This window comes from Dendrobates tinctorius, unplaced genomic scaffold (genome assembly GCF_039654945.1).
Source record: "Dendrobates tinctorius isolate UK_male_01 unplaced genomic scaffold, ASM3965494v1 ptg000064l, whole genome shotgun sequence".
Classification (NCBI taxonomy): Eukaryota; Metazoa; Chordata; class Amphibia; order Anura; family Dendrobatidae; genus Dendrobates; species Dendrobates tinctorius.
The window spans coordinates 13,751,796-13,895,974 of NW_027361732.1; the positions used below are offsets into that span (position 1 = coordinate 13,751,796).

Here is a 144,179-nt window from a genome sequence, read left to right on the forward strand (position 1 = left end):
GGAATGTACAGTAGTTTCTTTACCTTTACTTTGTAAGTGCAGTCCAGGGTCCAGATTACAGATGGCACAGGAGCTGATTAGCCTGGAAAAAACTCAGGAATCTCTCTATGCAGATAGGTTGTGTAGTCTCCTTCCTAGCGCTTACTTGAGGTACATCCAGTACTGTGCTACACTGAAGTTCCTCCTTCTTGTTCCCTCTCAGATCTACCTCGTATGGCAGACAGCTGTAGCCTTCCATCTCTCCTCTTAGCTCACCCGTTGCTGTTGTGCCTCCGAGTCTTAGGTGGGAATAGAGCATTTACAGCTTCCTATTCCTCTGGTTTCTGTTGCAGGACCTTCAGTATCCATACAACCGTGGAGACCAGGCTCCAGATCATGCGCTCCAGATCATGCGCTCCAGCTGGGAACGAGCTCTGAACTCCGTCTCCCAGCTTCTCTCTCCATGTCTACACACTTCGCCCTCCTCACAGAACTGACTCCTCACTTCCCTTCCTGGCCCTCAGAGAGCACTCCTCCCCCAATTCTGGTTCAGAGCTCCCTCTGCTGGCCCAGAGTGAGAACTGTGTTGCATGTTATGGTTAACTCCTAGAGAGACCCTTCATTGCTTCCAAGCCTGACATCACCCTCCCTGGAGGAAGGCAATGTCACTGTGGCGACCATACTCCTGGGGGCACCACACATATCACTAAACTTAACCGGCTAAATGCCTCTCTCATGGACAAAAAGTCATTATGGACACTCCAACAAAAATGAATCCTACAAATAAACCTTGGAGTCAAAAGTCCAAAATTATATAAAAAGACCAAAAATGTATTAATCTCCAATTTACTAACACATAATATACAGACTCAGACAAAAAGCATAAACAGAGCTCATGTATGAAGGACACAAGACATTGTTGTAGCAGTGTGGGTCAGGCTCAATAACAGATTGCACATAAAAATTGGCCAGAAAATGTACATGCAAGAAAAAGTGCCTAGTGCAAGTAAAGTGCAGAGAAAGTGAATAATGGCCCCCTAATCTGTTCAGTAAATAAAACACAATTGTATATAACATATAGAAGAGGCCACTAATACAGGAATGCAAGTCTTACTCATCAGTAACTGCCAGTGAGTGTATCCTACAGCAGCCACAACGCGCATTTCACGTGGGCTTCCTCGGGGGGGCTGTCAAAAATTGCACTAAAATTTCCTGGTAGACGACTTTGCTGACTTTGGTCTTGATAAAACATAGTGGATCTATACCAGCAGATGACATGGCTCCCCAAACCATCACTGATTGTGGAAAATTCACACTAGACCTCAAGCAGCTTGGATTGTGTGCCTCTCCACTCTTCCTCCAGACTCTGGGACCTTGATTTCCAAGATTGACTGTGAAGTATCCACAATCAATGATGGTTTGGGGAGCCATGTCATATACTGGTGTAGGTCCACTGTGTTTTGTCAAGACCAAAGTCAATGCAGACGTCTGCCAGGAAATTGGAGAGCACTTCATGCTTCCCTTTGCTGATAAGCTTTTAGGACTTAGCAATTTCATTCTCCAGCAGGACTTGGCACCTGTCCACACTGCTAAAAGTATCAATACCTGGTTTAAAAACAACATATCACTGTGCTTGATTGGCCAGCAAACTCACCTGACCTTAACCCCATAGAGAATCTATGGGGTATTGTCAAGAGGAAGATGAGAGACACCAGACCCAACCATGCAGATGAGCTGAAGGCTGCTATCAAAGCAACCAGGGCTTCCATAACACCTCAGCATTGCCGCAGGCTGATCGCCTCCATGCCACACCGCATTGATGCAGTAATTGATGCAAAAGGAGCTCTGACGAATTATTGAGTGCATTTACTGAACATACATTTCAGTAGGCCAACATTTTGGATTTTGAAATAATTTTTTCAAGCTGGTGTTATAAAGTATTCTAATTTACTGAGATAATGACTTTTGGGTTCTCATTGGCTGTAAGCCATAATCATCAACATTAACTGAAATAAACACTTGAAATAGATCACTCTGTTTGCAATGATTCTATATATGAGTTTTACTTTTTGTATTGAAGAACTGAAATAAATTAACCTTTAGATGATATTCTAATTTTGTGAGATGCTCCTGTAGATTTGATGCCAGCAGTGTGTCACTTACTGGCCTGTGTGCTGTAGCTTTGGTAAAATTAGTTTTATCAGCAGGAGATTATCACTAGGGGACTAGCAAACACGCTGCGATGTAGAACTCCACATAAAGAGCTAATGCTCAGACTACTGGTAGATCTGCATTAGACAAAGAACAGTGATTTTATAAAAACTACAGCAAGTAACTCCTTAAATGACATACCGCTGGAATCAGGGTGTTCGGCTCTAGATAATGCTGCTCTCAGATTGGGTAGCAATTGGTGATAGATTCCAATTAACAACTTTCGAACCTTAGACGTATAGTTATGTCTAAGGTTGGCTCCCCCTGTTTGCTGCGAGCTCCGGCGATGAGCTGAACCCGCAACTTTTCCAGCACATATCAGCTGATTTTATCAGCTGACATGGGCCCTTAACAGCCGCGGGTGGAATCGCGATCCACTTACGATTGTTAATATGTTAAACTTTTTAAAGAAATTTGATTTTTTTGTCACCACTTAAATAAAAAAGAACTTATACATGTTTGGTATCTATGAACTCGTAATGACCTGTAGAATCAGAATGGCAGGTCAGTTTTAGCATTTAGTGGTTAAAAATAAAAAACTATTGTGCAATTGCACTTTTTTGCAATTTCACCGCACTTTGATTTTTTTTTCCTGTTTTCCAGTACACTATATGGCAAAACCAATGGTGTTGTTCAAAAGTACAACTCGTCTTACAAAAGATAAGCCTTCACATGCCCATACTGGTGGAAAAATTAAAAACGTTATGACTCTGGGAAGTGGGGGAGCAAAAAACGGGAACTCAAAAATGGAAAAACCCAAGGTGGTGAAGGTGTTAAGGGATAACCACTGAATTTTTCCATTCACTTATGTTGTGGGGTAAAATATTTTTAGAAAATAGTATATAGTTAACCAGACATACTTGCACATTCGCATCGTTTTCTTGACAATAGCAGTGAGTAAACTTTGCAAGTTACAGAAACCAAGATAAGGCCTTTAGCGTGCACATCCAGACATGACAAAGCCATCACTATATATTAAAGCTGAATTGAGAGAGAAAACAATGAACTTCTTAAAATCCTCTAAAGTTTACAACACTATAAAGTTTTTGATTTTTTTTTATTAATATTGCCTATATTTTTTATCTATCTGGTTCACCATGTACCTATTGTTATTTACAGTTTCTGTAACCTGATCGTCTTGTGACTTTTATATGCAAAGTAGCCACATATATTGAATCGGCCAGGCATTTTAAGTCTAATAAGTTAATGACAAATATCTGATGTTTCCAGGTAGGTTTTTATTCTAAACTTTGCACAACAGTTACCATTTGCTTCTGTTCGCAATATTTTTAACAGCATTATTTTAGGACAGAAAAATATGTTCTTGTGTGTTTGTTGCTGAAGATGTCGTGCATGATGTGACCTGAAAAGCAGGAGCATAAGATCTTGTCCCAAACCACAAACAGGGCACAGAGTTCTCAGCAGCAATAAACTTCATGTTTACAGTTAATATTTTCTTGCTGTTCAAGTTGTGTCCTTTTTCCTGAAATATTGCGTTGTTCTGGCTGGATGGACCCTGTAATCCTTTTTGGGTTTCCAAATGTGTAGGGCCTTAATGACCCATAGATAGACACTGAAATTACTTTTTCTCAGCCATAACTCTCACCGTGTCTCCAACAGATATGATCACGGATAAGACTTGTGTAGGACGCAAGTCACACTGATAAGTAGTGCACAGTGTTTGGCTTACAGCCTATTGGTCACACACGTACTATTAGATCAGACAGGCTGCCCAGCAATATGTAAGTGCACCCCATAGGTACAGACCCCAATTTCCCCAGCCAACACTAAAGGGCCTGGTCACATCATGTTCAAAAATGAAAACATAGGCAACAAAAATATGAAAGAGATGTAAAAATGTATGAGGCATTGGTCAATACGTTGGCCAGAATATGCAAGCTTGCAACCCACATCAGGGGTCCTCCTTGTCTTGGAAGTCACTAAAAGCCTTATCTGAGTACATTTATAACACTAGGCAACCACCCACTCCATGATGGTAGGTTCGTGAGTGGTCGTTTAATCAGTAGTTTGCACCTCTGCTGCCCCTGCCTTTATCATGGGGGCTGCTGTATCATATAGTGCATTAATATGGTGACCTGTATTGGGTACACAAGGCTGCCTTTTCTGTTTTTTTTTTTTTTTAAGTGAATGGAGCACATGATTGTCCAGTTTGTTAGAGTGTGACCATCGTTAGTGATGTCCATAAGCGCTAATGAGACATGTAGACTGACATTGCCCATTTAACAAAGGTTATCACCATTAAACAACCCCTTTATGACTGAGAGCAGTTACCTTCACTCATACGTTGCAACAAGCAGCGGTAATGGAGCAGGAGTAGATAGGCAAGTAGAGGATTTTGGCAACTAAATGGAAACAAGAATGTTTTCACTTATTGGCGGTAACCAGAGATCTTGAAAATTGCAACAAACTGAGAAGCAAAGTGTATTATGCGTTATTTTTATACACTGTCAGAGGGCCACTGTTAATGTGTTGGAGGGAAGTTATGTTTCACTGAGGTTATTAGCTTCAGTGATATAAACCTGGAAGTTTGATCCAGCAATTTATGTGCTGAGAGGGGTTAATCAGCCATGACAGGGCCAGGTTTGTTGTGAACAGTAAAGAGTTAGTTGGGACAGCTGTTCACCATATCTCCACCCTAGGGTGTGTTCCAGGAGGTAAAAGTGAAACATTTGGACTTACTGACTGTTCTGTGTGCTCTGAAGGAGATCGGACTTCAAGAGCTGAGCTCTTGCATATAAGAGCTGAACCCCGATTTCTGAGCTGCGGACCCCAGTTATCTGGACTGTAAAGAGTGCTGTTTATGCCAAGTCTGAATACAGATAATTTTCTGTTGAACTGCATTATGAGGCCTGTTTTAATTAACCAGTTGAAGATTTAAATGAAAAGTATTCCTGTGAGTACCTCGGTAAACAGCCGAGTGAGCCGAACTACCACATATTTACATAAACTTGGTGGCTGTGCCCATTACTACAGTCCCATAGACAATCAGTAGAGCGGTGATGTGCATGTGGGGTCATCGCTTAATTCAATGGGTAACTTCAGATCTCTTAGTGATCAGACATTTATCCTGTGCATAGGTGATTAATTGTAATATTGTCATACCCTTTAAATGAATATTTGACAACATATAACGTATGTGCATTAAACTACAGATTAACATCAGGAGAGTGGGGCATTTTGGATGAATATTTTAAGGCCTGTTTCACACCATGTTTTTGTGGTGTACTTGGCGTATGCGTTTGCACTGGAAGGGGGTATTCATTTGGCATGTTAGTACACATATCCATTTCACTGGTTGTTTTCTGGGAAGTAAAAAAAAAAAAAAGTAGTCTGCTGCAATTTCTCATCCTTAAAAAAAAAATCATTTTTTGCAGGGTTTTTTAGAACATTTCTGCCTATGGAAGATGTGTACAAATATATTTCTATACGTTTGCATCCTTTTTTTTTTTTTCATGTTTCTTGTTTATCATGATCTCCTGTCACACCCCTATATGATTTAAATAGATACATGTTAAAAAAAAAAAATATATATATATTTGCTTTAAAATGCATGCATTTGCAAGGTTTTTTGGTTTTTTTAGAATATACACTATGTATTTTTCAAAAGTTACAGAAATGTGGTGTGAAACAAGCATAAGCAGCACTTATCCCTTAAGATGAGCCATTTCTGATGAGTATGTGTTATACAGGTTTTCTGTTTACAGTCTATAGAAACCAGTGAGAGTTCTCCTTATACTGTAGCTATAGCATGCAAATAACCTGAGTCTACAGGGAAACCACTTTCACAAGTCTCCCACATATATGAATCATTACTTCTGATCATGACAAATTACAGGACAGAATCGCTCATTTTGATTTTATTGTAAGCTTTATTTTTCAACTGAGGCGGCAGTCTGATTTCTTGATAACAATCGTCTGGCTGACACATGAAAATATAGAGCACGCTTTCTGGAAACACATTTATTGGAAGTGCTACCTTATTTCTTCTTTTAAATGTTTATTGAGAAGCTGATTGATACAGTAAATGTCCTGTCATTTTCTGGAGGTAAACCCAAATCACATTATTATCATCACATCTCCATACTAGGGATCTGTCATAAATTCACATTGTCACCAAAGCGTGATCCCATATGAAACAGAAAACCTTTCCCCCGAAAAAAAAAAGTTTAATTATTTCCAAGATCCAGACTTGGCACTGTTACGTGCTACAGAACCACTCAGCACCCAGAATATGTTGTGCAGTTATATGTATGTATAATAGGTTCTATGTGAGATGCATGTCCCTAATGCATCAGTTCACAGGCTGCGCCCCTGGGCAGAGGGGACACGATATTCTCCTTTTGTCCGCCCTCCCCCCACCTTTGTAATTCCCACAGTAAACATCGGCAGGCTACGGCCACCTGCGGCTTTTGTAATGCATGTCTGGCCTGCCGCTTTTCTATTGGCCTGCCCTCTGTATCTGTGTGATATATTCTGTGTCCTGTGAGTAAAGTGTTGTCAGACTGGAAATACGTGGAGAAGCAGTGATCTTTTATTTGCGCCCATGTAACCAAGGAATTCCAGCCAGCGTCATTCATTCAGACTCCAGCCAACGCAGAGCGGACCTCAGAAAACACGGGGTGGTACTGAAAGAGGTACCACAGCTTGGGTAGACCCCGTTACTGGCACGAAAAATAAAAGACACTCAGATGCAGCCATAGTGCTCAGGTGTGAATACTGCCTTTACTCTCTTTCAGACGGGCATTTTTGTAACCCATATTTCTTACTTTCTCTGTGGATTACCGTAAATTATGGCTCAAAAGTAAACAAAAGATGTATTCAGAAGGCTATTTCAATCTGCTTATAGAAATATATAACATGCTACTTCCACCCGTTTTACTAATAGAATACGCTATTGAAGTCTATGGAAAGTGCTTAAAATACGATGCATCAGTGTTCCATCGGCATTGCTGAGAGCACTTTATATATGTCGGCATTGCAAGCATATTTGTATTCTTTACCAACTAGAAAATAGTGAAAAATGCAAATGAGGATGTAAAAGCTGATCAAATACTGATGAAATACAGATGCATCTAGTTTATTTATGAAAATTTAAGTGAAATAAGTATGGAACATGTCACCAATTTTCAACGTAAATATATTTGTTGTGGGTTTACCATGACAGAGGAGCCAGAAGACCGCAGCGTCTGATTACGGTACACTACTATTCCCTTCTTCCCTTAGTGGAGGAACGGTACAGACTGAGGGCTAAGGCACAGTACGTGGCCTTAGTGTCTTCACCATCAGAAGTATTCAGGGGAACAGGGGGCACCCCTAGCATTAGGGACAGGGAAGGAGCCACTGGTCGCATGACACCCAACAGTCGTGGCAATATTTCTAAAGGTGCTATTGACATGAAATTCTTGACAAATGTTGGAAAGAATCCATCCAATACACAAACGGAAAGAAATTAAACCATAGATGTCCAGAAATTATGTTGTGTGTAATAATGAGAAATGACACAGGGAAAAAGTATTGAACACACTTTTACAGACATTTACTTAATACTACAAAAGACTTTGTTAGTGATGACAGCTTCAATATGCCTCCTGTATGGATAAGCTAGTCACATGCATTGCTCAAGTGTGATTTTGACCCAATCTTCCACACACTCTTCAAATCCTGAAGATTCTGTGGGCTCCTTCTCTGAACTCTTGAGTTTTAGTTCCTTCCATAAAATTTCTATTGGATTCAAGTCAGGTGATTGGTTTCATAGAAAGAAAATAAAGCTGCTAGAATGGCCGAGCCAATCAAGTTTCCTTGGCTGTGTGGTTGGGATGATTGTCTTGCTGAATTGTCCACACCCGTTTCATCATCATCCTGGTAGATGGCAGCAGATTTTTCTCATGAATGTCTCAATACATTTGTCCGTTCATCCTTCCTTTGACAATATGAAGTTTGCCAATGCCGTATGGTGAAAACCAACTCCACACCATGATGGTACCATCTCCAAACTGCACTGTTGTAATGGTGTTTTGGGGGCGATATGCAGTGCCTTTTGGCCGCCAAACATGGTGTCTATTATGGTATCCAAAGAGTTCAATTTTGGTCTCATCTGAACAGATTATATTCTCCCAGTATTTCACTGGATTGTCTAAATGTGCTTGAGCATGCTTTCGGTTTAGCAACAGTCTTGCTTGCTGAGTGTGCATACAGGCCATGGAGGTTGAGTGCATAGTTTTCTTTGAAACAACGGTACTTGCTGATTACAGGCGTTTCTGTAGCCCTCCACAGATGGTCCTTGACTCTTGGACAACTCTTCTGATCATTCTTTTTACTCCTTTGTCTGACATATTTCGTTGAGCACCTGGTTGTGAGCGACTAAAAATGATGTTCTTTCCACTTCCAGATCATGGCTCGTATAAATCGAAAAAGTGTGATCTGATTATTTTTTAATCGGATAGCACTCAGACCAATATTAATCAATGGGGCAGTGCTGATATTTTTTTCACTGTGTGAGGTAGCGCTGTCATTCAGGTTGGGGGACACTCGCTAGGCAGTGAACAAAACACATCCGGCACCAGGTTTTCCACAAAACCAAAACAGTCCGTGCGGTTTATTAAGCATCATAAACCATGACCAGCAATATATAAACGGCATAGCGTCCATGACAGAGCTTTACTCTGTTAGCAATGTCCAATACGCAGGCTTTTCAGCCTCACAGTTATATCTCACCCCATCAGGGATCTCTCATGGCTGCTTCTTCATACTGCAGACATTCATTCCCTCCAGGGAACTCTCAGGCACTTGCAGCCATTATTCACAGTGTCCACACGTGCGGTCAGGCAGGAAGCCCCCTCTCAGCGGGACCTTCCACACCGGACCAACCGGGTCCAAGCATTCACCACCCGTGACCTACCCTGGTCACATTATATGGTTCATTTCATAGCCACACCCTCCGGGTCACATGACTCTGACCTCATCACAGGTCCTTCAAGCATTTACACACTCTTTCCAACAGTGCTTTAAACACACCCCCTGGGTGGGTTTGTAGGTAACCAGGCCCGCCCATCTCTCTAGTTACCTGGAGACTTCTCCCTTACACATTGAAACAACACCTCAGCAATATCATTGCTGAACAACACATAAGTCTCCATCCCAAAGCCACCCACTTTGGGATACATAACGGCCATTCCGTATTCTGCCATTCATCCTTTCTCTTGGGACATCCACACAGCACCCCCTAGCGGACACAGTGGTTACTACACCACATACCTCCCCCCTCTGTTCAAACTTGTGGGGTTGAACACACAACCTTACATCAGGCTCTCGAGACCGGGCACTCATTACACCTTGCCCCACAGGTCGAGAGAATCATCTCCATCTATCATACCGCCTCATCTCTACGTTAGGCCTCCCCCGCCCCCAGCAGTCAGAATACCGGCCCTGATCTTTGGCCCTCCAGTTACAGTCTGCGTCATCAGACACTGTCTAGTCACCACATTCCTCTCCCTGTTTGTTCCGTTCCCCGACCAGCTCCCCCGGTTGGTACGGTCATCAGTCTTAGTTGGGCCTACTGTCTGGCCTGAGTCTGACTCATTCAGCTTCTCCCAGGAACTACAGTCTCTCAATGTCATCCTGCCAGTTGAACTACCACTTGCTGACACTCCTCGGCCATCTGCCTTGTCACTTCTTGGTGGAACCCTTCGGGTCCGTACATCTTGGGTTGCAGGCGGCCGCCACCTGGTATTCCGTACTACTTTATTAATTCGCTGGTGGTCCAGCCTCAACTGCTCAATTTCTTGCAGGTACCCCACTCGATACTCCAAGAGCATCCGAAAGTTTCTCAGGCTTTCCACGGAGCCAACCACCAGGATGAGAATCCTACCCTCTTCACTGGATACCTGGTCTTCATCATCAGGGGGATCCTCACCCTCACCACACCGGAGATATTCACAAGGTCTTACATTACCTTCCCGGATCTTACAATGATTCTCCCAATCAGAGCTTTGGGTACCGGAACTACCTCTTTCCGCAAACCCAGCCGATCCATAGCCTCCCTTGCTAATTCTAGGAGTCGAGCAGCCTTCACATTACTCTGCCTGATCAGCTGTTTGGCGTGGAGACATTGTAGATGCATCTCCTTCAGGACAGCTAATCGGTTTGATGTATCTTCTCTGGCTGATACTATCACCAACTGCCGAGTCTCAGGTGCCCAGCACACCTTACACGCTTTGACCGCCTCTTTGAAAGCCTCATGCACATCTTCCTCAGCACAGGCCTCTTGCATGTCTTTTGGTACATTAATCGCAAACTTGAAGGTCATAGCCTTGCTCTCTTCCTGGCCAGGAGGCTCTGGCTTTACCACGGACACTTCCCTCACTACAGTTGACCCTACCGGGTGACTGTCTTCTTCAGTTCTTAGCTCCCCAACTTCACGAGATCTCATCTCTTCATGACCATCTGCCAAGACGGGCACCAGCAGCTCCGTTCCACCACCAGTCGGACCCGGCCGCTGTTCATCACTGTCAAAGTTCTTCTCCCGCAGAAGACCACAGTTTCTTTGAGCTCCAAGACTTCTTTCTCGAGCTCCTCAACCTTGTGCTTGGCCATTTGTCTCAGGACTCTTTCTTGTTCGAGATGTTCTTCCATCTCTTCCCTAAGCGTCTTGTTCACGTTTTGCCACGTTGACAGGTGACCTGAGCTCAGAGACTTCCTTCTCTAGCCCTTCTATTCTGTGCTTTTTTTCTCTCTCAGAGCCACAGTCACCCCCAGAGTCTGAGTCACCCCGGCCTGTCGAGTAATCCTTCCAGTTACCCACTAACTGTGTTTTCCCCCCAATCGTCTCATCTCCCAGCCCACCATCCGTCATATCACGAGACGTCAGGTCCATAAGTTGGGCAGATGTACTTCTTCTTCCGGTCAATTCTACCTCTGACCTGTCCACATCAGGAGCAGTCACCGTCTCAATATGTTAGCCCAACAGTAGAAACGTCTCCAACCTCCTGCCATATGTCATCAAACACGACAAAGTCCCAGCCCCTCTCCAAGGCATAGACTAAGTCCCGTGGTATCCCGCCCCCTTGGCACTCACCACCTATGGGCCCCTCAAACATCACTCTGTCTACCGTATAGTTCACCGTGTCCCCATGTTTACAGCGAACCTGGACCATTCTCTTGGTCAGACAAAGTGAGAGAAGATCCTGTCACCTGACACTTTGAGACCATTCAGGTTGGGGGACACTCGCTAGGCAGCGAACAAAACACATCCGGCACCAGGTTTTCCACAAAACCAAAACAGTCCGTGCGGTTTATTAAGCATCATAAACCATGACCAGCAATATATAAACAGCATAGCGTCCATGACAGAGCTTCACTCTGTTAGCAATGTCCAATACGCAGGCTTTTCAGCCTCAGTTATATCTCACCCCATCAGGGTTCTCTCATGGCTGCTTCTCCATACTGCAGACATTCATTCCCTCCAGGGAACTCTCAGGCACTTGCAGCCATTACTCACAGCGTCCACACGTGCTGTCAGGCAGGAAACCCCCTCTCAGCGGGACCTTCCACACTGGACCAACCGGGTCCAAGCATTCACCACCTGTGACCTACCCTGGCCACATTATATGGTTCATAGCCACGTCCACCGGGTCACATGACTCTGACCTCTTCACAGGTCCTTCAAGCATCTACACACTCTTTCCAACATTGCTTTAAAAACACCCCCTGGGTGGATTTGTAGGTAATCAGGCCCGCCCATCTCTCTAGTTACCTGGAGACTTCTCCCTTTCACATTGAAACAACACCTCAGCAATATCATTGCTGAACAACACAAGTCTCCATCCCAAAGCCACCCACTTTGGGATACATAACGTCCATTCTGTATTCTGCCATTCATCCTTTCTCTTGGGACATCCACACAGCGCCCCCTAGCGGACACAGTGGTTACTACACCACAACTGACAGAATCTGTGAAAAAAAAATCACAGCATGCTGCGATTTCAGTCTGAAATCAGAAGACACGGGCTCATTCAAGTCTATGGATGCGTAAAAAATAGACAGCACTTGGATGACATCAGAATGAAGTCTGATTTCCACAGACTCACAGAACGGAGAAATTTTGTTCTCCATATGCTCTTCAGTGTGTTCTCATCTGATAGAATCGGATTACACTATACTGACACTGAGAAAACTCTGAATTGAGTTTGCTCAGTGTGTCAATAGCATAAATCGACCAGATTTTCTCAGATGAATCTACGGTTGTGTGACTGTGGCCAATGCCCGTGTACAGCCAGCATCAAGTTAGAGAAGATTTCAGGTTTAGACATGAAAAGCACCAATTCAGCAAAGTGTTTTTGCCAGATATCTGGAGCTAATCACTGTAAAAGGTTGTATAAAGATTTTCAGAAACGCCAAATTCATTAAGAGGCCTCATCCCCTCAATGAATCAGGAGCCTCTTATTCCAACACACCCCTTCATCAAGACCAGTACTGTTCTGGTCAGTCTTGATGGATCGGGGCTCAAGTTTATCTGAATTCTCTTTTGCAAGAAGTTCTACTTCTTTGTAAGATGGGATTTTCAGTCTCCGGATATAAACAAGGTTTCTATTCACTGACAGCCAGAATGGTCAAAGCTTTTGACAACAATGAGAAATTCAGAAATTCAAACAAAGTAGTGCAGAAATTTCTTTAACTTTTCATTATTCAATGAATGAGCTTTTTTGGCTATTTAATCCTAATATCCAATATTTGTTCTAGCTTTGTCAGTGACCAGATGCCATTTTTCTAACTGTAATATGACATATGCCGGGAAATATACTACACTGGACTATCAATGATTATAGATTACTAAAAAATAAGCTGTTAAGAAAGACATTATGTACTGTTTTGGTATGTTAAAATCAGGATTTCCGCATGAAACAGCTGCATATATTTTTCTTGGTCGGTGTAATTACATCATCACCACTTTCACAAGTATTAGGAGCAGAGATCCCTCTCCACAATAATCAAAGCAGGCTCATTTTTCCACCACTAAGCACATCAGGGATCCCATCCTTTTGCCACATTAAAAGGGATATTCCCACCTCCAAGATCCTATCACAATATGTAGTAGATGTAATAATATTAGCAAACACCTCCAATTAGAAATGTAGTATAGTTTTTCTGATTTGCTATATCTCTTTCCTCATGTGCAGGCATTGCAGGACCTTACGTATCCATGGTTAAGACCACTGGTTTAGTGACAGCTAGTTGCTAGTGGTTATGGCTATGGATACCTAAGGTCCTGCAATGTCCTGACTCATGGCCTTACTCACTCTGAGCTATGATGAAGAACCAGTTGGTTTGAAATGCGTATGGCCATGAGTTTCCTGGGTTACTTGCCTTTTCTCTAAACTAATGGATTTATACCATAATTTTAACCATGTTATACATTAAAGATTTTTATTTTTAAATAATTATTCACCGATGGAACCTTTTCTTCTTTGATACCGCTCGTTTACTGCCAACACGAACTTCTTTCCGTGCACGGCCATTGGATTCTACTGCGGTGAGCTTGATTTTTTTCTGCGGTTTTTTTTTTTTTTCTTCATTAACAATGCCCTGGCTCGGTACACTCCCTGACAGAAGTTGTGTCGCTTATCCATGTTGTGTAAATAAAAGCTTATAATCTGACGTTAAATTCATCCATTGGTTGTATAAATTATTCTTTTGAAAGCTGAAACCCTCCGAAATGTGGTTTAGGTTAAGAAAATAAATTGCCATCAATGCAGAAATATTGATCATTTAATGGACAAAGAATGGTTCAGTTTTTGGCAAGACAAAAGTTTTGTCAAATAATTAACTTAAAATACAAATATATATTGCATAAATTGGTGAATGAAGTTGTGGTGCTATTAGTCATATTTAATATTTTGTGTGACTTCCATGAGCTTGAAGGACTGCATCCATGCGGTTCAACAATGATTCATACAATATATTAATGAAGTCATCAGGAATAGCAAAGAATGCAGTCTTACATGCCTCCCAGAGATAATCTAGAATTTGGTTTTTGTCTTCCAAGCTTCCTCTTTCATCCTACCTCAAACATGCTCAATGATGTTCATGTCTGGTGACTGGGCTGGCCAGTCCTTGAGCACCTTGATCTTTTTTGCCTGGAGGAACTTTGTTGTAGAGATGAATGTATGAAATGGAGCACCATCCTGCTGCAGAATTTGACCCTTTTTATGATTTGGAATATAAGAGGTAGCTAATGCTTCTTGATATTTTAGGCTATTGATATTGCCTTCCACCTTGCAAATGTTTCACACACCCCCATACAGAATGTAACCCCAGACCATGATCTTTCCACCACCAAATTTAACTGTTTTCTGGGTGTATTTTGGATCCATACAGGCTCCAGTAGGTCTGCTGCAGTATTTGCGGCAGCTGTGGTGTAATTCTACTGAAGATTCATCAGAGAAACCCACCTTCTGCCACTTTTCCAGCATTCATCTGTTTAGCAGGCTGTGGGACTTTGCAAATGCCACACGGTTTTTTTATTTGCCTTTTGCTTAGTGCTGGCTTCTGGGCACGGATTTGACCATGGAGGCCATTTTGAGACAGAATCCTACAAACTGTTCTAGTTAACACAGGGATTTGAGGTGACCAGGCCTGTTGGAGCTCTGCTGCAGTGGAAGAGGGGCTTGCTTTGGATTTTCTAACCAACAAACATTCCTGCTGAGCAGTTTTCTTGCGGGGTCTGCCAGACCTGGGCTTGTCAAACACATCTCCAGTCTCTTCGAATCTTTTTTTAATTCTTTGTACTTGACGCTGAGACACATTAAAGATGCCAGCCACCTCTGCAATGGATCTGGTCTTCAGCCTCTTGATAATCCAGGCTTTGGTCGCAGGGTGGATTTTTGGCATGTTGTCAGAGCTCAAGTTGCAGCTCAAGTGAAGGTCTGAGGTGCTAGGTTTCTTTTTATACACACCAACTCATTAACCGATCATTTACTGAGCACAGGTGAGGATGTAAACTAGGATTGGGTGCATTATAGGATCAGGCAACAAAACTTTTGTCTTGCCAAAATCTTACCACTCTGTGTCCATTAAATAATCAATACTTCTGCATTGATGCCAATTTATTTTCTTAACCTAAACCACATTTTGGAGGGTTTCAGCTTTCAAAAGAATAATTTATACAACCAACGGATTAATTTAACGTCAGGTTATAAGCTTTTATTTACATAACATGGATATTAACATAACTTCTGTCAGGGAGTGTAGTCACAGCAGAGCTATATTCACCAATAGACACACTAGAAATTTTCAATTATCTACTAATTTTTTTTTTTCAATATAACTGACAAGAATAAAGAAAAACATCTATTTGCTGGTTAAAACCCACAGCAGCTTTACAATAATAGTTTTATTAATATTAATTCATATGTACATTTTGTGCAAAGGTACACGCAAAATATAACGACTGTTTATACACTGCACATATCAGTGTCTCAAAAGACAGCAATTGATGTAAGGCTCCTGAAAACAAGAGATTTTCACCCAAAGAAATGTATCCGGAATCATTTTCATTAACATTTTATGTAATACAATGTGCAATAGTCTAATAATCTCTCTCACTGGTGCTTTAGTAGTCTACACATTATTGTGGCCTTATATTAGCTATCAGCTCAGATTTACTAGCAAGCATGTGATGGGCTTGTACGTATACACAGCCAATGTTTATAGCAGCCAATCTGAATGGGAAGAGCGCAGGGGAAAGGGATGAGCAGCAGTCTTAGCCAATGGTGAGACAAGCAAGGAAAAGTGTTACAATTAGTGATAAGCGAACATGCTCGGATAAGGTGTTATCGGAGAACGCTCGGGTGCTGAGTGACTTCGGCATGCTCGAAAAATATGTTCCAGTCCCCGCAGCTGCATGTCTCGTGGCTGTTCGACAGCTGCAACACATGCACGGACTACCTGTTTGTTAGGCAATCCCCGAATGTGTTGCGACTGTTGAACATCCGCGAGACATGCAGCTGCTGGGATTCGAACATATTCAAAAACCACACCGAATTCATTAGGTTAGCACCCGATAATGCTCTGATAAAACCTTATCGGAGCACATTCGCTCATCACTAATTACAATCTCTGATCCCGTCACATTGTATTCTTTTTGATTTAATTACAAGCCAAGGTATAACACAGTTTTAGCAATTTCTTTACACAATATCCACGGTGGTATTTTGTTTGCATATCACAGACCTTCAATATGTGATCCTCCTCATTGATCATAACTATAAATGGTCTAACGTATACTTGAGTATGACATTCCTATTAGGTTAGTGCTTAAAGAAATGAGGACAGTAATAGATAATGAATATTAATGTGACCATGACTTTTTTTTTTAATGGAGAAACGTGTGCAAATTATTGCGATTCTGTTTATCCTCATGTTACAGTTCATAGTAAAAGTGGCTTGTGTGTACAGTAGTAATCTAGGCTGTAGACGTCAAATAATCTTTGATATGAATTTTTATAGTTTTATCATTTGAACATACAAAAAAAAAAAATAGCTGTCCATGATTTTTTTTTTCTTGATACATTTTCCAAAACATAGATATCAGATTGCCAACCTGAGTTCCTACCAATTTTACCATGGTGACAATAGGGGTTTGGTAGGACCATCATCACAAGAACGGTTCTGGTCAGCTGGAAATTTCATACCAAAACTTTCATACAAAATGTGTAGTCTGTGCATGAGATTTTTTTTTTTAGCTCTCACACAACACAATGCTGGTGCTGTAAAATGCTGATTTTTTTTGCCCAAAATATCCGCTGCATTTAGTGTTAGTGGGTACGTTCCTTATGAGGTCACAATGAGCAGATAAAACGTCAGCTATGTGGCTAAACCAGAGATAAAGTACAGCCCCAAAACGGGCAAGTTCACAAAGAGGGTGACAGAATGTCTAGCCGAGAATACCAAGTCAGTTGCAATGGCAGCAAAGTGGATGAAAAAAAAAATCATGGAACCCAAAACAAAAAAAAAAAAAAAAAAAACACATACATCAAAAGTGTGAAACGAAAATCACAAAACCATATTGTTTGTAGTTACTATGGACTTACGCCTAAATTCTGTCTGCAGCAGGTGAAAAAAAAAAAAAAAAAAACAAGAAAAACTTTGGGAAAAAAACAAATCCGCATGTTTCCTAAAAACCTTGTGCATGAAACCATCCCAAAGTGATTGTCCGGGATGAAACAAACAGAGCAGCTGTAAAATAACATTTGGGTTTTGGTGTATGGAGCGGGCTCAGGAGACGAGCCCACACCACATATAGCTGACACATACCTCTAACCAGCGGCAGTAGGAGCTAGCTCCTATTGCTGCTTTTTAGCCACTCAAGGCCTCTATTGCTTACCCTGGGGTCCAAAAGCCATTATTAACTTCACTACATGATACAGTACAGATATATTGCTGTATATAATACATAGTACAAAAGAAATAAAAAATAAAGGGAAAAAAGTTTAAAAACATTCTGAAATGGAAAAAAAAAAAAAAGTTTTGAATTACCTTCCTTTTTCCAATATAAAAATAAAGAAATGAAAAAAAAATGTGTGTGTATATATATATATATATATATATATATATATATATATATATATATATATATATATATAAACAATTTTGGTCTGCGTGAAAAAAAAAGGCCGGTGTGCACGGACACACAAATTATTACGGTCGTCTGAGCTCCGCCTTAGTCTGCAGCACTTTCTGCATGATAACAAAACAGTCTTATAGAAATTATACTAATAACACAGGAGCCAATCTTGTCTTTCACTCGTGGCTGTTTGATGTCCTGACCACTAGCCAAGGGGGTGGAACTTAGAAATCTTACATTTACTGAATTCAGGGCTTAATTAGACCATGTAGAGAACAGTAAGCCTCATTCATACGTCCATGTTTCTTCATGTCCACAATCAAATGGTACAACTGGATAAATAAAGAAATAAATTACCAAGCTTCTCCTATCATTACAATCTAATTCACAGACAGCACACTGATGCCATCCGTTTGTGATCAGTGATTTTCATAGACACAAACATGTTTTGGAACTATTCATCTGTGATATTAATAATAAAGGGCCATGTCTTTGTGATTTTTGCATGGACACACAGTCTACAAAAAACAAACATGTGAACAGCCCCATAGAGTATGATGGGTACGTGTTTTATCCGTCAAAATCGAGGATAGAACACGTACTAGAAACATGGACATCCGAATGAGGCCTAAAGAGGAGGAAAAGGGAAGCATAGCTGAACTCCTGAAACACAGATTTCTGCACGTATTTTTCTTCGTTTTATCTGTAATACGAGACAAAATATTAAAGAAATTAGCATTAATTGATGAATTGCTGGCATTTTTTTTTCATTCATGTGTACTTTGGGTTCAGTGTTTTTATGGGGTTTTCCAGTGTGTTCCTGGGCTGTAGTTTGTAAAAAGAAAAAACAAACAGGAAAACATCCATTACTGGTCCACCCCAGGCCCAGCACTAAGTTTTCTGCAACTATTCTTCGAGTGCACGGTCTACAGCCCTGTTGACAGTTCAGCAGCCAATCAGTGAGCTCAGCGGCTCCTGCTGTCAGCTCGGGCACATTCGGTGAGCTCAGTTGTTGAGTGCTGTGTTTTCGATGTAACGTTACTAAAGCAGACAGTAACAGACACCGGAAGCAGCGGCAGAGAATCATCATCGGACTCGTGAAGGATGAATATTGCACAGTTTTGCTTTATAAAAATAAACTGCAGCCAGGAAATAGGGGTTTTCCAAAACTGGAAAACCCTTTTAGGGTATATGCAGCAATCAAGTTTTCCCGGGCAAAACCAATTCAGGTAAATGCTGGCAGTTGGTTTCCTGAAGTAGATTTGCCTTTCTTGCAACAGTTCCGCTGCCGAAAACTCTCACTCTATACTGTGAAATATAGTAAGGGGGCAGCTTCTCAACAGAAGACACCCAAAGAAAGAGCATGTCACCTATTGTAACAGCTTCAGGATTTAAGAACGCTGAAGCAGTTAAAAGAAGTAACATAAGACGGAACATGTGCACAGCAATGTTATTTTAACATTGCTGTGCGTCATGTTCATTTTATGGGGCACTTGTGTGCTTTTTCAGCCAGATTACAATCGGAATCGGTCAGAAAAACACGCTGTGTGCACATACCCTTAAAGACACTTTTATTAAGAGCCATTCCCCTTCAAAAAAATAATTCAATAGGAGCAACAAAAAAAATAACAAAACAAAAGCTACATAAAAAAAAAAGCAAAAAATAAAAAGAAAACCCATTTTTCAGCTGTATCTAATCAACAATTAGGGGACGCTTCACTAATGAGGTCCATCTTCTGCCTTAACGTTTTAGAAGCATTAGTCTATGGGAACTGTGGAGGAAACAGGATTGTTTTGTTGCTTTTTAAACCCTCCAATTTCCCAAGGTGCGTAAGTGACACCAGAAGTGCCCGGCGGCTGCTCATCTCTGCCCACACCTCCATGCCGACAGCCAGTGAGATCAGAAACAAGTGATTTTACAGTTAACAGAATAGGGTTGACCTTGATTTACATGCTCCTTCTTTATACTTGTGTAACCATTTAAAACAAAGTCCTCTTCAATTTTTGGGATCAGTTGTGAATTGAATCGTGATAAAAATGACAATATAGAGAGAAGTGCTGAGAAATGTTACAATCACGTGTCTCACAATGTGTGCGCTGTGCATACAAGCTCTATAAATGATAGAAGTAGCAATCTAACTTCATTTATGTCGTGACTTTAAAATCAATTTACAAAATAAAAAAAATCTAGAAGCCATTATCAGATACAGATATGTGATTTAAAAATAGCATTCTGAAGCCGATACAACAAGTGCCATAGAAACGTCTCTTCACTTTATGCCAAGAACACTACTCCAAACGTCCGGGTACTGATCACATAGATATGCTTCATTTATGTATGGAGAGGTTTGGACACGAACATGTTCCACAATGCAAAGCTACAGTATAGTAACCAAACAGATAAAGCTGTTAGTTAAAATAACCATCTTCAAATAAATTCACATCGGTCTCTACAGTGATTAAAGTGCCTGTTAACAATTTTCCAAAAGCCAGCCATACAAAGGACTGGGTACATCCGAGGACATCTCCAAGTATTCACAGTACTGCAGAAGAGCTTGTAAGAGGTCACCAATTTTCCAACCTTTTTCTCGAACCCGTCTGAAAAGCTGAAAGGAAAAAGAAAAAAATTGTGATGATTCATTCCATAAGTGAGTCGAAGCCATGAAAATACACAAACTCAATGTCAACCTAACATATGTCTTGTCCTTGACAGAAAATGTCTTGACAAGATAAATATTTTGACATAGAAACCCTTACAACTCAGTGGTTTGTGGGTTAAAAAAAAAGGGTAAAAACAGGAAATTTTGAAAAAGACGGTAAAAAGTTTGTCACCGCACCCTAATACCACACATCGTAACACAAGCCTAATTATTCATGTGGATTTTCCTATTGTGGCAGAGAGCGGTATTTGTGGGTACTGCTCCACCTTAAACCAAAATATTCTTGTATATTTTAGAATTTGTTCTTCACACTCTGTGCGTTTCCTGCAAACAATAAGGTTTTACATTTTTGCAACCAGCCAGGTATACAGTCACTACCCATGAGCACAAAAGTTCAGTTACAGTAACTAAGTAGGTTCCTATGGAAAACCACAGAAAATACATTGTGAGATCATTAAGAGTTGAGACAAAGCTGAGCTTGCACAAAACAGATGCACAGAATAACAGAAAAGGGCAAGTAAAACTAAAAGAATGCGTGTCTATATGCCAGGCCCAGAGGTGGAAGACATTAAAGGGAATCTGTCAGTAGGAGCAACCCTCCTGAGCCGTCTATGTAAGTGCATAAGCATGTAGGTCATAGGAAGCTGAATAAAGGGATACTTGATATCTGCTATCAGAGGCTTTATTACAGAGAAAAGCCGGATTACTTACCGGTAATGCTCTTTTAATGAGTCCACGACAGCACCCACTGGAGGTATCGGATCCGCCCATTTGGAACAGGAAACCCTACAGGAAAGATAAAAGGGGCGGTCCGCCTTTCCTCCTCAGTTTTTCGTTTCAGAGTACCAGAAGGACCGCCAAGGATTAGGCAATGTTCTCTTATTTTAACATCTTTCTTATCCATTATTTGGTTAATATACTTTAACTATTGATATCCTTAGGGGGGGAAGTGAACGGGTGCTGTCGTGGACTCATTAAAAGAGTATTACCGGTAAGTAATCCGGCTTTTTACTCTTCGCCACGACAGCACCCACTGGAGAGATTCCAGAGACCATCACCTGGGTGGGACCACCGTGCCAAGGATAGTCCTGCCAAAGCTTAAGTCAGAGGTTGATGAAAGATCAAGTCTGTAGTGGTTATAGAAGGTAGAAGGGGATGACCAAACTGCCGCCTTACATATAGTTTCAATCGGAACATCTCCCTTTTCCGCCCAAGAGGTTGCCATTGCCCTGGTGGAATGCACCCTGATGTTCCCTGGAGGATCTTCGTTTTTTGCGGAGTAGGCTAAACGAATGGCCTCTCTGATCCACCGGGAAATGGTGCTCTTCGTGACTCCATACCCCTTCTTACAGCCCTGAAATGAAACAAATAGGGCCCTACTCTGCCTCCAACTGTTGGACCTCTCAATACATTTTAGGACAGTTCTTTTGACGTCCAGAGTATGGAACTTCTGCTCTTCCGGAGTAGAGGGATTTTTATAGAAGGTTGGGAGGAGTATCTCCTGAGATCTATGGTATTTTGTTGCCACTTTTGGCAGGTAGGCAGGGTCTGGTTTTAATACCAATCTGTCTTGGTATTCTTGGAAAAAAGGTGGATCTATTGACAAGGCCTGGATATCACCCACTCTTCTAGCTGAGGTCAGTGATACTAAGAGGGCCATTTTAAGTGCTAAGTATTTGAAGGGTATTGTGTCGATCGGCTCAAAGGGGTCTACCGTTAGGGCGTCTAAGACCAGATTTAGATCCCATGTAGGGACGGAGGGTATGTGGATTGGAGCTATTCGTTCACATGCTGTAATGAAACGAGTTATCCACTTGTTGCCTGCTATATTATGGCCATATAGTGCTCCTAATGCCGATATTTGTACTCTCAGTGTATTTACTGCTAAGCCTAAGTCTTTCCCCTTCTGCAGAAATTCCAAGATTGGGATTATCGGAACTTCTGCTGTATGAGGTACTGTATGGAATTGAAGAAATTTTTTCCATATTCTAGTGTAAATTTGGGTTGTGGACTGTGTTCTACTTTGTAGTAGTGTAGTAATTAAGGACTCCGAGAATCCTCTTGTCCTCAATAACTGCCTCTCAAATTCCACGCCGTCAAGTGCAAGCTGAGCACTTGAGGGTGGAAAAAGGGGCCTTGGGAGAGTAGATTGGCAGTCGGAAGGATCCAAGGATCTGTTATTGACATAATCTGCAGCCACGAAAACCACGGTCTTTTTGGCCAGAACGGTGCTATTAAGATTATTCTTGCTTTGTCGTCTCTGATCTTCCGAATTACTTGAGGTAGGAGGATCAATGGAGGGAACGCATACGCCAGGTTGAAATTCCATGGAGCTAGAAAGGCGTCCAGTATGTCTGGGTGATCTGACGGAGATAGGGAGGCAAATGTTTTTATCTGCCTGTTCTCCTTTGTGGCGAAAAGGTCCACCTCGGGTTGTCCCCATGAGGCTACTATGTCCCTGAAGACCTTCCGATTGAGGCACCACTCTCCTTGTCGTAGAGTGTGTCGGCTTAGGAAGTCTGCCTTTTGATTGCTCTCGCCTCTGATATGAAGGGCCGAGAGGGACAAAAAATAGTTTTCTGCTAAGTTTAAAATTCTTGCCGCTGAAGACATCAGAGTCTCTGATCGAGTTCCTCCTTGTCTGTTTATATATGCCACTGTGGTGGTGTTGTCCAACAGGATCCTTACATGCTTCTGTTGGAGCTGCGGAAGGAAGTTGTATAGAGCATAGAACACTGCAGACAGTTCTTTTAAATTAGATGAGTAATCGCATTCCTCTTTATTCCACCTTCCCTGACGAAACCCATTCTCCATGTGGGCTCCCCAGCCCTGGGGACTGGCATCGGTGGTTACGATACAGGATGGAACTATAACCCATGGAACTCCTGAACATAAATGGTTATCGTCTAATCACCACTCTAGGGAAGTCAAGACTTCTTGTGACAGGGTTATTTTGCTCTGCAAATGACCACTATGTCGCTTATCCTCTTGGAGGATCTGGTGTTGTAGCATACGGACATGGTACTGGGCCCACCGGACTGCCGGGGTGCAAGAATTTAGTGATCCTAATAGTGACATTGCTTCTCTCAAGGATACACGTGGTTTATCTATAGCTGCTTGTATTTTTTGTTTTGTGAGGGTGATTTTTACCTGCGGTAGTAGACATCTCTGGGTCAAGGAATCTAGTTGAAATCCTAGAAATGTCTGGAGAGATTGCGGATCGAGTCTGGACTTTTGGATATTGATGATCCAGCCAAGGCTCTGAAAAGAGGAGATTGCGTCAGTTACGCGTTCAGTACATTGTTTGACTGAATTCCCAATTATTAGGAAGTCGTCTAGATATGGCACAATTAGTGTGTCTTTTTGGCGAAGGTAGGCCATCACTTCTGCCATCACCTTGGTAAATATTCTTGGTGCCGTGGAAAGCCCGAAGGGCATTGCCGCGTATTGGAAATGACGAATCCTTCCCTCGACTTCCACTGCGACTCTTAGGTATTTCTGGAATCTGTTGTGTATAGGGAGATGATAATAAGCATCTTTTAAATCAATCCCTGCCATTACGCAATTTGGGAAAAGAAGCTTTATAGTGGATCTAACTGATTCCATTTTGAAATTATAATTTTTTATAAATGAATTTAGCTTCTTTAAATTAATAATGGTTCTAAACGTACCGTCTGGTTTAGGCACCAAAAACAGGGGAGAGTAAAAGCCTCTACCCTGTTGTTCCTCAGGGACGTCAACTAAAACTTTTTTAGCTAGTAGGACTCGAATCTCGTCTTCGAGAGCCTTTTGCTGAAGTGAGGAATTAAGGCGAGTTATAACAAAGAACTCATAGGGGATCCGAAGGAATTCAATCTTTATTCCTTCCTTGATTATGTTCAAAATCCATGGGTTTAACGTAATTTGTTCCCACTTGGTAAAAAAAAATTTTAATCTACCCCCAACTGGTGGGTCTAAACTCTTAATTTTTATCTCTCCTATATGTTGGCCCTCTGAAGATGGTACCCTTCTGCTTTTCGTCTTTCGTGGCCCATCTGTTCGTTCTGTCCGATTGCCTTCTTCTCCCGAATGGCCGTCTTTTAAAGGTTTTCCTATAAAACGGAATGGGAGAATCACTGAAGGCCTTTTTCCTTTCTTTTGCCTTGGCGAGAATTTCGTCTTAGGCTTTTCCAAAGAGGAACTCACCCTCGCATGGGGTTGCACTAATTTTGGATTTTGATTGTGCATCCCCTTTCCATCTCTTTATCCACAGCGCGCGTCTGGCGTTATTCACCAGGGCTGCCGACCTCGCTGCCAGTCTTAGGGTGTCCGCTGAAGCGTCTGCCATAAAGGCAGCTGCACCTCTTATCAACGGGATGGCTGCACGCAGTTTCTCCCTTGACACTCTTTGCTCAATCTGCTGGTCTAATTGATCTAGCCATACCAGCATTGATCTAGCAGTACATGTGCTGGCTATTGCGGGTTTGAATACCCCGGTGGTGGATTCCCAGGACCTTTTGAGCGAAGATTCAGCTTTTCGGTCTAATGGGTCTGCTAACAATCCTGCGTCCTCGACCGGGATCGAGGTCTGTTTGGAAGTGGAGGATATGACGGCATCCACCTTTGGTACTTTAGTCCACTTTAATAGATCTTCATCAGTGAACGGGTATTTCCGTTTTGAAGCTGATGGGAGAAAACCCCTATGGTCGTGTTTCTCCCACTCTCTTTTGATGAGGTCCTTAATTGCCGGTATCACCGGAAATGATCTCCTCTTTTTCTCTGCCAATCCCGCAAACATAATGTCCTGCGCGGTTTGGGCTCCCCTTTCCTCTTCACATCCCATAGTATTTCTAACCGCTTTTACAAGGTTATCTACGCTGTCCAGTGGAAAACATGCGCGTCCTTACATCTCCGAGGATGACGATGAGGACGTGGATGCGGAGCCTGAGTTTAACTCCTGTTCTTCCTCTGACTCTGAACTAACAGTGACCTGTTTCTTATGACTGGACTCTGCGGGAGTGCTGGAGCGGTTGATGGCTTGTATTTCCTCCCTAATTATGGCTCGGATATCTTTGGAAGATATCGTCGACCCCTGCCTGGTCTCTTTCATGCATTGTTTGCAGAGTTTTTTGGGGTAGGAGTCAGGGAGAGGATCTGAACATAATGAGAATTCTTTATGTTTAGTTTTTTCTTTTTTCTTTGACTGAAGTGAGAGGTCAAAGGTAAAGAGAGAGGGGGGGGAGGGAGGAGGTTAGCTTAATAGGTAGAGTATATACTTTGCACACTCACCCAGTGAAGCTTAATACCGGGTCGGATGGCTGAGACGGTCTGGATCGGGTTTCTGCTGCCTCGCTCCTGCGGGCAGTCTCTGTCCTGGCGCTGCGGTCCCTGGTGGAGTTGCCCCCAGCTGAATCCCCTGCTGGGGTTTGCGACTCTGCGGGGGACGACATGGTTCCAACGATGCAGCGCTGCAGCGCTGTTTTATCTTTCTTCTTGTCGTGCCCCCGGAAGTCGCCCTGTCACAGGGCGCATGCGCCGCGTCATCGCCATCCTACCCCGGAAGTTCAACCATTACTTCCGGGGTATAGGAGCGTCGGGTGCCGGCCGGCTTCCGCGCCACCGCTACTCACACGCGCGGCTCGCGTGCTCATGGCCTCACCTCCACGCTATATCCCCACCGATTGGGGGGGGGGGGGATCCCCCGGATGCCGGACCGGCCCGGCCCGCTCCCTGGTAAGACCGGGCGGCCCTCCCCGGACCCGGTCATTACCACTATGCCACCAGACGAGGGGGGAGCCGTCAAACGGAATCTCCCCCGACGCTGCTTCCGGACCGCAGCCCCTGCCGTTCCCGAGGAGACCGCACAGGCGGATGCATGGCCCGGGTAAGATCCTGCAGGATCCTGCTCCATTTGGAACAGGAAAACAAAACTGAGGAGGAAAGGCGGACCGCCCCTTTTATCTTTCCTGTAGGGTTTCCTGTTCCAAATGGGCGGATCCGATACCTCCAGTGGGTGCTGTCGTGGCGAAGAGTAAAACTCACATTTTTCATATATGTAAATGAGCTGTTCAGGGCTATGGGCTAGACATAGTTCTTATTATAATGAAAGGGAACATTACCAGTGTGAGACATGTAACTAAAACAGGACAGTAGAACACGTTATCAACTGCAGCTCTCACAGCTCTGCAATACTGTCTGCCTCTGAGATGGAAGCTGAATCTGAAGCTCCTGATGTGTCAGGTATAATCACACACAGGTTTGTAGGGAGATCAGGAGAGCAGCTATCACACAACACACTGGTAATAGCCCCTTCCATTTACAATAATCTCTGGAGGCAGATTCTCATGCAGATCAGTGTCCGCGCTAGTCCTGAACAACTCATTTACACATAAGAAAAATGTAGATTTCTCCGGAATAAGACATTGGATCTCCGATATCAAGGTAATATTTTATTCAGCTTCATATGACCTGCATGTCCATATAGATAGCTTAGAGGGTTGCACCTGCTGACAAATTCCTTTAACCCCTTCATGACCAAAGGTATTTTCATTTTTTGTTCCCCTTCTTCCCAGAGCCATAACTTTTTTTTATTTTTCAGTCAATATGGCCATGTGAGGGCTTGTTTTTTGCATGACGAGTTGTACCTTTGAACGAAACCATTGGTTTTCCCATATTGTGCACTGGAAAACTGGAAAAAATTCCAAGTGCGGTGAAATTGCATAAAAGTATAATTCCACAAAAGTTTTTTGTTTTGCTTTTATACGGTGCTCAATAAATGCTAAAACTGACCTGCCATTATGATTCTCCAGGTCATTACGAGTTCATAGACATCAAACATGTCTAGGTTCTTTTTTATTTAAGTGGTGAAAAAAAAATCCAAAGTTTGTTAAAAGAAAAAAAAAAAAAATTTGCACCATTTTCCAATACCTATAGCGTCTACATTTTTTATGATCTCGGGATTGGTGAGGGCTTATTTTTTGCGCGCCGAGCTGACGTTTTTAATGATACCATTTTGGTGCAGATAATATCTTTAGATTAGCCGTTATTGCATTATAATAAAAGGTCGTGGCGACCAAAAAACGTAATTCTGGCGTTTTGACTTTCTTTCTCATCACGCCGTTTAGCGTTCAGGTTAAATTTCAAATATATGAGTAGACAAGGAATGGTTGCTCACTGTTCTATGCAGTTTAAATACCTCACAATGACTTCTGTGGAAGTTACGGACACAGTGTATCCCATCCGCCCAGCTGTTTCCTTTAACCTCTTTCCGACATCGGGCGTAATAATACGCCAATATCGGATACCCTCCCTTTGATGTGGGCTCCGGCGGTAAGCCCACAACTTTTCCAGCACATATCAGCTGTTTTGAACAACTGACATGTGTCTCTAACAGCGATCCACCCGCAGCTAGTAGCCCGTTATATGTCATACTCTGACATCGGCATTTAACATGCGCTTTGGCAAGCGCAACGGAAATTCGCCCATCGGTGACCCCCGTCACGTGATCGCCGGTCACCGATCAGTTGTCATGACAACCAGCGGTCTCCTGCAGACCTCTATGGTTCTCGCTGCCTGATTGCTGTGAGCGCCGCCCGGAGGTCGGCGTTCATAGCAAGTCATAAATTCTGCTACATACAGGTGATCTGTTCATTGCCAGTATGTAGCAGAGCCGATCGGGTTATGCCATCTTCTAGTCTCCCATGGAGACTATTGAAGCATGTCAAAAGTAAAAAAAAAAAAAAAAAAAAAAGTTTATAAAAATATAAAAGTTCAAATCACTCACCTTTAGCCCCATTCAAAATAAAACAATAATTAAAAAAAAAATCATACACATATTTGGTATCGCTGTGTTTAGAATAGCAGATCTATCAATTAAAAAAATAATTAATGTTGGAACTCATAATTGGATAGAAGTTAGAGAAAAACTGGGAGAAAAAAAATGTAGGTGATCTGCTCGCGTAAAATTTAGACCTGTGAATTTCAAGTATGGTTATTATTTTTAGTAACAAACAAGGGACAATGTGTTCGATTGTCAGGGGAGTTCAACAGTTTCTGAAGGTTTATGTGCAACACGTGTAAGGAACTGTAACTTACAGTTAAAAGTTCTTGTTTGGTATAGTCGAGAAAGTGAATCTCAGAAATTCCAGACTCCGAGGCGGCGATCCATTGCAACATTGTCCTGAGCTGTGACTCCACTGTGATGTGCCCTGTGTCCACATTTCTGATGTGTAGTATTTTATTCTGCGGATTTACAACTGCAACACAATCAGAGGCTATTAGTATGTACACTGGGAATAATCCATTTACAATTCTTTAGCACAATGGCAAATAAAAAAAACCTCTTCCACCACTATTAGTATATGTGCACAAGTCTAGTATTTAAAGCAGAAAAATAACGGCAGGAAAAACACAAAGTAAGATATGCCCATTTTTGCTGCAATTTTATTCCGTTCATTTAAACAGGTGAAAAAACACTGAAAAAATGCTGAAAAAATTGACATGCTGTAGATTTAAAAAAACGTTGCATTTTTTTAAGCGTTTCCGCAGCATTTGTGCCGGCTCAGACGTTGCAGAAACGCTTAAAAGAAGCTTCACATTAAATTGCATGCGTTTTTGGCTTTTTGTGCCAATGCATGTGTTTTTAAATGCTCAGGAATCGCTTAGCGGCTAAAAACGCAGCATGCTCATTAATTTCCGCATAGGTGAGCGTTTTTAGCCTTTTCCAATGTTCCCAGAAAACGCGCAGAAAAAAAAAAACGCGTCAAAAACGCGCGTCTTTTGTGCAAAAAAAACCGCGCAAGAAACGCGCGGAAATAAAACTGGGATCAGTCTCCTGAGCGTTTAAAGACGTTAACGTGGGCACATAGCCTAAAGGATCAAATCTGCAAGGAAAAAATATGCAGCATGAGATTTCATTCATTTTGCTGGTACTGTAGACACTTCGTTTTTTTTCCATGGCAAAACATGTGAACAAACCCTTATTTATTTTTGTCTGTGTGAACAACATAAATCGCAAACAAAAGTAATTGAACTATAATAATGACAAACATGAGTATGCTCTCCAATACTGTACTAAAAAGTTTTTAACCTAACCTAGAAAGTCAGTGATGAGGTCACCGCAGTTCAAGCTCAGTGTCTTCACAGCAGATCACCGTGAGAATTTTTCACGGTGATCTTCTGTGAAGACACTGAGCTTGAACTGCAGTGACCTCATCACTGTCATTTTCCCACGGTCTTGAGGTCACGGCAGTTCAGCCCGGCTGGGAACGCATCTTCAGTGACGTCACTGAGACCGCGCTCACAGCATCTCATTCACCAGTGGTTCTCAGCCTGGACAGTCGCATCTTGGCATCATCCAGGCTGAAAACTATTTAGCCCCCAGACATGGATTACGGTGTGGGACAGAACGACAGGCAGGTATGGTATATTGATGTTTTTTTTTTTTTTTTTTATTACTACAGGAGATCGAGGGCTTCAGTGGAATTATGCGAGGGCGTAAGTATTGCTTAATTGATATTGTTAAAGGAATTTGTGTCATTTTTTCAATTAAAGGACTTTATTCTGGGTGTCTGTTTTCATACAATGAGACTATGGGGTTAGTAATGGGGGCGACTTATTGACGCCTCTCCATTACTAACCTCGGGGCTTGATGTCACCTATCAATACTAAGTTGACATCAACCCCAACTATCACCCCACTTGCCACCGCTACAGGGCAAGTGGGAAGAGCCAGGCAAAGCGTCAGAATTGGCGCATCTAATAGATGTGCCTTTTCTGGGCAGCAGCGGGCTGCTGTTTTTAGGCTGGGGGGGCCTATATCAATGGCCCCTTACCAGCCTGAGAATACCAGCCTCCAGCTGTGAGCATTAGCAAGGCTGGTTGTCATAAATGGGGGGTCTCCATGTCTTTTTTTTTTTTTTTTTTTTAAATAATTCAAAAAAACAGTGTGGGGACCCCTTTATTCTTGATAACTAACCTTGCTGAGAGCTGAGGGTTGCACCCCCCAGCTGTGAGTTTTGCCAGGCTGGTCATACAAAATAGAGGGAACCCATGCCGGGTTTTTCATTAATTTTTCTTTTTAGTTATAGCGCAGGCGGCGGGTGAGGAATACCCTCATCATCCGCTCCTGCTGTCACTGTTGTTAGCAGCAGCAGGTGTAGGTTGATGGGAGTAAGTCCCGAGAGCCCCTATCTGCTGTCATTGTTCTGACTTTAATATAACTATCATCATTCTCCCCTGCTTGCGCCGATCACTGGCAGAACAGTGGAGAACGATAAGAGCGTCTTCAGCACCTGCCGCCGAGGAACAGCGCTTACTGGAGCGCTTCTTCCCCAGTGCCGATGCGTGCCACACGGATGACATCAACGTGTGTTCTCCGTGTGCGGAACGTTTTGCAGCCCGTGCTGGCAGTAAAAAACGGACATGCCAGCGTGTTTTGCCTATGGACACACGGTACGTGGAAACACACTGACATGTGCATAGACCCATTCATTTGAATGGGTCTTCGTGTGTCAGTGTCATCGGTACATGTGAAAACTGTCACCACACGTACCGGAGACACGGATGTGTGAAAGAGGCCATTTGTTATTATTATTATTTTTATTACTTTATCATTGTATCATCATTGTATCATCATTCATGCTGCACATTCTACTCTTATCTTGTGGCACTTTTTTATCCACCCTTGAGTAAATCTTTTTATACACACCGGATGGTCTGCCATCCTTTTCTTGGGAGATTGGTTCAATCACACTTTTTTATATATTTATATCTTTATTTATATTAATGTGATTATTACAGGGGAAGAGTCTTGAGGAGATCATTTGCATATTCCCAGTGCCTTCTGGGATAAGTGAAGAGTCTCCGCGAGCTCAACGATCACTGGGTTTTGGCCGTTGCAGCTGAAAAGAGGAAATCGGAAAACCAGGGGAAGAGTCTTGAGGAGATCATTTGCATATTCCCAGTGCCTTCTGGGATAAGTGAAGAGTCTCCGCGAGCTCAACGATCACTGGGTTTTGGCCGTTGCAGCTGAAAAGAGGAAATCGGAAAACCAGGGGAAGAGTCTTGAGGAGATCATTTGCATATTCCCAGTGCCTTCTGGGATAAGTGAAGAGTCTCCGCGAGCTCAACGATCACTGGGTTTTGGCCGTTGCAGCTGAAAAGAGGAAATCGGAAAACCAGGGGAAGAGTCTTGAGGAGATCATTTGCATATTCCCAGTGCCTTCTGGGATAAGTGAAGAGTCTCCGCGAGCTCAACGATCACTGGGTTTTGGCCGTTGCAGCTGAAAAGAGGAAATCGGAAAACCAGGGGAAGAGTCTTGAGGAGATCATTTGCATATTCCCAGTGCCTTCTGGGATAAGTGAAGAGTCTCCGCGAGCTCAACGATCACTGGGTTTTGGCCGTTGCAGCTGAAAAGAGGAAATCGGAAAACCAGGGGAAGAGTCTTGAGGAGATCATTTGCATATTCCCAGTGCCTTCTGGGATAAGTGAAGAGTCTCCGCGAGCTCAACGATCACTGGGTTTTGGCCGTTGCAGCTGAAAAGAGGAAATCGGAAAAACCGAATTTGGGCTCATCTTTCATCGTTTTTAAGAAATCTCAAGATGGAAGAGGCCAGGAGCCATTTGGTGAGCTGCATTTCTTGCTACATGTTCACAGACTTTCCAGTGGAAAAGCCAAACTTCACATGCCACAAATGCAAGCTTGTGTCCCTGTTGGAGGAAAAGTTGCAAAATCTCGAAGAGAGGTTAGCTACGTTGAAGATCATTAAGGAAGGTGAAGAGTTCTTGGACAGAGCAGAATTATCTCTTCATGTTACAGAAAGAGAAGAAATTCGAAGTGCACCTGAAGAAACAGAGGAATGGAGACATGTGACCCAGAGAAGCAGGAGGATCAGGAGGCAGTCAGCACCCATACTGCTCAGAAACCAGTACCAGGCTCTCACGCAGGAGAACGATGAAGAAATACATAAGGATAAGACTTTGCCAACAAGCAGCAACCTTGTACGCCTTCAGAGTCCTCCTGGATGGAGAAAGAAAAATGTTGTGAAGAAGAAACGGAGAGTGGTGGTCATGGGGGATTCCCTGTTGAGAGGAACAGAGGCCGCTATCTGCAGACCGGATATAACTTCAAGAGAAATGTGTTGTCTTCCAGGTGCAAAAATTAAAGATGTGTCTGACAGGATATCAGGACTCTTCAGACCTACAGATGACTACCCATTCCTGCTACTACATGTGGGGACAAATGACACCGCAAGAAACGACCTGGAAACCATCTGCAGAGACTTTGAAGACTTAGGCAAGAAAGTGAAAGAACTGGGAGCGCAGGTGGTCTTCTCTTCCATCCTCCCAGTGGATGGCCATGGAACAAGGAGGTGGAATAAGATTCTGCAGGTGAACAACTGGCTACGTCGATGGTGCCGTCAGCAGCGATTTGGATTTCTGGATCACGGAGTGAACTACTTATACGATGGACTACTTGCTAGAGATGGGGTGCACCTTACGAAGACTGGTAAGCATGTATTTGGAAGTCGCCTTGCTACACTCATCAGGAGAGCTTTAAACTAGAACAATGTGGGAAGGGAAGCAAAAGACCAGAAAAAGCCATACACCTGACAAATGCTATTGAGAACTCTGCTATTAGAAGTGGAAAGGAAGAACAAAGACGAAAGAATCTAATTAATAAAAATATTGGAGAAAGAGAAACCAATCACAAACTAAAATGTTTCTATACTAATGCACAAAGCATGGGCAACAAACAACGAGAATTGGAACTACTAACACAGGAAAAGAAATATGATGTCATTGGAATCACTGAAACTTGGTGGGACAATACACATGATTGGAATACAAGACTAGAAGGATACAACTTATTTGCAAGAAACAGACTTGATAAACGAGGAGGGGGTGTCACATTGTATGTTAGAAACGCGTATATCTGCACAGAGATTGAAGCTTCAGAGACTGGGAGTTCTGTGGAAACTGTTTGGGTAAGAATACAAGGACAGAACAATGGAAAGGACACCATTGTAGGCATTTACTACAGGCCGCCTGTGCAAGCTGAAGCTATGGATGAACTCTTTATGCATCAAATGGCCAAGTTCTCCAAAAAATATGACATAGTTGTCATGGGAGATTTCAACTATCCAGACATTTGTTGGGAATCTCTCTCAGGCAAAACTAACAGGTCAAGGAAATTCTTATCCTCTCTTGCTGACAACTTTATCTTCCAAAAGGTAAGGGAGAAAACAAGGGGAACTGCTACCTTGGATCTAATCCTTATAAACAGGGAGGAAATGGTTGAGGAGGTAAAAGTGGCTGGGACCCTAGGAGGTAGCGACCATGCTATTTTAGAATTTTGGATAACTAGAGGCGGAAGACCTGTGAAGACTCAGACGTCAAGGTTAGATTTCAGAAAGGCAGATTTTAAGGGATTCAGAAAGAGAATTGGAGGGATCCAATGGCTGGATATCCTTAAAGACAAAAATGTCCAGGAAGGATGGGAAATCTTGAAAAATGAAATTCTCAAAGCACAGTTGTTAACAATTCCGAAAAGAGGGAAGAATAGGAAGCAGTTAAGGAAACCAGGATGGATGAACACAGAACTTAAGCACATGCTAAAAAGGAAGAAAAAAATGTTTATAAAATGGAAAGAGGGAGGCATATCTAAAGAAGAATATAATGCTGTCTGCAGAACCTGCAGGGCACAAATCAGATTAGCTAAAGCTGAAAATGAATTGAGGCTTGCAAGAGATGTCAAAAGCAATAATAAAGGATTTTGGGGATATGTCAAAAGTAAAAGAAAAGTCAAAGATGCTATAGGATTTTTACAGGATGAAAATGATGAAATGGTAAGACAGGATGTTGAGAAGGCTGAACTTTTAAATTCCTATTTTGCATCTGTTTTCTCTCAGAAAGGAAATGTAACATCAACTGTTATTCACTGTCCTATTAAGGGAATAGAAGAATCCAGGATATCTATAAACAGAAAGATAGTGAGGAAACACTTATCTAGCCTAAATGAATTCAAGTCTCCAGGTCCAGATGAATTACACCCCAGAGTACTGAAGGAGATAGCAGAAGAAATTTTTGAACCCCTCTCTATAATCTTTGAAAATTCTTGGAGAACAGGAGAAGTGCCAGAAGACTGGAGAAGAGCAAATGTTGTTCCTATCTTCAAAAAGGGGAAGAAGGTGGACCCAGGTAACTATAGGCCGGTGAGTCTGACTTCTATACCAGGAAAGATCTTTGAACAAATTATTAAACAACATGTATGTCAATACCTGGATAAGAATGAAGTGATTAAACAGAGTCAGCATGGGTTTGTAACTAATAAGTCATGTCAGACTAACTTAATTTCCTTCTATGACGGTATCACTGATTGGGTGGATCAAGGAAATGCTGTAGATATAGTATATCTTGACTTCAGCAAAGCATTTGACAAAGTCTCTCATACAATCCTTATTGAAAAAATGATTAAGTATGGAATGGACAAGGCAACTGTTAGGTGGATTCATAACTGGCTTAGTGATCGGACCCAAAGAGTGGTCGTAAATGGCTGCACATCCAGTTGGAAGAATGTCTCAAGTGGGGTACCACAGGGCTCTGTCCTGGGCCCTGTATTGTTCAACATCTTTATCAACGATTTAGATGAAGGAATTGAGGGTAAACTGATTAAATTTGCTGATGACACAAAGCTAGGAGGGATAGCTAATACTAGAGAAGAGAGAGAGAGGATTCAAAAAGATTTAAATAAACTGGAGAAGTGGGCAGCAACTAACAGAATGGTTTTTAACAGGGAGAAATGCAAAGTACTACATCTGGGCAATAAAAATGGAAAAAACATATATAGAATGGGAGGAATAGGGCTAAGTGACAGCACATGTGAAAAAGACTTGGGTATACTAATAGATCACAGACTGAATATGAGTCAACAGTGTGATGCAGCAGCAAAAAAGGCAAATGCAATTCTAGGATGTATTAACAGAAGCATACAGTCTAGATCACGTGAAGTCATTATTTCCCTCTACTCCTCTTTGGTCAGACCTCATCTGGAATATTGTGTCCAGTTTTGGGCACCACATTTTAAAAAAGACATCAACAAACTGGAGCAAGTTCAGAAAAGAGCGACCAGAATGGTGACCGGTCTGCAAACCCTGTCTTATGAGGAAAGGTTGCAGGATTTGGGAATGTTTAGTTTGCAAAAGAGAAGACTGAGAGGAGACTTAATAGCTGTCTACAAATATCTAAAGGGCTGTCACATTGTAGAAGGATCAACTTTATTCTCATTTGCACAAGGAAAGACTAGAAGCAATGGGATGAAACTGAATGGGAGGAGACACAGATTAGATATTAGAAAAAACTTTTTGACAGTTAGAGTGATCAATGAGTGGAACAGGCTGCCACGAGAAGTGGTGAGTTCTCCTTCAATGGAAGTCTTCAAACAGAGGCTGGACAGACATCTGACTGGGATGATTTAGCGAATCCTGCTTTGAGCAGGGGGTTGGACCAGATGGCCCAGGAGGTCCCTTCCAACTCTACGATTCTATGATTCTATGATCATCAGCAAAAAAATACAAAAGTTATAGCTCGCAGAATAAAGTGATGCAAAAATATTTTTTCTATAAAAGTTTTTATTGTGTAAAAAACACCAAAACATAAAAAAACGATATAAATGAGGTATCGCAGACATTTGAAATCAATCACCATTCCTTCTAAATTGGAATGGTTTGAGGCGGTAGATAATCTTATTCACATGGAAGAGCTCATAGTCTTCTGACTGTTGGCCAAACTTGGACTCATACAAATATACGAGAGCTTGGTTACCCTGGACATCATTCAGAAATTCACCTGAATTTAGCACTTGTCTAACATCGCCATTCTAGTGATTTTGAGCCACTGATATCACACTCAGAAGATGCAAAATTCCCCTCCTTATACTTTCCTACTGTGTTGGCCTTTGTGTTCCCCCAATTCTTCCTTATCGTGTCTCGTCATTTGAATACAACTATTTATTTACCGTATTTTTCGCTTTATAAGACGCTCCGGATTATAAGACGCACCACAAATTTTGAGGAGAAAAATAGGAAAAAACTTTTTTTTAATAAAATGGTGGTGCCTCTTATAATCCAGGTGTCTTATTGCTTACCGGGGTGGTGGCTGCGGTGAAGCGGGGTCCCAGGGTCGCTGCTGGAGGAGGCAGGAGTGGGGTGATACTGCAGGTCGCAAGAAGTGATGAGAGGGTGCTCCGATGTGCAGCACGCTGCCAGGGGGGCTCGTGCTGCGATCAGGGGTCTGTGCTGCTACCATGGGGGCTCATGCTGCTATCAGGGGGGCTCGTGCTGCAGCCCAGGTCTCTGCCGACACTTACCGGGTGTAGGCCGCAGGGGTGTCCGGGCGTCTCCAGGTGCCCAGCCGTGTCTCCACGTGCCCAGCGGTGTCTCCGGTTCCCATCCCGGGGCTCTGCCGACATTTTGCGACAGGCCACAGCCCCGGGGCTCCCTCTCGGTTCCCTCTGTATTGGCTGGCTCCGGCAATATGGCGGCAGCCGCCGGGGACGGCGCAAGCGCTGATGGTGATCTCGGGACTGAAATCTCGAGGGATGCCGGATATTGCCAGAGCCAGCCAATACAGAGGGAACCGAGAGGGAGCCCCGGGGCTCTGGCCTGTCGCAAAATGTCGGCAGAGCCCCGGGATGGGAACCGGAGACACGGCTGGGCACCTGGCGACACCCACAGCGCCGACGGACACCCGGAGACGCCCGGACACCCCTGCGGCCTACACCCGATAAGGTATATCCTCTTTGTAAGACGCACCCCCATTTTCCCCCCAAGTTTGGGGGAAAAAAAGTGCGTCTTACAAAGCGGAAAATATGGTACATAACATGATACAAAGTTTCAATACTATTTGTTGCACTAAACTCTCCCTTTCCAAATAAGTATATGCTGGTTAATATACTTACATTGTTGATTGTACCTGTTGTGCAACCTGAATTTGATTTTGATGTATGTTGAAACATCAATTGTTAATTATAACTTCAATAAAAATATATTGAACCATAAAAAAGTAACAAATAATCAGACAGCATTCTCATGTCATCCACATGCTTGAGAAACCTTCAGGCTATGTGCCCACATAGCGTTTTAAAACGCTCACTAAAAACCGGACTCCTTCCCAGAAATCGCACGTTTTTTCCGCGCGATTTCACCGCGATTATGATCGCGATTTTGCCGCGATTTTCGCGTGCAATATTCAAGCACTTTCCAAGCGATTTGAAGCATCGCTTGGAAAGTGATTGACAGGTTGGTCACACTCGTCAAACATAGTGTTTGACAGGTGTGACCAAGTTTTTACTATTGAGGCCGCCTATGCGGCATCAATAGTAAAAGATAGGATGTTAAAATGCTAAAAAAAAAATAAAAAAATCGGGGTATATTTACCTTCCGGCGTCCCGCGCTGCCATCCCGGGCCACAGCGTTCCCAGTAATGCCTTGCGAGACCTACGTCATTACAGGGCCTTGCCGCAAGGCATTACTGGGAACGCTTAGGCCGGGAATGCAGCGCGGGACACCGGAAGGTAAATATACCCCGATTTTTTTATTCTTTTTTTTACAGGGGTATGGTACCCAGGGCCTGGAGGACAGTCTCCTCTCCTCCACACCGTGGGTACCAACCGCACATGAGACGCTTAACTTCCCGCATGGTGGGCATAGCCACATGCGGGAAGTCAGTGATTCTCATGCATTCCTATGGGTGCGGAATCACGGCAATTCTTTGTGATTCCGCACAAAAGAATGAGCATGCTGCAATTTTTTCCGCGATGCGATTCCGCCGCGGAAAAAAGCGCAGCATTAGCACAGCATGTGCGGAATGCCATAGGAATGCATGGGGGGCGTTCTGTACACGATTTTTAAACGTTTTCGCAGCGTTTTCGCGCCGAAAATCGCGGCAAAAACGCTTAAAAATCGCTACGTGGGCACACAGCCTCATGGTTTGTTTTTGTTTTACATCCAATAAAAACTAACACAAATACAAAACTGATGACTCTCTGATAAAACCCACTGCTGAAACTGACCGATTATCTAGTACGAAAAAAATCATTGCCGTCTGAATTAGGCCTTAAGGTACCGTCACATTTAGCGATGCACCAGCGATCCCGACCACGATATGACCCGGTCAGGATCACTGGTGCATCGCTAAATGTTCGCTAGTGAGCTGCCAAACAGGCAGATCTCACCAGCGATGCAGCAGCGGTCATTACTTACCTGTCAGACGCGGCGATGAATATCGCTGCTGCGTCACAAAATCGGTGACGCTTAAGCGATATGGCTAGCGATCTCGCTTAGTGTGACGGGGCCTTTAAACAGATTGCTGAATACCAGTGTACTCTTAATCTCTACTTCCAAGTTTCACTTAAATATAAAGCCATAGCAGTAAAACCAAATAAAATTACCTTCTGTAGTTATTTTTGGGTCTTCATCTTTATCTTCTGTGCCGTCACTAAGGTTCAACAGGCAAAAAAATATTATTAAAACAGAACAAAAATCTCTTTCACCAAGATACCCATGCAAAACTTTTAGATTAAAAAAACAAAAAAAAAAAAACAAGTTTGTTTAAGTAGTAGAGAAAGAAGAAAGTAAATGTGTCTAGGGAGTACAAGTCTAGGGTAGCATGCACATGTTGTGGCCACAGTGAGGGGTTTTTAAAGCCACCATTGGGACAAAAAACACATTTTGTAACAAAATTTAAATACAAACCCACTGAATAAGAATGCGATCTTAACTGTACTTTTCAATATAGTTATGTTTTATGGGTATACCCTCTTGTCTGGCTAACAAAGTCAACTATTTGCCATTAGCAATCAAGTGCAATCAGCATATAAATGTTGTGCAATAGGAATAAGAACTGTAGATTTAGGTGACAGACCTACAAATTATGAAAGCAGGGTTATAAATTTCAACTAAATATACCACCATCGCGGTGGGCGATTCTGAGGTCCTAGACCAGAGGTCCCCAACCTGTAGCTCGAGATCCAAATATGGCTCGTGGGCCTGTGATGTGTAGCTCACGGCTCTCTGCCAGCTTGGAGCATTAGCACCAGGTGTAGTAGACAGCTATTAAGAATAGCTCTCTAGATGGTGAGTTTTGTGTGTAGCCTTGTACAGAAGAGCAGATCTGAATGGAAGTAAGATAGGAAACCCTGGAGCTTTGCACACTAACCTTGGTGTGATTTCAGTGGAAATATTTTGGCTGTCATTATATCGGTAATAAGGGGTTCTGGGTGTCACTACTGAGCTGGATGTGGCTCGCGCCCGTCTCAGAGCTGAACAGAAAGGTTGGGGACCTCCGGTTTACACTGCCATGTAGGGCGAGACAGATGCCCTTGGTGTCCTCTGATTCACCCAGTAATGTGCATTTGACTTTATTGACCATTCATGGTTCATGTCAGAAATATACATCCTGCCCTGGTCTCTGTCCTATACATTGTGTATATGCACTAGTGGGACTCAAACAACTACAGATTTAATAGCCCCTTCAGACCAGTATCCAAAAGCACAGCACTTTTCTCTAACCTATAATTTTGCCCACCCCTCAATAGAGAAACACACCCTTCATTGCATAGTTGCCTGTATTTATTAACATACATTTAGACAAACTATAAAATCATTGGCTCAGCCACTCACATATAGGAGGGAATCATGCACATTATTAAAGTGAAGATGACACATGCATTATATTCAGCAGAGTATTTCATGCATATTCCAGAAGTCGCCTATTGGCATGCACAGCTTCTAACTAAACTAACCTGTCTGATGGTGGGAAGGATAAACTCTCTTCACACATGTCTCCCTCCAAACCCAAACTGCTCCAGCTACTGCTGTTACCATTACTACCAGAAGAAGACAATATTCACTGCATCACGTTTTCAGGTGTAAAACATACAAAATGCATGGCATCACAAAGGAAAGGTCTTAGCGAAGAGGCAACATAATGTGGAGTTAACCATTTGGATTTTATTGTGATATTTGTTCTATAAAACAAACATAAGAATGCCATAAAGCCGCTGTAGGGGAACAACCTAAAAACACAAGTGTAGGCGAAAAAATGTTGCTTAAAATGCACACATTTTTCACTTGCATTTTTTGCAGCATAGTATATTAGATTTTTAAAATCTCATTCACATTCCTGCGTCAGAATAATCTACAGTAAAAACGCTGTGTGTGAACATAGCCTTAGGGTATTGTGCTCACGATCAAGAAAAGTAGAGTACAGCTTATTTTCGCTGCGTCCAAAACGCTGCGCTCTACATTACAAGCACCGTGGATGGGATTTATATAAATCCCATATTGGTATCTAAGAAATTAGTCAGAACATATCTAGATTTTATGTTTTAGTCATCTTTCAGAGACAAATTGAGCTTAGCACAACAGACATGAAATGAAAATCTGAGCTAGAAAACTTAAAAGGGGTTTTCCCACAAACAAAAGCTCATTGTAATCAATAGATCTTGAGATAATAATAATTCTTCTGTAGCTCATATAGTTCATCGTATTTCATTTTTTTCAAAAATTGTACGGATTTCAGACCACCGAATGGTGTTTTTCAAGTGAGACAATTGTTAAAAGGCTTGAAGAAAGAGGTCTTCCCAGTAGACAAACGGCGACCCATTTCCATAGAATTGTTACATAGGTTATTGTCAGTCTTGAATATGGTGTGCTCGTGTAATTTTGAAGTCCTCTTGTTTAAAGTGATATTTTCCCCATTTCATTTTTTGCAGTGCTAAGGATCAGTGAAGTAGTGTCTGTTAACAAGTTTTCGCCTTCAGGAATTTTTAAAGAGGATATTGTATAGAGCAAGGCAGTTTTAGGATGCGTATCCGCAAATTGAAGACTGACCAGTTGGGAAAGGGTTTCATGGTTGCGCCTATCGGCGATTAATAAGGTTTGCCCATTCCTCTGCTTGCTGGATTATCTTGCTGTTAGACCATCGTTTACAGGTCCCTTTTTCATTCATTTAGATGGTTCCTTTGTCACCCAGTTCCAATTCAAATTTACTTTTAAGAAATCCCTACAGGTTTTGAACTTGGAGCATTGTAACTATTCTTTCCATTCTTTTAGAATAGGAGCAGTACCGGAAGTTATGAGATTGAGTTTGAGTGAGGAATCGGTGAAGGAGCTTGGCAGATGGAATTCTGACAGATTTAACATTTGCGCTAGACCACGGTTGATTCTAACCTGATCTTTTTTGTAGATCCGGAAAAAAGATGCATTTGGATTGTGGGCCACATCTTTATACAATGGGGGGAAAAAAGAGCTTCGGTACGGAAGTATGGTGGTAATTTAGGTTTTGACCCCAAGGCTGTTCTGTTATGCTGTATAGAGTACTCGGAGCCACGAGGTTTCTAATATTGGGTGGTCTCCTAAAAGTAACACCTGGGGTTTTTGGTAAAATGGTTTTTAAGATGGGGTCATTTAAAAGAATGTGCCAATTATCCTCCCAATCCGAGTAGATTGAGAAGACAAAAAATCTCTAGGATAACCAAAAAGAAAACTACAGCACTACCAGGAATTTATAGATGTGGGAAAAAGAAATGTTTGTGTTGTAGGGGCATTGGTCATAAAAAAACCCCTCTTTAACTCAACATCAACGGGTGACATTTTTACAGTTAAAGCCAATCTCACTTGTGAATCAAGTTTTATTATATATTTAATACAATGTATTTGTGGAAAACAATATGTGGGACGAACTACTCTGTTTTCGAAAAAGGATGAACTCCCACAGGCACAATGTGAGGATTGGCTAGATGAAACATGGACTATCTAGACATTGTGCCCTACATCATAAAAATGACTTTTCTCTCATAACATTTTTTCCCATTGACCATATACCGGAAAATGCTCCGAATAGATTGCTACAACTTAGTAGAAAAGAAATATATTGGATTTATCGACTTGATACTATTAATCCAAAAGGTTTAAATGAAATATGCGATATTTTTATATAAGTCTTATTTTGAGGAATGCTTTTTATTTTTTTATATTAATTTTAAATATATTTTTATTTAATACTTTGGTTTTATATTCTTTATCTGCATATTTGCACACTGGGAATTGTGGCAATATGCGCTTAGTTCTTTCATAGATCTACTATGAGAATGGCAACATATACAAAAAAATCGGTCTTTTTTTCTGAAGAAGGCTCCCTGCCTTCATTCCTCTCCATTCTTATTTAGTAGCCGCTCTGCCCGTTTTTTTATAGGGACAGAGCGATATACACACATGAACCCATTAGATATGGGTTCAGTGTGGTGCATACTTCTAACTTTCCAATTAGATTGTGTTGATGTAGGAGACTAGCTTGCCTTTTTTGGCGACTATTGTTCTCCACACTTATGTAGGGAATATACAGTGGTTACTGTCACCATGATAGCCCATCTTTTTGACTGAAAGGAGGGTCTAATTATTCTCTCCCTAAATATATTATAAAGTATGGCCGCTTTTATATAAAGAGGAAAGAAATTATCACTATTATTGGTGAAAGGATACTTTTTGCACTCTTTATTTATACTAGTTATATCAAATCAGTAATTACTCTTTATTACTTTTCACCACTGGTAACTGATCATTTATGATGGCTCAGTGGTGAAATCGTCAGACATTTGTCTTAAACTCACCACGATGAAATTGGTTCTTATCTTCTTTTGTTTCCTTTTTTTGGGGTTTTAGATATTTCTTATATTTTTTTTATTTAATTATAGAAGTCTATGTTATCATATTGATTGTCTGAATGGGATACACAATACTATCACTATCTGGAATATATGTTTTTTGATATATATGTTATTTTGCCTGTTTTTGTTTTTCTTCTTAAATATCTTTATGTGCAACATGTGTGGGTTGACGCCCTTTTCTTATGACAGGGGGCCATGTCCACACAGCATATAAAGCTATCACTTGTATAGACCGATTGCAACTCTGTACCATAACCTGAAGAAGAGGTGCGGTTTGTCTCCTCGAAACGCGTAGTTTTTGTAGTACATTTAATAAAGAACTTGAAATATTTTTATGGATTTCTGAAGAATTCGTGTCACTGTAGCAGCACGGTTGCTCAGAAGTGCTTTTCTTGATCCTCAACTTGTGATCCCATCCCAATCCTGGTATGTAAGGCCCCATCCTTACCCTGGTATGATTGGCCCCCCCCAACCCCAGTCCTGGTGTCATTTGTGGGGGGTTTCCACTGTTTAGGCACATCAGGGGCTCTTCAAACGTGACATGGCGTCCGCTAATTATTCCAGCATATTTTACGTTCAAAAAGTCAAATGGAGCTCCTTCACTTCCGAGCCCTGCCGTGTGCCCAGCTCCTTCACTTCCGAGCCCTGCCGTGTGCCCAAACAGTAGATTTCCCCCACATATGGGGTAACAGCATTCTCAGGAGAAATTGCACAACAAAATGGTCAATTTTCTCCCGTTATCCCTACGAAAGTTAAAAAATTAGGTCTAAAGGAAAATTTTTGTAAAAGAAAAGTAAATGTTTATTTTTTCCTTCCACATTCCAAAAATTCCTGTGAAGCACCTGAAGGGTTAATAAACTTCTTGAATGTGGCTTTGAGTACCTTGAGGGGTGCAGTTTTCAGAATGGTGTCACTTTTGGGTTTCTATCATATAGACCCCTCAAACTGACTTCAAATGTAAAGTGGTCCCTAAAAATAAATGGTTTTGCAAATTTTGTTGTAAAACATGAGAAAATTGATTGTCAACAAAAAAATGTTTCCAAAATTGTGCTGATGTAAAGTAGACATGTGGGAAATGTTATTTATTAACTGTTTAGTGCGATATGACTCCCTGATTTAAGGGCATAAAAATTTCGCCAAAAATTCTGTTTTTTTCACAAATAAACACAAGTCATACCGAAGAAATGTTACCACTATCATGAAGTACAATAGGTCATGATAAAATCTCCAAATCACCGGAATCCGTTGAAGCACTCCAGAGTTATAACCTCATAAAGTGACAGTGGTCAGAATTGTAAAAACTGGCCTGGTCATTAACGTGCAAACCACCCTCGGGGGTAAAGGGGTTAAACACATCCAGTTGTGGGAATCATTATTATTCCAAGATCTATTGATTATAATGGACTTTTGTTTGTGGGAAAGCTCTTTTAATGGTATTCTGCCCATGACTAGGAAAACTAGAAGTTGTAGCCTTTCCCTCTATATTAATTGTAAAGTGCTGCGGACTATGTTGGTGCTATTTAAATAAATTATTATATAATGTCATTTACCTGTCACTCAGATGAAGAAAACTGCTGCATTCATCCTGGTGTTCATCTTCAAAGCTCAAATTTGACCAGCTGCCTGTGCTGTCATCACCCATGCTGACACTGGTGTGTTGACTGGTCACCGAGTCTACTGACTGGAAGCCATCTTTGCCAATAGAGCTAAAAGCAGAATATAAAAAGAGCAAAAACATCTTTAAAATGTAAATCATGCCCAAATAATCAGTTAAAAAGGCAAAAGGTAAACTATGAGCCACCCAGGGTTAAGAAAGTTATACCAGCAACAGTAACAAAATACAAAGCAGGATGGTGGGGTAGTACATTCACTATTTGGAATAGTTCTAAAAGGAGTCTGTTAGCACGAAATATCTGTTCAAACCAAGCAGAGGCGCTCGGAGCACCCTGGCCATGGCCAAACGGTCCAGTCAACCTTCCCTCATAGGGATATTTCATCTGCAACTGCTCCCCCCTCTTCCTTGGATGACAGCTCTGGCTTTATAAAAGCCACAGGACAGAGACAAAAAGAAAATGAATTGATGGGAAGGTGCATTGAACGGTTTGTCTGCACCGAGAGACTGTGCATGGTTTGATAGATCATTTTGTGCTCACTTTAATAAAAAACAACTAGAGTTGGTGTGTGTCGATGTTTGTGTCCCAATACATCAGCCACAACAATGGACAGTGGTTGATGTCGATTGAATAGGAGTGGGAAAACTGCCCCTTACCTGACGGCATCAACAGCTCTTCTTCAGCCGATCGTGGTGAGACATCACGTGTCACACCACGATGACATTGCAACAGGCTAGCTAATCAAAGGATGCAGTCAGGTAAGATGCAATTCAGCTTCCAAACCACAGTTGTGGCCAATGGACTGGGACGTACGATTCCACTGGCCCTAACTCTAGAAATGACAACCAACATTTGGAATTGTTGCTGATATTAATAGGGGTTGTGGAGGGAAGAAATATGTCCAAGGGGCTCAAAAAGGTATTAAAGTAACAAAACTCATAACTCACTGATCCACTAGTCTCTTCTTGTTGCTCCTGTCTTGGCATTTGAAATGCCCTAAAGGCCAATCACTGGCCACAGCAGAGACCTGTGCCGTGCCTTCTGGTTGACAAGTATTTTCTACATCAAGAGTCAGGACGAAGAAACTGGCTTGAGGATCTGCATAATCTCAGAGCAAGCATGACAGTGGATTGCTGAGGAGAGTGTCACTTCTTTTGGTTTTTTCCCTGCTGCAATGACTTCTTTAATGCAGCAGAGAAGTAGGGGCATCAATTTTTTCAAAGTCTATTTCTCTGAGTCAATTCTCAGTCTTATGGTGGAGCAAACAAACTGGTACACCATGCAATTTTTTGCCAAAAACCCTATTTCATCATTTTCTACTTGGAGTCCCGTAGAAATGATGAAATATTGGGGACTGGGCCTTCACATGGGGATTGTGGAGAAACCAGAAATTCACCAATACTGGAGTACTGATATTTTATATAAAACTAAAATATTTGGCATGGATATGTTTCGCAAACGTTTTGAGGCGATTCATAAGTTTCTCCATTTTAGGGACAATACTGACAGCCTTCCCCGCGATAACCCAAATTTTGATAGACTGTTCAAAATTTGGCCGGTCATCGAACACTTCACCAACAAGTCTGCTGAAGTGTACATTCTCCAAAAGTAAATTTGTGTGGATGAATCCCTCATCCACTTCAAAGGGAGGCTTAATTTCCGTCAGTACCTGCCAAACAAGAGGGCAAGGTACGGGATAAAACTCTATAAGCTGCGTGAGAGTACCTCAGGGTACACTCTTAGATTTAGAGTTTACCAAGGAAAGGGCAGCAGGATCCAGCCCCCATAATGTCCACCTGCTCTGGGGTGAGTGGGAAAATAGTGTGGGATTTGGTCCAACCACTGCTTGATAAAGGTTACCATCTGTACGTTGATGCTTGTATAAAAGTTATCCCATATTTTCAATCCCTCTCTGCCAGAGTTACCGCAGCTTGCGGCACCATGCGCAAAAACCAGAGGGGTCTCCCTTTGTCGCTAATTGAGCAGACTCCCCCAAAGAGTGAGAGCCGAGCCCAAAGTAGCAGCAATATGATTGTGCTCAAGTTTAAAGACAAAAGAGACATCTTTTTCTTGACAACAATCCATGGTCCCAGCACCACGGCCACCACCGTTCGAGGTACCCCAGCAGAGGTCAACAAGCAGGACTGTGCCTTGGGGTACAAACAAACACATGGGGGAGTTGATCTTTCTGATCAAGTCCTCCAGCCCTATAGTGCCATGCGGAAGGCGAAGGTGTGGTATAAAAAACTGGCTGTGCACATGGTACAAATGGCACTGTATAACGTATATGTGCTATCACGATGTGCAGGCGAGACCAACAACACCTTCCTTCAATTCCAGGAGGCGGTGATAAAGGCCCTGATGTTTGGAGACGAGGAAGCAGTGGGCCCCAGCACCCCTGGAACTCAAGTTTCCCGTATTGTACCAGGGCAACATATTCCCCATGAGGGGAGAGCAAAAAAAAAAGGTGCCGGGTATGCTATAAAAGGGTGACAAGAAGGGAAAACTTGTTTCCAATGTGAAACGTGTCCTGATAAACCTGGACTGTATTTGAATGAATGCTTCAGAATTCATCACAAGTCCGTGGACTAAACACATCCTGACATTCCCCTAAAGAACTCACCCACACCAGCCTGATATACACAACATCACACACACCAACCTGACGTACACTACACCACACGAACCTGACATACTATGTTACATACCAACCAGACATAATGTAACATAGTTATTAAGGTTGAAGGGAGACTTTAAGTCCATCTAGTTCAACCCATATCCTATCCTAACTTGCCCTAACATGTTGATCCAGAGGAAGGCAAAAAAATCCCATGTGGCAACAGTAAGCTTCACATTGGGGAAAAAAAAAATTCCTTCCCGACTCCACATACGGCAATCAGACTAGCTCCCTTGATCAACGCAATATTAAGGAGACTAGTGTATATACCCTGTAATATTATACTTTTCAAGAAAGGCATCCAGTCCCTTCTTAAATTTTAGTAGTGAATCACTCATTACAACATCATATGGCAGAGAGTTCCATAGTCTCACTGCTCTTACAGTAAAGAATCCGCGTCTGTGAGTATGCTTAAACCTTCTTTCCTCCAGACGTAGAGGATGCCCCCTTGTCCCCGTCACAGGTCTAAGAGTAAAAAGATCATTAGAAAGGTCTTTGTATTGTCCCCACATATATTTATACATTGTAATAAGATCACCCCTAAGCCTTCGATTCTCCAAACTAAATAACCCCAAGTGTAATAACCTGTCTTGGTATTGCAGACCCCCTAGTTCCCTAATAACCTTGGTCGCTCTTCTCTGCACCCGCTCCAGTTCAGCTATGTCTTTCTTATACAGCGGAGACCAGAACTGTACACAGTATTCTAAGTGTGGTCGCACTAGTGACTTATATAAAGGTAAAATTATGTTCTCCTCATGAGCATCTATGCCTCTTTTAATGCATCCCATTATTTTATTTGCCTTTGCAGCAGCTGCTTGACTCTGGCCACTAAATGTGAGTTTGTCGTCCATCCATACACCCAGGTCTTTTTCAGTGACTGTTTTGCCCAGTGTTTTACAATTAAGCACATAATTATACAACTTGTTCGTTCTACCCAAGTGCATGACCTTACATTTTTCCCAATTAAAGCTCATTTGCCATTTATCAGCCCAAGCTTCTAGTTTACATAAATCCTCCTGTAATATAAAATTGTCCTCCTCTGTATTAATTACCCTGCAGAGTTTAGTGTCATCTGCAAATATTGAAATTCTACCCTCTATGCCCCCTACAAGGTCATTAATAAATATGTTAAAAAGAAGCGGGCCCAAAACTGACCCCTGTGGTACCCCACTGCTAACCGTGACCCAGTCCGAGTGTGCTCCATTAATAACCACCCTTTGTTTCCTATCCCTGAGCCAGCTCTTAACCCACCTACACATATTTTCCCCTATCCCCATTGTTCTCATTTTATGTATCAACCTTTTGTGTGGCACCGTATCAAAAGCTTTTGAAAAGTCCATGTACACCACGTCCACTGCATTCCCTTGGTCCAGTCCGGAACTTACCTCTTCATAAAAGCTTATCAGATTAGCCTGACAGGAACGGTCTCTTGTAAACCCATGTTGATATTGGGTCATAAGGTTATTCTTCTCCAGATACTCCAGTATAGTATCTCTTAGAAAACCCTCCAGGATTTTACCCACAGTTGAGGTTAAACTTACTGGCCTATAATTTCCAAGTTCAGTTTTTGTCCCCTTTTTGAATATTGGCACCACATTTGCTATACGCCAGTCTTGTGGTACAGACCCTGTTATTATGGAATCTTTAAAGATTAAAAATAGTGGTCTATCTATGACTGTGCTTAATTCCTGCAGTACTCGGGGGTGTATCCCATCCGGGCCCGGGGATTTGTCAATTTTAGTGATTTGTAGACGCCGCCGTACTTCCTGCTGGGTTAAGCAGGTGACATTTAATGGAGAATTTTTATCCCTGATCATGTTATCCGTCATGGGATTTTCTTGTGTAAATACTGTTGAAAAAAAGTCATTTAGCATATTGGCTTTTTCCTCATCCTCATCCACCATTTCACCCAGACTATTTTTAAGGGGACCAACACTATCATTTTTTAGCTTCTTACTATTTATGTAGTTAAAGAATATTTTGGGATTATTTTTACTTTCTCTGGCAATGAGTCTCTCTGTCTCAATCTTTGCTGTCTTGATTTGCTTTTTACAGAATTTATTTAATCTTCTGTATTTATTTAATGCCTCATCACTACCTACTTGCTTTAATTCTCTAAATGCTTTATTTTTATCTCTTATTGCGCCCCGTACAGCTCTATTTAGCCATAGTGGTTTCCTCCTATTTCTCGCATGTTTATTCCCATACGGTATATATTGTGCACAGGTCCTATTCAGGATGCTAATAAACGTCTCCCATTTTCTTTGTGTATTTTTATGTCTCAGGATATCGTCCCAGTTAATTGCACCAAGATCATCTCTCATCCGTTGGAAATTTGCCTTCCTGAAGTTTAGTGTCCTTGTAACCCCTCTACTACACATCTTATTAAAGGATACATGAAAACTTATTAATTTGTGATCACTATTACCCAAGTGACCCTCAACCCTTACATTTGATATGCGGTCTGGCCTGTTGGTTAATATTAGGTCTAGCAGTGCCCCCCCTCTTGTTGGGTCCTGAACCAGTTGTGAAAGGTAATTGTCTCTCATCGTTGTCAGAAACCTATTACCCTTGCTGGAACTGCAGGTTTCGGTTCCCCAATGTATTTCAGGGTAGTTGAAGTCCCCCATAGTAATGACTTCTCCTTGAGTCGCTGCTTCATCTGTTTGCTTTATGAGGATATTCTCTGTAGCTTCCATTATTTTTGGAGATTTATAACAAACCCCTATCAGTAATTTATTATTTTTCCCCCCTCCCCTTATCTCTACCCACAGGGACTCTACATTTTCATTAGATTCATATATATTATCACGAAGGATGGGTTTTAAGGATGATTTTACATATAAACACACGCCTCCCCCTCGCTTATTTGTACGGTCATTTCTGAACAGACTATAGCCCTGAAATTAACAGCCCAGTCATGGCTCTCATCCAGCCATGTCTCAGATATCCCCACCATGTCATAATTATGTTCCAACAACATTAACTCCAATTCCTCCATTTTGTTGGCGAGACTTCTGGCATTAGTATACATGCACTTTATGTATCTCTCTGTACCTCTATTCTTTCTTAAATTATTAACTGTTCTAACCCCACCCCCCATGTCATTATTTGTGCCCAGGTCTCTATCTGCACTGTCTTCCCCTCCTATAAAAGGAATACCCTCCCCCCCCATCCCTAGTTTAAAAACTCCTCCAAACTTCTAGCCATTTTCTCCCCCAGCACAGCTGCACCCTCCCCATTGAGGTGCAGCCCGTCCCTAGCGTAGAACCTGTAGCCAACTGAGAAGTCGGCCCAGTTCTGCAGGAACCCAAACCCCTCCTTCCTACACCAATTCCTGAGCCACTTATTAACCTCCCTAATCTCCCGTTGCCTCTCTGGCGTGGCACGTGGTACAGGAAGTATTTCCGAAAATACCACCTTGGAGGTCCTTGCTTTAAGCTTACAGCCTAATTCCCTGAAATCATCTTTAAGGACCTTCCACCTACCTCTAACTTTGTCATTTGTGCCAATGTGCACCATGACCGCTGGATCCTCTCCAGCCCCTCCCAGTAATCTGTCAACCCGATCAGCGATGTGTCGGACTCGAGCGCCAGGTAGGCAGCACACCGTTCGACGATCCCTGTCTTTGTGACAGATTGCCCTATCTGTTCCCCTAATAATTGAGTCTCCCACTACCAGAACCTGTCTGGCCTGCCCTGCTCTCCTATTTCCCCCCTTACTGGAGCAGACACTCCTCCGGCTTTCAGAGGACATGCCTTGCTGCAGTAGTGCTACTCCTGCACTAACACTCCCCTCATCTGCCAACTTAGCAAACTTATTGGGGTGTGCCAGATCAGGACTAGCCTCCCTGGTGCTCTTCCCTCTACCCCGCCTTCTAACTGTCACCCAGCTAGCTGCTTCATTGTCCTGCAGCTCCAACCTAGCATCCCCCCCCTCATCTATCCCATTGAGCGTCTGCTCAGTGAGCAGAAGACTCCTTTCCATATTGTCTATGGATCTCAGTGTTGCCAGCTGCACATTTAGATCCAGTATCTGGGCTTCCAAATGCACAACGTGCTCACATCTTGCACAGCAGTATGCACCCTCGACCGGCTGTTCAAGGATTTCATACATGCGGCAAGACGTGCACTGGATGGCATTGGCAATAGTGGAGCACATCCTAATGGGGATTGCACCAGACAATAAGATAAGCAAAAATGAATTTAAAAAAAAAAAAAGTATTAATATAACAGCAATTCAGTAAGACCTCCCTTGGAAACTCCCTGAATCTAAAGTCACTGAATTTCAAGTCACACACTTACCACAGTTCGCACTTACGCTCAGGTCACACTCAGCTCGTTCACACTCGCTCAGGAAGAAGATTTAAAAGAGTTTTTATTTTTTTCCCCTTTTACCAGCACACTACCTTGCTGCTCAATGCACTTCCAAAAGGAGTTGAGCCCCAACCAGCTGCCCCTTATAAACCCTTAATTACTGTATGAACTCCCACCCTTAATTAACCCCTTGTGAATATAGTTACACCTCAAGATTTAAATGCAATATAGTTTACCCTTAAAAACACAGATAGTAAAATAAGAGATTAACCCTGAATGTGGTGTGGTATAGTGTAAATCAGGTTGTTGTACTACACCACACACAACAACCTGACATACAAAACACCACACACCATCCTGGACATACACTACACACACCAACCTGACGTAGTGTGTCAGGTTGGTGTGTGTGGCGTAGTGTACACACTACACCACACACACCAACCTAACGTAGTGTGTCAGGTTGGTGTGTGTGTCGCGTAGTGTACGTCAAGTTGGTGTGTGTGTGTGAATGGTGAATACTACACCACACACACACCAACCTGACATACAAAACACCACACACCAACCTGACGTACACTACGCCACACACACTAACCTGACAGTATGTCAGGTTGGTGTGTGTGGTCTAGTGTATGTCAGGTTGGTGTTTGGTGTGGTGTAGTGTACGTCTGGTTGGTGTGTGTGTGTATACTACACCACACCACACACCAACCTGACGTAGTGTATCAGGTTGGTGTGTGTGGCGCAGTGTACGTCAGGTGGTTGTGTGTGTGTGTGTGTACACTACACCACATCACACACCAACCTGACATACACCAACCTGGCGCAGTATGTCAGGTTGGGGTGTGTGGCATAGTGTACGTCGGTGTGTGGTGTGGTATAGTGTACGTCAGGTTGTTGTGTGTGTATGGTGTATACTACACCACACACACACCAACCTGACGTACACTACACTACACCACACACCAACCTGACGCAGTGTGTCAGGTTGGTGTGTGTGGCGTAGGGTACGTGATGTTGTGTACGTCAGGTTGGTGTGTAGTGTGGTATAGTGTACGTCAGGTTGGTGTGTGTGGTGTATAATACACCACACACACCAACCTGACGTACACTACACCACACCCCAACTTGACATACTATACGGTGTTCCAAATTATTATGCAAATTGGATTTATGTGTCATAAAGGTGTAATTTTTTGTTTTTCAAATAAACTCATAGATGGTATTGTGTATCAGGGCTCTTTGGATCACTGAAATCAATCTCAAATGCCTGTGATAATTAGTTTACCAGGTGAGCCCAATTAAAGGAAAACTACTTAAGAATGATGTTCCACATTATTAAGCAGGGCACAGGTTTCAAGGAATTTAGGAAAGAAAAAGGATCTCTCTGCTGCTGAAAAGCATCAAATAGTGCAATGCCTTGGTCAAGAGATGAAAACATTAGATATTTCCCAAAAATTTAAACGTGATCATCGTACTGTTAAGAGATTTGTGGTTGATTCTGAGAACAGACATGTTTGTGCTGATAAAGGCAGAATGAGGAAGGTTTCTGCCAGGCAAGTTCATCGGATTAAGAGAGCAGCTGCTAAAAGCCATTACAAACCAGCAAACAGATATTTAAAGCTGCTGGTGCCTCTGGAGTCCCTCGAACCTCAAGGTGTAGGATCCTTCAAAGGCTTGCTGTGGTGCATAAACCTACTATTCAGCCACCCCTAAACAGTGTTCACAAGCAGAACTGGTAGCAGTGGGCCCAGACATACCTGAAGACTAATTTTCATACAGTCTTGTTTACTGATGAGTGTCGAGCAACCCTGGATGGTCCAGATGGATGGAGTAGTGAATGGTTGGTGGATGGCCACTATGTCCCAACAAGGCTGCGACATCAGCAAGGAGGTGGAAGAGTCATGTTTTGGGCTGGAATCATGGGGAAATAGCTGGTAGGGCTCTTTAAGGTTCCTGAAGGTGTGAAAATGACCTCTGCAAAGTATATCGAGTTTCTGACTGACAGCTGTCTTCCATGGTATAAGAAGCAGAAATGTGCCTTCAGGAGCAAAATCATTTTCATGCATGACAATGCACCATCTCATGCTGCAAAGAATACCTCTGAGTCATTGACTGCTATAGGCATAAAAGGAGATAAACTCATGGTGTGGCCACCATCTTCCCTTGACCTCAAACCTATAGAGAACCTTTGGAGTATCATCAAGCAAAAGATCTATGAGGGTGGGAGGCAGTTCACATCAAAACAGCAGCTCTGGGAGGCTATTCTGACTTCATGCAAAGAAATACAAGCAGAAACTCTCCAAAAACTTCCAAGTTCAATGAATGCAAGAATTGTGAAGGTGATATCAAGAAGGGTTCCTATGTTAACATATAACTTGGCCTGTTAGGATGTTTTGGAGTTAAATAGCTTTTTTGTTCAGTGAATGTGACCTCCTAATGCTGCAAATTCCACAAATGAGCATTTTCAGTTCTTTAAAACATATCAAATGTTTAGAAATTCTACTGTGCCTAATAATTTGGAACAGTGCAATTTGAGTTTTTATTCATTTTGGAGATTATACTGTTATCATTGGGAGGTTTCTTCAATAAAATTTGATATATACTCTAACGGGTGATGACTTTTATTAGACTGACTGTCATTTGTACCGACTATTTAGGAAAATCATAGAAAAATATCATTTGCATAATAATTTGGAACACAGTGTACACCACACGCACCAACCTAACGTAGTGTGTCAGGTTGGTGTGTGTGTGGCGTAGTGTACGTCAAGTTGGTGTGTGTGTGTGTGAATGGTGTATACTACACCACACACCAACCTGACATACACTACGTACTTTCCATACGCGACATGGTGTCCGCTAATTGGAGCCAATTTTCCATTCAAAAAGTCAAATGGCGCTCCTTCTCTTCCGAGCCCTGCCATGCGCCCAAAGAGTGGTTCCCCCCCCACATATGGGGATTCAGCGTACTCAGGACAAATTGGACAACAACTTTTGGGGTCCACTTTCTCCTTTTACCTTTGGGAAAATAAAAAAAATTGTTGCTAAAAGATCATTTTTGTGACTAAAAAGTTAAAGTGAATCTGCCATCTGTCACCCCATTTTTGGCCTATAAGCTACGGCCACCGCCATCAGGGGCTTATCTACAGCATTCTGAATGCTGTAGATAAGCCCCTGATGGCGGTGGCCGCAGCTTATAGGCCAAAAATGGGGTGACAGATTGCCTTTAAATGTTCATTTTTTCCTTCCCCGTTGCATCTGCTGCTGTGAAACACCTGAAGGGTTAATAAATTTCTTGAATGTGGTTTTGAGTAGCTTGAGGGGTGCAGTTTTTAGAATGGTGTCAATTTTGGGCATTTTCAGCCATACAGACCCCTCAAACTGACTTATAATGTGATGTGGTCCCTAAAAAAAATGGTTTTGTAAATTTTGATGTAAAAATGAGAAATCGCTGGTCAACTTTTAACCCTTAACTTCCTGACAAAAAAAAAAAATCTGTCTCCAAAATTGTGCTGATGTAAAGTAGACATGTGGGAAATGTTATTTATTAACTGTTTTGTGTCATATAACTCTCTGGTTTAACAGAATAAAAATCCAAAATTTGAAAATTGCTAAATTTTCACTAAATTTCCATTTTTTTCACAAATAAACGCAAAAATTAATCGACCTAAATTTACCACTAACATGAATCTCCCAATATGTCATGAAAAAACAATCTCAGAATCGCTAGGATCCATTGAAGCGTTCCTGAGTTATTACCTCAAAGGGACACTGGTCAGAATTGCAAAAAATGGCCAGGTCATTAAGGTCAAAATAGGCTGGGTCGTGAAGGGGTTAAAAGGATAATATCATAAGGTGCAGTTGTGCACGAGAAACCAAAGCCCTGACAGGACAGACCTCATGAAGTTATCCTTTTAAAAAAAAAATAAAAGGACTCTAGCCTCGAGGACTGGGTGACTGCTGCAATTTCTTCTTTCCTTCCACATTGACTTCTTTAATGCATTGACTGTGGTTATTTCTCAATCTAAACTATAACTTGCCCTGCTTTATATTCCCAAAACGTTCATAGATATTAGTTTTCAAAAATACATTTAAAAAATTCAACATAGCAGAAGTTATCGTCACCTTATGCTGACATGCCCAAAATTCTTCATAGCGGACATCATGATTTCTGCGGTAAGACTTTCAGCAAAGCTTATCCCATTGTGTCCAATGCCGCTATCCGCTCCCAGACTTGAGTTGCTCAGCTCCCGTTCTGCTTTCTCAAGTGCTGCACTTACTATTTTATCGGCAAACATTGTCCTTTTGTCAAGGTCAATGTGTATTTTAGGGACGTTCAGATGAAAAAGTCTTGATTTCTGGCAGGCATTTTGCCTGGACTTGGAGCACGGTTTACCTTTTCGGGAGCTATCGTGTCCCAACAAGAAGTGACAAGATGACACAGAGCTGCCATGCTGCTCTATTGCACTACAGAGCCTGCATGCAGTGCCATAAGAATGGATTAATTTTCCAGCATAAGGAACCTTCTCATTTTTCTTCTTACTCTCCATCGCCTGCATCCTGGCCGTTTCCATGCTGACTTCCAAGGTGCGATCTACAACTTTACAAGCATACTGCTCAATAGCTTTTAGAATCCCATCATTAAGACCATGATCATTTAGGCTGCTGGTGCTATGATATAGTTTCTGCTTATGAGGTAAGGGAAGGAGTGATTTGGGAAATGAAGATTTGACAAGTTCACCAGTAACATAATCGTTCTTCGATTTAGAGTAGAGACAAGAATCAGTCAGCGATTTGGGAAGAGACGAAGTGGACATTTTGAGCTTTCTTTTTACATCACATGTTATAGTCTGCGCAAGAGATTCTGCAAAATGAAGTAGGCCAGAGAGTTCAGGTTTCTGTAGCAAGTCGTCAGTAATAAATGAATGAAGGGTAACGTTGCTTTGTCTACGCTTGTCTTTCTCAGAATGGCGAGTCCTGTTTATTAGTCTGAGAATGTCTTGGCTGGTACTAGCATCAGACTTCACTCTGGACACAACCTTCCGGTTACATTTCACTTTAATAGTTTTCGAGGCCTGCTGGAGGCCAGACTTCATAGCCCTATAAACTAACCGACTTGCATACTGATCTAAAATTAACTCACTATTGCCCCCTTCCATCTTTAGCACTCTAATAAGGTGATCGGCATATTCTTCGGTCACACTCTCACAGCTGGGGTACTTTGAGGTCAATCCACTACCACCGTTATTGAGAGGTAGAGAAAGAGTGGTAGGGTCAGATGCCCTATACCTCATACCACCATACTTGTAGGTACTTTCTTTCTGACAGTCTCTTTGTAAGCTACAATAATCTACATCACACAAGGAGTTCTTTCTGCTTCCTATGGTTTCCTTGGCTTCACTGAGGACTTCACCAGCAACGTTATTGGCATATTTACACAAAGTCTCTAATAGGTCTTCTGTAATATTTCTCATATAGGCAGGATAACCCCACTTATCACTCAGCACACTTAACTGTGACAGGTTCCTCGGTGTTGGTCCTTGTGAAAAGTCATCAGATAAGGAGTAAGCAGCCTTGTCAGTGGCAACAGATATGATGTTACTGGATAAGTAGTCAGCATATCTGCACGTTTCTTCTGAGACCTCAGGTTCTTCAAAGCTATCGTCACTGCTAGAGCTTTCCACCTCTTCAGATAGTGATCTCATGAGCCGAAGCATAAAATCATCTTTTTTACCATTATCATGTTCATTTACAGACAAGTGAGGAGTTGAAGGTGGGGTCGCTGGATAGAACTCTTTTGCCAGTTGTCCTTTTAGTCTCTTGCTAAGTTTTCTCATACTCCTTTCCGGACTTCTGTCATAACCCGTCAAAGGTGTTGGAGGTGGTGTACCTGGAAGTGCGGACATACTAGAGTCTTTTGGATTATTCTTTTCTTCAACAAAGAAATTATCACCACAACTACACATTACAGAGGAAAAACTGTTAATATGAGGGAAACAGTGAAAAAATGAAGGGTCTGCCCCATCCGTACTACACACATTTCTCCTGGAAGTGATATTCTCGATATTATATGAAGCATCTGATGGTCCTGGACAAGTGCCTAAGGGATGCTTCTCTGTAGGGTCAATCTTGTAATCCTGATCCAGCTGCCTGCTAGTATAGTATGGGCTTGGAACGCCATGTTCTTGTGGACATCTAAAAATCTTTTTCTGCTGCTCTGAAGATTTTGGAGAATAAAAAATCATTCCGGGCTCTGGTCTCAGATTTGTATTGCAGTCAATCGAATTGCTGGATTTCACGTCTTCTAATCTGGATGAAGATGTCTGCATGCTCTTACCTAGAGAGTGCTTAAAAATAACCCTGCCTGTGTCTTGAACACAGTATTGTGATGTATTTCCATCCAATAAAGAGTCCTGGAAGGGCATGCTAATTATTTTATTGGTCATTGTTTCGGCATAATCGTTTACGGTTTTGGCTGACTTTATAACATCATAGGCTTCATTTACAATCATGTCCACCATCGTTACAGAGAAGGTTTTAACTCCATCTCCATCTTCTTGGCTATGACCAAGTATGATCTTTTTATCAGATGACATATCAGCAATGCTTTTTGTAGATATATGATAATTTTTGACATTGTCTATATACAGGTCTTTGCTGGCTGAGATATCAGTTTGCTCATTTGTTATTGGTTGTTGGCTCAAGACTTTTGCAGCTATAGGCACAGGTACAGAGCTCATCAGGCCAGAGGTAAAGAACAGAGCATACTGAACAGTGTAGTCTATTTTAGATCTCTGTTCGGTGGGAGAAACTTCTTGACTTCTAGGAGCAGGGAATATGGGTGACGATAGACTGGCCTGCATCATACCTTCTGAGCTTACATATTTCAGATTATCCATTGAAACACTTATAGCAGCTTCGGGTGTAAATCCCACATTCACTTGTGAAAGCTCGATAAAAGCCTCCTGAATTACAGATTCTGACAAGTCTTTAGCATAGGAACTAACTACAACGTCTTCAAAATCAAATGACTGGCAGTACGAAACATTTGGAGTCGGTGGGTGGGAAAACTGACACACTTCCATCATTCCTTCAAAAACAAGCTCCTCTGCAAGGTCTGCAGCAAAACGGGTCACTGCATTAGTAACCATCTGCTTCTTTATATACCGCAGCTCTTGAAGAGCACTTGTAATGACATCACTCACCATCAGGTTTGCCAGGCTATTAATGGCTCGCTTCTTAATTGAGAATGCCTGTCTCCTTCCGATTTCATAAAATGCCATTTGGAAAACATATGACGTTAGCCTTGCCGCAAGCTGGCACAGTGCACTGGTGCATGAAGAAACTCCTCTCTGCAAGTCTTTAAATGCATTGCCTAAACTCTTCTCTACCAGGTCTGCAGCAAATTTCTGAATTCCTCCCTTAATGGATTTGTGTTTGGACTTTGACTTCCGCTCCAACTCTCTGCCGTGAGATTTACGTTTCTGCTTTGGAGTTTTCTCTGGTTCTTTTTTTACCATATGGGAGGTTGGCCTGGTATTTAGGACAGTGTCAAACATGTCACTGCATACCCGGTTTGCGTATTCACTTAATTTGTCATAAGAACGGGCCTTTACTGGAGGGATGTCACCAGGGCTCAATGAATGAGACGCACCCTCGGGAGCAGAGGGAACACCTGGAGGACTAAAAGCAGATGATCGAATAGGACTGAATAGAGTACCGGTATCTTCGGAACACGTTTTTGTTGGACGAGGGGAGTCAGGTACGTCGCTCATGTGACCAAAAGGAGATTCTGCTTTACGAGGGGTAGGCTTTTTGACACTGGCTGAAAGCTTAGGGCGATCAAACTTAAATTTTTGTGGATTCATGCAAACTGTACTTATGCTTCCTTTGGCACATTTCTTTTTTTTGGGTGGGCTGGCTAGAACGCCTTTCTGGTTATTTTGACAGTGGTCTTCTAATGAAGTTTCTGGCTCATCAAATCTATCAAAGCTATCAAAGAATTCACTTAATTCAGAGTCAGAGTCCTCAATGCCATCTTTGCCAACAGGAATCTTTGGCAGATTTAGCTTTGCTCTTAAGCTCTTCTGGTAACCCTCTTCATCTAAGAATATGATAGGACTTGGACTGGAGCACTCAGATTCGGAGGTTTCCACCGGCGATGGAGAAAATAGGATTTTCTCATGGGCAGAAATACTTCTCTGTGTACAGGTATTACACATTGATGTTGTGACTGTATTTTTAACAGAAGCTGACATCTCTGGAAGTCCTAGGTAACCCATAAGAACTGCAGACTTGATGGACGATCTACGGCGCACAGAGCTGAATAGGATTTTCGATCCACTGAGGTCTACGCAGTGGGTAGGCTGAGTTTGAGAAGACGCATCACGTTGATTTTTCATGGTTTCCCATCCAAGTCCTGGAACTAAGAAAAGGAAAGTTACAGCTTGAAAAAAATATATTTTAACAGTAAATTACTGAATAATTGGTAACTTAGTGAAGAAAACCATTTTGCTACCCCCTGTAAAACTGATATGTAATATTTAAACTTTTTTCCTTTTTGATGGAGGCAACAGCTGCATTTAAGGGTGGTTTCACATTAGCGTTTAAGGCCGCAGCGTCGGCCTGCGCACGACTGCGGCTAAGCCCCGCCCCCTGCCTCGCCTCCACCGGTAGCTCCGCCCACGGCCGCAAGACGCTGCATGCGTCCCCTATCTTTAGCACTGGGGACGCAGGCCGTGCGCAGGTATGCGCTTGGCGGCGCATGCGTCCTTTTGACGGGTGCGCCGACCAGCGCCAAACGCAACCTGTTGCAATTTGGTGCTCTCGGCGCACCGTCAAAAAGGACGCATGCGCCGCCAAACACATACCTGCGCACGACCTGCGTCCCCAGTGCTAAAGATAGGGGACGCAGGGCGCATGTAGCGTCATGCGCCCGTAGGTGGAGCTGCCGGCGGAGGCGCGGCAGGGGACGGGGCTTAGCCGCGGCCGTGCGCAGGCCGGCGCTGCAGCCTTAAACGCTAATGTGAAACCACCCTAAGTGGTATTCCCATCTCCATGATCCTATCCCAATATGTAGTACGAATAATAATAAGGAAGTATTTGCCAATACTTCCAATTAGAAATGTAGTATAGTTCGCTAATTCACTTACTCCATGTGCGGGGCATTGCAGTGGCTCAGGTATCTGTAGTTATGAACATTCATATCGTGACAGTTACTTAGTAGTGATGAGCGAGTATACACGTTACTCGAGATTTCCTGAGCATGCTCGGGTGATCTCAGAGTATTCGGATGTGCTTGGAAAGTATTAAGTTACGTACCGGTAACAGTATTTTTCGGAGGCCCATGACAGCACCACGAGAGAGGGGATCCGCCCTATAGGAACAGGAAACCTACAGATACAAAAGGGCGGCACCTCTCCCACGCATCAGTTGGATTACAGAGCTTGAGAGGCTACCATGGTTAGTACACAACATATGATATATACAACCTATCTACCCTATTTAACAGAATTATTCCATACCATCTCCCACATAAGGTGATTCTATGAACAATCTTCTAAGGAGTGCACCCCTATATGTGAACAAGGGAGGGAACTAAGGGTGCTGTCATGGGCCTCCGAAAAATACCGTTACCGGTACGTAACTTAATACTTTATTCGGACTCCCATGACAGCACCACGAGAGAATTACAGAGATGTAAACTAACTTAGGGAGGGACTACAGCCTGCAGCACCCTTAGCCCGAAGGTGAGGTCTGAGGAGGCACCCATGTCTAACCGATAGTGGTTAAAAAAGGTGGAAGGAGATGACCAGGTGGCCGCCTTACATATTTGATCAATTGATACTCCAGATCTCTCCGCCCAGGATGATGCCATGGCCCGAGTGGAATGTGCCCTCAGGTTCTGTGGAGCCGGACCGCCACCTGCTGTGTAGGCAAGAGAGATAGCCTCCCTAATCCACCTTGCTAATGTGCGTTTTGATACTCTGTATCCTTTCCTGGAACCTTGGAAGGATAGGAATAATGCATTCTCCTTCTTCCAAGGATCCGTGGCTGCTAAATATGTCAGTAAGCATCTTCTAATATCTAACGCCTGGAGTTTCTGCTCTTTAGGGTTGGTTGGGTTAGGGAGGAAGGAAGGCAGTACTATCTCCTGTGTCCTGTGGAATTGTGTTGCTACCTTGGGAAGGTATGCTGGATCTGGCCTTAGGATTACTCTATCCTGTAAGAACTCTGTGTAAGGAGGCAATCTGGAAAGTGCCTGTATATCGCTCACCCTACGCGCGGATGTTATTGCTACCAGGAATGCTGTCTTAAGAGATATAATCTTTAGTGAGGCGGAATCTAAAGGTTCAAACGGACTTTCTGTCATGGCTGTAAGGACTAAGTTTAAGTCCCACGGTACGCATCTGTCTTTGTGTATAGGTCTCGATCTGGCCGCTGCTCTGATGAACCTTGCTACCCAATAATCCTTTGCAATATCAGCTGCAAACAGGGCCCCTAAGGCTGAAACTTGTACTTTTAGCGTACTTGTGGAGAGACCCAATTCGAAACCTTTCTGGAGAAATTCCAGAATATGTTTCGTGGGAATTCCATCTCTGATGTCAAAGTGAAAGGTGGACAGGAAGCGTTTCCAGGTCCTAGCATAGATATTAGTGGTGGTTAATTTTCTGCTTCTTAGGAGGGTGTCAATTAAGTTCTTGGAGAACCCTCTATTTTTTAATAGTGACCTTTCAAATACCACGCCGTCAAATGAAGTCCCGCTACTTGTGGGTGGCTGACTGGCCCCTGGTAGAGGAGATCCGGAAGGTTCGGCAGTACCCAGGGATCGCCTACCGACATGGTCCTCAACCACGCGAACCAGGTCCTCCTGGGCCAAAAGGGGGCAATCAGTATGACTCTTGCCTGATCCTCTCTGATCTTCCTGACTACCAGAGGAAGAAGATTCAATGGTGGGAAGGCGTATGCCAGAGAAAAGTCCCATCTTATCAGTAGGGCATCCACCGCCAGGGGATTTTCCCTGGGGTTCAAAGAGCAGAACAATCTTTCTTTTCTGTTTTTTCTGGTGGCAAAGAGGTCTACCTCTGGCTGGCCCCATCTGCGGACAATCTGGTGGTAAATATCTTTGTTCAAAGCCCATTCTCCTTGTCTTAGAGCCTTGCGGCTTAAAAAGTCTGCTCTTACATTGTCCTTTCCGCTGATGTGGAGCGCGGTCAAAGATAGACAATTTCTCTCTGCTATCTGGAGTAGCCGTTCTGTTATCTGCATCAGAGCGCTGGAGCGGGTTCCACCTTGGTGGTTGACATATGCTACCGCTACCTGGTTGTCCGAGTGTGTCCTCACATGATGGCCCTGCAGGTAGATAATGAGTTTCTTGACTGCCCGCTCTATCACCAATAGTTCTCTCTGGTTGGATGAGATTTCAGAATTAGAATCCCACTGGCCCTGTACCACTATGTCCCCCATATGGGCTCCCCAACCGAAGGAACTTGCGTCTGTGGTTATAATACGGGTTATCTGTGTTATCCAGGGCACCCCTGACGCTAGGTTCTCGCTCTCAAGCCACCATCTCAGTGATGTAACAGTTGAGGGGCTTAGACACATCCGACCCTGTAAGGAGCCTCCAAGGGCCCTGCTATTAATCAAGACGTCGTTTTGAAGGGTTCTGGTATGGAACTGTGCCCACCTTACTGCTGGGATGCATGAAGTTAGAGAACCTAACAGGGACATGGCCTGTCTGAGGGTCATAGATGGATTATCCATTGCCCGAAGAACCTGCTCCTGTATCTTTTGTAATTTATCTAGTGGTAGCAGGCACCGCTGAGTGTCTGAATTTAGTATCAACCCTAAAAATTTCTGTATTTTTAAGGGCTGGAGTCGGGATTTCTCGTAGTTTAAAATCCATCCCAGGTTTTCTAACCTGGATCTAGCTTTTTCTATCTGGGATTTACAATGACCCACCGATTTTCCTACAATCAAGAAATCGTCTAAATATGGAATGATTAAGACGTCAACCTCTCGTAAGTGAGCCATAACTTCGGCCACTAACTTTGTAAAAACCCTGGGTGCTGCTGAGAGACCAAAGGGAAGGGCTCTATACTGAAAATGATGTACTGTGCCCTCTACTGAAACTGCCACCCTCAGGAACTGCTGGAAGTCTGTATGGATAGGTACATGATAGTACGCGTCTTTCAAATCTATGACTGCCATAAAACAACCTTTAAACAATATTTTTATTGTTGTATTAATGGACTCCATTTTGAATGTATGATTAATCAAAAACTCGTTAAGGGAACGAAGGTTTATAATCGTTCTGAATGTGTTATCAGGTTTCTGGATTAGAAACAGGGGAGAGTAAAACCCTCTTCCCCTTTCAGCCTCTGGAACCTCTACCAGGACATTTTTCTGACATAGGCTCAAGACTTCCGCTTCTAAAGCCGCTTGTTCGAGATGAGAAGATCTTAAGGGGGTCAGTTTAAAGGTGTCCCGCGGGATCTGGGTAAATTCCAACCTAAGCCCGGTGGATATTACCTTACGCGCCCAGTCACTATTCGTAATCTGTGACCATGCCGGGAAGAAGGATGACAGTCTACCCCCCACGGGAACCGCTAGTCATTGATTTGGTTTCTTTTGATCTCTCGACGAGCGTGTAAACATATAGCCCGTACCTCGTCTCCTTCTGTCTTCCCATCTGGGTCGATCTCTAACAGGCGAAGAGTTGCGCCTTCTCCCCTGGCCAAATCTCCTTCTACCAAATGGGCGACGGTAGGACGCTGATGAAAGGTTTGGGAATCTTTTCTTGTCGTCCCCCGCCTTTTCAAGCAGCTCGTCTAGGACAGTTCCAAACAAATATTCGCCCTCACATGGAATCGCACAGAGCTTTGCTCTGGACTGGATGTCTCCCTGCCAGCACTTTAGCCACAGGGCTCTGCGAGCTGCGTTAGAGAGACCTGCTGCTCTGGCGGCCATTCTCACTGCATCCGCTGAGGCATCTGCCAGGAAGGCTGCTCCCTCTTGGATGGTCGGTAGGGCCCCAAGAATTGTCTGTCTTGATGTACCCTGTTTTAGTTGTGACTCCAACTGGTCCAACCAGACCATCATGGACCTGGCCGTGCACGTTGAAGCCACTGCTGGTCTTAAGGACCCGGCCGCCATCTCCCAGGTGTTTTTCAGGAAAGTATCAGCTTTCCTGTCTAAGGGATCTTTAAGGGATCCCATGTCCTCAAAGGGGAGCGAGGATTTTTTTGATGCCTTCGCAATGGCAGCGTCTAATTTGGGGGCTCTGTCCCAAGAACTTACTGCTGGATCGTCGAAGGGGTATCTCCTTTTGAGGGCTGGTGGTAGCGACCCTCTTTTGTCCGTTTTTTTCCCCACTCTCTGTGGATCAGATCCTGTATCTTTTGATTTAACGGAAAGACTCTCCGCTTCCTCTGTTCCAGCCCACCGAACATGACATCCTGCATGGATAAATGGGGTTTAGGCTCCTCTACCTCCATTGTCCCTCTGACTGCTTTGACCAGCTTGTCTACCCGGTCAAGAGGAAGACAAAATCGCCCCGAGTCCTCTTCTCCTGAGGAGGACGAGGGAGATGAAGCCTGGGAGTCTCTGCTTTTTCTCCACTCTACCGAGGAATCAGACTCCGCCGGGACTTCGCCCCTTAGACTTTGCGGCTGAGACAAGGACTTTAGGGTTTCCCTCATTTCTACCCTGACAATGTCTCTCAAACTCACCGCTACTGCAGGCGACTCTTCTGCCACCGTCTGCTGAATACAGGGGGGGCACAATCTTTTGAGGCACGCGTCCGGTAATGGGCATGCACAGAGTGCGCATTCCCTATGCTTATTTTTACTTGTAGCTTTTTTTCCCTAGAAAAAGAAAAACACAGAAGGGGGGTCCCGTCACTGAGTGAACTTTCACGAAGATCACTTACCAGTGCCACAATCAAGTACCGGAGAACGAGGGGGATTTCTTTCGGTCGATGCTCCTGTCTGCCTGGAGGAGCTCTTACGAGTGGACTGGTCACTTCGTCCCGCATTACTGTCACGGGACCCTTTCTTTTTCTGTTTGACCTGCCGAAGGTCATCCAGGGGCGGCAGTGATGTTTGCCGCTGCTGCCCTTGCTTCTGCCGCTGCTGCTGCTGCTGCTGCTCTCGATCGCTTTCCATTACCACTGCTGCACACTGCTGCATGTAGTAATGTGGCCAAGGCAAGGTACCCTGCCCGGGTCCCGCCTGAATACCCCCTCCTCCGGTCAGCAGTATCCATGCCGCGCCCCTCCCCCCCCCTTAACGGAGCTCCCTACCCCAGCTGGCGCCCGACCCCGCGCCATCGGTGTTTCCGATGGGCGCCGCCATCTTGGAATCGCCGCGCATGCGCAGTGGCGCGCTGACCCGGAAGCGCCTCCTCCGCCCGCCCCCTGACGTCACCGCTACCCCGGAAACGCCGGAAGCCCCGCGGGACGCCCGGGAGCTCCGGAGCAGCGCCCGGTCGCAGCCCCCTGCACAGCGCTGCCAACATATCTGCGCCGCCGGAGCCGGGAATCCCCGGTGGGGGGTATACTTACCGGCGGCGGCTTAATTCCGGAGACGGACATCCTCCGGACGCCGCTCCCTGCTGTCCACGCCACCGCCGTGACACCCATCCTGGGCCACCGTGGCGCCTTCCAGGAGATCCGAACCAGGCCGAGGTAGGAGACCCCCTCGCTACCGGTGTCGGCTGGCCGGCCTGGGATCCAATTCTTCTGTAGGATCCCGTCCCCTCAGGAACAGGAAACCAACTGATGCGTGGGAGAGGTGCCGCCCTTTTGTATCTGTAGGTTTCCTGTTCCTATAGGGCGGATCCCCTCTCTCGTGGTGCTGTCATGGGAGTCCGAATAAATTTAGCTTCTGTCACCTCAGCTGCATGATTTGCGACTGCTAGACAGCCTGAATACATGTGGGAATTTCCTAGCCAACAGGCAATCCCCACATGTATTCAGGCTGTCTAGTAGTCGCAAATCATGGAGCTGAGGTGACAAACTAAATCTCCGAGCACGCCAAAATACTCAGATCACCCGAGCATGCTCAGGAAATCTCAAGTAGTGAGTATACTCGCTCATCACTATTAATTAGCTGTAAGTGGTCGTAACTGTGGATATCAAATCTACCGCAATGGCCTGCACATGTAGCAAACGACATAGCAAATCAGAAGAACTACACTCACTGGCCACTTTATTAGGTACACCTGTCCAACTGTGTGTTAAGACTTAATTTCTAATCAGCCAATCACATGGCGGCAACTCAGTGCATTTAGGCATGTAGACATGGTCAAGACTATCTCCTGCAGTTCAAACCGAGCATCAGTATGGGGAAGAAAGGTGATTTGAGTGCCTTTGAACGTGGCATGATTGTTGGTGCCAGAAGGGCTGGTCTGAGAATTTCAGAAACTGCTGATCTACTGGGATTTTCACGCACAACCATCTCTAGGGTTTACAGAGAATGGTCCGAAAAAGAAAAAAAATCCAGTGAGCGGCAGTTCTGTGGCCGGAAATGCCATGTTGATGCCAGAGGTCAGAGGAGAATGGGCAGACTGGTTCGAGCTGATAGAAAGGCAACAGTGACTCAAATTGCCACCTGTTACAACCAAGGTAGGCAGAAGAGCATCTCTGAACGCACAGTGCGTCGAACTTTGAGGCAGATGGGCTACAGCAGCAGAAGACCACACTGGGTACCACTCCTCTCAGCTAAGAACAGGAAACTGAGGCTACAATTTGCACAAGCTCATCGAAATTGGACAGTAGAAGATTGGAAAAACGTTGCCTGGTCTGATGAGTCTCGATTTCTGCTGCGACATTCGGATGGTAGGGTCAGAATTTGGCGTAAACAACATGAAAGCATGGATCCATCCTGCCTTGTATCAACGGTTCAGGCTGGTGGTGGTGGTGTCATGGTGTGGGGAATTTTTTCTGGGCACTCTTTGGGCCCCTTGGTACCAATTGAGCATCGTTGCAACGCCACAGCCTACCTGAGTATTGTTGCTGACCATGTCCATCCCTTTATGACCACAATGTACCCAACATCTGATGGCTACTTTCAGCAGGATAATGCGCCATGTCATAAAGCTCGAATCATCTCAGATTGGTTTCTTGAACATGACAATGAGTTTACTGTACTCAAATGGCCTCCTCAGTCACCAGATCTCAATCCAATAGAGCATCTTTGGGATGTGGTGGAACGGGAGATTCGCATCAGGGATGTGCAGCCGACAAATCTGCGCCAACTGTGTGATGCCATCATGTCAATATGGTCCAAAATCTCTGAGGAATGCTTCCAGCACCTTGTTGAATCTCTGCCACGAAGAATTGAGGCAGTTCTGAAGGCAAAAGGGGGTCCAACCCCTTACTAGCATGGTGTACCTAATAAAGTGGCCAGTGAGTGTATACTACATTTCTAATTGGAGCAATTTGCTAATCTTATTATTACAGCTACTATATATTGGGATAGGATAATGGAGATAGAAATATCTCTTTAAGCTTTAGGTATAAAGAAGCTGTGCATGTCCAGAAACAGCACCACTCCTGACATTAGGTTGTGTTTGGTACAGCTTAGCTCTGTATAAGAGAGTAGGGCTGAGTTGCAATGCCAATCACAAATGGTGTAGCACTGTTTCTGTAAAAAAAAAAAAAAACAAAAAAAAAAAACACAAACTTACTAAATATTACTTCTAAATATTGTAGCATTAGTGTTTCCTAGCAAATATTAACAGGAAGGCATATTTTAGATTTTTATTTTGTCTTTTTATGTGTAAGGAAGAGATAATACAGTCATGGCCAAAAGTATTGACACCCCTGCAATTCTGTCAGATAATACTCAGTTTCTTCCTGAAAATGATTGCAAACACAAATTCTTTGGTATTATTATCTTCATTTAATTTGTCTTAAATGAAAAAACACAAAAAGAATTGTCCTAAAGCCAAATTGGATATAATTCCACACCAAACATAACAAAGAGGGTGGACAAAAGTATTGGCACTGTTCGAAAAATCATGTGATGCTTCTCTAATTTGTGTATTTAACAGCACCTGTAACTTACCTGTGGCACCTAACAGATGTTGGCAATAACTAAATCACAGTTGCAGCCAGTTGACATGGATTAAAGTTGACTCAACCTCTGTCCCGTGTCCTTGTGTGTACCACATTGAGCACGGAGAAAAGAAAGAAGACCAAAGAACTGTCTGAGGACTTGAGAAACCAAATTGTGAGGAAGCATGAGCAATCTCAAGGCTACAAGTCCATCTCCAAAGACCTGAATGTTCCTGTGTCTACCGTGCGCAGTGTCATCAAGAAGTTTAAAGCCCATGGCACTGTGGCTAACCTCCCTAGATGTGGCCGGAAAAGAAAAATTGACAAGAGATTTCAACGCAAGATTGTGCAGATGTTGGATAAAGAACCTCCACTAACATCCAAACAAGTTCAAGCTGCCCTGCAGTCCGAGGGTACAACGGTGTCAACCCGTACTATCCGTTGGCATCTGAATGAAAAGGGACTGTATGGTAGGAGACCCAGGAAGACTCCACTTCTTACCCCGAGACATAAAAATGCCAGGCTGGAGTTTGCCAAAACTTACCTGAAAAAGCCTAAAACATTTTGGAAGAATGTTCTCTGGTCAGATGAGACAAAAGTAGAGCTTTTAGGGCAAAAGCATCAACATAGAGTTTACAGGAGAAAAAAGAGGCATTCAAAGAAAAGTACACGGTCCCTACAGTCAAACATGGCGGAGGTTCCCTGATGTTTTGGGGTTGCTTTGCTGCCTCTGGCACTGGACTGCTTGACCGTGTGCATGGCATTATGAAGTCAGAAGACTACCAACAAATTTTGCAGCATAATTTAGGGCCCAGTGTGAGAAAGCTGGGTCTACCTCAGAGGTCATGGGTCTTCCAGCAGGACAATAACCCAAAACACACTTCAAAAAGCACTAGAAAATGGTTTGAGAGAAAGCACTGGAGACTTCTAAGGTGGCCAGCAATGAGTCCAGACCTGAATCCCATAGAACACCTGTGGAGAGATCTAAAAATGGCAGTTTGGAGAAGGCACCCTTCAAATATCAGGGACCTGGAGCAGTTTGCCAAAGAAGAATGGTCTAAAATTCCAGCAGAGCATTGTAAGAAACTCATTGATGGTTACCGGAAGCGGTTGGTCGCAGTTATTTTGGCTAAAGGTTGTGCACCCAAGTATTAGGCTGAGGGTGCCAATACTTTTGTCCGGCCCATTTTTGGAGTTTTGTGTGAAATGATCAATGTTTTGCTTTTTGCTTCATTCTCTTTTGTGTTTTTTCATTTAAGACAAATTAAATGAACATAATAATACCAAAGAATTTGTGTTTGCAATCATTTTCAGGAAGAAACTGAATATTATCTGACAGAATTGCAGGGGTGTCAATAATTTTGGCCATGACTGTATATACCAAAGTATTTCACTATGAGCAAGGACCAAACAGATGTCAAAAATTAGCAGTTGTAAAATTATTAGCAACTTTTCAAAGTTTGGTGAACACCACAAGTAAAAGTATAGTTACGTTCGCATGCAATAACACCTGGAATAGTAAAATACCTTGGCTGTCACTTGTATTTGTAGGCTCGTCTTCATCCAAATGTTCAAAGGCAGTTACAAAATCATCCTCAATTGAAGACACGGAGTGATTGGTATCATCGTCTTCATGGTGCTCTGCCTTCTTAGTCAATCGGCTTGTGCATTCTTGCTCCATGGCATATTTCACTCCAGCGGTATATTTACTTAGCATTGCAAACAGAGCATCACTTCTAAAGAATGGAAATAACGTAGTACTCAAACACACCGTTCCTGAAAAAAGGCCCTAAAGAGGGAAAAAAAAAACAAAAAAAAACAAAAACACATTTTAAAAATAATATAGACCATATATGGTATAATAAAAAAATATTATTATTTATATATATATATATATATATATATATATATATATATATATATATATATATATATATATATATATATATATATATATATATATATATATACACACATACACACACTCACTGGCCACTTTATTAGGTACACCATGCTAGTAACGGGTTGGACCCCCTTTTGCCTTCAGAACTGCCTCAATTCTTCGTGGCAGAGATTCAACAAGGTGCTGGAAGCATTCCTCAGAGATTTTGGACCATATTGACATGATGGCATCACACAGTTGGCGCAGATTTGTCGGCTGCACATCCCTGATGCGAATCTCCCGTTCCACCATATCCCAAAGATGCTCTATTGGATTGAGATCTGGTGACTGAGGAGGCCATTTGAGTACAGTAAACTCATTGTCATGTTCAAGAAACCAATCTGAGATGATTCGAGCTTTATGACATGGCGCATTATCCTGCTGAAAGTAGCCATCAGATGTTGGGTACATTGTGGTCATAAAGGGATGGACATGGTCAGCAACAATACTCAGGTAGGCTGTGGCGTTGCAACGATGCTCAATTGGTATCAAGGGGCCCAAAGAGTGCCCAGAAAAAATTCCCCACACCATGACACCACCACCACCAGCCTGAACCGTTGATACAAGGCAGGATGGATCCATGCTTTCATGTTGTTTACGCCAAATTCTGACCCTACCATCCGAATGTCGCAGCAGAAATCGAGACTCATCAGACCAGGCAACGTTTTTCCAATCTTCTACTGTCCAATTTCGATGAGCTTGTGCAAATTGTAGCCTCAGTTTCCTGTTCTTAGCTGAGAGGAGTGGTACCCAGTGTGGTCTTCTGCTGCTGTAGCCCATCTGCCTCAAAGTTCGACGCACTGTGCGTTCAGAGATGCTCTTCTGCCTACCTTGGTTGTAACGGGTGGCAATTTGAGTCACTGTTGCCTTTCTATCAGCTCGAACCAGTCTGCCCATTCTCCTCTGACCTCAACAAGGCATTTCCGGCCACAGAACTGCCGCTCACTGGATTTTTTTTCTTTTTCGGACCATTCTCTGTAAACCCTAGAGATGGTTGTGCGTGAAAATCCCAGTAGATCAGCAGTTTCTGAAATACTCAGACCAGCCCTTCTGGCACCAACAATCATGCCACGTTCAAAGGCACTCAAATCACCTTTCTTCCCCATACTGATGCTCGGTTTGAACTGCAGGAGATTGTCTTGACCATGTCTACATGCCTAAATGCACTGAGTTGCCGCCATGTGATTGGCTGATTAGAAATTAAGTCTTAACACACAGTTGGACAGGTGTACCTAATAAAGTGGCCAGTGAGTGTATATGTATATATATATATCGATTAGACTGCTTATTGGTGTTTTCTGAGAATAAGATAAAATGTAAACCAAATAAACATTGAGGAGGATGAAGGTGGAGATAACCCACTTTGTGCTCAGTGAGGAGGAGATATATTTCTTCACATAGGATAGCCGTGTGCCCAGCCGCCGGACTGAGGTATGTGCTATGCAGTTCTTGTGAGTTGAGACACAGGTCTCAGGAACTGTATGTCTCCAGTCTACAGCCCGTACAGAAACAAGACTAGGACAAGCTGTATTTTGAATGATATCGGGGGCGCTATTTTATCTCATTCTCGGAGAACCCCTTTAAAAGACTGTCAGTAGGTTTTTGCCATTTAATCTTAGAGTAACATGATGTAGGGATGTATGTTGCTGCTTCAATAACATCAATGTTTTATCAGCAGCAGATTATCACCAGATGACTAGTTGTCCCCCTGCTATGTAGTCCTCCTGCTCTGTGTAACCATCCCCCCACCACCTGTTACATTGAATATGCGATTTCAATAAAAATATGTATAAGATAATTAGAACTGAATAGTTATGTAGAAAAAGATTACGTATAACATGTATTCGTATAAACCCTTTTGTCAACCTGGAGTCAGGAGTCCAGTGGGCGGTCCTAATCATTAATGGTCATCTGTGTCTGCCTGCTTGCACAGGAAGGTTGTCAATCACCGTATGAAATTGCTTTCTTCCCTCCACTGCCCACAATAAGGAGGGATTTTATTGAGTAAAATATAAGTTGTGCGGCTCCTTTCCTACTAACATATATATCTGCACCTCACCTCCTGCTCTATACTGTGCTGCAAGTAGATTGGGCGACGCAGTCATTTTAACTCCTTAATGACTGGGCAATTTTTCATCTTTTGCACCTTCATATTTGCCCTCCATTCTGCGAAGAGCCATACATTTTTGAGTTTTCCATCTACATAGCCAGAAGAGGACTTTAGCAGGAAAAGCTCCGGTTTTGAAATGCACCATCCATTTAAAAAAAAAAAAAAAAAAAAACACAAACAAAAAAAAACAATATACTGGAAAAAGTTTTGTAACAATTGCAAAAAAAAACAAAAACACAACAACAAATGGCGATTTCGACATTTCTTGGGGTTTTGATGGTGTTCATCGTTAAGGTAAAAATGACCTGGCACCTTGGTTATGTGTCCGTGTGATTACGGCAATATCAAACACGCAAATACTTTCTAATTTAAGTGTTGGAAAAAAAAAATAAAAAAATCTCTTCTCTTATGTTCCAAGATTTTCATTTTTCAACTGACAGGGCTGTGTGAGGGCTAGTCTTTTGCACCCTGTGCTGACATTTCTCTTTGATACCATTTTGATTGAGTTAGATGCTATGTTTTTGATTGCTTCTTATGGCTTTTTTTTTGTTTTTTGTTTTTTAAGGAATGGCAGCTGCATTTATGGAGTATAGATACTTATTTTCTTTACAGCATTTATTGCTGGGGTTAATTTGGTCAGACCTCATCTGGAATACTGTGTCCAGTTTTGGGCACCACATTTTAAAAAAGACATCAACAAACTGGAGCAAGTTCAGAAAAGAGCGACCAGAATGGTGACCGGTCTGCAAACCCTGTCTTATGAGGAAAGGTTACAGGATTTGGGAATGTTTAGTTTGCAAAAGAGAAGACTGAGAGGAGACTTAATAGCTGTCTACAAATATCTAAAGGGCTGTCACATTGTAGAAGGATCAACTTTATTCTCATTTGCACAAGGAGAGACTAGAAGCAATGGGATGAAACTGAATGGGAGGAGACACACATTAGATATTAGAAAAAACTTTTTGACAGTTAGAGTGATCAATGAGTGGAACAGGCTGCCACGAGAAGTGGTGAGTTCTCCTTCAATGGAAGTCTTCAAACAGAGGCTGGACAGACATCTGACTGGGATGATTTAGCGAATCCTGCTTTGAGCAGGGGGTTGGAGCAGATGGCCCAGGAGGTCCCGTCCAACTCTACTATTCTATGATTTAATTTTTTCATAGATCAGACATTTATGGATATAGTGATACCAAATATGTTTATTTTTAAAATATCTGTTTTTAATGGAAGAAAAAGTGGTTGATTTGAAATTTTCATGCTTTTTGTTTCGTTTTTTTTTTTTTTTTTTTTTTTTTACTTTTTACTATGTTAGTCCTATTAGGGTGCTAAAACCTGTGATTGTCCCACATACTATATGCTGAAATACAATAGTACTGCAGTATATAGTAAAAAAAACAAATAAAAAAAACCAAACAAATCACCCTTTCCAATGAACGCCAGCCGCAGACTGGTCTTCATATAGGAGCACCATGACAAAAATAAAAAACACACAGTATACAATATGTCTATTTTTCATGGGTAAAGTCTGTAAAGTTACTGAGCTAGGAAATGCGGTTGCTACTATTCTACTAATAATATTCGATGTAGATGAATGGGGGAGGCGCTCTGCCTCTAGATCTGCCCTCCTCTGCACAATCTTAGCAGTAGTAATTGTCATCTCCTCTCTCAGTAAAGTAACAATCTGTCTTCACTGAATACAGATTTTCCCTGTGCAATGAGAATTTTGAGAATGAATGTTCAATCCAATGCTAGAAATAAGTAGATCTCTCTGATGAGATATATTACTATTGATTTATGAAGTAAAAATTAGAATAATGGAGACTCTTTCAGAGCCAAGCCTGGATTCATCTTTTCTCCAGGTCACATGTCGTCAGTTTAGACACATTGAGAGGATAGTCTTTAGATTTAGGGGCCACCCAAAATTAAGTACAGCACATCTTGATTGGTTGGCTTTTTCAGTTCTTGATTAAAAAATGTTAACTAAGTAGCTTACATTTTTTCTCATGTACAGCAGGGGTGGGGAACCTTTTTCTAACAAGGGCCATTTGGATATTTATCTCAACCATCGGGGGCCGTACAAATTGTGTGCTAACTCCACCCACAAAGTATGTCCTGACGCTTAGTGATGAGCGAGTATGCTCGCTGCTCGGGTTTTCCCCGAGCATGCTTGGGTGACCTCCGAGTATTTGGCGTGCTCGGAGATTTAGTTTCTGTCGCCTCAGCTGCATGATTTGCGGCTGCTGACAGGCTGAATATATGTGAGGAATGCCTGTTCGTTAGGGAATCGCCACATGTATTCAGGCTGTCTACAAGTCGCAAATCCTGCAGCTGAGACGACGAAATCTAAATCTCCGAGCACGCCAAATGCTTGGAAGACACCCGAGCATGCTGGGGAAACCCGAGCAATGATGCTACTCGCTCATCACTACTGACGCTAGCACTGGTGTCAGGGTTAATGCTGAGCGAGCGTGCCGAAAAATGGTTAGAAGGGTTCTTGCCAGCACACCACCCAGGTAAAATACAAAGCCTTTATTAAGCCGTATTTAAGCTATATTAAAACAAGGGGATATTTAAAAACACCTGACACCTTTCTGGTGCGATTATTGCTCCCTTAATCACTGGATGTCAGTGTAATAATGCAGGAAAATATATATAGAGGAAATGAGCCAATCAAACGTCATTAAGATAACATTAGTGATGCACCAGAAGTGAACAATGCCAACAACAATAATAGTATACACATAGAAAACAATATAATAAATGTAAAAAAAAAAAAAATAAAATTGTTCTTTACTTTTGGTTATTATGTATCTAAATGTAAAATCCAGTAAGCTTCTCTAATAGTAAGCCGTTTGTGCCAGTTTTCACCGCGTTTAGGACAAGGAACCTCTTCCAGACCAAAAAACACAGAGTGTGCAAAGTTTCCTTTATGAATTTTCACAAAATGTCTGGATGCTCCATAATGGGAGCTGTTTTTATTGGATAGATGTTCCGCTATTCGTTTGTTTAGTTTTCGGATGGTGCAGCCAATATATCAAGAGCACTATTTATGCACTATTTTTATTATGTCACATTGCATATGTTTGTGTATTTAAGAGAGATTCAATTTGTCCATTCATGACGATTTTTGCCCTTAAATTTGCCCACTGTTGATATGGCCGCACTGGTGTTGTGCGCATCGCTTCCTTCCGCTGTTGGCACATGCTCAGCCAGGGGCCTCGCCTGTGATGTCATGATGATGTTGCCGCGAGACCTGTGGCGGGAGCACCATGGACGCGGCAGCTGGCGATGCGCAGCATAGTGCTTGTGATTGGCCTGTAATTTAATTATAACCACTATAAGTGGCTCAGCCCACCTACCTCATCACTCCCTGACGAAGTAAAGTGTGAAACGCGCGTTGGAGTGTGAGGTGGCAGCGTTCACATGCACAGCATGAATTCAGGTTGGTAGTTTATTTAACCCTTCACTTTTATGGCTTAAGTTATTTCAAATATGAAATTTGCACTATTGCACTGTATGAATTTCTCACACTAATTATAATTGTGGGCCATTTGATACATATATGATGGAAAATATATATATATAAAAAGGGAAAAAAAAAGGAAAAAAAAATAGGCAGCACTCAAATTAAATGCGAAAAAAGTGGATACTTTACTGATCCTCAGATGGCAACATTTCAACGGTGACCCGTCTTTGTCTTGATTTATATATATATATATTTCCAGTATGATGGATAAAGCAGATTGGAAGTAAAATTATATGCACATATGCACTGCACTTTAACTAAAGTGATTTAATTACTGATATCCTGCTTTTCCATATCCTTGAAACATCATATGCCCTGGATAATAATGCTCTACATTCTCTGCAGTGCATGTTGACCTGCTCCCTCTACAGGAATTAATATTTATGTTTTTTAATTCTTGAATGTTTTGGGGGTTTTTTTCCAGTGTATATATGCATACATCGTGCCGACTGCTAGAGCATTTATAAAATCCCTTTGCTGATAACTAGTTAATACTTTAATTGGTTGTCTAAGAAGAATGGGAGATAAGGAGCTGCTAAGCTTATGATTTCACGTAGAATGTCATCTTGATTTGTTACCGGTAAATATTTCTTTGCAATAGATTTTTTTTCCTGCTACCTTATCAAAGGCGCGTTTGACATCACGATTTTTGGATCCCCTATCGATCAATCTTTGATTAATAATCCAGAAGATATCAATTGGTTTGGGAGATATGTGGACAACTTCCTATTTGTATGGCAGGGCAAATCTATTGACAATGCAAAATTCATGGTATATTTAGATTCAAACAATTAAATCTCAGATTTACAGTAAACAGTCCAACTACTGAAACTTTTTCCTTGGATGTATATCTAATCACCAATTTTGTCACCCAGTAGGCGCAATGTATGCATATATGCATTGGACAAAACCAAAACATTCAAACTGTCCCCTACTACCGATCACAGGATTACATCATTCACGAATTGTGATACTAAATATGTTGTTTATTGTATAACGTGTCTTTCTTGCCAAAATTCGATATGTTGGTTGCACCAACTGAAAATTAAAGAAATGAATAGCGGAACATCCATCCAATATAAACAATAAAAACAGCTCCCATTCGGGAGCACCCAAACACTTTGAATATTCATAAAGGAAACCTTACACCCTTTGCATTTTTTTGGTCTGGAAAAAAGGTTCCTTTTCCTAAACGCTGCGGAAACTGGCACAAATGACTTACTATTAGAGAAGTTTATTAGATTTTACGTTTAGATACAAAATGTCCAAAAGCAATAAACGACTTTTTTTAATTAAATTGTTTTCTCTGTGAATGCTATTATTGTTGTATTATTGAAGTCCATGTATTTATTAAATCGCACATTGTATGTACTGTGGTGTAGTGACCACTGTGTCCGCTAGGGGGCGCTGTGTGTCATGGCTGCACGTGTCTGAGAGTTCCCAGGAGGGGGAATCAACGTCTGCACTGAGAAGCAGCCATGAGGTAACTCGAACAGGGGCTGTAACTGTGAGGCTAGAGAGCCAGTGTACCGGAGATAACAAAGCCTGTGTGACCACGGGGTTAACAGAGGGGAGCTCTGTCATGGACGCTATGCTGATTTGATATGAACTTTCTGTTGCTGTTTGATGGTTTATGCTGCATAATAAACCGAATGGACTGAGTTATGTTGAGAAACCTGTGCCGGACCTGATTTATCGGCTGCCTAGCGAGTATCCCCTATCTGAATAACAAGCACTACCTTACAATTGGTGGAGAATGCAAAGGACAGTGTTGTAGCCTTGTTGCTAGGGGCAACGGACGAGGACTGCAAAACTCGGTTGCTAAGGGCAACGGTACATGTTGCAGTGCTGGCAACGCTGAGCCAGAAGGGTGGACGGTCTTGAAAACCGTGTGATATGCTGACCGGGGTCAGTGGAAGAGATTTATAGGACACCTCTGGGGTAGAGGGGTCCGAGAACCTGTGTGGCCGACACAGGTAATGGACAGGTGTCCGTGTTGTACTGACCGGGGTAAGTGAGAAAGATTGTGTACCTGGAGGGTTCAGTGTGCAAGGTCCTGGAGGGTCAGTGTTGGGAGGTTCTGGGAGAAGAATCGGATCCCTGGAGCACGTACTGTGACCTTGGACCTAGTGAGGCGTGAGTGTTGGGCAGTCTCAGGCGGAGACGGATGTCCTGATTAGCATCCGCTGAGCCCCTGGACCTGGTGAGGCCGGTGTGTTGGGAAACCCAGGGAGGAGGGTCGGCTCCCTGAATAGCACCCGGTGCTCCCTGAATAGCACCCGATGCGCCCTGTGTGTTGGACGGTCTCAAGAGGAGACGGACGTCCAGAATAGCACACAGACAGGACACGTGAGTTTTGTGTTGTGTGTTTTTTTCTTTCCCTCTCAAGTCAGCGGTGGCTCAGTGGGGTCAAGAAGGTGACAAGCGGCTTGCTGTAACTTGGTGGGGTTATGAAGGTGACAAGCGACTTTGCTGTAACTCGGCGAGGTTACGAAGATGACAAGCGACTTTGCTGTAACTCGGCGGGGTTACGAAGGTGACACCAGCAGCTGTGTGTGAGCGGCAGCCGGAGTTGTCGGAGATCGGTGACAGCAGGAGCTGTGGTGGTGCCAGCAAGAACTTGTGTGGTATCGTACTTAAAGGGCCAGTACGGGTCCAAGAGACAAACTGTCGTGTGAACTGAACTGTGGTCTAAGGAGACCTGTAGAAAGGACATGGGAGATCTGGAAGGTCCCAGAAGTGCACGGCTATAAAAGGCCCGCATGGCCACTCGGCCATGCGCTAGTATAGTCTCTAGTTGCTACTGTGTGAATGATGATGGATGCATGAACCTGCGAATGACTCATTAAGATCCCCTTCCTCTGATATTACGAGCGTGTATAGGGACTTAGGTTTAGAGTCTGCGCCAGCCAGTGGCAAGCTGCAAGCCACAACAGCATCCTCCACAGTGCTAGCATCCGACAGTGGCATTGTCGATAAGCGGCAGTGTCTGTTGCCGCGCTGCAGTCTGCAGCACCTCTTGGTGTCCGCAGTTGTGACGCCACACGCACGGTAGTCCTAGATGGACTCTGACCCTCTGCCTAGGGCCCAGCTCCTGTGACCATATATCATGTGTGCACTTATCTGAGACCTGTGAGTCCAACAGGCTCAGCATTTACAGTATGTTAATTCCTTAGGTGTTTCTGTGAAGCTAACAGAGAACGCCCAGCGCACACCGGGTGACGTCTAACCCGCGTGCAATATACCGCCACATAGCGCATCTGCCATTATCTAGCGGCGGTTTAACACCTACTGCACAGTGGACCCCGAGCGGTGAACGCACTTTATTATTTATTTATTTAGTGCGTTCCGCCATTCCTAACAAGAAGTGACCGGAAGAAGGGATACATCTGCCCAACTTACAGACCTGACATCTCATGACATGACAGATGGTGGGCTGGGAGAGGAGACGACTGGAGCGGACACACGGTCAGAGGGTAACTGGAGGGTTCACTCAGATGACCGGGGTGACTCAGACTCTGGGGGTGACTGTGGCTCTGAGAGAGAAAGGGAGCACAGACTAGAAGAGCTAGAGAAGGAAGTCTCTGAGCTCAAAGATCACCTGGCATCGTGGCAAGGTCTAAATAAGTCCCTCAGAGAAGAGGTAGGAGTACTAACAGAAACTGTAAGAGGTCTTCTGCGGGAGAAGAACTGGGACGAAGACTTACAGCGGCCAGGCCCGAGTGATGAACAGAGTGAAGACAAGAAGAAACTGGAAAATATGGAAGCAGGAGGAAATTGCTGCTGCAGAGCGTGCTAAAAGGCAAGCACAGCAGGAAACAGATGAACTGGCAGATATAATTGCAAACAATAGTGGTAAAGGTGCTCTGGCTTTGGAAGAAAAGAGGCATTTAGTGTCTCGCATTGCACAGCTTGAAGAAGAATTGGAGGAAGAAGAAGGCAACGTTGAATTAGCCAATGACAGGCTGAGAAAGGCCACACTTCAGGTTGACCAGATGAATGCTGATCTGAATGCAGAATGTAGTAATGCTCAGAAGAACGAGAATGCAATCAGATCGCCAGAATAAGGAGTTAAAAGCAAAGGTTGCACAACTGGAGGAACAGCTTGATGCTGAAACTAAAGAGTGACAATCTGCAAGAAAACAAGTACGTCGTACAGAGAAAAAACTGAAGGATGTACTAATGCAAATGGATGAGGAAAGGTGTAATTCTGAGCAGTACAAAGACCTGGCGGAGGGAAATGTTCGTCTGAAACAGCTGAAGCGCCAGGTGGAAGAAGCAGAGAAAGAGGCTCAACGTGCCAATACATTACACCATAGATTACAGCGTGAACTGGAGGATGCTACAGAGACAACAGGTGCAATGAACCGTGAGGTTAATGCACTGAAAAGCAAACTTAGACGTGGTGATGTACCATTTGTTACAAGACGCATAGATAGAAAAGGAGTTGACGGAGCGCACTGTAGAAGTGTGGTGACTAATCAGTGTCTGATGACGCAGACAGACTGTGACTGGAGGGCCACCGATATTCTGACCGCTGGGGGCGGGGGAGGCCTAACATAGAGATGAGGCCATATGACAGACAAAATTGACGGAGAAGGTTCTCTCGACCTGTTGGGCAAGGTGACATGGGTGCCCGGTCTCGAGATCCCTGGGTGATGTGTGTTCAACCCCACACGTTTGAACAGAGGGGGAGGTATGTGGTGTACTGACCACTGTATCCGCTACTGGGCGCTGTGTGGGTGTCCCAGGACGGACAGATAGCCATGTCCAGAGTGGTAACAGGAGCAGGGTGCTAAAGGATCGATATGTATCCCAAGGTGGGTGGCCTTGGGATGAAGGCTTGATTATGTGCTGATCAGCAGAGCTGATCTTTCGTTCCAATGTGTTGGGGAGAAGCCTTCAGGTGATTGAGGAGACGGGTGGGATCAATCACCTACAAACCTGTTATGAATGGGTGACCGAGGAGAAAAAAGCAAAACAAGATAAGTCACAGATAACCAGAGAGGTTGGTAACTATGCAGATTGCAGATCCCTGATCCTACCACACAACTAGCAGCAGCCGAGGAGTGTGCCTACGATGATCCTAGACGCCTCGTCACGGCCGGAGGACTAAATAAGCCTAAAGCAAGAAAATGGAAAACTAACTGCCCCAGAGCAGACCCCAAAGGAATAGATAGCCCCCACACATGTATTGACCGTGAAACAAGATGAAGGCACAAACACAGGCAGGAAAACAGGCTGAGCAAATGATGGGGCCCAAACTAACTAGACAGGAAAGGAAAGGAAAGACACTGTCTGCAACCTGCAAAAAACCCTACAGGGTTCAGGAATCCAATGACGGGTGGTAGGTATCCTTCCGCACTGTATTCCTCCGCCACTGTAAAAAAAAAAAATAGTCCCTAGTCTCACTTTTGGCATTGCTGTGTGAGAAAGTTCCCACGCAGCTTTTGCCATAGAGTGAGACTAGGGACTATTTTTTTTTTTACAGTGGCTGAGGAATACAGTGCGGAAGGATACCTACCTCCCGTCATTGGATTCCTGGAGACCCCTAGAGAGCGGTCGCATCAGCTGATGCTGCTGTTCTCCACGGGAGATCGGCGTGGGACACTCGTGGATTTCTGCGGAACAGGGAGTATTTGGTGGTTTGTTTTTTTCATATTTTTTTCACAGATGACACTGGCTTCGGGGAACAATGTGACAAGTAATGGTGAGTATGTACTCTATGTTATATGTACTGTATGTCTATATGTATGTATTGTATGAATGTATTGTATGTAGTATATCTGTAGCATGTTTTATGTATGTATGTAGTATATATGTAGTATGTATGTATGCTGTATGAATGTAGTATGTATGCTGTATGTAGTATATATGTAGTATGTATATAGTATGTATGTATGCTGTATGAATGTAGTATATATGTAGTATGTATGTTGTATGAATGTAGTATATATGTAGTATGTATGTATGTATGAATGTTGTATATATGTAGTATGTTGTATGAATGCTGTATATATCTATGTATGCTTTATGAATGTAGTATTTATGTAGCATATATGTAGTATGTATGTATGCTGTATGAATGTAGCATGTATGTAGTATGTATGTATGCTGTACGAATGTAGTATGCATGTAGTATGTATGTATGTATGTATGTTGTATGAATGTAGTATATATCATAGAATCATAGAATCATAGAATCGTAGAGTTGGAAGGGACCTCCTGGGCCATCTGGTCCAACCCCCTGCTCAAAGCAGGATTCGCTAAATCATCCCAGTCAGATGTCTGTCCAGCCTCTGTTTGAAGACTTCCATTGAAGGAGAACTCACCACTTCTCGTGGCAGCCTGTTCCACTCATTGATCACTCTAACTGTCAAAAAGTTTTTTCTAATATCTAATCTGTGTCTCCTCCCATTCAGTTTCATCCCATTGCTTCTAGTCTTTCCTTGTGCAAATGAGAATAAAGTTGATCCTTCTACAATGTGACAGCCCTTTAGATATTTGTAGACAGCTATTAAGTCTCCTCTCAGTCTTCTCTTTTGCAAACTAAACATTCCCAAATCCTGCAACCTTTCCTCATAAGACAGGGTTTGCAGACCGGTCACCATTCTGGTCGCTCTTTTCTGAACTTGCTCCAGTTTGTTGATGTCTTTTTTAAAATGTGGTGCCCAAAACTGGACACAATATTCCAGATGAGGTCTGACCAAAGAGGAGTAGAGGGAAATAATGACTTCACGTGATCTAGACTGTATGCTTCTGTTAATACATCCTAGAATTGCATTTGCCTTTTTTGCTGCTGCATCACACTGTTGACTCATATTCAGTCTGTGATCTATTAGTATACCCAAGTCTTTTTCACATGTGCTGTCACTTAGCCCTATTCCTCCCATTCTATATATGCTTTTTCCATTTTTATTGCCCAGATGTAGTACTTTGCATTTCTCCCTGTTAAAAACCATTCTGTTTGTTGCTGCCCACTTCTCCAGTTTATTTAAATCTTTTTGAATCCTCTCTCTCTCTTCTCTAGTATTAGCTATCCCTCCTAGCTTTGTGTCATCAGCAAATTTAATCAGTTTACCCTCAATGCCTTCATCTAAATCGTTGATAAAGATGTTGAACAATACAGGGCCCAGGACAGAGCCCTGTGGTACCCCACTTGAGACATTCTTCCAACTGGATGTGCAGCCATTTACGACCACTCTTTGGGTCCGATCACTAAGCCAGTTATGAATCCACCTAACAGTTGCCTTGTCCATTCCATACTTAATCATTTTTTCAATAAGGATTGTATGAGAGACTTTGTCAAATGCTTTGCTGAAGTCAAGATATACTATATCTACAGCATTTCCTTGATCCACCCAATCAGTGATACCGTCATAGAAGGAAATTAAGTTAGTCTGACATGACTTATTAGTTACAAACCCATGCTGACTCTGTTTACATATGAAGTATGTATGTATGTATGTAGTATGTATGTTTTTTTTTACCTTCAACACATTAGCCAGATGATGGGACTACTACTGTCCCATCATTGGCTAATGTATCAATCACTGTCATTGTACCAGACATCGCCCGATGGGACTTATAGTCCCATCGGACGATGCCTGCGCGCACACACACAGACCCCCGGCAGGCCCGTACAGACCGCCGGCAGCCAGCACAGACCCCCCGGCAGCCGGCACAGACCCCCCGGCAGGCCTGCACTGACTGCGCATCATGATGACATCATTTCAGCAGCCAATCACAGCCACAACAGTGGCTCATTGCATTATGGGAACTTCCGATTCCGGTATTCGATATTGAAAAAATATCGGTACTCGGTATCGGAATTCCGATACAGCGAATATCGGCCGATACCCGATATTTGCAGTATCGGAATGCTCAACACTAGTGATGAGGTCATAGGCATGTGATCCAGTGGGCGTGGCTACGGACCATATAAGGTGGCCAGGGTAGGTCACGAGTGAACGCTTGGACCCGGTTGGTCCGTATGGAAGGTCTCGTCTGGCTGACGTGAGGCCAACTGAGGAAGATGGGATGTAGCCTCTACCCTGAGTGCACGTGGAGATGCTGTGTATCATGGCTGCACGTGTCTGAGAGTTCCCAGGTGGGGGAATGAACGTCTGCACTGAGAAGCAGCCATGAGGTAACCCAAACAGGGGCTGCAACTGTGAGGCTAGAGAGCCTGTGTACCGGAGATAAAGCCTGTGTGACCACGGGGTTAACAGAGGGGAGCTCTGTCACGGACACTATGCTGATTTGATATGAACTTTCTGTTGCTGTTTAATGGTTTAGCTGCATAATAAACCGAATGGACTGAGTTATGTTGAGAAACCTGTGCCAGACCTGATTTATCGGCTGCATAGCGAGTATCCCCTATCTGAATAACAAGCACTACCTTACAGTACCCTATATGTTGATAAGCGCACAGTCATGGCAGGCAATGGGGGTATGGTGTGGCTTTAGCTCCTGAGCTAGCTCCATACTACCCTTCTGGACAAGCATCGTAGGTGTAAGGCGCTCACCACCAAGGGGATAAAGCAGTTGTGCAGTTTTGAATAATGCTTGTTAACAATAAAAACTTGATACCATTTCCTAAAGCAATGACTTCACTAATAATTCTTACTTTTTAAGAAGTGTAAATGGCCCTGCAGTTCTGGAGATCGCCATCCATAGCATCCCCTATATGTATAGCTACAGAGATAAAAAAAACTTCTCCATGCATACTTGTACAGAAGAAACTGTAGAAAACTCTTGACAAGTTTTTTTCCCCTGGCCCAGTATGAAAATGTCCTGAGCAGCCAGCACTCATGGCACATGTTTGTTGTGAGTTCATTTTCTGGTCTACCAGTTGTGAGTTCTCCTTCCAGGCTCCCTCTGGTGGTAACAGGAGGTAGTGAGGCTGATTTACTCAGTGGAGATCTGCCACCTGATAAGGAGGATGACAATTGGACCTCCGGAATCTCAGACTGGATTTAAGACAGCCGACGCCCTATTCTGGTGCTGGTGATTCCTTCTGGCTTGTCAGGTCTTGGTTCTCAGCTCTGTTCCAGTCAGCTCAAGCTAAGTTTTTCTGCTAATGTTCACACTTCATCTTGTTGGTCTATTCAGTTTTTTGTGTGGTCAGACAAGCCCCGGCTGGGGCTGTGCTGAATTTCCACTCTTATTTATCTGTATTTACCAATTTGCTTTTTGTCCCTTATTAGATTGGCCTCTTTTTGCTCTGTCTCAGAATATTTCAGAGTGCTGACATAGTGGGAGAAGTCTAGTGACTTCAGGGTTAATTTTGTTATCAGAAGTGTTGGACATTATTTCTGTAGGGTTTTTGGCAGATTGCAGACAGTGTCTTTCCTTTCCTATCCTTTCTAGTTAGTTTGGGCCCCATCGTTTGCTCAGCCTATTTTCCTGCCTGTGTTTTCATCTTGTTTCACCGTCAATACATGTGTGGGGGCTGTCTTTCCTTTGGGGTCTTCTCTGGGGCAGTTAGTTTTCTTGCTTTAGGCTTATTTAGCCCTCCGGCTGTAACGAAGTGTCTAGGTTCATCGTAGGAACGCTCCATGACTGCTGCTAGTTGTGTGGTTAGGATCAGGGATCTGCAATCTGCATAGTTACCAACCTCTCTGGTTTTCTGTAACTTAGCTTGTTTTGTTTTTTCCTCCTCGGTGACCCATTCATAACACGTTCTTCATCTCACCAATGTCCCAATGATGTCCTACTGCCTGCACTGCATGCACCTCGGTCAGCACTTACCTGTGTCGCATTTGATTTCTTTGCTTCCTTTCCATCTTTTAATAGAAGGACTTCATTTTCATTAAGGTTGCAGAGATGAAGAGATCTGATTAGTTCCGGAATGTCGGAGTGAAAAGCTGCTACACCCTATATAAAAGGAGAATTACAAACGCTATAGAACTTTACTATAAGATACACAAAATGACAAAGCAAGTAGCAGGTCGTTAATAAATTCTTACAAAACAATCCCATAGAATCCTAGAATGTTAGAGTTGGATGGCACCTCCAGGGTGATCTTGACCGACCCCCCTGATCAATGCAGGATTCGCTAAATCACCAAAGAGGTATAAAGAGATGAAAACAAGAGGTGCTCCCTGTGAAACACCGTGGGCAACCGGTGAAGGCAAGTTGGAGGGATCGTTGTTCACCTGATCAGGTTGCGTACGGCACAATCGTACTGACTGATGTATAAACTAATCATTGCTGCTGCTCCGGCCACTGTACTCACACCAAATGGAGAGAGAAGTGCGGTGAATCCCGGCCGCTGCCGCTGACAAAAGTTAATCCAGGCGATATGTACAGTATAAAGAAAAAATTCCAATTTATTGCACGTTTCAGGGTAGGACTTACTCCTTCCCCAATTAAATATATATAAACTTGGCACACACCAAAGGTTTCTGATGCAGAAAGGTGATTTTTAATTATACAACAGTACATACATACACAGACGTTTCGGTCTAGGACCTTCATCAATGTACGATATATTGTACTGTGAGATTCTTAGTGACTGGGCTTTGTGAGATAGACCAATCCTGTGAGGAGGCACATGAAGCCGTCCCACTGCGTGGTGGTTTGTGGAGTGTGGACGCAGTATCCGCCGCGAATCACACTTTGGTGTGTGCCAAGTTTAATATATATTTAGTTCACGGATTGGGATCCTACTTGGCACCACCTACAATTCTCAGGGTTGTGCCAACGGTTTTGTTCTTACTCCTTCCCCAGGCATCAGATGCCACATGAAGAAGTAGGTTCTACTCCAAAAAGCATTGCAATAAATATGAGTTGTTTTTTTTGGGTTTTTTTTACTTACTGTCTGAATTAACCATTGTCAGCAGCAGCGCCCAGGGACCACCGCACTTCTCTCTCCATTACATATGAGACACATGGAATCGATATATATACACACACACACATATATTATATATATATATATATATATATATATATATATATATATATATATATATATATATATATATATATATATATATATATATATATACACACACATTATATATATATATATACACACACACAGAACTGTTGAAAAGTTTAGGGTCACTTAGAAATGTTCTTATTTTAGAAAGAAAAGCACAGAGGTTTTTCCAATTAGGCTAAAATTGAGTGATTCAGAAATATACTCTATACATTGTTAATGTGGTAAATGACTATTCTAGCTGCAAACGTCTGGATTGTAATGCGATATCTTCAAAGGTGTACAGTGGCCCATTTCCAACAACCATCAATCCAGTGTTCTTATGGTACTTTGTGTTTGGTAACTGTGTAAGAAGGCTAATGGATGGTTAGAATACCCTTGAAAACCCTTGTGCAAGTATGTTAGCACAGCTGAAAACGGTTTGGCTGATTAGAGAAGCTATAAACCTGACCTTCCTTTGAGCTAGTTGAGAATCTGGAGTATTACATTTGTTGGTTCCATTAAACTCTCAAAATGGCCAGAAAAAAAGAGCTTTCATGTGAAACTCGACAGTATTCTTGTTCTTAGAAATGAAGGCTATTCCATGCAAGAAATTACCAAGAAACTGAAGATTTCCTACAACGGTGTGTACTACTCCCTTCAGAGGAGAGCACATCAGGCTCTAACCAGAGTAGAAAGAGAAGTGGGAGGCCCCGCTGCACAACTGAGCAACAAGACAAATACATTACAGTCTGTAGTTTGAGAAATCGATGCCTCACAGGTCCTCAACTGGCAACTTCATTAAATAGTACACACAAAACGCCACTGTCAACGTCTACAGTGAAGAGGCGACTCCGGGATGCTGGGATCAGGGCAGAGTGGCAAAGAAAAAGACATATCTGACACTGGCTAATAAAAGGAAAAGATTAATATGGGCAAAATAGCACAGACATTGGACAGAGGAAGATTGGAAAAAAGTGTTATGGACAGACGAATCCAAGTTTGAGGTGTTTGGATCACACAGAAGAACATTTGTGAGATGCAGACCAACTGAAAAGATGCTAGAAGAGTGCCTGACGCCATCTGTCAAGCATGGTGGAGGTAATGTGATGGTCTGGGGTTGCTTTGATGCTGGTAAAGTGGGAGATTTGTACAAGGTAAAAGGGATTTTGAATAAGGAAGGCTATCACTCCATTTTGCAACGCCATGCCATACTCTGTAGACAACGCTTGATTGGAGCCAATTTAATCTTACAACAGGACAATGACCCAAAGCACACCTCCAAATTATGCAAGAACTATTTAGGGAAGAAGCAGGCAGCTGGTATTCTATCTGTATTTGAGTGGCCAGCGCAGTCACCAGATCTTAACCCCATTGAGCTGTTCTGGGAGCAGCTTTACCGTATGGTACGCAAAAAGTGCCCATCAAGCCAAACCAACTTGTGGGAGGGGCTTCTGGAAGCATGGGGTGAAATTTCTCCAGATTACCTCAGCAAGTTAACTGCTAGAATGCCAAAGGTCTGCAATGCTGGAATTGCTGCAAAGGGAGCATTCTGTGACAAAAGCAAAAAGTTTGAAGGAGAAAATTATTATTTCAAATAAAAATCTTTTTTTCAAACCTTGTCAATGTCTGGACTAGATTTTAAATTCATTTGGCAACTCATTTGATTAATAAAAGTATGAGTTTTCATGGAAAACACAATTGTCTGGGTGACCCCAAACATTTAAACGGTGGTGTATGCGTATATATATATATATATATTTTGAGCCAAATTAGACATTCTCTAATAAATCCAGAAGACTAATACTGCACTGGCATACAGTACTTGACTGCTATACATATTTGTTGCATGCCGACGTACCTGAATATTTCCTGCTCCCGCTTCTTCTGAAAGACCAAGGAAAGTCACCTGCAAGGAGATTATTGATCTAATTAGCATTAACTAGTATAGGCAGATATTACAAACATATCCATACTTTTAAGGGCAATGGTGAGAGTAGATTGTGAACAACATTGTGCATTTCCAAACATTCAAATTACAGTAACATTCAATGCAAAAAGTCAGAACCAAAAGCAGGACTTTAACAAATGCCGGTATGAAGCCGACACACGTACAAGTACGTACAAGTTAGTGTAGCCTGATGAAGTATGGACACTGTGCAATTTCACGCATTTCATTAGATGATCAATAAGTAATCAGATATAGGCAAAGAGCACCACCTAGAGGTTGAGTTTATATAGCACACTGCTCCTAGAAACATGGAATATTTTATTAAAACTGCAATGGATCAAGAGCACCACCAAGAGGTGGATGTCCATTATTTTAGAAAATGTTGCTAACTTAAATAAAATCAAGCAAAAAGAAAGGTAGTTCACAATATCTGATCTGTTGATTAATGTTTTGCTTATCCATTAAGGAATTTCTTTTAGGCCATCCCCTAGTGTACGGCTATTACCAGAAGCTCTTTACAAGAGTGTGAGCCATGCACGTAGCAGGAAATAAGGCAAGAGGACATCAGATTCCCAGATACTCTCCTGGGCATCATCAGCAGGATACAGGTGATAGGAAATGGGCTGTCATGACAGCAGTTAGGACATCAGACAACAGGGTATGTGTATGGGCTACTGCTCTCTACATATACTGAATGAATAATATGTTCCTGCAGCATCCACATCACAGAGTTAGGGATTTTGCACAGTGATTCCTTATTTAACCAATATACTACTCATGGGTATAAATCTTCAGTATTGAAATCAGCAGTTTAATTAGTTTCTGAATCATATAAATACACTAGCTGAAGAGCCCGGCGCTGCCCGGGCATAGTAACTAATTGTGGTTAGTTATAACAAATTATAATTATCCTCCATCCCATAGTCCCATGCCCATATACCCATCATACATATCCACGATCCCATAGGCCCGTGCCCATATACCCATCATACATATCCTCCATCCCATAGTCGAGTGCCCATATAGCCATCACACATCCTCCATCCCATAGTCCCATGCCCATATACCCATCACACATCCTTCATCTCATATTCCCATGGCCATATACCCATCATACATATCCATGATCCCATAGGCCCGTGCCCATAAACCCATTATACATATCCGCCATCCCATAGTCCCGTGCCCATATACCCGTCATACACATCCTCCATCCCATTGTCAACCATTATGACATCATAATGAGCGGCGGGACTTGCAACCTATGATGACATCAGGGTCGCCATGGCAACCATTATGACATCATAATGAGGGGCGTGGCTTGATACACACTTTTTCCCCATTATGTAGATAGGGGCAAAATTGCTTGGTGAATTGGAACGCGCGGGGTTAAAATTTCGCTTCACAACATAGCCTAGGACACTCTCGGGGTCCAGACGTGTGACTGTGCCAAATTTTGTGGCTGTAGCTGCGACGGTGCGGATGCCAAACCCGGACATACACACACACACATACATACACACCCACATTGAGCTTTATATATTAGATAAGAAAATGAGGGTACGGATAGCCAGGTTGGCATGGTTCCAGAGCTTTTTTAAAAACATATCAGTGGGCTTTCAACCCTATTAATCCCTGAATAGTGCCATAGCATAGGTTGCAAACACTTCGGGCAAATCAAGTATTTTGCGCCACCTAACACAAGGATATGTTGCACACCATGGACAAAGGAATATCAAGATCTAAGGCGATGGACTTTTAACCTTGACATTGTCTATATTTTTCAACAATTTTGGTTCTCAAAGTCCTCAGACAGTTCTCTTCTCCTCTTTCTGTTCTCCATGCTTAGTGTGACAGACATCTAATATATAAAGCTCAATGTGGGTGTGTGTGTATGTTTGTTTGTTTGTGTGTATGTCCGGGATTGGCATCCGCACCGTCGCAGCTACAGCCACAAAATTTGGCACAGTCACACGTCTGGACCCCGAGAGTGTCCTAGGCCATGTTGTGAGGCGAAATTTTAACCCCGCGAGTTCCAATTCACCAAACAATTTTGCCCCTATCTACATAATGGGGAAAAAGTGTGTGTGTATCAAGCCCCGCCCCTCATTATGTCAATGGTTGCCATGGCGACGCTGATGTCATCATAGGTTGCAAGCACCTCCGCTCATTATGATGTCATAATGGTTGACTATGGGATGGAGGATGTGTGATGGGTATATGGGCACGGGACTATGGGATGGCGGATATGTATGATGGGTATATGGGCACGGGACTATGGGATGGAGGATATCCATGATGGGTATATGGGCACGAGACTATGGGATGGAGGATGTGTGATGGGTATATGGGCACGGGACTATGGGATGGCGAATATGTATGATGGGTATATGGGCATGGGACTATGGGATGGCGAATATGTATGATGGGTATATGGGCATGGGACTATGGGATGGAGGATGTGTGATGGGTATATGGGCACTCGACTATGGGATGGAGGATATGTATGATGAGTATATGGGCATGGGCCTATGGGATCGTGGCTATGTATGATGGGTATATGGGCACGGGACTATGGGATGGAGGATAATTATAATTTGCTATAACTAACCACAGTTAGTTACTATGCCCGGACAGCGCTGGGCTCTTCAGTTAGTATAATATAAAGATTGAGTCAACTTCTCCGATTTGTATCTGGTTTCAGGTGTGATTTTCATATTGCACACACCTGTTACTTGCCACGGTAATGTTTGAACAAGCATCACATGCTTGAAACAAAAGTTGTCCACCCATAATTTTGTAAAGGTGCCAACAATTTATCCTGCCCACCTTGGGGGTTTTGTGTGAAATGATGTCCAATTTGCCTTTTTTTTCAATCAGTTTTTTTTGTGTTGGTCCATTACGCACAATGCAAATACACGTGTATAACAAAATATGTGAAATTGCAATCATTTTATGGGGGAAATACTTCATTTTCTACACATACACACATTATTTTTAGTACTCGTTTATGTAACTATTTTATTATCCAAAGTCTCGTTAACATTGAAAAGAGTGTGTAAAAAAGTAACACTTATTAAATTAGTTTTGTTTTTTTTTTTACAGGGGACACTTTTTTAAATATGGGACAAGTCTATCAGTAGGTCTCCTCTGATAGTGATGCTGTCTCCTGTTGAGAGAGGCCTCACGCTGCAGGGTAAAAAAAAAAAAAAAAGAACGTTGTGACAATGGCTGCCACTAGAGAAACGTGGCACTTCTTAAACCAACACACAACACAAATTTAACGGTTTATGCTGTGTTTGACTTTGTACAATGAATTTGGTCAACTTTTGATGTTGCAGGTTACTTGTGATCTTTTATAGCATTTTTTAATGTGTTGTTATCGCGTTTTTAAAGGGAATCTGTCACCCCTTTTTTGAGATATCATATAATGATATCATTCAATTGTGTGTCACATAAGGATTCTCTTAGTACTTTTGCTTCCCCCTGACCCCGCCCCTTTTATGCATAAATACCTTTTTTATATCGGTTCAGATGTATGTAAACTGCCGCTGTCCGGGCCGCTGGGCGGGGCTTATTCACCTGCTCCCCCCCTCCCTGTCGTGCTCTACGCATTTCTTCTTGTGTAGAGCAAGACAGGGAGGGGGGGGGAGCAGGTGAATAAGCCCCGCCCATCGGACCGGACCGTGGCAGTTTACATACATCTGAACCAATACAAAAAAGGTATTTATGCATGAAAGGGGCGGGGTCAGGGGGAAGCAAAAGTACTAAGAGAATCCTTATGTGACACACAACTGAATGTTATCATTATATGATATCTCAAAAAAGGGGTGACAGATTCCCTTTAGGGCTGCATTCTTTGTCTCTTGTTGGTGTGTCATTTTAAATAAAGCTGCTTTGTGTTTGATACTTCCTGGTATTTGGCTTTGACAAAACTTTATTGATATAGACATGTGCTTATTGCAGGAGCTTGTTATGCATTTCAACAGCAGAAACACAGCAAAACGTATATGCACTGTTTGACTGCATCTAATGCAATTCTATAGGGAAAATTTCAAACACGCACTGCTGGCCAGCTTACCTACCATATAAATAGCACAGTGAGCATGAGATTTATGAAATCCCATCCACACTGCTGCAACTGTTAAGACACTCATTGTGGGAAAACTAATTTTGGGAACTTAATCTTAAATTACAGCTTTCTTCATCAAGATATTTTTTTGCATTGTGAAATATGGGTGTCATGTAAAAAAAAAAAAAAAAAAAAAAAAAAAAAGTGAATTTGAGGGCGCTGTGACTGCCACCATCATTATAGTTTCTGTGGCTGTCAAGATCAAGAAACTGACTGCCACTATATTTGGAAACAATATTGAGGTCTCTATACCTGGGGACGTGGTGGCTGGAACAATCTGGAGACACTATAGCTGTCATATTTGAGGGCACTGTGACCATCACTGCATTTGGGCACAATACGGCCATCATGTCCGGGGAGTACTGTGATCATCACTGTATTTGGGCACAATATGGCCATCATGTCCGGGGAGTACTGTGACCATCATTGTATATGGGCACAATATGGCCATCATGTCCGGGGAGTACTGTGACCATCATTGTATATGGGCACAATATGGCCATCATATCCAGGGAGTACTGTAACCAACACTGTATTTGGGCACAATATGGCCATCATATCCGGGGAGTACTGTGACCATCACTGCATTTGGGCACTATATGGCCATCATATCCAGGGAGTACTGTGACAATCACTGTATTTGGGCACAATATGGCCATCATATCCAAGGAGTACTGTGACCATCACTGTATTGGGACACAATATGGCCATCATATCCAGGGAGTACTGTGACCATCACTGTATTTGGGCACAATATGGCCATCATATCCGTAGAGTACTGTGACCATCACTGTATTGGGACACAATATGGTCATCATATCCAGGGAGTACTGTGACATCACTGCATTTGGGCACTAAATGGCCATCATATCCAAGGAGTACTGTGACCATCACTGTATTTGGGCACAATATGGCCATCATATCCAAGGAGTACTGTGACCATCACTGTATTGGGGCACAATATGGCCATCATATCCAAGGAGTACTGTGGCCATCACTGTATTGGGGCACAATACGGCCATCATATCCAAGGAGTACTGTGGCCATCACTGTATTTGGGCACAATACGGCCATCATATCCAGGGAGTACTGTGAACATCACTGTATTTGGGCACAATATGGCCATCATATCCGTAGAGTACTGTGACCATCACTGTATTGGGACACAATATGTTCATCATATCCAGGGAGTACTGTGGCCATCAATGTATTTGGGCACAATATGGCTGCTGCTGTATTATATCTGAGGGCACTGTGTCTGTCATCATATGGTCTTTCATATATTACGCCTGTTAGATAAGTAATTGTTTTACAGCCATTGATAAAGTGCATGTGTGTGACAGAAACTTATAGGCCATTTCCCAGATTGCCGTTGGATGATGTTGAATTTTAGACCTCTGAACCAGGTGAATTTGGTTACGTTGAACCGCAAAATGTTTTCCATTCCAAACCAGCGAGCAATTGCTCAGTTTTTATAACCTTTTATACGTCTCAGCTATGAGGCCTGTAGAAAGTTACATTATTTATGAAATGTGGTGAAACTGAAGATGACGGAAAGAACTGACCTCAATAAAATCCCCGGCCTTGTTACTCTTCACGCCGTCTGTGATGGTGCAGAGCTCCTTCCTGCTCTGTAGTAATGATTTCACAGAGCCGAGCAGCCCCTCGCTGACACACTGAAAAAAGAAAGCTGAAGTGAAAGAAGCCAGAGCACGAATCCTACACAGGCTGCCGAATGGGGAACCGTGAAAGGAAGTTATCACCAAGGAGGACATTCCTTAGATAATATATAGAAAGCTACACACATTGGTGGAAAATACACAGTACACGTAGAGAATCTATTACGGCGGGACATCTAATGACGACAGATGCTCCAATTACATCATAACTGGTTAACCCCCAATCAGAACAGTGGGGGGGATCTTACGGTATGTCTATTATTCTCCCCTGCATGTGACTTGATCCCTAGGTTAAGTTCATACAAGCGTATAAAAAAAAAAAAATCATCCTAGTTTACAAGAAAAAAACGTGACTTTCATCTTACCATCCCCGTGCAATCCATTTGCCAGCCATTTTTATACATCAGCAGCTATTAACCCCTTCCTGACCAGGAGATGCTCTTTTTTTTTTCTTGTGCGCTTTTGCACTGACAATCATGTAAGGGGGACAGCTGATGATTTCATGTGATGTACTGATAATGGGAAAAAAAATTCCAAGTGCGTCAAAAAGGAAAAAAAAAAAAAAATCAGCAATTGTTTTTTGCATTTATAGAATTTATTATAAGCTTAAAATGACCAGGCAATATGATTCTTTAGGTCAGTACAATTAAGGCGGTACCAAACATGCATATTTGTTAAGTAGTGAAAAATATATATTTTTTGTTTGTGTTGTCATTTTCCAATACTTGTAACGTTTTCTATTTTGTGTGACTGGGCTGTGTGAGGGCTTGTTTTTTTTGCTCCCTGAGCCAATATTTTTATTAATATCATTTTGAGGTATCTCTGGGATCTTTTTCTTGTGCACCCATAGATTTGAATAGGCGAGTTACACATGGAAGAAACTAGTGCATGCTGCAACTCTTTGGCTATGTGCACACGTGCAGAAATGCTGCGGAAATTTCCGCAACATTTTCGCAATTCCCGCCGCGGGCAAAACGCATGCGAATTTGCATGCATTTTTCACGAGAAAAACAAGCGTTTTCTCGTTTGCGGAATGCTTGTGCATTCCAAGCATAGCTTGGAAACATGATAGGATGTTAAAAATAATAAATATATATATATTTATTATTTTTAACATCCTATCATGTTTCCAAGCTATGCTTGGAATGCACAAGCATTCCGCAAGCGAGAAAACGCTTGTTTTTCTTGTGAAAAATGCATGCAAATTCGCATGCGTTTTATATATATATATATATATATATATATATATATATATATATATATATATATACACTCACTGGCCACTTTATTAGGTACACCATGCTAGTAACGGGTTGGACCCCCTTTTGCCTTCAGAACTGCCTCAATTCTTCGTGGCAGAGATTCAACAAGGTGCTGGAAGCATTCCTCAGAGATTTTGGACCATATTGACATGATGGCATCACACAGTTGGCGCAGATTTGTCGGCTGCACATCCCTGATGCGAATCTCCCGTTCCACCACATCCCAAAGATGCTCTATTGGATTGAGATCTGGTGACTGAGGAGGCCATTTGAGTACAGTGAACTCATTGTCATGTTCAAGAAACCAATCTGAGATGATTCGAGCTTTATGACATGGCGCATTATCCTGCTGAAAGTAGCCATCAGATGTTGGGTACATTGTGGTCATAAAGGGATGGACATGGTCAGCAACAATACTCAGGTAGGCTGTGGCGTTGCAACGATGCTCAATTGGTACCAAGGGGCCCAAAGAGTGCCAAGAAAAAATTCCCCACACCATGACACCACCACCACCAGCCTGAACCGTTGATACAAGGCTGGATGGATCCATGCTTTCATGTTGTTTACGCCAAATTCTGACCCTACCATCCGAATGTCGCAGCAGAAATCGAGACTCATCAGACCAGGCAACGTTTTTCCAATCTTCTACTGTCCAATTTCGATGAGCTTGTGCAAATTGTAGCCTCAGTTTCCTGTTCTTAGCTGAGAGGAGTGGTACCCAGTGTGGTCTTCTGCTGCTGTAGCCCATCTACCTCAAAGTTCGACACACTGTGCGTTCAGAGATGCTCTTCTGCCTACCTTGGTTGTAACGGGTGGCAATTTGAGTCACTGTTGCCTTTCTATCAGCTCGAACCAGTCTGCCCATTCTCCTCTGACCTCTGGCATCAACAAGGCATTTCCGGCCACAGAACTGCCGCTCACTGGATTTTTTTTCTTTTTCGGACCATTCTCTGTAAACCCTAGAGATGGTTGTGCGTGAAAATCCCAGTAGATCAGCAGTTTCTGAAATACTCAGACCAGCCCTTCTGGCACCAACAATCATGCCACGTTCAAAGGCACTCAAATCACCTTTCTTCCCCATACTGATGCTCGGTTTGAACTGCAGGAGATTGTCTTGACCATGTCTACATGCCTAAATGCACTGAGTTGCCGCCATGTGATTGGCTGATTAGAAATTAAGTCTTAACACACAGTTGGACAGGTGTACCTAATAAAGTGGCCAGTGAGTGTATATATATATATATATATATATATATATATATTTCTCACCTTCCGACGGCCCCCGATCTGCTCTGCAGCGCTCCTGGCATCTTCCGGTCCCAGTAATGCTTTGCGCGAAGGACCTGAGATGATGTCACGCTCGCGAGAGTGCGTAAAGCATTACTGGGACCGGAAGATGCCGGGAGCGTGGTGAGAGGCGGGAAGGACTTCGGGGGCCGCCGGATGGTGAGTATATCACGATTTTTTATTTTTATTCTTCTTTTTTTTTTTTTTTTACAGGATTATGGTACCCAAGGCCTGGGGCAGAGTCTCCTCTTCTCCAGGCCCTGGGTACTATCCGCACATGATCCGCTTACTTTGCGCATGGTGGGCATAGCCACATGCGGAAAGTAAGCGGATCAATGCATTTCTATGGTGCGGAATCGCTACGATTCCGCAAACAGAATGAGCCTGCTGAGTATTTTTTTGCTATGCGATTCTGCAGCGGAAAAATCCGCAGCATTAGCACAGCATTGCGGAATCCCATAGGATTGCATGGGGTGCGTTTTCGCAGCGATTCCACAGCGGGAAAACACAAAAAGAAACGCAACGTGTGCACACAGCCTTTCAAGTGCAGATTTGGTACATGAAAAAAATAAACGCTCATCTAGACAGCACAATGAATAGCACTGGTCCGCGTACAGTCAGCTTTATCACGGACAGCAATCAAATCTGAATTTACGTCATGTGAACCTGGCCTTACCGCAAGCCAAGTAACGGTGAATAATTGTGCGTCAAATGTACAACGAAAGTGTGGCAAATTACACATCTCATATCAGCGGACGTTGCTGCAGATTTCACTCAATGCATTGCAAAGGGGAAAATTAGTACCAGCAAAGAAATCATGGAGAAAATAACGAGCGGCTGTCTAGTCATTGCACACTTCCTTTTCCTACAGAATGAGTCCCTCCTTTGTATGTGGTATCCAGAGCGGCAACTTACTTCTTTTCTCATCGATAATTTAGGCGTCATCTGGCAACACTGACTCTGGGTACATGCGTCCATGATGGCCGATCTAAGCTTTTTATACACTCCGCATATCTGTAATGGAAGACAAAAACATCAGAAAATGTATATTTATGACTCTTGTCAAAGTACATAGCCTAAAATATTACCAAATTTATCAAAAGAGAAAAAAAAGAAGATATATTGTCCACATGTGGAGTGTCCAAATACCTATGAAAATGATAATACACAGTAAGGGTATGTGCACACGTTGCGGGTTTTGATGTGTTTCCGCAGCCTTTTTGGACACGTGGAATTGCATCAAATCCACAGTGCAGAGTGCACACAATGTTAATCACTGGGAAATCCAAAAACACTGTGCACATGCTGCGGAGAAATCAGCGCGGAATAGCAGCGTTGTATTTTCTGGAGCATGTTAATTCTTTTTGCGAATCTGCAGCGTTTCTGCACCCATTGACTTCCATTGATTTTGGCCAATCTGCAGCAAAACCGCAGATGTAAAAAATATCTGCGGTTTTGTTGCGGATGAAACGCTGCAGATCGGGAGGAAGGAAGTGTGTGTGCAGTGACTGTGTGCGGGGAGTCTGCCGGGATTGTGCAGGGGGGGGTCTGCGTGTGTGTGTGTGTGTATGCAGGCATTGTCCGATGGGACTACAAGTCCCATTCGGTTATGCCTGCTACAGTGAGAGACACATTAGCCAATGATGGGAAAGTAGTAGTCCCATCATCCAGCTAATGTGTTGAATGTTAAAAAAAAAAAAAAAAAAAAAAACAAACATACAGTACACATATAGTTCATACTCAACATCTACACCTAATCCCCGAAGTCCTCGCTGACCTGAAAAGAAAAAATTAAAAAAAACAAACACTAAAGTCCCTGTGTCCGACGTAATCCCATTAATAATGATTGTCTCACGACGATCTCCCGTGGAGAGCTGTTACATCAGCTGATGCGACCGCTCTCCAGGGGCTCCGGTGATACAATGACGGAGATAATCCTCCACATTGTATCACTCCATTGCCGACAGGTCACCTGAGTTCACCTGTCACTTTGCGGCACTACAGCGTGCAAATTTTCTCATGCTGTAGTGCCGTAAAGCGAGAGACACATTGCGGGAGGGTTATCTCTGGTCAGTGTGTCATCGAAGGCCTATAGAGCGGTCACATCTGCTGACGTGACCGCTCTATAGGGGAGATCGTCGTGGGACACTTGTTTTTAAAGAGGGACTGCGTCGGACAGGGAGTATTTGTGTTGGTTTGCTTTTTTATTTTTATTTTTTTTACTGGAGACAATGGCTTCACTTGGATTTAGGTGTCTAGTCTTTTTTTTTTTTTTGGGGGGGGGGGTCCCTCTATTTTAATAGCCAGGAAAGGCTATGCAGACAGCTGCGGGCTGATATTCATAGCCTGGGAAGGGGCCATGGCTATTACCCCCTTGCCAGGTTACAAATATTGGCCCCCGGCTTGGCCATAGGCTTTCCCTCTCTGGCGCAGAAAATTGCGCGGGAGCCCACATCATTTTTTTCCCGCTTTTTGTTTTTTCAAAATTAAACATATTGTTCATTAATAAACATCAGCCATGCTATTATTTATCTAGCTATATCTATCCATACATATACCAAAAGATCGATATATCTATGGATATATCTACGGATCGATACATGGATTTTTGTGAGAACTCACCATAAAATCCTTTTGGCTAAGTTCACACGTAGCGGAACTCTCGCGGAAATTACCGCGAGAGTTCCGGAATTCCATTCCGCGGGAAAATCGCATTTTAAATTCCCGCGGAAAAACTAGCATTTTGCAAGCGTAATTAGCTTGCAAAATGCTAGTGTTTTCCAAGCGATCTGTAGCATCGCTTGGAGAACTGATTGACAGGTTGGTTACACTCGTCAAACAGTGTTTGACAAGTGTGACCAACTATTTACTACTGAGGCTGCCTATGCAGCTTCAGTAGTAAAAGATAAAATGTAAAAAATAATTTAAAAAAATAAAAAATGGTGTTATTCTTACCTTCCGACGTCCCGCGCAGCCTTCCCGCCTCTCTCCACGCTCTCGATCCCAGTAATCCTTTGCGAGCGATGACGTCGCGCGAATGACCGCGAGACTTCGCGATCCCGCAAGAACGGACGTCATCGCGGGCATTTTCGCAAAGGATTAATGGGAACGAGAGCGTGGAGAGAGGCGGGAAGGCTGCGTGGGACGTCGGAAGTATAACACCATTTTTTATTTTAAATTCTATTTTTTACAGGGATATGGTACCTAAAGCCCGGAGGACAGTCTCCTCTCCTCTGGACGTGGGTATCATCCGCAATTGTTCTGCTTACTTTTCGCATGGTGTGCAAGTAAGCGGAACAATGCATTCCTATGGGTGCGGGATCTCCGCGATTCCGCAAAATTAATGAGCATGCTGCGGTTTTTACCGCGAAGCTATTCCGCCGCGGTAAAAACCGCAGCATTAGCACAGCATTGCGGAATCCCATAGGAATGCATGGGATGCTTATTTTTCGCGGCAAAATCGCGCGGTCAAAACCGCCGCGGAAACGCGAAAAAAACGCCACATGTGAACTCAGCCTTTCTCCGAGACGCTCATTGGGGGACACAGAGACTATGGGTATATGCTTCTGCCGCTAGGAGGCTGACACTAAATGAAGAAAAGAGGTTAGCTCCTCCTTCGCAGTATACACCCTCGCCCCTATTGTGGGCGGAAATCAGTTTGGTGCCAAAGCAGTAGGACAACAAAATCAGCCTTAATACAGGTAAAACATGTCCAAAACACCACCCCTATAGCAAATAAGTAAACAGATATTAATTTAAACAAAACAAGAGTCAACTGGCTAGGGTGGGTGCTGTGTCCCCCGATGAGCGTCTCGGAGAAAAGGATTTTACGGTGAGTTCTCACAAAAATCCATGTTTCTCCTTCGCCTCATTGGGGGACACAGAGACTGTGGGACGTCCAAAAGCAGTCCCTGGGTGGGAGATTGACTCACCGATCCAAGCTACATGCACCTCTTGTTTAAAGGTGCGCCACTGCTGCTTGGAGAATCCTTCTACCCAGGTTCGCATCCGCTGAGGCCTGAGTATGGATATTGTAATGTTTGACAAATGTGTGCAGGCTGGACCAGGTTGCTGCCTTGCAAACCTGTTCCGTCGAAGCTTGATGCCGAAGCGCCCAAGAGGCGCCCACAGCCCGAGTAGAGTGCGCTCCGATCCCTGCTGGAATCGGCATGCCTCTAATGCGGTAGGACTCCTGAATAGTCAAACGAATCCATCTGGCTATGGTCGATTTTGAGGCAGCGAGTCCCTTCCTGCGCCCTTCGGGGAGCACGAACAGCGTGTCCGTCTGACGAAAGGGCGCCGTCCTCGACACATACCTCCGGAGGGCTCTTACCAGGTCTAACATGTGAAGAGCCTTTTCAACACTGTGCACCGGTGCTGGACAAAAAGAAGGCAAGACAACAGACAACATCCTCATTAATGTGAAATTAGGACACGACCTTCTGGAGAAAAGGAGGGGCTGGTCTGAGCTCCACCTTATCCTTATGGAAAGTGAGGAACGGAGCTCGGCAGGATAGGTCTGCCAGCTCCGAGACCCGCCTGATAGAAGTGATGGCCACCAGGAACACCACTTTCTAGGAAAGGTACCTCAAAGACACATCCTGCAGTGGTTCAAATTGAGCTTCCTGCCGAACACTTAGTACCAGGTTAAGGTCCCAGGCGTCCATAGGCGCCCTATAGGGAGATACCAAATGGGAGACTCCCTGGATAACTGGTAGCAATTCTGCACTGGAACAAAACGGATAAGGCCGATATTTGTCTCCTGGGGGAACTCGGGGCGAAAGCCAGAGTCTAGGCCCGACTGGAGGAAAGCCAAGATGTTGGGGATCGAGAATCTCAGGGGAGAAACACCACGGCCTCGACACCAAGCAAAGAAGACCTTCCAGGTGTGGTGGTAAACTCGTGCTGAAGCAGGCTTCTGGGCGCTAATAATTGTAGCGGCCACCTTGCTCCCGAACCCTGCCTGGGTTAGAATCCAAGATTCAATGGCCACACCGTCAAACACAGGGCCCCCCCGAGTTTGGGTGGCAAATCGGCCCTTGAGAAAGTAGATCCAGGCGCTCTGGTAGACGTCGGCTAGTAGCAGCATTAGATCTGCGTACCAAGCTCGACGGGGCCAATCTGGGGCCAGCAGGATAGCCGTCACACCTTCCGTCTTGATCTTCTTGACGACTCTCAGAAGTAGTGGCAGCGGGGGAAAGAGATACGGGAGGCGAAACTGATTCCATGGCAGAACCAACGCATCCACCGCGATTGCCTGTGGGTCCATGGCCCGAGCGACATATGTGGGCACCTTGGCGTTCACTCTGGAAGCCATCAGGTTCACATCCGGTGTTCCCCACCGCTGTCAAATCTGCTGGAAGACTTGGGGATGTAGAGACCACTCTCCGGACGCAAGACCCTCCCGGCTGAGAAAGTCTGCTGCCCAGTTTTCCACGCCCGGGATCTGAACTGCTGAAATCACTGAGTGGTTTGCTTCGGCTCACTGAAGAACATGCCCTACCTCGCGCATGGTTGCTCTGCTGCGAGCCCCCTTGGTGATTTATGTAAGCCACCGCCGTGGCGTTGTCCGATCAAATTCGGACAGGGCGGCCTGCTAGGAGGTGATGAAACTTCTGGAGTGCCAGCCGATTTGCTCGTATCTCCAATAAAGGCGTGCCTCCTGTGGTGACCACCGTCCCTGGGTTGTGTGATGGCGAAACACCGCTCCCCAGCCTAGGAGACTGGCGTCGGTTGTCACCACCATCCAATGGTCTGGGGGAAATGGTTTCCCCTGGGTCAGAGAGGAACTGGTTATCCACCATCCGAGAGACTGTCTGACCTGAGAGGACAGACGACACTGCCGATCGAGCGTGAAAGGGTTCTTGTCCCAAGCTGACAGCAGGGCGTGCTGCAGGGGGCGAAGATGGAACTGGGCGAAAGGTATCGCTTCCATTGTTGCCACCATTTTTCCTAGAATCCTCATCCCAGATCGGATGGTATGAGGGACTGGTTGGCGAAGTGCCCGGACTCCCTGCCGGAGAGTCAGTACCTTTACCTGAGGGAGAATCACCAACACTCGGCAAGTGTCGAAGATCATTCCCAAGAAGGAGATCTTCTGAGCTGGCACAAGGGATGACTTCTTCGCATTTGCCCGCTTAGGGTGGTTGGTCAGAGTATCCAGCGTGATGCTGACATTTTCCTCGCAAGCCCATATTGAAGGGCCTTTGACCGAGAGGTCGTCCAGATAAGGCAAGACGACTATGCCTCGAGAATGCAGTATGGCCATGACAACTGCCATAACCTTTGTGAACACTCTGGGAGCCGTGGCTAGCCCAAAGGGTAGCGCTACGAACTGAAAATGTTGATCGTTGATGGTGAAGCGTAGGAACCTCTGATGAGGAGGAAAAATGGGAATATGCAGATATGCATCTTGGATGTCTATTGAGGCCAAGTATTCTCCCTGCTCCATGGCCGATATGACTGAACGGAGAGACTCCATCCAAAAATGTCTGATCCTGACGAATCTGTTCAGAAGCTTCAGGTCCAACAAAGGCCTGACCGACCCGTCCTTTTTGGGAACTGCAAAGAGGTTGGAATAGGATCCCTGAGCTCTTTCGTGTTCCGGCACTGGAAAAATGACTCCGTTGTGCTGGAGCGATTTGATGGCTCCCATTAGAGCCCTTGCCTGGGCATCTACCCTGGGAAGCCGGGAAAGAAAAAACCATCTTGGAGGGCATCTGACAAATTCTATTTTGTAACCTGAGTGCACCAATTCTTCTACCCATGTGTCGTGAGCGACGTTGGCCCAGACGTGGTGAAACCAGAGTAGGCGGCCGCCCACCCTGCTGGTGTCGTCTGGCCTCAAGTCATTTGGCTGATGATCTTTGGGATCTGGATCCTCTCGATCTGGCCTGTTGAGCACGCATTCTCCCCAATGGGTTGGCTCTATATGAGACCTGCCGCTCCCCATCCTGGTTGGGGCGGCCTGAGGCGGCGGAATTGGGCCCTGTAGTCCACCCAGGGTTGCGAAAGGCCCGAAAACGTACCTGAAAAGGGTGACGAAAAAGCGGTTTGACCTTTTGTTGAGGGAGAAATCCGCTCTTTCCTCCTGTGGAGTCGGAGATAAGTTGGTCCAACTTTTCCCCAAATAGGCGGCCGCACTGATAAGGCAGGGAAGTCAAGGACTTCTTAGAAGTAGAATCGGCTCGCCATGTCCTCAACCACAGGGCTCTTCTGATAGAGATTGCACTAGCGGCAGCAAATGCCGAACAATTGGCCGCATCCAAAGACGCATTAATTACATAGTCTCCGGCCATCGCCATCTGACCTGCGACCTCAGAAATCTCTGCAGGTAGATCCTGTTCCTGCGCGATCTTGTTTAATGTTTCTGACCATGATATCATGGCCTTAGCTACCCAAGTTGCTGCGAACGAGGGAGCGAGTGCAGACCCTGACGCCTCATATACTGACGGAGCTAAGCTCTCAATAAGGCGGTCCGTGGGATCCTTAATCGAGGAAACACTAGAGAGATAACAGGGTCTTAGTGGCCAGGCGTGAAACCAGCGGATCCACTATCGGGGATTCCATCCATTTTTTACGGAGCGCCGGAGCAAACGGATACCTTGTTTCGAGTGCCTTTTGACCCGAGAAACGCCGGTCTGGACGTTCTCTATTCCGCTGCACTATGTCCTCAAACTCAGGGTGAGAGGAAAAAATTCTGTGCGGGCACTTCACTCGCTTAAATGCCACCTTATGCCCCGTAGCCGCTGCAGGATCATCCTCAATCCCCAGGGTCTGATTGACGGCTTCTATGAGGCTGTCCACTGTTTCACGTGACCCTGGAGTATCCAGGTCAAGGGGCTCATCCGAGTGGCAATCCGAGGTCTGCTCGCTATCAACCACTGGTGACGGGGAGCGAGAAGCAGAGCTTACGAATGCCAAGGCACCGGATGGACTGGGCGACACCGTGTGGATTCGTTTCCCCCGGGTCTGCCTAGAGTGAGAGCGGCCCCTGCAGGCCAGAGGCTCTAGTGAGGTGGAGGTTCCTTCTAAAGACAGCGAGCCACAGTCCCTGCCCTTATCTGAGGCTTGAAGGGACTCTATTGCTCTCGTAAGCGACGCCATGGATTGTGACAGTGATCGGGCCCACTCCGGTTGATTTGACACATTGGTCGCGGTCGCAGGGGAGGGCTACTGGGCGCGTTCGGAATCGCAGGCTTCGCATAAACGCTTGCTCTGCGCCCGCGGAAACGCAGCCCGACAAGAGATGCATGTAGCGTAAAAGAACGTGTGCGTCTTTTCCTTCTCGGACATGCTGTATCTGTCCGCTGCTGGGTCTATGGGGAGGAGGTAGCACCTCGTTTTTCCCTGTAGCGTGGCCTCTTGGGCACTTACCCCAGTCCTGCGCCCCCCCCCCCCCCGACGTGGATCTTCCTTCAAATCACGCGCCGACATCTGCGGTGCGCGCCAGCCTGTGAAAACGGGCCTAGGGGTGGTACTTCCACTTTGCGGCCTAGCCGCGCTCCCAAGCCGGGGTCTCGATTTCTATCGTCGACCAGTGCAGGGCGGGAGTGACGCGCGGTCCCGGGGGTGGGACTTCCGGCCGCGGCCTAGCTCCGGCCTCAATTTTTCCCCCTACCCGACCGGTATGGCGCTACTGACTGGTGCAGCGTTCCAGGTTGCCGCCTGACGTATCCTCTGCATGGCTAGCGCTGTGGGCTCCAGCCCGAAGAGTTCCAGGAGCCCTCCCAGACGCTCTCTCCGATGATCCTCTTCCGCCTGCAGCCCAGGTATGTGAAGGGGTCTTTCACAAAAAAACAGATAGATGGAGCTAGGGTGCCTGCACCGTCCTAACCCCTTCAGGGAGTGAGAAGAGGGACCATCCGCCACCTTGCAGCACCGCAGTCCGAGCATTGGTGGAGCAGTGGGGGCCGCACGAACTAGTCTTGTGCCTCTGTACAGCCCATGGTTTCAATACCTAGGGGTGGTCAGGGCTAAGTCAGGCATCGTGTCCCACGTTGCGGGAGAGGATACGTGGAGGCGACACTCTCACGTACTCGCCCATTGTTGGTTTGGGGAAATCGGACCCTTTCAATAGGATCCGTTGCCCCTGTCACATCTTCATGGGAAAAAGACAAAGAAAAGGTCTGGAGAAAAACCAGACGTGTGCCTCCATGGACACTAAGCAAAAAAACTGATTTCCGCCCGCAATAGGGGCGAGGGTATATACTGCGGAGGAGCTGACCTCTTTTTTTTCCACTTAGTGTCGGCCTCCTAGCGGCAGAAGCATACACCCACAGTCTGTGTCCCCCAATGAGGCGAAGGAGAAATGGATATATCTATAGATATATCTACCGGTATGTAGAGATAAATCTGTATCTGTCTGTGTGTGTGTAATGGAGTGTGGGTTGGACAAATGTAAAAGAGGAAGTTGGAACAGAGATGACATCACAAATCTTTTTTTTTGTTATATAACATCTTTACTTAGCTTGCAAAAACGCATACAATCCGCATGAAAATCCGCATCAAAAATGTGCGGATTTTTACCTGCGTTTTCTACCAAGAGGTGCAGATTCTGTGCAGAATATTCTGCAGGCAAATCTGCAACGTGTGCACATACCCCTAGAGGAAGCAAGGTCTGACTCATAAATAATTGCTTACATTGTTGCTTCCAATATCAGACAGTGTTCATGTCATGTTTTGCGCATATATAGCTTTTTTATCTATATACAGGGGTTGGAAAAAATAATGGAAACACCTGGAAACATCAAAAAAAGTTCATTTAATATGGTGTAGGTCCATTTTTTGCGGTGATTACAGCCTCAATTCTCTGAGGTATGGATTCATACAAGGTGTGAATTGTTTCCAAAGGAATTGTAGCCCATTCTTCAGTTAAAACACCCTCCAGTTCTTTGAGCGACGATGGTGGCGGAAATCGACATCTAACTTGAATCTCTAAAATTGACCATAAATGATCAATAATGTTGAGGTCTGGGGATTGTGGGGGCCAGATGAGATGCTCAACTTCACTACAATGTTCCTCGTGCCATGTTTTAATGATTCTAGCTTTATGAATTGGTGCATTATCGTCCTGAAAGATGGTGTTCCCTTCCGGGAACAGTGCTTGAACCATAGGATGCACTTGGTCACCCAAAATGCCTAAATAATCTCGGCTGTTAATTCTTCCAGGAAGGGATATCATTGGCCCGGTGGATCTCCACGAAATAGCACCCCAGATCATCACAGAACCTCCGCCATGTTTTATGGTTGGGAGAAGGCAGTCTGGATGGAATGCTTCTTTCGGCTGTCTCCAAACGTACACTCGATCAGAGGTCAGAAACAGGGTAAACAATGATTAGTCTGAGAATATCACGTTTCCACTGCTCGAGGGACCAATTCTGGAGGTTTCTACACCAACGCTTGGAAACATTTGTCATTGAGAGCAGCGGTTTTCTAATTGCAGCTCTTCCGTGGAATCCAGATTTGTGCAGCTCTCGACAAACAGTTTTCGTGGAAACTGGGTTCTGTAGGTGTTCATTGAGCTCAGCAGTGATTTTCGGAGCCGTGGTCTTGCGATCCTCTCTCACAATTCGCTTTAGAGTCCGACGGTCTCTCTCCGTCAACTTTGACTTTCGGTCGGCCCTGTGCTTTGCTGTGGACGTTTTTCCTTCTCTTTCAAACACAGTCATTACTTTGGAGACAGTACCTCTTGACACGCCAAGCATTCGGGCACTTTCTGTTACACTAGCGCCTGCCATACAAGCACCAACAATTTGGCCTCTTTGAAAATCCGAGAGGTCTGCCATTGGTATCAGGTTTTCATCAATGTTCTTACAATTCTGCAAAACAAACAGTTAATTTACATACACATATCACATAACACAAATAATCAACTACAAAACATTACCATATGTCACGGTTTAAAACGTTAGGTGTTTCCATTATTTTGTCCAACCCCTGTATACGCCATCTTGTGAGCAAAAAAGCTGAAACATCCAATTTATTACATGTTCAGCAAGAAACACTCATCTGTGATCTCCAGAAAGGAGATAACAGCACAGGAAGCCGAAAGCTCATATACAGCAAGCATATGGTCATAATGTAGGTTACTAGAGGAAATGACACCGTCTCACCATCCCCTTTCCCTGCAAATCTTTCCTGATTACCATGTAGACAGGCTCTTCCTAGTGTGACATCAGTGATGTTTTATTAGCACTGAGCCCATCATACTTCCAATTCCTGCTCCACCACCTCTTCCTCCTCCTCATGCCATTTTACTGGAACATAGACTGCAGCTGCATCCCCCCTCCTCCCAGTCTTCTACTTACACTGATACATTTAGGATGCAGCTACATGGCAATTCTGGCCATGACATACCTTACACAGCCAAAGATCACTGTACACGGCATGTGAATGTGGTGACAAAAAGAAAAGTGACATGCAAGTCACAAAAAGTCACAACCAGCTAGATTTTTCCCAGCCTGCTTCACCTAAGACCTTATAATGCACAATGTGACCCCATTCACCTGTACCAAGACTGGATAAAGCAGCTGCGTAGAGCATTTTTTTGGCCATGCAACTGGGATTGTGGACTCGAGGCCAAAGTCACCATATAGCCCCAGCTGAAGGGGGATGCGGCTCATGGATCAGTAACATAGCATGAGGGAGAAATGGGGAGTACCATACAAGGGGGAAGACATATGATTGCACAAGGCTGACATCACGCCAGGAAGAGCCCGCCTGTCCACACAGTAATCATGGAGACAGAAAAATGTACATTTACACAAACAGGGAGATCCAGCTAAAAGTAAGAGGGTTATGGTATTTGAAGAACAATGAGCGAGTGAATATCTATATATCTATATACATATCCACGTTGGGTAATATGTCGGCATAATTGAGGGGCTCGTCCTGGAAAAAAAACATGCCCTCATACATATACATCTGTGTAGACCAAAAAATAAAAGCAGATTGGCTGCATTGGGCAGGGGTGACGAGCAGCCAGACATGTACAGAGATTAGAGGCTGTGGACTGGTGGGGAACAGGCTGTCGCCACTGAGGGCATGCATGCCCGGTCTCTAACCCGCACTACCTCAGCACAGACAGGCACCTGTGACTTTCCCTAAAGGCGTCATGTTCTCCGTAAATAGCTCAGGTATATAAAGAAATTCAAGTAAACTAACAGCAAAGGAACAGAAACCTCATCCCTGCTGAGCAATTAACCTGGAACAATGGCCTCCTGCTTGTTAGCCCTATGACAGGAGAGCATTACTCATTAGCAGGGAACGTAGCGGCACACTACAATCATCTGCGGCAGGAAAGTGAATCCTTGGAGGGATAGTTAATGATTCTAGTTAATCAGGGAGCAGAAATAGATCTGATTATTAGATCAAGCAGCCAAACGTCTCCTGGTACCTACAAGGTACTGAGATGTTACACTTCCCTCTTGGTGGCCACGGATGATATCACTGGCCCCAAATCTACCAGATAGGCTTAACAGATGACATAACACTATAGTGTGGTTAACTGCAAATTGCAGCGAGCACTGGAGAAGATTAAAAACGTGGCAAGTTCAGGTAAAGGCACATGTAGTCCTTCAGCGTGGTCCTCAGCTGTGGGGTGGACAACTGTATCTGAATATACCCGGTGGTCTGGAAAAACGCTCATAAAGCAGGCCGCCTGATCACAGAGGACTGTGCGGCTGCTAAATCACAGGTTTCTGTAGGTTTGTAGTTTTTCCCTTAATAAAAAGAACCTTCATCTAAAAACTGCATTTTGTGTTGACTTGTGTTATCTTTGTCTAATATTTATATTTGGTGATCTGAAAGAAATCAGAAAGGGGGGGTAAAAACTTTTTCACACAACTATAAAACACAGCACACAGACGGTATTACGTGTGCCATCTGTGTTTAATATGGGAAAGGATAGGATCCGAACTAGAATGAGGGTCTGTCACCTCTCCCGCCATGTCTACTTTAGTAAACACTTGTACTTCTACAAAATTACAACCCTGGAGAATTTTTCTACAGTAAGATGTCCCTCTGTTATTCCTCCTGGACACTTCTTAATAAATTTCCAAAACAGTAATAATAAGATTATTATTTTTAATTTATATAGCGCCAACATATTCCGCACCTAGTGGGAGTAATCTTATAGAGAGATGCAGTATTATCACCCGACAGTATTACGCATGCCATTACATCTGTAGAACTATGAAAGACTTAGGCAAAGAAATATGAAAGATTTGTGGCTATTAAAAAACACATCTGTAATCCGGTATCAGATCTGCGCTGATGCTGGATTGGCCTAAATTTCAGTCTGGTCAGAACTGAATGTAAGGAGCGGACACACTAAATTCATGTTATATGCACACATTGTGTCCTACACAGAACAAGCCTATCCGTGATGAATTATACAGTGCTGCAGACCTTCTGGACATTACACACTACTGATGCATTTCTACAGACCGGGATACAGAACTTTCAATAACAGCCATTATTAGAAATATCTTTATATTTTACGATAAGCTCTCAGTGTGCGATCTGTGGTGGTCCCACTACCATCTAAGGCCGGGTTCACATTTGCGTTTGGGTAGAGTGCGTAGGGCTGCGTACGTCCTCTTAAGCACCGCCTGCTTATGCACTTCTTCCCTTAAGCTCCGCCTACTTCCGCATGCGTCCTGCGTACCTATCTTTAACATTGGGTACGCAGGGACATGCATTGTATGCGGATGCGTCTGCATGCGTCGTTTTGACGTGCCCGCCGACCACACAGAAATGCAACATCATATATTTCTATGAAGCCTTTGCGCTCGGGTAGGAAGGAAAACACCTCAAAATCGAATATTCAGGGTTCAAGAATCAATTATCAAAATCAGAAAGCATCAAGAACAAAAACCCCTTAAAATTTAGCTTTTAAAAGAATCATTAAAACAACCCATAAATTGGACATACCCATATATACAAAGGGGTCAAAGGTCAGTCACTCATATTAGCAATTGATAATTAAGACACATATATATATTACACAGGGGCAAAAGCGATAATGCCCTAATGGGCCCTACAGTGACCCTTTCTGACCGTGGAGGTTGGCACCCTAGTTGTAGACGATATGGCGCCCCTCTCAACGTCGGCATCCCTAATTACGCCCTAGACCACCCGACGTATACAAAAAGGGACACAAAAAGAAAATACACACACACCTACAATACCGAAAAAACAAAAGTGAAGAGACAGTAAGTCTCAATTAAAAGTGCTAGAGTGCTGTAAACCTTATCTTGTAGTGTAAATGCAGTCTTATCTCAAAATTTGAAAAAAATTGCAGCCTTAGGGTACCGTCACACATAGCGACACACCAGCGATCCCGACGATATCAACATGTCAGGATCGCTGGTGAGTCGCTATGTGATCGCTGGTGAGCTGTCAAACGGTCAGCTTCACCAGCGATCAGCACAGCGACACCCAGCGCCCGGCGTTGCTGTGTACTTTAGTTACCAGCGCGCTGATGCAGGGAGCTGGTAACTAAGGTACACAGAGGGTTTCTAACCAAAGCGCCGTGCTTAGAAACCCTGCGTTTACCTTAGTTACCAGCTGATCGCTGGTCTCCCGCCTGTCACACGCAGCAATGCGTGAGGGCCAGCGGGAGACTTGTGATCAAAGAAATGTCCAGGGCTTTCCAAGAGCGATCAGCGATACCAGCAGGGGGGCCCGGTCGCTGATCGCTGTCACACACAGCAATCTCGCTGGTGAGATCGCTGTTAGGTCACAAAACTTGTGACTCAGCAACGATCTCACTGGTGAGATCGCTATGTGTGATGGGGCCCTTAATAGGACTTATCTCGTAGTCAAAAAGACAGCAGGCTGCAGTAGACAAAAAATTAGGCTTAATATCCTGTTCCAAAATTTGTAAAAAACGTCTACATCGGGATTTTAAAAATATATATGCAGCTTCAATAGGACTTACAGTTGTGGCCAAAAGTATTGACACCCCTGCAATTTTGTCAGATAATACTCAGTTTCTTCCCGAAAATGATTGCAAACACAAATTCTTTGGTATTATTATCTTCATTTAATTTGTCTTAAATGAAAAAACACAAAAGAGAATGAAGCAAAAAGCAAAACATTGATCATTTCACACAAAACTCCAAAAATGGGCAAGACAAAAGTATTGGCACCCTCAGCCTAATACTTGGTTGCACAACCTTTAGCCAAAATAACTGCGACCAACCGCTTCCGGTAACCATCAATGAGTTTCTTACAATGCTATGCTGGAATTTTAGACTATTCTTCTTTGGCAAACTGCACCAGGCCCCTGATATTTGAAGGGTGCCTTTTCCAAACTGCCATTTTTAGATCTCTCCACAGGTGTTCTATGGGATTCAGGTCTGGACTCATTGCTGGCCACCTTAGAAGTCTCCAGTGCTTTCTCTCAAACCATTTTCTAGTGCTTTTTGAAGTGTGTTTTGGGTCATTGTCCTGCTGGAAGACCCATGACCTCTGTGGGAGACCCAGCTTTCTCACACTGGGCCCTACATTATGCTGTAAAATTTGTTGGTAGTCTTCAGACTTCATATGCCATGCACACGGTCAAGCAGTCCAGTGCCAGAGGCAGCAAAGCAACCCCAAAACATCAGGGAACCTCCGCCATGTTTGACTGTAGGGACCGTGTTTTTTTCTTTGAATGCCTTTTTTTTCTCCTGTAAACTCTATGTTGATGCCTTTGCCCAAAAAGCTCTACTTTTGTCTCATCTGACCAGAGAACATTCTTCCAAAACGTTTTAGGCTTTTTCAGGTAAGTTTTGGCAAACTCCAGCCTGGCTTTCTTATGTCTCGGGGTAAGAAGTGGGGTCTTCCTGGGTCTCCTACCATACAGTCCCTTTTCATTCAGACTGCAGGGCAGCTTGAACTTGTTCGGATGTTAGTCGAGGTTCTTTACCCAGCATCCGCACAATCTTGCGTTGAAATCTCTTGTGAATTTTTCTTTTCCGTCCACATCTAGGGAGGTTAGCCACAGTGCCATGTGCTTTAAACTTCTTGATGACACTGCGCACGGTAGACACAAGAACATTCAGGTCTTTGGAGATGGATTTGTAGCCTTGAGATTGCTCATGCTTCCTCACAATTTGGTTTCTCAAGTCCTCAGACAGTTCTTTGGTCTTCTTTCTTTTCTCCATGCTCAATGTGGTACACACAAGGACACAGGACAGAGGTTGAGTCAACTTTAATCCATGTCAGCTGGCTGCAAGTGTGATTTAGTTATTGCCAACACCTGTTAGGTGCCACAGGTAAGTTACAGGTGCTGTTAATTACACAAATTAGAGAAGCATCACATGATTTTTCGCACAGTGCCAATACTTTTGTCCACCCTCTTTTTTATGTTTGGTGTGGAATTATATCCAATTTGGCTTTAGGACAATTCTTTTTGTGTTTTTTCATTTAAGACAAATTAAATGAAGATAATAATACCAAAGAATTTGTGTTTGCAATCATTTTCAGGAAGAAACTGAGTATTATCTGACAGAATTGCAGGGGTGTCAATACTTTTGGCCACAACTGCATCTCGTAGTGAATAACAAGCTGCAGCCAACAACTCCCCAGGTTTAATCCCCCATACTCTGTAAAGAGGACTGAAAAACTCAGCAGAACAAATAACACAGATGTACCAGCTCAGGACGCACGTTTCAAATGAAACACACTGCACATATCAAATAACAGAAGGGGGGGGGAAAAAAAAAAAAAAAAAATCGCTGGATCGGCTTTCTTTGTAATATCAATTGTTGAAAACAGCAGCGATATGCAGTCATCCAATCTTCTATACAGCAAAAAAAGAAAGGGGAACAATAAGTAATAGCCCCATATATCAAATAAATGCTATCTCTGCCAATTAATAGCCAAGGCAGAGACAAGTATAATATTATGCATAGACTATGCAGTTTCTTGCAGAAAAATAACAGATTTCTCAATACATCTGTTCTATCATGAGGTACACAATTTTCCCTCAGCGTCCACTAATAATCAATCTGCAAATTACAATGTGCAGTAGAGGTACTTATCAGCCATTCAGCCATTGATGGAAACGAAACCCGACGCATTTTGGCTTACAGATACTGAGGTAAAGTACTGACCAAATGTGAACGTGGCCTTATAAGAGCATTCAGATACAGTGCTAGAGCAGTAAACTGAATTCTTGCCCAGGGTGAAAAAAAAACCTATCCCCACCTCAGCCAGTTATAGCCTACATACTGGAAACTCCAGGAGCCAGGCAATAAAATCCCCCATAGACTAACAAAATCCTTTGTAAGGCTGTGTGCCCCACGATGCGATTTTTAAGCATTTTTGCTGCGATTTTCGGCACGAAAACATTTAAAAATCATGTACAGAACGCACCCCATGCATTCCTATGGCATTCCGCACATGCTGTGCTAATGCTGCGCTTTTTTCCGCGGCGGAATCGCATCGCGGGGAAAAAAAAAAAAAAAAAAAAAAAAAAAAAAAAATCGCAGCATGCTCATTTTTTTGTGCGGAATCGCAAAGAATTGCTGCGATTCCGCACCCATAGGAATGCATGAGAACCGCTTACTTCCCGCATGTGGCTATGCCCACCATGCGCGAAGTTAAGCGTCTTATGTGCGGTTGGTACCCACGGTGTGGAGGAGAGGAGACTGTCCTCCAGGCCCTGGGTACCATACCCCTGTAAAAAAAAGAATAAAAAATAAAAAAAATCGGGGTATATTTACCTTCCGACGTCCCGCGCTGCATTCCCGGCCTAAGCGGTCCCAGTAATGCCTTGCGGCAAGGCCCTGTAATGACGTAGTTTCGCGTGACTCTAGCGGTCTCGCGAGATCACTATAGCAACGCGAGACCAACGGCATCACAGGTCTCGCAAGGCATCGCTGGGAACGGGAGCGTCACTGAGACTGCGCGGGACGTCGGAAGGTAAATATACCCCGATTTTTTATTTTTTAATTATTTTTTACATTCTTTCTTTTACTATTGAGGCCGCATAGGCAGCCTCAATAGTAAAAACCTGGTAACACTTGTCAAACACTATGTTTGACGAGTGTGACCAACCTGTCAATCACTTTCCAAGCGATGCTTCAAATCGCTTGGAAAGTGCTTGACTATTGCACACGACAATCGCAGCAAAATCGCGGTAAAATCGCGAGGAAAAAAACACGCAATTTCTGGGAAGGAGTCCAGTTTTCAGTGTCCGGATTAAAACGCTACGTGGGCACATAGCCTAAAAGGGGTTATCCAAGACTGATGATTTGGTGCAGTTCCAACGCCAGGAACACCAACCAATGAAATGAAAACTGCTCTGGCTGCGGTCGGATATAGGGGACAGGATACAGCAGACCCATACAGAATTTAGTGGTTGCTGCTGCATCCTGCATGTTATCTACTACTCAAGTGAATGGATTATAAACAGCAGAACTCTGCAGTCTTCACTAAGCAATGGCAGGGTCTGCAATATCCTGCCCCTTACATCGCTTTTATCTGACCACCGCCACAGTAGTTTCAAGTTGATCAGTGGAAAAATCCTTGAAGGTCCTGGTCATACAAAGATGATTTGTCATAGATCACACACTGAAAATATGCAACAATAAAATGCAAGTTAAAGGGGTTGTCTTCTTCCACACTTTATACAGGGCCCCAGGGTTGTCATCTTCTTCCACACTTTATACAGGGCCCCAGGGTTGTCGTCCTCTTCCACACTTTATACAGGGCCCCAGGGTTGTCGTCTTCTTCCACACTTTATACAGGGCCCCAGGGTTGTCGTCTTCTTCCACACTTTATACAGGGCCCCAGGGTTGTCGTCTTCTTCCACACTTTATACAGGGCCCCAGGGTTGTCGTCTTCTTCCACACTTTATACAGGGCACCAGGGTTGTCGTCTTCTTCCACACTTTATACAGGGCACCAGGGTTGTCGTCTTCTTCCACACTTTATACAGGGCACCAGGGTTGTCGTCTTCTTCCACACTTTATACAGGGCCCCAGGGTTGTCGTCTTCTTCCACACTTTATACAGGGCCCCAGGGTTGTCGTCTTCTTCCACACTTTATACAGGGCCCCAGGGTTGTCGTCTTCTTCCACACTTTATACAGGGCCCCAGGGTTGTCGTCTTCTTCCACACTTTATACAGGGCCCCAGGGTTGTCGTCTTCTTCCACACTTTATACAGGGCCCCAGGGTTGTCGTCTTCTTCCACACTTTATACAGGGCCCCAGGGTTGTCGTCTTCTTCCACACTTTATACAGGGCCCCAGGGTTGTCGTCTTCTTCCACACTTTATACAGGGCCCTAGGGTTGTCTTCTTCCACACTTTATACAGGGCCCCAGTGGAACTACAAGAAGCTTTCTTATTTCCCTTGTACCAAAGTCAAGAATCAACAGAGATGTTCCACCCCCATGACAAGAGGATGCCTGCAGGAAAGACAGGAATGGTCAGAGGAAAGTGGCAAGCGCCAAAAGCCAGTGCCCAGCACAGGAAGGCAAGGCATACTGGGAACTGTAGTTTGAGCTTTCAGATGCCACAATCCGATGAGAACATCAGTTCAGAGGCAACAAAAAATGGTGCAGCAATGACTTTGGAAAGTAAAAAAAAAAAAAAAAAAACCTCTCAGGGTGATTGGCCAGGTTTTTGCCACAGTATGAGAGGTAAATTAAGGAAGTGGAAAATCCCTTTAATGGCTTTTTTGTAATCTCATTTTTTTTGGAGGAACTAATTTGCATAGATTTTAGGATTGAACATGATGTGATTTAAAAATCTGCAATAAGTTATGGATTTCTTCTCGATTTCAAATTTAGCAAAGGGATGGAATCTGTTGCAAACGTGAAATACAACCTGCAGTGAAAATGGATAAAGTGGGAATGAATTCATGTTGCTAGGATGGGCATGCCACAACATCAAAGCGGCTAATTTTCCTACATCTATTACACACTCAGGATAAGGGATAACTTGCTGATCAGTGGAGGTCCAGGCCCTGGGACTCCCATTGAACCTGAGAAGGTGACATGCCCTGGCAGAATGGAGTGGTGACTACAGTTGAGCGACTTTGGTCGGATCGGGTTTCGTGAAACCCAAATGAAACAAAATTTGAGTCAGATGAAACTGGTCCGACTAGGGCAAAAAAAGTCAGAGTTTCGTCCGAAACCCGACCCCAATGCAAGTCAATGGGAAATAAAAGTCGGCATTGAGCGGATGACATTCACCTCAAAGCTGAGGTGACGTCAGCTTTTTGCTGATTGTTACCTTGGTTACGCACCTTTCCTGGCGCGCCCTAGCAGTCTCACCAGTGTGACGTGCTGAATGGGGGAGTGACCGGACGGCTGGGGGGGTGAGACCGGGAGTGACGTCACACGCTGGGAGCTGCGGCTCCGATTATGCACAGGTGCTGGGGACACACGTACTAGGGATTTCCTAAATAAGGTCAGGTTATCCACATAGCCAGATACACTTACCCCCCAGGACGAAGCTCACGCGAAACGCGCGTCGGGGATTACAACACCTCCACGTCGTATGCTCCATTCCTATATCACCCTTCTGAGCGGTTATCTTTCATATACTTTTTGCAGGAGCAATTTTGCTTCACTATGAAGCTACCTCTGTATTATACAAGGACATTTGTTGGTGGTTTGGGAATCTGCCTTATGCATTAGACTTTACTTATGATTTACTATCATTCAGGTATTAATGTACGGATGCAACCATCACTCAGTATTTTATACTGCTCTAATGTATGTGTGTATTGTACCAGCTCTGCCCACCCATTTTTTGGTGGAGATACGTAATGCTATTATATGGGCTTTGCATTGATGTGATCTAGCTGCATTTGCAGTCACCCCTTAAATAATTTTGATATACCATTTTTTGCATATGTACCTTGCGGTGTTTAATTGGATATTCATCTCCTTTTATCTTGTACATGTTTGTGTCTTGTGTCTTTTGCACTGACTTTAATAAAATGGTAGTATTTTATGGCTACATGCTTCCGTAATCTAGTGGTGACAACTAGTGATGAGCGAGTATACTCGTTGCTCGGGTGTTCCCCAACATGCTCGGGTGACCTCCGAGTATTTTGGCGTGCTCAGAGATTACGTTTTTGTCGAAGCAGCGGCATGATTTACAGCTGCTAGACAGCCTGAATACATGTGGGAATTCCCTAACAAACAGGCATTCATCACATGTATTCAGGCTGTCTAGCAGTCGTAAATCATGCAGCTGCTTCGACAAAAACAATCTCCGAGAACGCCAAAATACTTGGAGGACACCCGAGCATGCTGGGGAAAACCCAAGCAACGAGTATATTCGCTCATCACTAATGGCGACCCATGCATGCCACCTCTCCGCACATTGGCTATGGGATTGCTGCAGAAAGCTGAATGTTGTTCTCCAGAAGACTGGATAAGAATTTATAGTGTTGAGTAAGGTTCTGTTCACATTGCTGTTCAGACACTCCATTTGACTGTTTTAGGAACAAACAGATTAAGAGATCCACTGTAGCAGTTATGCAAAAGGAGACAAGAAAAGTCCCATTAATTGTTATGGGGGTCGTCTGGATTTTGTTTCTTAGAACTAAAGCACTTTTTTTCTGTTCTAAAAAACAGACCCAGTCATGAACAACGGGGTGAATCTTTCAACAATGTGCACAAAGGATGCAGCAGATCACGTATTCCATTTACTGGTCCCTAAAACAGAACACCGGGAATATCGGAGCACCATGTGATCAGAGCCTTATGCTGCCTATTACAGGTATTTACAGGCTTCCCCTGACTGGTGTCCGGTGGTTGGGACCAGGTCCTTGTCTGCCCTTATTCACACAGACGTCAACTTTGACACATGATAAAAAGTTACTAATACTAGACAGTGTAGGACCGCCCCGACCACAGAGTCACCTTGTCTATGGTGGGACGGCTTTTCTGCTATGTTTGATCAAATACAGTATTACTAAGAACTCTGTATGATTTAAATGCACTTTTGCGTTTTACTTATTTAATTATAGCAGGGTTTTTTTCAGTTTGTCTTTTGTAGGTTTTGTCTGCTTTTTGGCCATATGAACATGCATTCATATGCTGCATGTGTACCAACTCAAACCAAGCTCAATTTTTGTGTTTTTTCTATTACAGGAAGATGCATTGCAGCAGCACATCACACAATATTATGGCTGATCAGTAGATGATTATTATAGATGCATTCTATACAACGTATAAATTAAATACAAGAGTTAGGACTGTCCCACAAGGGTTGCCGTGACGTGGCGGGATGGCTTCTACATTATTTTGATCAAAATTATGTTAACTAAATACCCTTATTATTACTATTATTACTACCTTCATGCAATTTTTGCAATATATTTTTTTACTTTTTTATTCCAGGATATTTGTTTTGTGTTTTGCTTTTGGTTTTCTCTGTGTAAAGGTCATGTGTTCATATGCAATTACATTTTGCATGCACATTAATTTACTTTTTCTGCTCAGACCCAGTTTCTAACGTATAAATTAAGCACAACCATCATCAGTCTGCAGCGAGACAAAGCATCATCCATACAGCAGAGAGCAAGAACTGTACTGCATCTAACAATATAACCAGATAATGTACAAACGTCAGCCACCCAGTCTATCTACACAACATATACAGTGTGATATCACCGGCTCCTACAGGTCCGCCAGAGACAAGGCTGTAACTGGGGGGCACAGACATTTCTCCACTTCCTGTCAATAACCCCAATGAAGAGAACTAAAATCAGTTTCTCCCTAGAATGGGATGGCTGCTACCAGAGAACAATAAACAATAATCCAGGAAGGGGTCTCTATAAAGGACAGATGTGCACACACGAGACCTGGAGGGGATCACACCACATGGTGATGCGGACAGTGATCGGTACAGCTGTAGGACAAGAGAGGAGGAGGCAACAAGTGACAGATCTGCTGCTGCCATCACCACCATCATCATCATTACCAGGGGGACGGTGCGCTCAGGGTCAGGCCCCCACAGCCTCTCCGCCCGGTGCCCTGAGACAGCTGCGGCCCAGCAGGTGTGAAGCCCCTGTTGCTTGCAGTGGATCAAGGCCTCGGAGCTCGTATAGTCAGCGGCTGCATCCTCAGCAGGGTCCGTACACCAGCCCTTGCAGGCTCCGCTGCGCAGCTGACGAGCTGTTGTGATTCCAACCACTGACGTGTGACGTCATCATCCGGCGCGGGCTCTGGCGCATTGGTTGGAATGGTTGGCAGCGGGAGGAGAGAGAGCCGTACGTCAGAGCCTATGGCCGTGCGACCCCGGAGCGGCAGCCGGTCACGTGCCTGCTTTCATTTGCTAACGGGCCGGCGAGGCTTTTATTCTGGTGATCAGAATCTTTAACTGTTTTTTGGTTAAAGTTTTTACTTGCTTTACATTAAGTCTTATGTTGAGTTTCTGCCCTTCTTTTATAACAAATACATGAAACTTTCTTTTTTCAAAATAATTTTTGTAAAATGCGTTTTCGCCATAGCTAGGATCTAAGGCTGGGCTTAGGGCTTGGAGGTATTGTACTTATTTTATCCCCAGCCATGGCTACATGACGCTCTGCGCAGTCTTATCCTAGGTCAGTATAAACTAGCCCTCTAGAAGGAGGCCCCCACAGACCACCATAGGGGCTCGTTCTCACTTGCCATGAAATCAGATGAATGCAATCCGATTACAAATCTATCATTCCCATTATTCTATCATTGTGTATTAATTTGCGCTTTACTTTTCCAGCTTGGATTGCATCACTATCCGACTGGGAAAAACACAGCGTGCTGCGATTGTAATCGAAATCAGATCGCATTTGGCAAAGTCAATGGGTGCGAGAAAGAAATCACTTAGCACTCGGACAATGCGAATGCTGTCCTATTTTTTACACGCTGATCTCCTTTGAAAAGCCGACAATTCAGCAGCAGCATACAGTAAAACCACTGCAGGAGCCGACAGCATAGAAGAGATGGATTACACACAGTAAATACACATAGAATATGTAGATGTCCGTGACAAATACAATTAGTACAGTGTGTGTGCAGCTTACTGTACATGTATTATTAATAGATTATTTTTCTGAAAAAAATGGCATGGGCTCCTGCATAATTTACTTAACCAACAGAGGGAAAGCCGACGGCTGGGGGCAGATATTTATAGCCTGGGAAAGGTAATACCTATGGAGATTCCCAGGCTGTTAATATCAGCTCACAGCTGTATACTTAGCCTTTACTGGCTATTAAAATTGAGGAAAACATCAGCTCTCGGCTGACCCAGAAAAGGCGCATCTATAAGATGTGCCAATTCTGGAACTTAGCCTTGCTCTTCCCACTTGTCCTGATGAGGGCAAGTGGGAAGAAAGGTCCTGGGAGTTCACAGCCAATTAGCTCCCTTCACCTAACTGATGTCAGCATGAGCGTCTTATACTGTAGATGCCTCTCCATTACTAACCTATGGGTTTGATGTCATCCGATATGTATGTGGAGTTGGGAAGGAATTTTTTTCCCCAATGTGAAGCTTACTGTTTGCCACATGGGTTTTTTTTGCCTTCCTCTGGATCAACATGTTAGGGCAAGTTAGGATATGATATGGGTTGAGCTAGATGGACTTAAAGTCTCCCTTCAACCATAATAACTATGATAATACAAAAGGTGACATCACCCCCCCTCCCAACTATTACACAATGGAGCAAACAAAAGCTCACCGGATTGAGTGATTAAGAGCTTGTGTAGCTCGAAACACATTGACTTTTATTCTATCATTTTTTTTAATTTAAATGTTTCTTTTTCATGTTTTAATCTATTAATAAATGGGATGTTTTATTACTTTTGCAGTTGTTGGATATTTCAAATTTTTTGCTTCCAACTATTACTCCACTTGCCACCACATCAGGGCAAGTGGGAAGAGCGATGCCAAGTGCCAGAATTGGCACATCTTATAGATACGCCTTTTCTGGGGCGGCTGAGAACTGATGTTTTTAGCCTGGGAAGGGGGGCAGTATCCATAGCCTCTTCCTAGGCTATTAATATGAGCCCGCAGCTGTCTGCATAGCCTTTGCTGGTTAATAATTATAGGGGGACTCTACGTCTTTTTTTTTTTATGGTCACCCATTTTAATTGCCAGTAAAGGCTGTTGTGAGTTCATTTTCCCCTTCACCATTGAGGTCTGATGAACTCCCTCTTCTGGTGAAGGAAGGTAGTGAGGCTGATTACCAAGCACCTGGGCAGGATGATAATGACTGGGTGACGGGAATTGCTGACTGGATATAAGGCAGCCGACGCCCTTCTGCCTTGCTGGTGATTCTCTGAGGGATTCTAGGAGACCAGTCTGATTCCTGCTCCTCAAAAGCTAAGTTTTCTGCTCTGCTTTTTGAATGTGTTTTGTTTTTGTTTGCCTTGTTTTTCTGGATTTCTGCCATTCCCTGCTGGGGTGAGCTGAATTCCTTTTTGCTCTGTCTTCAGAAAATACCTGAGTACTGATATAGTCTTTTTGAAGCCTAGCGTCTTCAGGGCTTTTTTCCTGATCAGTCTGTTGGCTCATTTTTTGATAGGGTTTTTGCAGATTGCAGACAGCAGCTTTTCTATCCTGTCCTATTTAGTCAGCTTGGGCCCCATCATTTGATCAGCCTATCTTTCTATCTGTGTTAGTGTTTTTTCATCTTGCTTCACCGTCATTATATGTTGGGGGCTGCCTATTGCTTTGGGGTCTGCTCTGGGGCAGTTAAGATTTCCCTTTCTGTCTTTAGACTATTTAGTTCTCCGGCTGTGATCGAGGGGTCTAGGGCACCGTAGGAACCCCCCACGGCTACTGCTAGATGTTGTTGATAGGTTCAGGGGTCTGCAATCCGATAGCTGCCAACTTCTCTGGTTTTCTGGACTTAGCTAGTATTTCTGTCTTTGCCTCCTTCGGTGACTCATTCACAACAGAATCACCAGCCATACCACAGATCCTAGGGTACTCAATAGCAGGAAAGAATTGTAAAAAAAAAAAAAGTGTGTATATTTTTTCCTCTATATCTCTGAGGCCATAGGAGGAATTTTTTTTTTTCTCTCAATGGAGATAAAGCAATTGTCTGATCGTGTGGAGCAGCTCGCTGCGGAAGTGCGGGGAATTTCCGCCTACCTTGCTCAATCACATGCTGCTGAACCAAAGATCCCTACTCCTGATGTGTTTTTTGGGGATCGGTCTAAATTTTTGAATTTCAAAAATTATTGTAAATTATTTTTTGTCTTGAAGCCTAACTCGTCAGGGAGCTCCGCGCAGCAGGTTAAAATTGTCATCTCTTTGCTGCGTGGCGATCCCCAGGATTTGGCGTTTTCTTTGAAACCAGATGATCCTATTCTGACTAATGTCTACGCATTTTTTCAAGCCTTGGGGTTGTTGTATGACGAACCTAATGCTATTGATTAGGCTGAAAAGACCCTGTTGGCATTGAGCCAGGGTCGAGATTCTGCAGAATTGTACTGTCAAAAATTCCAAAAGTGGGCGGTCCTTACTACCTGGAATGATAATGCCTTGGCAGCTCTCTTTCGGAAGGGTTTGTCAGAAGCCATAAAAGATACTATGGTGGGATTTCCTGTTCCCTCTGGTCTTGACGATTCTATGTCATTGGCCATTCAGGTTGATCGGCGTTTACATGAATGCAGGACTGCACGAGAGGTGTTGCCACCTGTTGAACAAGTGTCTGAACCTATGCAATGTGATAGAGTTTTGTCCAGGGAGCAACGTCAGGAGTTCAGAAAGCGTAATAAGCTGTGTCCTTTTTGTGGAGATGCCTCGCGTATTATTTCTGTCAGTCCTAAACGAGAGAACCATTTTGCACACACGTTTTCTGTGGGTGGTGTTCAACCTAAGTTTCTTCTGGCAATTACTCTGATCTGCTCCCTGTCCACATTTTCCGCCAAGGCTTTTGTGGATTCGGGAGCAGCCCTGAACCTAATGGACTTGAATTTTGCTAAACGTTGTGGATTTCCTATGACACCTCTGCGGACGCCTATCCCTTTGAGGGGGATTGATGCTACTCCTTTGGCGAAAAATAAACCTCAGTTTTGGACCCAGGTGGTAATGCGGGTCGCCCCAGACCATCAAGAAAATTGCAGATTTTTGGTGTTGCATAATTTGCATGATACCATTGTTCTGGGGTTTCCCTGGTTGCAAATTCAGAATCCAGTTTTGGATTGGAAATCTGTGTCTGTGGTGAGTTGGGGTTGTCGGTGTGCCCTTAGTGAGGCTCCGTTTTTTTCCACCTCTCCTCAGTCGCATGATGTTCCTGACTATTTGGCGGACTTTTATGATGTATTTAGTGAGAATGAGTCTGCCTCCTCATAGGAGTTATGACTGTGCAATTGAACTGAGCCCGGGGTGTAAATTTCCCAAGGGTCGGCTCTTCAATATTTCTGTACCCGAGCACGAGGCTATGCGATCCTATATTAAGGAGGCGTTGGAGAAGGGTCATATTAGACCATCCTCTTCACCCTTAGGTGCTGGGGTTTTTTTCGTGGCCAAAAAGGATGGTTCATTATCGTGCCCTCAACAAAATTACTATTAAATATCAGTATCCGTTACCCCTGATTTCAGATCTATTCTCCAGAGTTAAAGGTGCTTGCTGGTTTACCAAGCTTGACCTCAGGGGGGCGTATAATCTTATCCGCATTAAGCATGGGGATGAATGGAAGACGGCGTTTAATACTCCGGAGGGACATTTTGAGTACCTGGTGATGCCTTTTGGGCTCACTAATGCCCCTTCTGTCTTCCAGTGCTTCATGAACGACATTTTCCGAGACTTTGTGGATAAATTTTGATTATCTATTTGGATGATATTTTGATCTTCTCCAAGGATTGGGATTCTCATGTGGAACATGTTCGGACTGTGTTCCGGATCTTGAGAGAGAATTCCCTGTATGTCAAAGGATTGAAATGCCTTTTTGGGGTACAGAGGATTTCATTTTTGGGATTTATTTTGTCTCCGTCAACTATTGAAATGGACCCGGCCAAGGTACAGGCCATTTATGATTGGGTTCAGCCCACTTCTTTGAAGGCCCTCCAGAAGTTTTTGGGTTTTGCTAATTTTTATCGGAAATTTATAGCAAAATTTTCTAGTATTGCCAAGCCATTGACTGATCTGACTAAGAAGGGTGCTGATGTGTTAAATTGGTCTCCGGAGGCTGTTTCTTCCTTTCAGGAGCTGAAGCGAAGATTCACTTCTGCCCTGGTTTTGCGGCAACCTGATGTCTCACTCCCGTTCCAGGTAGAGGTGGACGCTTCTGAGATTGGTGCAGGAGCTGTTTTGTCCCAAAAGGATCCTGTAACATCTAAAATGAATCCCTGTGCTTTCTTTTCCCGAAAGTTCTCCCCATCTGAGCGTAACTATGATGTGGGGAATTGGGAACTGTTAGCCATGAAATGGGCATTTGAGGAGTGGAGACATTGGTTGGAGGGAGCTAAACATCAAGTCGTGGTCCTCACTGACCACAAGAATTTGATTTACCTGGAGTCGGCCAAACGCTTGAACCCTAGACAGGCTAGGTGGGCCTTGTTTTTTAAACGTTTTGATTTTGTGGTCTCTTTTCTTCCTGGCACTAAGAATGTCAAGGCTGACGCTCTCTCTAGGAGCTTCTTTGCTGATTCTCCTGTGGTGACCAAGCCTGCTACCATCTTAGGCGAAGGGGTAGTTCTTTCTGCCATCTCGTCCGATTTGAGACGTGCTCTGGAAGAGTTCCAGGAGGACAAACCTGAGCGTTGTCCCAGTGGAAAGTTGTATGTTCCTGACCAGTGGAAGAAGAGAGTGATGTCTGAAGTTAATTGCTCTGCATTGGCTGGTCATCCAGGTATTTTTGGTACTAGAGATCTGGTGAGTCGGTCTTTTTGGTGGCCCGCCTTGCTCGTGATGTCAGGAATTTTGTGCAGTCCTGTGGGACTTGCTCCCGATCTAAACCTTGTTCTTGCTCTAGTGGGTTGTTGATGCCTTTGCTGGTCCCCGGGAGGCCATGGACCCATATTTCAATGGATTTCATCTCTGATATGCCTGTCTCTCAGAGAATGACTGTTATTTGGGTGATTTGTGGTAGGTTCTCTAAGATGGTTCATCTTGTACCACTCCCTAAGTTGCCATCTTCCTCTGAGTTGGTGCCCCTGTTTTTGCAACAGGTGGTTCACTTGCACGGGATTCCTGAGAACATTGTATCTGACAGAGGAGTTCAGTTTGTGTCTAGATTTTGGAAGACTTTCTGTTCCAAGCTGGGAATTCAGTTATCCTTCTCCTCTGCTTTTCACCCTCAGACCAATGGGCAGACGGAGAGAAAAACCAGACCTTGGAGTCGTATTTGAGATGTTTTATTTCCGCTGATCAGGATGATTGGGTTTCATTTTTGCCCTTGGCCGAATTTGCTTTAAATAATAGAGCTAGTTCTTTTTTTTGTAAATGCTTTATTTTGAAATTTTTCACAACACCATTAAACACAACACCAGTTCTCAGGTACAGTTGGCGCAATGTTAAGTAAGGGTTGGTCTAAGGCGAGAAGGAAGGAAAAAATGAGGGAGAAGTATGTAGGGGAGAAAAGAAAAGATAAAAAGAAAGGGGAGGGGAAAAAGGGTACATATACATGTACAGTATCAACAACATTAACATCAACATCATGTGGTTGACAACAGGAGCACAATTATTAAATGGGTGCACTTTTGGAAAATAATGCATCGCACTACATTACATTTGGGCTATCTAGTTTGAGGCAATGAGGCTAAGAGCCCCAGAACAGAAGCCGTCTAATTCAGTTAAACTTAAACTTGAGAAACTCTAATTTGCCCTTAAAGAGGGTTGTCTTCTAAATACCTATTCCAAGGGGCCCAAGTCAACACGTAAGCCCTATGATTATAAATTTCCCAGCTAGACAGCTCCTCTAAGCGAGAGATTTGATTTATTTTAGTATACCATTCTCCCAACGTGGGAGGAGCTACATCTTTCCAATGGGCAGCTATCAACTGTCTCGCCGCACTCAACATCAGTGGAAGAAGCCCATGTTTTTTTGGTAAAAAATCTTTAGATGGGCATGAAAGGAGAGCCTCTGTGGCTCTAAGATCAGCCTTTATTAGTTTTAATTTTTTGAGAACTAGTTCAACTCCCTCCCAAAAAACCCGCAATCTAGGGCAGTCCCAGAATATATGTGAATGATGTCCTCTAGAATTGAGGCATCGCCAACATTCATCGTTATCCACGAGGCCTAACTGGAATAATTTAGCTGGAGTTAAATGCCACCTAGTCAATATTTTATAAGAATTCTCCTGCAGAAGTACACATCTAGAGAAACCCCGAGCATTTGACAGCATTCTAGATATTTGGTCTTCTGTAAACGTGGTGTTAAGTTCCATTTCCCAAGAGTGTATAAACGAGGGTTTAGAATGTACAGTCGGAGAGATGAGATGCGAGTAAATGCGAGATATAATTTTTAGCCGTGGGGACGGACGTTTAACCATAAGATCTAACCAGGACCAATTAGATTTAGACGGGAATCTCCGTCTAAACTGTAAAAGTGTACGTCTGATGTGTTGTTTTTGAAGAAAATTTGTTGGTTGAGTCGACGCGCCCTGTGGCCAAGACCCCTCCCGCAAGGTGCTATTACCATAAAAACTATTCAAAGTTTCTCTAGGGAGGTTGGACCATAAATTGTATGGGTCTTGAAAATCTAGCTCTAACAAATAGGGAATTGAGCCGATAGGTGTCAATATTGAGGGGAAGGTATCTCTCCCATTACCAATCTTTTAATACGCAACGTAGTTGTAGTTATGTCATCCAACCTAAGAGAGGCCGGCGGTGTAGCCCTAGTCCAAAGATACGGCAAAACCCTCGAGCCCAATAAAGCCCAGTCGACACTATCCCCCTCCTCTCTTCCAGCACAGGACACCACCTTTAACCATCTACTGAGATGAATAGCCTTATAATATAAAAGAAGGTCTGGGACCCCCAATCCTCCAGAAGAGATAGGGCGAGAGAGAAACTTATATGGTAACCTAGCCCTTTTAGATTTCCAAATAAATCTTCCAATAAGGGATTTTAACGTTCCAAAAAATGCCAGGGGAATCCGAATCGGAACCATGTTCATGGTATATAGTATAATAGGCATTATATATGCCTTAACCACATTAATACGACCCATCCAGGATAAAGTGGGTATGCTATATTTCTGCATCAGGCCTTTGATCTTTTGAATTAAGGGAATGTAGTTATTTTGGAATAGGTTGGCGGGATCTCTAGTTATCGTTATTCCCAAATATCTAATAGAACTAGTAGCCCAAGAAAATGGAATCTGCGTACGAATAGTGGAGGTCTGAGAGTGAGGGAGACCAACGTTCAGCACTTCAGACTTTACATAGTAACATAGTAACATAGTAATTAAGGTTGAAGGGAGACTTTAAGTCCAACTAGTTCAACCCATATCCTATCCTAACTTGCCCTAACATGTTGATCCAGAGGAAGGCAAAAAAAACCCATGTGGCAACAGTAAGCTTCACATTGGGGAAAAAAATTCCTTCCCGACTTCACATACGGCAATCAGACTAGCTCCCTGGATCAACGCAATATTAAGGAGACTAGAGTATATACCCTGTAATATTATACTTTTCAAGAAAGGCATCCAGTCCCTTCTTAAATTTTAGTAGTGAATCACTCATTACAACATCATATGGCAGAGAGTTCCATAGTCTCACTGCTCTTACAGTAAAGAATCCGCGTCTGTGAGTATGCTTAAACCTTCTTTCCTCTAGACGTAGAGGATGCCCCCTTGTCCCCGTCACAGGTCTAAGAGTAAAAAGATCATTAGAAAGGTCTTTGTATTGTCCCCACATATATTTATACATTGTAATAAGATCACCCCTAAGCCTTCGATTCTCCAAACTAAATAACCACAAGTGTAATAACCTGTCTTGGTATTGCAGACCCCCTAGTTCCCTAATAACCTTGGTCGCTCTTCTCTGCACCCGCTCCAGTTCAGCTATGTCTTTCTTATACACCGGAGACCAGAACTGTACACAGTATTCTAAGTGTGGTCGCACTAGTGACTTATATAGAGGTAAAATTATGTTCTCCTCATGAGCATCTATGCCTCTTTTAATGCATCCCATTATTTTATTTGCCTTTGCAGCAGCTGCTTGACTCTGGCCACTAAATGTGAGTTTGTCGTCCATCCATACACCCAGGTCTTTTTCAGTGACTGTTTTGCCCAGTGTTTTACAATTAAGCACATAATTATACAACTTGTTCGTTCTACCCAAGTGCATGACCTTACATTTATCCCCATTAAAGCTCATTTGCCATTTATCAGCCCAAGCTTCTAGTTTACATAAATCCTCCTGTAATATAAAATTGTCCTCCTCTGTATTAATTACCCTGCAGAGTTTAGTGTCATCTGCAAATATTGAAATTCTACTCTCTATGCCCCCTACAAGGTCATTAATAAATATGTTAAAAAGAAGCGGGCCCAAAACTGACCCCTGTGGTACCCCACTGCTAACCGTGACCCAGTCCGAGTGTGCTCCATTAATAACCACCCTTTGTTTCCTATCCCTGAGCCAGCTCTTAACCCACCTACACATATTTTCCCCTATCCCCATTGTTCTCATTTTATGTATCAACCTTTTGTGTGGCACTGTATCAAAAGCTTTTGAAAAGTCCATGTACACCACGTCCACTGCATTCCCTTGGTCCAGTCCGGAACTTACCTCTTCATAACAGCTTATCAGATTAGTCTGACAGGAACGGTCTCTTGTAAACCCATGTTGATATTGGGTCATAAGGTTATTCTTCTCCAGATACTCCAGTATAGTATCTCTTAGAAAACCCTCCAGGATTTTACCCACAGTTGAGGTTAAACTTACAGGCCTATAATTTCCCAGTTCAGTTTTTGTCCCCTTTTTGAATATTGGCACCACATTTGCTATACGCCAGTCCTGTGGTACAGACCCTGTTATTATGGAATCTTTAAAGATTAAAAATAGTGGTCTATCAATGACTGTGCTTAATTCCTGCAGTACTCGGGGGTGTATCCCATCCGGGCCCGGGGATTTGTCAATTTTAGTGATTTGTCGACGCCGCCGTACTTCCTGCTGGGTTAAGCAGGTGACATTTAATGGAGAATTTTTATCCCTGATCATGTTATCCATCATGGGATTTTCTTGTGTAAATACTGTTGAAAAAAAGTCATTTAGCATATTGGCTTTTTCCTCATCCTCATCCACCATTTCACCCAGACTATTTTTAAGGGGACCAACACTATCATTTTTTAGCTTCTTACTATTTATGTAGTTAAAGAATATTTTGGGATTATTTTTACTTTCTCTGGCAATGAGTCTCTCTGTCTCAATCTTTGCTGTCTTGATTTGCTTTTTACAGAATTTATTTAATCTTCTGTATTTATTTAATGCCTCATCACTACCTACTTGCTTTAATTCTCTAAATGCTTTATTTATATCTCTTATTGCGCCCCTTACAGCTCTATTTAGCCATAGTGGTTTCCTCCTATTTCTCGCATGTTTATTCCCATACGGTATATATTGTGCACAGATCCTATTCAGGATGCTAATAAATGTCTCCCATTTTCTTTGTGTATTTTTATGTCCCAGGATATCGTCCCAGTTAATTGCACCAAGATCATCTCTCATCCGTTGGAAATTTGCCTTCCTGAAGTTTAGTGTCCTTGTAACCCCTCTACTACACATCTTATTAAAGGATACATGAAAACTTATTAATTTGTGATCACTATTACCCAAGTGACCCCCAACCCTTACATTTGATATGCGGTCTGGCCTGTTGGATAATATTAGGTCTAGCAGTGCCCCCCCTCTTGTTGGGTCCTGAACCAGTTGAGAAAGGTAATGGTCTCTCATAGTAGTCAAAAACCTATTACCTTTTCTGGAACTGCAGGTTTCGGTTCCCCAATGTATTTCAGGGTAATTGAAGTCCCCCATAATAATGACTTCTCCTTGAGTCGCTGCTTCATCTATTTGCTTTATGAGGATATTCTCTGTAGCTTCCATTATTTTTGGAGATTTATAACAAACCCCTATCAGTAATTTATTATTTTTCCCCCCTCCCCTTATCTCTACCCACAGGGACTCTACATTTTCATTAGATTCATATATATTATCACGAAGGATGGGTTTTAAGGATGATTTTACATATAAACACACGCCTCCCCCTCGCTTATTTGTACGGTCATTTCTGAACAGACTATAGCTCTGTAAATTAACTGCCCAGTCATGGCTCTCATCCAGCCATGTCTCAGATATCCCCACCATGTCATAATTATGCTCCAACAACATTAACTCCAATTCCTCCATTTTGTTGGCGAGACTTCTGGCATTAGTATACATGCACTTTATGTATCTCTCCGTACCTCTATTCTTTCTTAAATTATTAACTGTTCTAACCCCACCCCCCATGCCACCCCCACCCCCAATGTCATTATTTGTGCCCAGGTCTCTATCTGCACTGTCTTCCCCTCCTATAAAAGGAATACCCTCCCCCCCGTCCCTAGTTTAAACACTCCTCCAACCTTCTAGCCATTTTCTCCCCCAGCACAGCTGCACCCTCCCCATTGAGGTGCAGCCCGTCCCTAGCGTAGAACCTGTAGCCAACTGAGAAGTCGGCCCAGTTCTGCAGGAACCCAAACCCCTCCTTCCTACACCAATTCCTGAGCCACTTATTAACCTCCCTAATCTCCCGTTGCCTCTCTGGCGTGGCACGTGGTACAGGAAGTATTTCCGAAAATACCACCTTGGAGGTCCTTGCTTTAAGCTTACAGCCTAATTCCCTGAAATCATCTTTAAGGACCTTCCACCTACCTCTAACTTTGTCATTTGTGCCAATGTGCACCATGACCGCTGGATCCTCACCAGCCCCTCCCAGTAATCTGTCAACCCGATCAGCGATGTGTCGGACTCGAGCGCCAGGTAGGCAGCACACCGTTCGACGATCCCTGTCTTTGTGACAGATTGCCCTATCTGTTCCCCTAATAATTGAGTCTCCCACTACCAGAACCTGTCTGGCCTGCCCTGCTCTCCTATTTCCCCCCTTACTGGAGAAGACACTCCTCCGGCTTTCAGAGGACATGCCTTGCTGCAGCAGTGCTACTCCTGCACTAACACTCCCCTCATCTGCCAACTTAGCAAACTTATTGGGGTGTGCCAGATCAGGACTAGCCTCCCTGGTGCTCTTCCCTCTACCCCGCCTTCTAACTGTCACCCAGCTAGCTGCTTCATTGTCCTGCAGCTCCAACCTAGCATCCCCCCCCTCATCTATCCCATTGAGCGTCTGCTCAGTGAGCAGAAGACTCCTTTCCTTATTGTCTATGGATCTCAGTGTTGCCAGCTGCACATTTAGATCCAGTATCTGGGCTTCCAAATGCACAACGTGCTCACATCTTGCACAGCAGTATGCACCCTCGACCGGCTGTTCAAGGACTGCATACATGCGGCAAGACGTGCACTGGATGGCATTGGCAATAGTGGAGCACATCCTAATGGGGATTGCACCAGACAATAAGATAAGCAAAAATAAATAAAAAAAAAGTATTACTATAACAGCAATTCAGTAAGACCTCCCTTGGAAACTCTCTGAATCTAAAGTCACTGAATTTCAAGTCACACACTTACCACAGTTCGCACTTACGCTCAGGTCACACTCGCTCAGGAAGAAGATTTAAAAGAGTTTTTTTTTTTTTTTTTTTTTTTTTTCCTTTTACCAGCACACCACCTTGCTGCTCAATGCACTTCCAAATTAATTTTAAAATTAGAAAGGAGACCAAAATGATGAAAGGCCTGAAGGATAATTGGGAATGCTCGGGATGGATTGGAGATAAGGAAAAGCAGATCATCCGCGAAAGCTAGAGTTTTGAGTGACCCTTGACCCACCGACAACCCCTCTATACGTTGGTCTTGTCTGATGCTTTGTATCAAAGTTTCTACAACTAAAATGAACAAAGATGGCGACAAGGGACAACCCTGTCTAGTCCCGTTATTAATCCCAAAACTATCTGACAGGGTGCCGTTGACTCTAACCTTGGCCGTCGGTTGGGAATAAAGCGAGAGAACCGCTGTTATATATTGAGGGGGGAAGCCAAACCTAATCATTACTTGTTCCATGAACCTCCAGCTCACTCTGTCGAAAGCCTTCTCAGCATCCGTCGACAGAAGCATCAAAGGTATACCCCGAGTCTTAGCAAACATTATAGACTGAATGACTTTAGTAGAATTATCCTTCCCTTCCCTGCCTCTTACAAAACCAACTTGATCTGCATGGATTAGCTTAGGTAAGAAATTACTTAATCTGCCCGCTAATATTTTAGCCCACATCTTAATATCTGCATTAAGCAGTGATATTGGTCTGTAGCTAGCGCACAGGTTGGGGTCTTTACCCTCCTTAGGGAGGACTGTGATGTATGCCTCTAAGGATTGTCTAGGAGGGAGCTGGCCTTCTAGATAGGAATTAAACAGAGACACCAGGCGAGGCAACAGTGGTTTTATAAACTTTTTTTAATAGATAATAGGAAGACCATCTGGACCTGGTGCCTTTCCGTTCGGAATAGTAGAAAGAGTGTCTAAAATTTCTTTGGGGGTAACTGGAGCAGTCAGCAAGGACTGGCCTTCAAGAGTTATTTTAGGGAGATGTAGTGAGGTCAAGAATTCTTTTATTTTTGCCAAGGCTGTGACTGGCTCCTGCATGCTATCCGGTGTATTTAAATTGTATAAATTTTCGTAAAAGGTTTTAAACTCCCTGGCAATATCTGCAGTCCCGAGAATTGAAGAGCCATCCAAAGCTCTGAGTTGTCTAATAAACGTTTTTTCTTTTTGTTTCTTAAATAGGGATGTCATAAGCTTACTACTTTTATTGCCATGGAGATAAAACTTCTGCTTACTCCTCATATAAATTTTCGCTGATTGAATGTTTAAAAGGTTTTTTAATGAGGTTCTCAAATCTGTCAGTTCAGATAATGTTTTATTTACCTGAGATCTCTTATGTAATCTCTCAAAGGAACTAATTTGATGTAGAATAGACACAACCTTTTTTGTTCGCTCTTTTTTCAAATGGGAGCCTAGGGCTATAAATTCCCCTCTCATTACTGCTTTATGTGATTCCCATACCATAGGCAAGGGCGGGCCTGAGTGCAAATTATTTTGAAAAAAGAAGTCAAGAGTGTTTGTCAGTTTTTCAATGTGTGAATCCAAGTCCAACAGTGTCTCATTCAGTGACCATGACCCAGCCGGCCGTGGTAAAGTTTTTCTCTATGTCAAGAAAAATGGGAGCGTGGTCTGAGAGAGAGATGATATCTATATTAGCTTTTTTAATTAATTGGAGATTAACTGCTTGTATCAATAGGTAATCAATTCTGTGATAGCTATTGTTCGGATGGGAATAAAAAGTGTAATCTCTGCCCGAAGGAAAAAGTGTTCTCCAAAGGTCTATCAGATGCAATTTTTGTAGCGAAAGGTGTAATCTTCTCAGCGCCCTTTGAGAAAGAGCCGACCTGCCCGTTGAAGTATCTAAAGTTGGGTTTAAAGATACGTTAAAATCCCCTCCCACCAACAACAGACCCTCAGCAAAAAGTTCTAGAATAGAGTTGAGCGACTTTTGTTTTTTTAGGGTCGCGTTTCGTTTTGTGAAACCCGACTTTTCCAAAAGTCGGGTCGAGCAAGATCGTCCGATTATAGGGAAAAGTCGGGGTCGTCCCGAAACACGAAACCCAATGTAAGTCAATGGGGAATAAAAGTCGGCAGTGAGAGGAGGACAGGAAACACACCTACAGTGCCCATTTGAATGCCAAAAGCATCAATTCTTCTTACTTAAGCTTGTCAACCTTAATTAACTTCATAATACAAGTTACGCACTGAAAAATGGGGGTTATTTGGCTAAAGTTGTGGGGGGGGGAGGGCTGGCTGCAGGTTTTCATGTGCCCTGGGCGAAAGAGCGCCCCTTTAACACATACCACAACTCATCATGCTCCGATACGGCAGATAAATAGCGGTATAGTACAATGAAAAATACCTCACTTTTTACATCTCATGACGAGGCCCATCTATTTCTCCATACAGAATCATTGGTCCCATATAATGTTTGAAACAGTATATGATGAGCTCCACATAATGCTACAGTATATGTTGGTCCCCATGGATGAAGCGCCACTGTCTTATGGGCCCAAATAATGCTCCAAACATAATGGGCCCCATTTCTAATGCTCTAGTGTATAATGGGCCCTGTAAATGCTGCTCCAGTGTCTGATGTCCACCTTTGGAATGTTCCAGTGTATGGTGGGCCCCATCCATCATTCTCCAGAGTATAGTGCTCCCCAAAAATTGCTGTCCCAACATTGAAAACAATCAAATAAGTCTCCTCGCTAGGGAATCCCTGTACTTGTCTGGACAGGTGCTGTAGCTTGCTTAACAGCTCGCCAGCCGTTCTCACGCCCAGTATGGATTGCACGTGATTGCACAAAGGTTAGAAAGGGTACCGTATCCCTGGATAACATGTATGGATAGCGTACACATTCAAAATATATGTCTATACAGCATGAGGCAGGCTCAGACGGTGTTAGGCCCAGTATGGATTGCACGTGATTGCACAAAGGTTAGAAAGGGTACCGTATCCCTGGATAACATGTATGGATAGCGTACACATTCAAAATATATGTCTATACAGCATGAGGCAGGCTCAGACGGTGTTAGGCCCAGTATGGATTGCACGTGATTGCACAAAGGTTAGAAAGGGTACCGTATCCCTGGATAACATGTATGGATAGCGTACACATTCAAAATATGTCTCAGGAGGCAGGCTCAGACGGTGTCAGGCCCAGTATGGATTGCACGTGATTGCACAAAGGTTAGAAAGGGTACCGTATCCCTGGATAACATGTATGGATAGCGTACACATTCAAAATATATGTCTCAGGAGGCAGGCTCAGACGGTGTCAGGCCCAGTATGGATTGCACGTGATTGCACAAAGGTTAGAAAGGGTACCGTATCCCCGGATAACATGTATGGATAGCGTACACATTCAAAATATATGTCTCAGGAGGCAGGCTCAGACGGTGTCAGGCACAGTATGGATTTGACGGCCCAGATTACACAGTGGAGGAGCAGGGAGAGGTAAAGATTGCAAATGCTGGGGCCCTGCCCAAGCAAGGGGGGCCCACTCGTGGGCGTCGGTACTGGCACTGGGCCCCTCATAGTACAGCGGTGTGTCTGACGGCGCGTGTGCACCACCACCGTCAGAGACACTTGATTGCACTATGAGGGACCCTGTGCCAGTGCCTGCGCCCAAGAGTCGGCCTACCCACCTGTCCAGGGCAACGGCACTCGCACGGTGTCGTGCGGTAGGTGGTGACCCCGGCCATGGGGGGGGAGGCAGCACAGTTAGGGAGTTTTAGAAAGTGGCATATATTGATGTTGGACATTCAGCTGATGCAAAAGGCGAAATAGGTGAAGTACCAGGAAGAGGTGGACCAAAGCAAGCCATTTTTCTGTCACCCTATGTGTCATCAGGGGAAGGTGGGACAAAATCCTTGGAAACCCATGCGTGGTTCATTTTAATGAAGGTTAGATCATCCACATTTTGGGTTGACAGACGGGTCCTTTTTTCTGTCAGGATTGATCCAGCTGCACTGAAGACTCTTTCCGATAGCACACTTGCAGCTGGGCAAGCGAGCTCCTGTAAGGCATATTGGCCAATTCAGGCCAGGTGTCCAGTTTAGGGGCCCAATAGTCAAAGGGGAATGACCTGTGTGGGAGAACATCGATATGGGAGGAAAAGTAGTTTGTAACCATAGTTGACAACTGCTGTCTCCTGTCACTTTCCATCGATGCAGTATTACCAGTTGTGTGAGCGGTATTTGAAAAATCAGTCCACAACATTGTCATGAAACCCCTGTCTCCAACGCCACTTCTGCTGTGTGCACCACGAACACCTCTGCCAAGCTGCCCCCGGCCCGTACGGCTCGTGTGAGAACCATCACCGCTGCTGTGTGCTGGGAATGCCTCAAGCAACCGATTTACCAGAGTTGCTTGTTTATTAGCCAATATTAGGTCAAGGTTCTCCTGTGGCACGATGTTTTGTAATTTGCCTTTATAGCGTGGATCCAGGATGCTGGCCAACCAGTAGTCGTCATCGTTCATCATTTTGGCAATGCGGGGGTCCCTTTTTAGGATCCGCAAGGCATAATCTGACATGTGGGCCAATGTTCCCGGTGTCAATGATGCACTGCGAGTGCTGGGTGGAGGAGCACTTTCTGGCAAATCCACATCCCTCCAGTCACGCACAAACCCTGTACCAGACCTTGCCACGCCAACATTTTCACTTGCCCCACGAGATGCATCCTCCTCCCCTAAGTAATCATCCCCATCATCCTCCTCCTCCTCCTCTTCTTCCTCCACCTCGTCCAGGAGAGGTCCCTGAGCAGACAATGGCTGAATGTCATCAAGGATTCCCTCCTCCTCTTCCTCCTCATCAACATTGGCTGCAGACGCCTGCTCCTTAAGGTGCGTCAAAGTTTGCATGAGCAGACGCATAAGTGGGATGCTCATGCTTAGGATGGCGTCGTCTGCGCTTACCAGCCGTGTGCATTCCTCAAAACACTGAAGGACTTTACAAAGGTCTTTCAGCTTCGACCACTGCACGCCTGTCAACTCCATGTCTGCTCTCAAAGTGCCTGGCCGTGTATCCTCCCACAAATGCATTATGGCCTGCCTCTGCTCGCACAGCCGCTCCACCATATGCAGGGTGGAGTTCCACCTTGTTGCAATGTCGATAATGAGGCGGTGGTTGGGAAGGTGGAGCAATCGCTGCAGCTTCTGCATACGAACGGAGTGTACAGGCGACCGGCGGATGTGCGCGCACAGTCTTCGCACCTTCTGGAGCAGGGCTGTTAACTCCGGATAATTTTTGAGGAAGCACTGCACCACCAGGTTCAAGGTGTGAGCCAAGCAAGGTATGTGGCTGAGTTTTGAAAGGGCTATGGCTGCCACAAAATTACGGCCGTTATCACTAACTACCTTGCCTGCCTCAAGATGTACACTGCCCAGCCATGACTCAGTTTGTCGCTTCAAGTACTCGGCCAGCACCTCGGCGGTGTGTCTGTCGCCCAAACACATCATCTGCAACACAGCCTGCTGACGCTTTCCACTAGCTGCTCGATAGGGGGACACATCGTGTGCAACAGTGGCAGCTGCAGATGGAGTGCTCGTACGACTGCGCTCTGTGGACGAGCTTTCGCTTCTGGAGGAGGAGGAGGAGGAGGAGGAGGAGGGTCGAACGCCTACAGCCAACTGTTTCCTATACCGTGGGCTAGGCAGCACTGTCCCACCACCGCTGTCCCCTGTGGACCCTGCATCCACCACATTAACCCAGTGCGCAGTGATGGACACGTAACGGCCCTGGCCATGCTGACTGGACCATGCATCAGTTGTGAGGTGCACCTTTCCGCTCACTGACTGCTTGAGTGCATGGACAATGCGGTCTTTCACATGATGGTGGAGGGCTGGGATGGCTTTGCGAGAGAAGAAGTGGCGACTGGGTAGGTCATAGCGTGGTACTGCATAGGCCATGAGTTCGCGGAAAGCTGTGCTTTCCACCAACCGAAAGGGCATCATCTCAAACGAGATTAGTTTGGCAATGTGGGCGTTCAAACCCAGTGTACGCGGATGAGAGACTGAGTACTTTCTTGACCTACTCATAGTGTCTGGGAGGGTGAGCTGGACTTGAGAGCTGCATATGGTGGAAGTAGCGGTGGACAGGGCGGACTGAGAGAGGGTTGATGATGGTGATGGAGTTGGTGTTCTTTCTGATGGCCTAGAATCAGTCTTTCGTTGATATAACAGTGGGATTCCCTGACTGCTGTGGTCTTGCAACGACACCTCAACATTTGCTGCTGTGCTAACCGGTGGGCTTACAGTGGGGGAAACAATGTAGCGTTGCTGACTACCTTCGTTGTGATCAGTTGCACATGTGGCACTTGAGGTTTGGTGTTGTGTCCACGCTTGCAAGTGCATGCTGGTTAAATGTCTAAGCATGCAACTGGTATTCAAATTTTTCAGATTTTTCCCTCGGCTAAAGGTCTTTGCGCACTTCTTACAGATAACCTTGGCCTGATCATGAGGATTTTGTTCAAAAAAGTGCCACACTGCACTCTTCCTACTTTGGCAGACATTTTGCGGCCTAGCACGCTGTGATCTTTTGACCCTCTGGACAAGCTGTCCAGCAACTCTTTTGATGTTTGGAACCTGTCTTTGGAGTGCTCCGGGCCTGCCAGATAACAGCTGTTGCGATGTCGATGTCTGCTGTGGATGCTCCTCATCTGAGCTATTGGAAGCAGCACCCTCTTCCCCCAATGGATGCCAATCTGGGTCAACAACTGGGTCATCCATCACCTCCTCTTCTATGTCATGTGCACCTTTCTCTGTGTCACCGTGTATGGTGGTATAGTGTGCGGGAAGGGGCACCTGAGTCTCATCAGGGTCAAAATCTGGCTCTGTACACTGCGAGGACAATGTAGTGCTCTGAGTGAATGTACCAGCAGAATCATCCATCAGCGGCTGTGCATCAGTGCACTCCATGTCAGATTCATCTTGGCCTGGGTAATTCACCATTTCACTTGATAATCCAGGCTTGGTATGTGAAAACAGCTCCATGGAGTAATCAGTAGTATGGCCTGCGTCATCCTTCAATCTTGGTTGGGGTGAAGGACACAAGGAAAGGTGTGGTTCATGAACATGAGCCTCCAATGACGACTCAGTGCTTTTACTTTTTACAACTGAAGAAGAGGAGGCGATAGAGCTGGAGGCTGAGTCAGCAATGTAAGACAAAACTTTTTCCTGATGCTCTGCCTTTAAAAGCGGTTTGCCAACTCCTAGAAAACTAAGCGTTCGAGGCCTTATGTAGCCAGACGATGACGCAGGGTCAGCACCTCCTGCATTCGGTCCTATTTTGCTCTTGCCACTACCATCAGATCCACCACCAACACCATCATTACCAGCTGCCAACTCCTGCCCAATTCCACGGCCTCTTCCACCAGCCTTCCTCATTTTTGGTAGAAATGTAGACAAAATCCAACAAACTATATAGTAATGTAAAACAAGGTACAAGGTGTCTATAGGACAGGGGAGATTTAGAATTTCTGCACACACTTGTGAACAGTGGACACTTTTGGATTGTGTGAGGCCCACTGATATCTGAGCGCTATGTGACAGGCTCGATGGCACAGCTGCCTGTGACCAAAGTGACGAGAGGATAATGGAGATTTTGAATCTCTGCGCACACTTTTGGACACTGGACACTTGTGGATTGTGTGAGGCCCACTGATATCTGAGCGCTATGTGACACGCTCGATGGCACAGCTGCCTGTGACCAAAGTGACGAGAGGATAATGGAGATTTTGAATCTCTGCGCACACTTTTGGACACTGGACACTTGTGGATTGTGTGAGGCCCACTGATATCTGAGCGCTATGTGACAGGCTCGATGGCACAGCTGCCTGTGACAAAAGTGATGAGAGGATAATGGAGATTTTGAATCTCTGCGCGCACTTTTGGACACTGGACACTTGTGGATTGTGTGAGGCCCACTGATATCTGAGCGCTATGTGACAGGCTCGATGGCACAGCTGTGACCAAAGTGACGAGAGGATAATGGAGATTTTGAATCTCTGCGCACACTTTTGGACACTGGACACTTGTGGATTGTGTGAGGCCCACTGATATCTGAGCGCTATGTGACACGCTCGATGGCACAGCTGCCTGTGACCAAAGTGACGAGAGGATAATGGAGATTTTGAATCTCTGCGCACACTTTTGGACACTGGACACTTGTGGATTGTGTGAGGCCCACTGATATCTGAGCGCTATGTGACAGGCTCGATGGCACAGCTGTGACCAAAGTGACGAGAGGATAATGGAGATTTTGATTCTCTGCGCACACTTTTGGACACTGGACACTTGTGGATTGTGTGAGGCCCACTGATATCTGAGCACTATGTGACAGGCTCGATGGCACAGCTGCCTGTGACAAAAGTGACGAGAGGATAATGGAGATTTTGAATCTCTGCGCACACTTTTGGACACTGGACACTTGTGGATTGTGTGAGGCCCACTGATATCTGAGCGCTATGTGACACGCTCGATGGCACAGCTGCCTGTGACCAAAGTGACGAGAGGATAATGGAGATTTTGAATCTCTGCGCACACTTTTGGACACTGGACACTTGTGGACAGTGTGAGGCCAACTGATATCTGAGCGCAATGTGACAGGCTCGATGGCACAGCTGCCTGTGACCAAAGTGACGAGAGGATAATGGAGATTTTGAATCTCTGCGCACACTTTTGGACACTGGACACTTGTGGATTGTGTGAGGCCCACTGATATCTGAGCGCTATGTGACACGCTCGATGGCACAGCTGCCTGTGACCAAAGTGACGAGAGGATAATGGAGATTTTGAATCTCTGCGCACACTTTTGGACACTGGACACTTGTGGATTGTGTGAGGCCCACTGATATCTGAGCGCTATGTGACACGCTCGATGGCACAGCTGCCTGTGACCAAAGTGACGAGAGGATAATGGAGATTTTGAATCTCTGCGCACACTTTTGGACACTGGACACTTGTGGATTGTGTGAGGCCCACTGATATCTGAGCGCTATGTGACAGGCTCGATGGCACAGCTGCCTGTGACCAAAGTGACGAGAGGATAATGGAGATTTTGAATCTCTGCGCACACTTTTGGACACTGGACACTTGTGGATTGTGTGAGGCCCACTGATATCTGAGCGCTATGTGACACGCTCGATGGCACAGCTGCCTGTGACCAAAGTGACGAGAGGATAATGGAGATTTTGAATCTCTGCGCACACTTTTGGACACTGGACACTTGTGGATTGTGTGAGGCCCACTGATATCTGAGCGCTATGTGACACGCTCGATGGCACAGCTGCCTGTGACCAAAGTGACGAGAGGATAATGGAGATTTTGAATCTCTGTGCACACTTTTGGACACTGGACACTTGTGGATTGTGTGAGGCCCACTGATATCTGAGCGCTATGTGACACGCTCGATGGCACAGCTGCCTGTGACCAAAGTGACGAGAGGATAATGGAGATTTTGAATCTCTGCGCACACTTTTGGACACTGGACACTTGTGGATTGTGTGAGGCCCACTGATATCTGAGCGCTATGTGACAGGCTCGATGGCACAGCTGTGACAAAAGTGACTAGAGGATAAGGGAGATTGGATTGCTTTTAAAAAAGCAGTTTGCGGAGCAGTGGGTAAACAGCAATGCCAGCGTGTCAGGAAGCCTTAAAAGGCAGCCCAACAACCAACACCACTGATACACCACAATATAGCCTCCCCTTGCACTGCACACACAGTGACTTGTGTGTTGTGCAGGCCAAATCGCTAGCAGCAGAAGCAGTTTTTTTGTCTTCTTCCCTGCCTAACGCTCTCCCTACAGAATCAGCAGCAACCTCTCCCTATACTAAGATCGGCAGAAGTAAGATGGCGGTCGGCGTGCACGCCCCTTTATACCCCCTGTGACGCCCACCAAAGCAAGCCAATCACTTGCATGCCCTTCTGAAAGATGGTGGTGACCCGTGCCTAGGTCATCACGTTGCCCACAGTGTCCGTGGATCCTGATTGGCTGAAAAAGAGCGCAAAACAAACTTTTGAAACGCGACTTTGGCGCGTAAGTCGCCGACCTCGTGGCCGACCTCATCCTAGGGTCGGGTTTCGTTTCATGAAACCCGACTTTGCCAAAAGTCGGCGACTTTTGAATTTTTTCGACCCGTTTCGCTCAACTCTATTCTAGAACATTCAATGTTTTACACAGCCAACCTATCTGGTTCCTATATGGGGCATATAAATTACATAGGGTAATCTTAGTGTTGGCCAAAAAGCCCTTAATTATAATGTACCTGCCTTCTGAATCCGATAAACAATCACTCAAAATAAAGGGAACATTTTTCTTTATAGCAATACTCACTCCACATGACGCTGAACCGCCCGCACTGTGATACCAGTTCGGGTAGCGAGATCTAGACATATCTGGGACTCTCCCTTTTTTAAAATGTGTCTCCTGCAGGAAAGCTATACTAGACTTCTTTGAATGCAAAAGATTCATTACTTGGCTTCTCTTACTTGGGGATCGTAAGCCCTTTACATTATACGAGGCCACTGTCATAGTAGCGAAGGTTACCTTGTCACCCATAGTTTGGTAAAGGAAGCAATAATAAAGATTCCTCTGTCATCAAACCACCGAAATTAAAAAAAAATAAAGAGATGAAAAAAAGAACAAAAACCTTAGAATCATAGAATCATAGAATCGTAGAGTTGGAAGGGACCTCCTGGGCCATCTGGTCCAACCCCCTGCTCAAAGCAGGATTCGCTAAATCATCCCAGTTAGATGTCTGTCCAGCCTCTGTTTGAAGACTTCCATTGAAGGAGAACTCACCACTTCTCGTGGCAGCCTGTTCCACTCATTGATCACTCTAACTGTCAAAAAGTT

The 144,179-nt window shown here is 43.9% G+C and overlaps 1 protein-coding gene across 2 annotated transcripts; it reads right to left on the bottom strand.

The window, feature by feature from the left end:
* Positions 1 to 19,387: 19,387 nt before the first annotated feature.
* AKAP11 (A-kinase anchoring protein 11) lies at positions 19,388 to 120,936 on the bottom strand. Of its 2 annotated transcripts, XM_073580310.1 has the most exons (12): positions 120,620 to 120,936; positions 98,598 to 98,696; positions 95,020 to 95,130; positions 89,233 to 89,280; positions 86,198 to 86,323; positions 70,394 to 70,655; positions 55,933 to 60,232; positions 44,746 to 44,901; positions 40,271 to 40,354; positions 38,918 to 38,964; positions 28,564 to 28,724; positions 19,388 to 20,436 (listed from the first exon to the last, which is right to left on the bottom strand). In XM_073580310.1, exons 2-12 carry the CDS (start codon positions 98,658 to 98,660, stop codon positions 20,302 to 20,304), a joined length of 5,493 nt encoding a protein of 1,830 aa, XP_073436411.1. In that variant the 5' UTR covers positions 98,661 to 98,696; positions 120,620 to 120,936; the 3' UTR covers positions 19,388 to 20,301. The 2 variants fall into 2 exon arrangements, with proteins under 2 accessions (XP_073436411.1, XP_073436412.1); XM_073580311.1 differs by lacking the exon at positions 40,271 to 40,354.
* Positions 120,937 to 144,179: the final 23,243 nt, after the last annotated feature.

What these genes read in the sequence shown, in the direction of transcription:
- AKAP11 (XM_073580310.1), bottom strand. Translation starts at nt 98,660, where the DNA reads ATGGACGCATGTACCCAGAGTCAGTGTTGCCAGATGACGCCTAAATTA. An exon ending in CGGGAGCAGGAAATATTCAG is followed by an intron (nt 86,324 to 89,232) that starts GTACGTCGGCAT and finishes CCTTTTATATAG; the next exon opens with GGTGTAGCAGCTTTTCACTC. An exon ending in TTTGGGCATGTCAGCATAAG is followed by an intron (nt 44,902 to 55,932) that starts GTGACGATAACT and finishes TTCTGCTTTTAG; the next exon opens with CTCTATTGGCAAAGATGGCT.